The 144,179-nt window shown below is 36.3% G+C and overlaps 7 protein-coding genes across 30 annotated transcripts in view; 2 read left to right on the top strand and 5 right to left on the bottom strand.

The window, feature by feature from the left end:
• LOC127866621 (cytochrome c oxidase assembly protein COX18, mitochondrial-like) overlaps positions 1 to 31,485 on the bottom strand; it is a 284,996-nt gene extending 253,511 nt beyond the window's left edge. The window contains exon 1 of the mRNA XM_052407305.1: positions 31,475 to 31,485. The gene's annotated coding sequence lies outside the window, so the exon portion shown is untranslated. The remainder of the gene's footprint in view (positions 1 to 31,474) is intronic.
• LOC127866622 (heme-binding protein 2-like) lies at positions 2,178 to 30,069 on the bottom strand. Of its 11 annotated transcripts, none has more exons than XR_008043055.1 (6): positions 7,840 to 7,977; positions 7,473 to 7,639; positions 5,119 to 5,248; positions 3,722 to 3,912; positions 2,990 to 3,528; positions 2,178 to 2,288 (listed from the first exon to the last, which is right to left on the bottom strand). XR_008043055.1 is itself a non-coding variant. In XM_052407314.1 (6 exons), exons 3-6 carry the CDS (start codon positions 7,626 to 7,628, stop codon positions 3,043 to 3,045), a joined length of 963 nt encoding a protein of 320 aa, XP_052263274.1. In that variant the 5' UTR covers positions 7,629 to 7,639; positions 13,128 to 15,901; positions 16,090 to 16,137; the 3' UTR covers positions 2,330 to 3,042. The 11 variants fall into 11 exon arrangements, 10 of the variants coding, with proteins under 10 accessions (XP_052263274.1, XP_052263273.1, XP_052263277.1 ...); XM_052407314.1 differs by lacking the exons at positions 2,178 to 2,288; positions 7,840 to 7,977 and adding exons at positions 13,128 to 15,901; positions 16,090 to 16,137 and having other exon boundaries at positions 2,330 to 3,528; XM_052407313.1 differs by lacking the exons at positions 2,178 to 2,288; positions 3,722 to 3,912; positions 5,119 to 5,248; positions 7,473 to 7,639; positions 7,840 to 7,977 and adding exons at positions 15,801 to 15,901; positions 16,090 to 16,280; positions 26,767 to 26,896; positions 29,565 to 30,061 and having other exon boundaries at positions 2,330 to 3,427.
• Positions 31,486 to 38,494: 7,009 nt separating the features above from the next.
• Positions 38,495 to 66,451, bottom strand: LOC127866613 (uncharacterized). Of its 8 annotated transcripts, none has more exons than XR_008043052.1 (24): positions 66,086 to 66,451; positions 65,427 to 65,698; positions 65,006 to 65,160; positions 64,377 to 64,646; positions 63,227 to 63,384; positions 62,524 to 62,819; positions 61,802 to 62,030; positions 59,626 to 59,777; positions 56,697 to 56,931; positions 55,443 to 55,606; positions 51,634 to 51,808; positions 50,922 to 51,046; positions 50,563 to 50,664; positions 49,727 to 49,922; positions 49,105 to 49,203; positions 48,075 to 48,332; positions 46,717 to 46,837; positions 45,757 to 45,974; positions 44,065 to 44,333; positions 42,201 to 42,344; positions 40,292 to 40,421; positions 39,269 to 39,602; positions 39,116 to 39,166; positions 38,495 to 39,064 (listed from the first exon to the last, which is right to left on the bottom strand). XR_008043052.1 is itself a non-coding variant. In XM_052407291.1 (23 exons), the coding sequence occupies exons 1-22, from the start codon at positions 66,360 to 66,362 to the stop codon at positions 39,337 to 39,339; spliced, it is 4,311 nt and encodes a 1,436-aa protein (XP_052263251.1). In that variant the 5' UTR covers positions 66,363 to 66,451; the 3' UTR covers positions 38,495 to 39,166; positions 39,320 to 39,336. The 8 variants fall into 8 exon arrangements, 3 of the variants coding, with proteins under 3 accessions (XP_052263251.1, XP_052263250.1, XP_052263252.1); XR_008043054.1 differs by having other exon boundaries at positions 39,320 to 39,602; XR_008043051.1 differs by having other exon boundaries at positions 38,495 to 39,166; positions 39,218 to 39,602.
• A 3,279-nt stretch (positions 66,452 to 69,730) lies between these two features.
• On the top strand, positions 69,731 to 95,612 carry LOC127866619 (protein TBATA-like). 4 transcript variants are annotated; one of them, XM_052407302.1, is made up of 9 exons: positions 69,868 to 70,100; positions 82,817 to 83,025; positions 85,083 to 85,319; positions 85,927 to 86,201; positions 86,983 to 87,064; positions 87,417 to 87,576; positions 88,447 to 88,565; positions 89,175 to 89,217; positions 93,341 to 93,489. In XM_052407302.1, the coding sequence occupies exons 2-8, from the start codon at positions 82,818 to 82,820 to the stop codon at positions 89,210 to 89,212; spliced, it is 1,119 nt and encodes a 372-aa protein (XP_052263262.1). In that variant the 5' UTR covers positions 69,868 to 70,100; position 82,817; the 3' UTR covers positions 89,213 to 89,217; positions 93,341 to 93,489. The 4 variants fall into 4 exon arrangements, with proteins under 4 accessions (XP_052263260.1, XP_052263262.1, XP_052263259.1 ...); XM_052407300.1 differs by lacking the exons at positions 69,868 to 70,100; positions 89,175 to 89,217 and adding an exon at positions 69,731 to 69,852 and having other exon boundaries at positions 93,341 to 95,612; XM_052407299.1 differs by lacking the exon at positions 89,175 to 89,217 and having other exon boundaries at positions 69,870 to 70,100; positions 93,341 to 95,612.
• A 4,323-nt stretch (positions 95,613 to 99,935) lies between these two features.
• Positions 99,936 to 113,655, bottom strand: LOC127866623 (tRNA methyltransferase 10 homolog A-like). Of its 4 annotated transcripts, none has more exons than XM_052407320.1 (8): positions 113,509 to 113,655; positions 106,356 to 106,532; positions 104,919 to 105,084; positions 104,340 to 104,411; positions 104,132 to 104,203; positions 103,603 to 103,749; positions 101,877 to 101,982; positions 99,936 to 100,556 (listed from the first exon to the last, which is right to left on the bottom strand). In XM_052407320.1, the coding sequence occupies exons 2-8, from the start codon at positions 106,517 to 106,519 to the stop codon at positions 100,117 to 100,119; spliced, it is 1,167 nt and encodes a 388-aa protein (XP_052263280.1). In that variant the 5' UTR covers positions 106,520 to 106,532; positions 113,509 to 113,655; the 3' UTR covers positions 99,936 to 100,116. The 4 variants fall into 4 exon arrangements, with proteins under 4 accessions (XP_052263280.1, XP_052263279.1, XP_052263282.1 ...); XM_052407319.1 differs by lacking the exon at positions 113,509 to 113,655 and adding an exon at positions 113,270 to 113,425; XM_052407322.1 differs by lacking the exons at positions 106,356 to 106,532; positions 113,509 to 113,655 and adding an exon at positions 113,270 to 113,381.
• A 100-nt stretch (positions 113,656 to 113,755) lies between these two features.
• On the top strand, positions 113,756 to 139,997 carry LOC127866617 (microsomal triglyceride transfer protein large subunit-like). Its single transcript, XM_052407297.1, has 19 exons — positions 113,756 to 113,961; positions 115,298 to 115,482; positions 115,743 to 115,952; positions 116,833 to 116,949; positions 118,381 to 118,520; positions 118,940 to 119,034; positions 119,835 to 119,914; positions 121,128 to 121,288; positions 122,707 to 122,875; positions 126,079 to 126,189; positions 126,929 to 127,147; positions 127,570 to 127,787; positions 128,230 to 128,327; positions 129,354 to 129,475; positions 130,254 to 130,451; positions 130,666 to 130,820; positions 131,778 to 131,948; positions 132,168 to 132,321; positions 139,379 to 139,997. The coding sequence occupies exons 1-18, from the start codon at positions 113,898 to 113,900 to the stop codon at positions 132,313 to 132,315; spliced, it is 2,661 nt and encodes an 886-aa protein (XP_052263257.1). The 5' UTR covers positions 113,756 to 113,897; the 3' UTR covers positions 132,316 to 132,321; positions 139,379 to 139,997.
• A 4,077-nt stretch (positions 139,998 to 144,074) lies between these two features.
• LOC127870255 (zinc finger CCHC domain-containing protein 24-like) overlaps positions 144,075 to 144,179 on the bottom strand; it is a 4,632-nt gene continuing 4,527 nt past the window's right edge. Inside the window, exon 4 of the mRNA XM_052412892.1 lies at positions 144,075 to 144,179. This exon is cut by the window's right edge and continues 615 nt beyond it. The gene's annotated coding sequence lies outside the window, so the exon portion shown is untranslated.

Here is a 144,179-nt window from a genome sequence, read left to right as displayed (position 1 = left end):
ATTTTGTTATTATTTATTTCTAATTTCTATTAAAAAAATCGATAAATTTACCTGCAAGAAGACACAGCATTTTATGCCGGCTTAACTCAATTCAACACATGTTAACTTTATAGCAATGCCTAATATACAGACCCAAAATCAAATTGTTATGTCAGCGTAACAAAATTCCAAACATTAAAAGTCTAAAGTCAAATAATTTCTTATTAACAGACTCAAACTCAAATGTTACGCCGGCATAACGAAATTTAAAAAAAATCAACAGAAAGTGAATCGCTCACAAATTTTCCCTTTCATTCCTTATTTACACAGCCAATCGCAAAATGTAATGCCAAAAAAAAAACAAATTTCCTAACTAATATCTGATGAGAAACTCAAAACATAACGTTTAACCTGAGAATGAATCGCCCACACATTTCCTATTATTTGTTATTTTCAGAAGTAAAACAAAGAATGTTGTGCGGACAGTGCAAACAGCATTACATATGAACCTACATTGAATCACTGGCTTTTAACAGTTCTTTTTTTATTAATTACACAAGTAAGAACTCACACTGTAACGAATGTTTTGACCCGTTGAGCCCTACTATTGACACTTCCTCTGCTTGGCAACGAATGTAAAGATATAGGTTTCATTGTGATATAGTTACGAGTGTGACGTATCAAATTCAACATTGTTAACATTCGAACGCTTCGATACTGTTAAATGTGTAGAATTAATGCTCGTCTAGTTATGAATTATGAATTCTTTGTCAACGGAAACCGAGTCATTGTTGACTTGGTAGATGAATACTCGTGGACTTATCGTCGACTGATAAATTCGTTATGTTCGACTGAAACTGTCATATTGTTTGTTTTGTAGAATTAATACTCGTTAACTGGTATATCCTTTTTAGTCGACGTAAACCAATTCATTCAATACTTGTCGACGGATAACTTTTTGTTTCTCGACGAAAGCCAATATATGGCGATTTTGTAGACATGTTATCACGTACAATACAAGTATACGAATGTTAAAATATATTTTTAGCGATAACGTTATGAGTGTGACGTCATTTTCTTAACATGAAACCGATTCATTGCTTGTAAAATTAATAATGGTTGACCGTTAAATATCCTTTTTGCAGTCGACGATTTATCATTGACTGTAAGCAAATCAACAAGTCGTGAGTCGGCAGATGGTATGTGGGATTGTAAAATCGCAAAAATAGACCAAGCCTCCGCAATCTTCATCGCAATACGGAACTATGTCATTGCCGTCGTACATTTGTGCGTCTGCTATTTGTTATTCTCACCAAAACCTCCGAAATCCCCCCCCCCCCCCAGTTACCCTACTTTATACCGTATCGAACAACGCTTGCGCCAACTGTACGTCATGTTTGGACGAATAAGCGATGATGTCCTGCAGACACAATCCTTCGCTTCTGGCTATAAAATCTTTAAAATGGTTATATTTAAAAAATGATTTTCAATGAACCCCAAGTATATGAGTATTAAGAGGTTGTTGTTTTTTATTGAAACAAACCCAAATTTGTGTAATCATTTTTTTTTTATAAATTCTTGAAAACACGAAAATGACAAGCAAGTTAACATAATACAGACACAAAATATTACGTCAACTTTACAAAATTCCGAGCATTTCAACGAAAATGAATCAATCACATTAAAAATATCCTATCATTTCTTATTTACAGACCCAAACTCAGATTGTTATTTCAGCGTACGAACATTTTAAAAATTACGCTTACTCGGCCTTCGCCAGACGTTAGTATTGTTTTAAAACAACGGAAACGTCGCGTTAGACTGCAGTTCGCCCGACAACGTTTCGTCCTCGTAAAATCATCGTTCGACCACCCTAGCTTTTACCATCAGTATCTTGCAAGAGGACCTCCTCACAGACAGGAATATGAAAGTTGTTGTGGGAGGAGACGAATTAAACCCGGCTACAGTCGACTCCGGTGTACCCCAGTGCACAGTCCAAGGCCCCCTGCTATCCCTCTGCCAAACCAATGATCTACCAGACTCAGCAAAGTCCTCCGTCCGCATATTTGCAGACTTTTGCATCCTATCAAAAATGGTCGGGACCATGATATTGTGCAGCATGACCTAAACCAACTAGAATTTTGGGCCAACACATGCGGATTGCGCTTAAATGCCAAAAATGCAGCATCCTCACCATAAACCAGGAATCCTCTTTTTATTAAGTGATGCAATATGATGATTCTTAAATTCAACGAATATTCAAACCATTTCTATATGTTGGCTGTTAAAAGAACAAAACAAATATGAAACTAGCAAAACCATTGAATTATTGAAAATGATAAATAACAAATTTCAAAATTTCGGACAACTATATCCACAAAACAAAATAAACGTTTTATGCGTGTATATAATACGAGAAATCGTAGCTAAAAAAGTTAGATCTAGAATAGCAATTTAAACCACACAACAACAACAACAATAAAGTTATAAACAATTCATAATACTAACAGCACACACTGGCACATTGCAGGCATTCGTGTTATTGCTGTCAGGTAATCGATGTTGTGACCTGTACCTGTCAATATATGAGTCGTGTTATGAAAAAAACTGGGCATAATGCATGTGCGTAAAGTGTCGTCCCAGATTAGCCTGTGCAGTCCGCACAGGCTAATCAGGGACGACACTTTCCGCTTTTACGACATTTTTTGTTTAAATGAAGTCTCTTCTTAGCAAAAATCCAATTAAGGCGGAATGTGTCGTCCCCAATTAGCCTGTGCGGATTGCACAGGCTAATCTGGGATGACACTTTACGCACATACATTATGCCCAGTTTTCTCAGAACGCGACACATATTGTTACATGCCGTAATATTTCCTATTGCAATGCACAATTTAACAAATAGCTTTATACACACATTATTCTACGAGTCATAGTCTCATTTTCTGTCTTATCCATTCGATGATCCAGTTAAGGTTAAAATTGATTGGGAGGTAATAGATTTGCATGTTACATATACAATGTATTTAAACATTATATTATTATCATCGCAACTATTGAAAACTGTCATTTTGCTCTGTCGCCCGTCACCACGGCAGTTGTGAGTTTCCATAGCGACGAGATAATGGCCACGCCCGACCTCGATAAAGCGCCGACGGAGATGTTGTCGTGTAGCGTCTTAGCGACGACGACCACGCGTTCCTTTATATCATACCAGTTGTTTTTTACGAACACTGACACGTTGAACGACGTTTTCACAACAGATATAAGAATGGAAATGTAGGTCAGTAGAAGACCGAGCGCCCAAGAAAACATGGCGGGTACCTCGAGTTTCTGAGATCCGTATCTGAGTTCTGGGGTTTTGTTTTTTATGGCGAGTCTGTGTGTAGGGTCGAATTTGACAAACCAAATCTCATGTCTGTCCGATACGATCTGGAAGGGACTGTTGTAGGTCGCGGTGACGTAGAAGTCCATTCTTACGTTGTGTGCGTTACGTAACGTCTCCGCCAGACGTCGTGTCTCATACGTCCACTTCTCCTCGTTTGCGATGCCCTGTGAATGAAACGACGGCTTTTTTTTTTTGAGGCGCTCCGTGTAAAATTTTACACTAAATTTAACACGTATAACCTTAAATGTGATTTGAAAATACTCCACTAGGTAAATATCCGTTAACCATTAGACGGCCATATCAAATAAAAAAACACAGCCTGATCTGATTGTCTTTCAATGTATATTAACTGCGTACCTGAAATGTGCTCACATACACCGTCATTTCCGGCATGTGCTCGATGTACACGTGATCATTGGTGGGATCTGGATGCCCGTTTTCGTCTCCTAGCGGCAGATGCGTACACACAACGAAATTCCGCTGAAAATCTTCGCCGCCTTCGGCAGAAATGCGGGTCAGTATCGGTGGCTTCATAACCAACTGGGCCCCTTTTTTGAAACAAAGAAAAGGCTATCAAATAGTATTTTATAAACATATCAAACATGCGATACGTGTGTCTTAAACAGATTGATGTATGTATACGTCACTATTATATTAGACCATTTAAGCATATTTTTATTGTATAATCCTGGTATAATGTACATGCTTTCAAAAACAACTACAGTTACAGCATACACATTTCGATGTTTACAACAAATGTTATTCAATCCACAGATTAGTCTACGCAGCAAAGAAATGTCGCTTCCAGTGGTCATAAACAATGATAAACTTACATAAAAATATGAGATACGTTAGTGCCATAGAACACTAGGATTATTCGAAGTCATTGATAAAGCCCCCGAGACAATTATGGATACATATTTCGCTGTAAACCGTTTCATCGTTATTATTGGAATTTTCTTGTAATTACTATTATCACCGTAAACTGTTTCGATGTAACTATTTGAATCGTTTAATAATGTTATGTCAAACTCAATATCATGTTTTAGTCTTAAAGCGATCTTTTTACGGTTTGATAAATTGACAAAATTGAAAAAAGTTGTTTCAAATTCGCAAATTTTCGTTTAAGTTATGATATTTGTGAGGAAACAGTATTACTGAACATTTACCATAGTCCAATATAGCCATTACATGTATCTTTTGACGATTTGAAAACCTAAAAATTATAAAGCGTTGCAACGCGAAACGATTGAATAATTTGGAGAGTTCTGTTGTCGTTTAAATTTACGAAACTATGAAGATTGTTTATATAACGTATAAAATACTTCTTTTGTGTATACTCGGCGGAATAGCCGAGAGGGCTAATGCGTTTTTACTTCAGACTAACTCCAGGACTCCGGGGGTCACTGGTTCGAGCCCTGGTACCGGCTACTTTTTTTCCTTGTTTTATTTTTATTCTTGATTTTTTACTGGAGCTTTTAAGATCCAATGTTTACATTTATCAATATAAAGCATTTAATGACAAACTTCAAAATATGCCAAAATCTGTGAAAATGCCCCTTTAAAAACATTACATGTATTTGCTATGAAAACTGACTTTATTTTTTTTTAATCTTTATCCAACAAAACTTCTTCAAAGATACATAAAAGATACTTTCGATTTTGATTCAGGATTCGTTGCCATCCCGACTATATTGATATAACCGACAACAAACGAGACTATAATCAAGTATATTAAATGCTGCAGCACGTACCGACCGAGTTGTCTCCCTGTGTGTAAGCCTGCAGGTGCCGGAACCCCTCCACCCTGGCCGTATCCTGGTACAGGCTCTGAACAGTGGTACACAACCACGTGCTGCGCGGGTACAAGCGCTCCTCATACGTCTGAAAACAGTTACCAGTATGATAAAAGTGTGCTAGTTAACCACTGTATATTTATTGGCATGCATGTTGTTTCGTGCATAAACAGTGAACACTTTGTATTAAATTTTACAAACATTGAAACTACAGAAACTCTAGCAGGGGGTAAATTTTGTTTGCTTATCCACTACTTTTATAACAGAACATCAACTTAAAGGGGCCTTTTCACAGATTTTGGCATTTTTTAACTTATTCATTAAATGCTTTATATCGATAAATGTAAACATTGGATCGTAAAAGCTCCAGTAAAAAATCGAGAATAAAATTAAAAAAAGGAAAAGAACATTGCCCGGACCAGGTTTCGAACCAGTGACCCCTGGAGTCCTGCCAGAGTCCTGAAGTAAAAACGCTTTAGCCTACTGAGCTATTCCGCCGAGTACACATATTTGACGTATTTTATACCTTATATAAGCAATCTTCGTAGTTTCACAAAATTTAACGACAAAAACAGAACTCTCCAAATTATTCAATCGTTTCGCGTTGCAACGCTTTATAATTTTTAGGTTTTAAAATCGTCAAAAGATGCATATAATGGCTATATTAGACCACGGTAAATGTTCAGTATTACTGTTTCCTCACAAATATCATAACTAAAACGAAAATTTGCGAATCTGAAACAACTTTTGTCAATTTTGTCAATTTACCAAAGCGTGAAAAGATCCCTTTAAAACTTAAAATGATCAAAACTTGAATCACAGCCTTGGAGCGGTCAATACAAAACAATGGCGGTCTGACGATTAATATCCGGTAATCTAGCGCGTCCGGAAAACTTTTGCACTACGCTTTTTGGAAGATTTGGAAGACGATGTGTCTTACTTACTAATATGAACATACATAGAATTTTAAAATTCATAAACATGTATTTCATTCCTTTTATTTACCGATTCTAGTATTACTGGTCATTGTGGCTCATTGGGTCATTGTCGACCTGAAATGGCTTGAAGTCACCCAGGATTGACTAGAAGCCGATTCTTGTCACCCAAGGGTGACTTCAAGCCGATTCATGTAACCCTGGGGTGACTTCAAGCCGACCGGGTGACTAGAATCGGCTTGAAGTCATCCCAGGATTACATGAATCGGCTTCTAGTCACCCCCGGTTGACTTCAAACCATTTCAGGTCGACAATGACCCAATGAGCTTCATCATGTTGACCGTGTTACTCGTAATTATCCCCCGCCATAGGCGGAGGGATATTGTTTTGGCGTTGTCCGTCCATCCTCCCTTCCGTCCGTCCGTCTTTCCGTCCTTCCGTCCGTCCGTCCGGCACTTTTGTGTCCGGAGCCATTTCTTGGAAGTGCTTTAGTGGATTTCATTGAAACTTGGTATAAGTATATATATGGATAAGAGGATGATACACGCCAAATGGCATTGTACACCATCGGATAAAAACGGAGTTAAGGCCCTTTGTATCTTGAAAAAATGCTTGTTTATGTGTCCAGAGCCATATCTTGGAAGTGCTTTGACGGATTTCATTGAAACTTTGTATGAGTATATATATGAATAAGAGGATGATGCACATTGGTAATCCCTCCAGAATAGTTTTGTGTACAGAAGTATAATGGCGGGGGATATCAATTCAACGAATTTGCTTGTTTTTATAACAAATTGCTTACTAAAATTCATCTAAATGATCACTCTAAAGATTTAGTCAACAATCGTATGATTTGATAATATGTTTATAATAACCTGCTTAAAGTAAGGTATATACAACTTGTTATGAGCGCTAGATCGTATACTAACGAATGGGAATATGTTTACCGACATTCCAAATCTATTTTATGTGACGAAATGTATGCTGAATTAGACTTCGTTTAGATCAAGACCCTACTTTTAAGTAAAAATGTTTTAACATTCATTTTGATGTGTCTCAATCAAAAAAATTAAGTAAGAACATTAAAATCAAACCCCAAAAATATAGAGACTTGGTAAATAGTCATTGGTGAATAAAACAAAGAGAATATTTCGATCATTTTATAAATTTTAATAGAACAGATACCTTAGTTTATGTTATGTTAAGATTGGGACATCAAACATTTGCATTTAGAAGTAATGACTTCATATTTGAAAGTGTGCATGCTTACCGTACAGTTGTGTTGTTTGAAAAAGACGCGTCGTCATTGTAGTTTAACTATAGAAAACGCGTTTTCATGTGTGTCTTTTATATCGAGCAATCAAAAAAAGTGCGTACCTCTGTTTTGCTTACAACAGTGTAGTTGAGTGGTTGCTTAAGTGTCGTCTGGTCGGATGGCTTATTGGTCTGCACCCCCACACGCGGAGTCAGGGTCCGAAGCATTCCGGGCAGTAAGGTCTCCATAGCCAAGTTCAAGTCGTGAAGCTTCACCATTGCTAATAAAGCTCATAAAATAAAATGTTGACAGTATTATTCATACATCGTGTATTTTTAATCCGATACAAAAATAATAAAATAAAGTACATTCTCATATTAACATTATCATATTCACATGGGTAGTATACAGGTACATCGTGTTATACGATAAAGTCCATGTGTACACGCAATATATCTAAATAGTTTATCTAAATTACAATGTATTTACATAACGCCATAACGTCCACTAAAAGCCCGTGATGACATGAAAGTTCGCTAACCGGTGACAAGCTAACCTTCCTGAATCCTGTCCCTTATCAAATTACCACATTTAGAGAAGGCACGTACAATAACATGACTATCAACGGATCACATACGAAGTCAATGATTTCAATTTCACAACGTTCTGAATTTTAACTGAATGCTGACCGGATCAATGTTTTCCGACATAAACCATGTACAACGAATGCCACCAGCATGTTAACCCATTTATGCCTAGTGGACTCTCCCATCCTTCTAAATTGGATCGATTGATTTTCAAAATTAGGAATCTCTAGTATATTTATTTCTATATTTAGAATATTTCTTACAGAAATTCCATTAAGCAAACAGCGCAGACCCTGATGAGACGACGCATCATGCGGCATCTCATCTGGGTCTACGCTGTTTGCCAATGCCTTCTTTTCTAGACGCTAGGCAGAAATGGGTTAAGTTATTTAAAAACACCCTTTTCGGTCGCAAGTTATCATTCTTAATGTTAAGGTGAAAGATCACACCCATCACCAACCAACACGCTGCTTACGGAGCTTTTAGTCTAGACGGTACTAGTCGCATATCACGAAGCAACTACGTGGGTCAACTGAGGTTACCGCTATCCCGTGTGTGTGTTTGCATTTCATAGTTCATGGACAGGTCAATCTGCGTCTTCACGACTGCATATATAGATGGATATGCCCTTGTGACATTTCAGGCAAAGATTTTAATTTTAAGCCAAAATAGGACAAGTTTACCCTGGTTGCATAGGTATTTGCCAAAAAAAATATTTTATTCAAATAGACCGGTGTATGGTGGACAATTGGACCTTAACGAGGGCTGGTGAAGAATGCAATCTGTGCCTCATCAGATGAGGTATTTAGATGTAACAAATAAAGGAGCCATGAACTTTTATTTTATACCCAAAATAATCTTAACTTAGTGTATATAATAATTTGAACACCTTATATGTGATTACTATATAACCGTTTTAAGATGAATTAAGTTATTGTGTGATATATTATCTGGAGCGAAAGGTGGAGGTAGTCCAGCTGTTTGTGCGAGTCAGTCATCTAAGTATATTTCGTCTTATATAAGTCCCCAACGCACAGACCCCATGCGAACAAGGCCCGCCCGCACACTCGACCTCACCCCTGAGCACCCAACCGCGTAAATGATGAAACACGCGTTCCCACATCCGACAACAGGTTATCATTATTTTACTTGATGTTTACATCAAATGTATTGAAGTTGCATGATTGTATAGTAGACTTAATATATTATAGGCTTTTAGACGGATATTGACCAACGGTGGGAGAATTATTATTGAATATATCCAATTATTGTTTTCAATGCTATTTGTATGAGGAAAAACACTTTCTAGCTGTATTAATGTGCTAATATATTAAGTTGTATTATTTACTTGCTTTAAATAGTAATCAATATATCGCTACAATGTCTGGCTCTTAAGATGTTTGTAATTGACCAAGAAGTCAGGTGGACTCCTGCCCAGAGTCGACTATTCCTACCGTCTGCCAAACATCTAGGCCACGTACGCGGCAGGAAAGCGGAATACAAGCGCCGCCTCCATACTAATTTGCTGTAAATTTTCATAAGTTATGTAATGGTTTAGCATGTTATTCTGTAATTGTTGTAAGGATAAAATATGATTGACATACTACGAACTAAATTTTTATGAATTGTATAATTATATACTTCAGTAGTGATTGTTTTCTCTCCGACCCAGCAGAGAAGTTAGAGAGGGTGAGAATGGGATACGGGAAACGTCCCGATTACAGAGACGTCCCTGGTTCTTTTAAATGCTCGGTTTAAAGCACCGATACACTGCACCACCTATTAAACGTTCACTGCGGGGAACATTTTTGTTAGTTAGGTTATTATCAACAGTAAAATAACAGTACATATGTGCAGTGAGAGGAAAAGATGCATGGTCTGACTAAATAATAGGGATTTATCGGTTTCTATGAAAGAAGCCGAAAAAAATAAGGGGAAGAATATGAAGTTAAAGTATGACTTCGTTGTGCCTTTGCTTAGAATCACTTGGGCACTCTGCGCTGGAGTTTTTGCATGTTTTGTACGTTGTATGTTTGGGTGTGTGCTGTTGTACAGGCCAGACTAGTTTTAATATATCTCTTATTATATAATAGAAGAGGAGAGGCTGTTGTGTGCATTTGGACCGAGACAACTTGTTGTGTGTTGTTTCTTTGATGTTGTTGTGGGGTGTTTGTGTTGTTGTTGGTGTTTGTTTTTGTTTTGTTTTTTTTTGGCGGGGGTGGGGTTCTAGGGGGGTCCTGGGGAAGACAATTTCTAGATATATTTTTTGTTTTCTTTTGGCGACGTTTTTTTTATTAATCCCTTCCTTCTTTGCAACAGAAGTCGTGAGTTATATTGGTTTCCTGAGAGCGCGCGCATGTTATGTTTATGTTTGTATAGTTAATGATAGTGAAGGAAACAGACAGAAGGATTATTCGAGCAAAGATTATAATGTATTTTCATATTGCAGTCTGTTTTGAGTATTATTACTAGTAATATTCACACAAAAACAATCCACCTGTTAACAAGTTGGTGAAAGTTAATGTGTTTATCCTTTTCTTAATACTTATTCTCATTTATTTAATTTATTTAACCGAATCAAAAACTTAATTTTCCATACCCTGAGTCAAGAACTTTATAATAAACTTTCTTAAATGAATTTATAAGATTGAATTATGTTCATAGTTGTTCATAATTACTAACATTTGCATAGACTTACAACTTTACTGTGGACGCGCTCTTTCTCTTGATTCGATTCACTAAGCATCCCACAAAATACACTACAAATTATTAAATAAAAAATAAATAAATTTCATTTTACTTTTTCTTTCATGTTTATATTAAACTGAAAATTTAATTTTACCGAGATTTGAATATCATTAAAAAAACTCAGTATATACTTTCATACGGACTTAAATTTGAACTGAATACTTCACAAAATTAAAGTAATCAAATCCTTTTCAAGTGAATAATAATGAGTATCAGCACAAAGTGCAATTTCATACTTAGAGACTTTTTAGAAAAATAAATAATGTTATACTTTTTAACCACTTTAATATATTAATTTATGAACATACATTTTATGCATGTATTTTTTTTATCCAGGAAATAACTCTAAAGTACAAATGCAAATTTCTAATCTTAATGTGATTATTTATTTCAACATGAAAAGTAAATTCCAAGATAACCCGAGTCCACATCAAAGTAGACCTAAATCGAACGGGTATTCCTTTCGTCCTTTTTGCACTGGAGTCGAACACCAAATCAATATGTACCTGATAACCGCTATACCCACAAGTGTTGATTGGTTATCGATAGAAATATGTACATACTACACGGTGTTAAAGCGGGTGGGTACCCTATACGTTAAATATAACCACAACGCGCCTTCAGCTTTACGGTACCTGCCCCTCTTCGTCATAAATGAGTCGCGTTCTGAGAAAACTGGGCATAATGTATGTGCGTAAAGTGTCGTCCCAGATTAGCCAGTGCAGTCCGCACAGGCTAATCAGGGACGACACTTTCCGCTTGTATGATATTTTTAGTAAACTACGAACACAACCGGTACGTCGATTGTATGTGCATATAGATATTTCAATCTGTGAAATTCGAATTATATTTATTTCACCGACCATCTTTCACTTTGAACTTCTGATTGCCCATGTGTTTTGTCTAAACAGAACTGTTTACTTACAAAAATGTGAAAACAGTGGTGAACGTTTAAATTACTTTGGCTTATTTCTGATGTGTTACGTCGTTATTTAAATTCACTTACGTAATTAAAAACCGGTAATTTATGTACTTAATAAAGTATACGAAATCATAATGTTGTTACATGTTACAAAAAATATATGCATGTATCATAATATGATATAAGGAAAGGTAACGCAAGAGAACATCTAGGTACATTTGACCTCTCATGTGGAACAGGTATCATCCTCGTTTGTCGCAGCCTTTTATTAATAATTAATTTTTAATTAACTTTTGCATATAAATTATTTAAAAAAAAACTCATTGTTTATACTCGTATCTGTCTTATAAAATGACATGCAACATACATATTATTGATATTGCGATACATTTTTCCGGTGCAGCTCTAGAGATAATGAGAGATAATGAAACGGAAAAGGCACTATAATATATGTATTCTTATAAAACATGAATTTATTGCACTTAATACCTAAAAGTGACAGATATCACTTTCTAAATGTTTTCGAACTCGAACGAAAAACATAAATGTGCCCAAACGTCTTAATTGCATTTTCCAACTGGGTTTATTTGATGCAAGTATGGTTTATCGAGTAGAGTACAGGGGATGAATAAAGTTCTTTGCAGGCATTTAACTTGTCAAAAGTTTGACATTCATGACTTTAAGCTGCAGACTAATATATCAATAATTCGGTAATGTAGCTCTTATGGTCGATATAGAGAATACTAGGTTAGCGTTGAATACAGAGTTTATGTTGCGAGGCTTAGAACGCCGGAAGCGAGCATTGGCGAGCGCTTTCGGTGTTCGAGCCGAGCAACATAAACTATTCAACATAAGGGAAACGTAAACTATTCAACGCTAATCCTAGTATTCTATTTATCCCATTTGATTTTTTTCAACGTGACATTTAACACAAATAGATCAAATAACCTTAACAATTATTTTAATTCAGTCTTAAAAGCGCTTAAAATCTAACGAATGTGACCATACGTAGTGATATAAATGTATTTGTTCTGGTACGCAAAATAGTCTTAAAAAAATTCACACACAAACTGTAAAACAAGTAAAAATATCCCCATATACATCAATTCAATTTTACGCAGTATTCGAATTGTAACACATTACGACCGCGAAATGAAGAATTTACTTCACTATAATTCATTTTATTTTAGAAAGAAAATGATCAAAATCCAATATGGCGGCGATTGCTCCTGACAAAATGATGTCGATGTCAACATACATGTACACCACCGACGACCTTGACAATTTCGACAAGTAAACAGACAATTGCAGCGACTGACACTTTATTTGACTTAATATACAGGGCAATACGTTTTCCGACTTCGGACGACGAATTTAAGGACGCGCAGAACGTGTTTTTTATATAATGTTATGGGTATGCCGTGTGTGATCCGATGCAAGTTTAAAATCATTTCCCCGAGAACAGAGAACGACAAAAGTACAAACAAAAACCAAAACACGTTCGAACTACTAGTTCTTACCTTTAATTATCCTTTAAAATCCATCTAATAATCCATTTAACTCAATAGTTGACGATTTTGCATCTAGGGTCTTTAATAATATTTTAGCATAGTTAAATAAAGACCCTTATGTCATCCTATTACTTAAGAAATAATATTTTTCTATCATGGTTTGTTATCGAATAACCCACAGTAAGGAGTATAGATGCGTAGGAATTAAATCACGAGTGCGAAGACAGGTATATCCCACAGTGTTGGATACAGGCTAGTATATTCCATAAGGTGTTATACCGTCAATGTCGCGGTGAAAATGGGATAAAAGGTTATGTAATTATATTTAAGAGTCACATTATTTCCCCTCAGGGATAACCAGACGTGGCTACTAATGCGATTTCCGAATGTATTCATATTTACTCAGGCGTCTGCTGATTGTGTATTTATAGGTAATCTTATACATAAATACATAATCAGCAGACGTTTTATTACCACATAATTAGTATCATAAGCTGTATGAATTATTCAAAATGTGTTTGTTTGATGTAACGTGACTCCAAAATAGGGAAGGAGGGGAAGTTTATAGATTTTCTTTTTTAATTTTTAGGGTGAACTTGAACTTTTAAATTCAAAGAATATTCAAAACGTTTATTGAATACCCTTTTATATTGGATGTTAAAAAAACTACAGAAATGACACTTACAAAACCAGTGGGCTATAGAAAATGATAAATAAAAGAAATTATAACAAAAAGAAAAACGTTTTTTATAAAGACACGACAAATCATTGCGCAATTGACCAGTCGCTAAATTATCGATCGCTCCGCCCACATAGTCACGTGGTCTAGTGATTAGAAAACTCCGACAAGCAGATCGCAATTATAGCGGATTACGTGAGGGAAATTCTATATCTGTAATGATGTATTATGCTCTTTTCTATAAAATAAATTATTAAAGCCGCACACTAAACTAACCTGCTTTGTAAAACGTTTATACAATCAAAAAAACTTTAGAGAGAAATGGCGTAATCAAAATAAATGAGTTAACGGCAGACTGACTATCAGAAACGTTTCTTATACATATTATATAGGGAGGTGATGAAAAATCCGTCGTAAAAATGAGCATTTATTTCATATTGATTTTGAACTTGTATTCAACCGTCTGACAGTGAACCCGGTGGCTATTCATATATAATTTTGAAAATATTATTATTAAATTCAAATGACATATCCATATCATGATGGGTTTTTTGTTTATTAAAAATGTTTAGATCTTTGTTTTATTGTGTTATTTTTAAAAAGACACCGATTTTTTTTATTTAGATATAAATTAAATTTTTATTGTAACCATAATTTAATACAGGCCTGATATCGTGGTTTCATTAACAGATAGTCTAATATGCATTTTATTACATTTATGTTTAATGCGAACCTGTTACATTTCACTATCAAAAAATGAAATGTTGGTATTACGGTGCTGTTCACGAACATTCGAATTGAATACATTTAGCATATTATGCATTTGCTTATTTATAACAAGATGGCCCTTATATGTTAATTGCAGTTTTCACATTTCTCCAGTGACAATGTATGTTGTATTAGAAATGTTGTTGTTGTAATATAAGCCGTACATTTTACACTTGAAGTCGCTTTAAGCTGGCTAAGCCGCGTTGAAATCACCTTTTTGTTGTTTTTACTTTAGTTAAAACAATATTTAAGTTAACAATTTATAATGATTTCCCTTGTTTATGATCCACAGAAAATAAATATATAATTGGAAATCATTTAAGTAATTAAATAGTTTTCTTTTCTTGTGTGCAGTACCTAACAATGCCTTAATGTTCCTTCATTCTGAGATCCACGCAACATACTGTTATTTATTAATCATCGACAATTACGCTGAGATTAATAAGCACGTGTGGCAATTATTATGTTGCCCAAACTGCTTAAAAATATTGTGCATCAAACGGTATAACAAGTTTTATAGAACACACACCTGGTGTGGTTAAACTATTTATTGTGTTTGTTTTCTCATTACTCGTTCATATGTTCAAGAAAAAAAGATAAAATAATAACCTTTTATAAAGTATGTATAGCACCTACAATTTTGAATAATGATCGAACAGTAATGATCATGCATTTGATATAAAATCTGTGTAAACTCTAAAAAATTACGTTCATTCCATATGTACAACACGCTTTGTTTGTCGGACAAAATGGCGGCCGGATAAGCGTTGCTGAGGGGTGTGTGAAAAATCGATATCTGATTGGCTGATCGACAAAATGTGGGCGGAGTTGGCGACTGGTCAATGTCATTTGCACTGTCAGAAACGCCCGTCACCACAGCAGTTGTGAGTTTCCATAGTGACGCGATAACGGCTACGCCCGACCTCGATATAGCGCCAACGATGACGTTGTCTTGAAGCGTCTTCGCGACGACGACCACGCGTTCCTTGATATCGTTCCAGTTGTTTTTGACGAACACTGACACATTGAACGTGGTTTTCACAACAGAGATAAGAATGGAAATGTAGGTCAGTAGAAGACCGAGCGCCCAAGAAAACATGGCGGGTACCTCGAGTTTCTGAGATCCGTATCTGAGTTCTGGGGTTTTGTTTTTAATGGCGAGTCTGTGTTTAGGGTCGAATTTGACAAACCAAATCTCATGTCTGTCCGATACGATCTGGAAGGGACTGATGTAGGTCGCGGTGACATAAAAGTCCATTCTGACGTTGTGTTCGTTACGTAACGTCTCCGCCAGACGTCGCGTCTCATATGTCCACTTCTCCTCGCTTCCGATTCCCTGTGAATGAAACCACTTATTTTATGGAGCCTCCCAATGTGAAATATTTCAATGAATTTAACATGACCATCCTTAAATTTGATATGATAATGCTCAAATTGTAAATTATTATGTTAATGCCATCAGCCGGTCATATAAAATAAAAGCTCCACGATCTGATTGTCTTTCAATGTCTATAAGCTGCGTACCTGAAATGTGCTCACATACACCGTCATTTCCGGCATGTGCTCGATGTACACGTGATCACTGGTGGGTTCTGGATGTCCGTTTACGTCTCCTAGCGGCAGATGCGTACACACAACGAACTTCCGCTGAAAATCTTCACCGCCCTCGGCAGAAATGCGGGTAAGTATCGGTGGCTTCATTACTATCTGGGCCCCTTGTTGTTGGAAACAAAGAAAAGGTTATGAAATATTATTTTATAATCACAGCAAACAATGCGAGACGTGTGTCTTAAACAGATTGATGTACGTATCAGTCACTATTACTAGTCCATTTAAGCAAATCGTATCATATTGGTAATATCTTACATGATTTCAAAAACACCTGCAGGTGACAGTCCGATGTTAAACAAAATGATTCAATGAGTGACAGAAGAAATGCCGCTTTCAGTGGCCGTCTTTAGGTCATAAAAATGATAACCTGACATAAAAATATGAGATACGTTGAGGCCATAGAACAAAAGGATTATTCAACGTCATTGATAAAGCCCCCGATAACATTTTGGATACATATTTCGCCATAAACTGTTGTATCATCATTAATTGAAAATTCGTATAATGGCTGTTCTGAAACGTAAACTGTTTCGCTGTAACATTTGTATTTTTTTATATTCACATGGCATAACTCAATATCCCGTTGTGAAAAAATATAACATTTATGTACTATGCAAACTAAATTTAGTTTTAAATAAATAGTTTTTATCCTAGTTCTTCAAAGATTAAAGATACATACGATAATGATTTGTTAGACGAAAAATAACATTACGAGTAATGTTTCTGATGTTCAAAACTTCTGACATTTGGATATATGGGTTTATAAATCGAATCTTATAACATAATTCAATAATAAAATGTGGGTATTCGAATATGATACCAGGTATTGTTGCCTAGTATATTGATATAACCGATAACAAACGAGACTAATATAATAGGTGCTACCTAATTTACAGGCAAAAGCTTATTTGATGTTTGTTAAAGATAACACGGGCAATATATGTCTGCACATTATCATGCAACAAAACATTCAATTTCTTTACAAAACAATATGTAATTTAGCAAAGCAATAAAATATAATTTGTTTTCATCTTAAACAACTTTATGAAGCTATGCTTTATGTATAGTAACCCCTTGTACTGTTTTCAAACTATTAAACATGTATTTCATTTTTTGTTTACTTTTAAAAACAATGTTAGAATTAAAAAAAAAACAATCTCGCAAAACTGTGTTTTATTGATGTTTTCCATGTGCAGGGATGCCATTTATGTTTTAGGGCGCGATTATTTCTAAAACGATTTTATTTAACTTAAGCATAAAAAAGAAAGGTGCCGTACTTCATTATTTTGGTCCCATGTCTAAATCATCGACATCGTAAATGTATCCCTTGCATATGTAAATGAAAAACGTTTTGTACTTAATTAATGTTAATAAACATATAAATGCAACAATGTTTGCGGGAGTGTTTGCATCTATCTTGAAAGAAGTGCATAGACCTCATTCACTGCGCAAAATTACACAGACCAGAAATATCACCTTTGGCTTTGGACACAATACTCTTTGCATATCTTCCGCACTGTTAGAGCTTATGTCCTGAAATGTGGTAAACTTATTGCATTTTTCTGAATCCTCAGGAATTAACAGTTGGTAAAAACTATCGCTTATGGCATACACAGATTGAACATTACTAGGTTGGTGTTACGGAAAATATACTAGTAGAAAAAATTTAGATTTATGATGAAGACCCACATCATAAGCTTAACGCTAAATATATGAGTGTACCTGTCACTGTATGTGTGAGACAAAAAATAAACAACATACTTATTATTACGAATTTACTGTTATCAACAAGAATTGTTTTACCAGTAAATAATTTACCAAACCATATTTAATTAAAATATAATCAAATATTTTTCAACTGAATTTAATTACATTATTTCGTTTATTTTCATTTCATTTAATTCATTTTCATGTTTTGAAAGTAAAGATATTCAGTCATTATGGACTGTGGCATTAAACATATAGACAGCAGCTGCGTATTGCATGTGAATGAGGCAGTTTCCACATGAATATGATTATAAAATAACAACCCGATTATTAAACTGCATGTACATCCCAATTGATTAAAGTCAAGTTTTTGTATGTTCAAGCTCAAAATAACACATTCAGTATGTTCATTTATACCCTTATCTTCTCGCCCTTGTTTCTGTGCACTCAAAACATGTAGTATTAGACACACTGTTATGAGTTTGCATATATTCGGATAAGTTCCTACCACGCGTTTGTTAGTTTTAAAACACGCTCAGTCATGGCACTAAATGTCAATGAGTTGACTTCATCAAAGATGTAGAACAAAAAAAAAATACTCCACTCATCCAGTACGCCTTCTATGAAGAAATAATAACAAGCAGTCATCAAATAAAATGAATACCGTATCCTACACTTTCGCTTCTTATACGGTCTTCAAAAAATTAATCAGAGACAGTTGACAAGACTAAACTTCTGCTTTTCGCTTATTTGCTTTTTTTTAAAGTGTCAGCATAATGTGCAAAATAATAATGGTAATACACAACATGGTCTCAAGTGTGTCAAATGAATTTTTAGGCAAGGATTATTAAGTATAGGTATAAGTTCAAGTGTTGAACACACTCTTTTGTAATAAAAATATTGCAAAGTGTGCTACTGGCACTGCATTATGCACATTTATATTTAAGCAAAAATTAACATTCATTTTAATTTTATATAATAAACAATAAATCTGATACTTAAAAACCACTTAGTAGATATTGTTTAATGTACAATGTATTACTCAAAGTCATCATCACACAATGAGACAACACAATGGTCTCTAAACATAGTGTGCTTTTTAATTGTGGCATACATTTTATGAAATAATACTAGTAATAGAAATACAGAAAAAAACGTCTAGAGCTGCTTGGGAACTATCATTTTTAATATCAACAATTTATTCGACATGCCTGATTGCAAATTGTTAATTTCACTATTCTTTCACATTGTTTTCACACCTGATATTTGTTATGCTGTATATTCTTTTTGCTTACAGACATACAGAGTCTCTTCACAATAATTGCAGTTTCTTTACAGTCCACTAACGTTGAACACTACAGAGTCACAATTGCTAATGTTTCAGTCCCGGTCAAGCTTTATAGGTCAAGAATTGCTTTGTTGTTGAGTACAAAGCACGCAGTCAGTTTTGCTCAGCAGAATGCAGCATGGAATGTGTGAAGTCCAGCATTTGACAGAGCAGCTTCTAAAAGAAAATCAAAGAGAATCCATAAAATGTACATATGAATTAGTCTATTTCCAATGTGTATGTAAGCACAGTTTGATTTTTTACAGTTTGAAACAGTTTGGTACGAAAATGATCGAGTATGAGTCGGAGATGCAATATTGTTTACTATCACAACGTAACTTAATATATCACAAAAGAAAGGGTCTTTAGAATAATCACGTAAAATATACTCAAGAAATAACTCCAAAACTTAATAAAATGATAACTTTTATGTTCCATTAGTTTGACTGAATAATAATCATAATGACCTTAAATTTTAAATCGGCGAAATTTTGTATGTGCCGAAAACAGTTCCCATGCTATCAAAGGTAATCTTTGGCAATATAATTATAGATTGATGTTTTATGTAACCAAACATGTATAGTTTTCGACGAAAGAAACGCGGCCGTTCATGTTGTGAACAAATTAAACTTTTAAACAATTGTTTATTTATGAAAAGGGATAATATTAACTATAGAATATTGGGTTCATTGAAGACGTTAATTCGAAACTAATCTTATTCGCTATTGTAAACCGGAAGTACGCAAATAATTTAGACGGGTTATCTTTTTTAAATTTTGTTAACAACATCTAGAGCAATTTTCAATTTGCAATGCATTATGGGAAACAGGAAGTGTCACACAGGGAGGCAAACAGACGTATTTTGATCGTAGAAAATCATATAATGCAAGGAGATAGAGTACCATTACCTACAAAATAATAAATTTCTTGTCGTATTTTTTATTGAGGAATGCATCTACGTGTCATGTAGCGTTTGTCGAAGTGCCTATGTTGCTCCAGCGGTCTTTGATTTTCAATCGCGAAAATAGATGACGGCAGGAATTATTTGACTTGATAGCCTATAAGGTAATGTCTCACTGTATTTCAGAAAAAATGATACAAATAAACGGTCAACGCCCGCTTCGCGGGCTTTTGCCCGTATCAATATGCGTCTGAAGCGTTAGTTTAGAATCGTTAAAGGTCGCAATATACTAAATAGTTTCCCAATATAATTCAACGTAAAAGCGGCATCTTTAAGCGAAAATTAATGCAACATTTTGCACATAGAGACCCCCTTAACCATACCTTTTCTTAAGGCTATTCTAAGCGGAGTCGATTTGTGCAATAAAAAAGATATGTCATGTACAAACCGAGGAAAAAACTTGTCAAAAGTCAAAATCGACTGTTTTTGCAACTTTTTCCGGCCGTTTTCTAGTGGAATGTAACCTGTTTCAGTGCAATGTTTTACTACAGTCCCTTAGTTTATCATATTTTAGGGATTTAGAAGTGAGCACCTATTCATGCACTACAACTTTTCTCCAAAAGATAAAGCCAGAACAATTGTTTGAAACGCACAACATGCCTTTGAATCAACTATGATATTATTTTAGAGAGTACAGCCTACATGAAACTGTTATTTAGTATACTGTAACCTAAATGCTGCAGCACGTACACTCTGGATCAGCAGACGATTTATTTCATAAATCAATCTCTGGGTTAATGGTCGCCATCTTTCGAACTACTTTCAAAAGAACAACAACAACAATAACAGTAGAAGACAAGTTTAATTGCGAAAAGTTGAAAAATTTAGTACATGTGTCACGGTTGTTGAGTGAAATAGTGTTATTTTCAACTGTGTATGAAGCATGTGAACTGGTAGTGGAATAACCGAATTGTTGGTGGAAATGGAATTTAGAAATATATCTAATAACTCATCATCGTGTAGAATTATCATCAGCATCATTTCTGTGGAACATTGCACTATTCAAAATACAAGTGTTTCATAGATATGGTGCTTTTGACATAGTTCACTAACCATCAAGACTGAAATGATTCATGCATACAGGTAAAGTACATAATTGAATTTGTGCAGAATGTTTATTTTTTACAAATTATTATTTAATTTGACCAATTTATTTAAGATTGAGTGCACTGAAACTCAAAGTCTAAAGCTTAGTAAGACACTTAAGCCAGTTTTCTGAGAAGAAACAATACTTGTTCAGAGTATAGCAGGCTCATGCGGCCTCTGGTTTATTTATTTTGCCTCGGCCTTTAACCTGGGTCGCTTTGATTTCAGGTGTTTAGCCCCCATATCAACAAGGCTCTTGACCCTATATGTAGTTATTCATATTGTTTAAAGATTTTGAGAACCCTCACTCGGTGCCAGTGGGGATAAAACAGGGACCTTCTTATAGCTAGATGAATGCATCAAATATGCCAGCAACACTTTATAATCAATAACTTTATAATTGATGATTCTGCTCATTTAACTACATTACTAATTTACCAAAACAATGTGAAACACATTTTTATGCCCCCAAAGGAGGGCATATAGTGATCGCACTGTCCGTCTGTCTATCCGTCACACTTTGCATTTAGGTTTCGAAAAAATGCTCATAACTTCTATGTCGCTTCAGATGTAACATTCATATTTGGTATGCATGTGTATATGGACAAGGCCTTCCCATACACACACAAATTTTGACCCCTTTGACCTTGAACTTAGGGTCCGCGTTTAGGTTTTGAAAAATGCTCATAACTTCTATTAAAGCGTTTATCGGGGGCGTATGTCATCCTACGGAGACAGCTCTTGTTTTAGCTACTGTCCTCTGCACAAACCATGATATATCTGCATATATGCATCCAACCAAATCAGTAAAACTATTTGTCACTTAATTACAGTAAACTTATTGCATGTTAACTTTTCAACAATATATATATACATGTATATATTATTATATATAACAGATCTTGAAAAAAACACACATCAAACTTCAAATTGATTTAGTAAATTATAGGCTTTACTTGGTATTGTGACATTGACACCAATCATGCATGCAACTATACAATTATACAACTATGGAACACATTATTTATGAGAAATTCCAATACATCAACATATCGTCTCAGATTTAAGGCAGATAATCTAGTGCTTTTTTGCTGCCATTTTTACTATTACACATATTTTCATTTTATGTTATGATGCATTGATCTTGTTTCTAAATTAACCAAGCAATCATGTTAAACTTTTGAAGAAAGATGTTGTCTGATAAATATAGAAAATATAATCACTACAAAGTGAACAAAATTCAGTTGACTACTGTGACCAACAAAGATTTGCCAAAGAGCAATTCAGATCATGATTTAAATTAAATACAAGTAATATGAAAGTCTGCCTATTGGATCCCAGTTAAGACTTATTTGTCAAATCTGAACATTAATTTTCCCTTAGCCATGTAGAATTGGGGACTAAATACCATCAAGTCATGTAAAAAGGAGCAGGGTATAGCACGCTGCTATTGATCTCTTGAGCTTTCACATGAATTTTACGGGCAATTTTCATACAACAAATGATATTATATAGTGTAATGATAAAGCATTATGAGCACAAATTATATCTCTTACTAGTGGTGCAAAAATCTATTAAGTGTCATATTTCAAAAGAAAATTTATATAAAAAGGTATTATTAATTGTTAAAACGTTATAAAAGGTTATTTCAATTCACTAAAGCATTTAATTACAAGAACAAGTGCATTTTATGTCAATTACAATACATGTAACAGTATTGGCATTGTATTTATCTGCATTTGATGTATTTAATACACTTAAAAATGCAGACAAGACACACTTCTAACAGAAACAAATGTATTTTTTTCTGCATTTTCCAGCATTAATACTCTTCAAGTGTATTTTTTATCATCCCAAATACACTTTACCAGGAAAAAGGTATGTTAAAATGCATTTTTAGTTTGTTTTAAGTATATTTTCAAATGCATTAAGACACTCTTTTCTTTTGCAAAAAATGTTGAACAAAAACTTGAAAATATTTAATATACTAAAGTGTTGTAATAATTAAAGTTTTGTATGAGCATCAAAAACAGTGTAAAATTCATACCAGTGCCTATTTAGTAGCAGTAGGCCTTATATGGTCTACTTGTGGTAGAAATAATGCATTTTGTATAATACAACATACATAAATTAAAAAATATAGCTGCCCATACAGTTCAATACAATGTTCAATTAACTACACTATGCAAAGTTGAAATATGACATCAAGCTTGGAATAATCTTTTCAATAATGAATAATATGCTGTTTTAATTTATAAGTGAAATAGACACTTGCATATAAAAACTGATTTTACATCAAAACTAAATGTTTAATTTGATTTTTAGCTCCACTGGCCAAAGGTCATGTGTCCATCGTGCATCCATGCATAAACTTTTCCTTTAAACATCTTCTCCTAAACTACTGGTCCAATTCTGATGAAATTTCTTAGGAATGTTCCTGGGGTGAACCTCTTTCAAATTTGTTCAAATTATGCCCCTGGGGTCAAATTTGACTCTGCCCTGGGGTCACAAAATTGAAAATTTGCTTAAATAAGGCCTATTTTGTGAAAACTTTCAAAATCTCCCGTCCATAACCATTGGCCTAGGGCTATCAAATTTGGTTTGTAGAGACATCTAATAGTCCTCTACCAAATTTGTTCAAATTATACCCCTGGGGTCAAATTTGACCCTGCCCCGGGGGTAACAAAATTGAACATATGCTTATATAGGGTATATTTTGTGAAAATTTTACAAATCTTCTCGTCCATAACCATTGTGCCTAGGGCTACCAAATTTGGTATGTAGTGGCATCTTATAATCCTCTACCAAGTTTGTTCAAATTATGCCCCTGGGGTCAAGTTTGACCCTGCCCCGAGGGTCACAAAATTGAACATATGCTTATATAAGGCCTATTTTGTGAAAACTTCAAAAAAATTCTTGTCCATAACAATCCGGCCTAGGGCTATAAAATTTGGTATATAGTGACATCTAATAGTCCTCTACCAAATTTGTTCAAAATTAATCCCTAGGGTCAAATTTTACCCTGCCCCGGGGGTCACAAAATTGAACATATGCTTATATAATACCTATTTTGTGATAACTTAAAAAAAATCTTGTCCATAACCATTAGGCCTAGGGCTACACAATTTGGTATGTAGAGACATTGTATAGTCCTCTACTTAGTTTGTTCAAATTATGCCCCAGGGGTCAGATTTGACCCTGCCCCTGGGGCCACAAAATCAATTATATGCTTATATAGTGCCTATTTTGTGAACATTTTAAAACTCTTCTTGTCCTTAACCATAAGGCATAGGGCTACCAAATTTGGTATGTAGTGACATGTTATAGTTCTCTACCAAGTTTGTACAAATTATGCCCCTTGGGTCAAATTTGACCCTGCCCGGGGTCACAAAACTGAACATACACTTATATGGGGCCTATTTTGTGAAAACTTTAAAAATCTTGTTGTCCATAACCATTGGGCCTAGGGCTACCAAATTTGGTATGTAGTGACATCTAATAAGCCTCTACCAAATTTGTTCAAATAATGCCTCTGGGGTCAACTTTGACCCTGCCCCGGGGGGGGGGGGGGGGGGGGGGGTCACAAAATTGAATAAACGCTTTTAAAGTGCCTATTTTGTGAAATCTTTAAAATCTTCTTGTCGAAAACCATTTGGACTATGGCTACCAAATTTGGTATGCGGTAACATCTTATAGTCCTCTACCAAGTTTGTTCAAATTATGCCTTTTGGGTCAAATTTGATCCTGAACCGCATGTCACAAAATTGAACATTATATACGCTTATATCTTGCTTATTTTGTGAAAACTTAAAAAATATTCTTGTCCTTAACTCTAGGACCTAGGGCTACCACATTTTGTATGTAGTGAGATATAGTAGTCCTCTACAAAGTTTTCTCAAATTATGCCCCTGGGGTTAAATTTGACCCAGCCCAGAAGGTCACAAAAGTGTACATGTGCTTAAATAGGGCCTATATTTAAGTATTTGCACATGCAGAGAAATTTGTTTCAACCTTTTTCAGCAGTGGAGCGATACAGGGCCATCACGGCCCTCTTGTTTAAATACTCAAAAAATGAAACCAGTTTCATGCTTGCATGAACACAGTTTATAAATGCTGTCAGAATTATAAAATATGTAAGTACTATAAATACAAATGCCAGGGAAAAGTGCTTTTTGTACTAAAAAATTTGAATGAATATTACAATAATACATTCTGAATACTTTAGTATGTAATAAACAGTTTTGTCTGAGAAAATCACTAAATTTTATATATTTATTCAAATTCACATAAATCATATTTAAAAAAAAACATAATTACTTCAAATCCTTTCACACAATACTGAAAAAAATGCACAGTTTCTGATTGTTATTGATTCTTTATTAATTTATACATGTACCATTTTTAATCTTGATGCATCCTCAATTGTATAATGCTCTGGAGGTCACTGGTGTGATCCCCAGTGTGGGAGCATTCTTAAGAAATCTCCAAGAGACACCTAAGTACTGGTTCTAGGCCCAGGAAACGAACTCAAGAGCATTTTACATACATGTACGTAGTTAGTACTTTAAATTTAATCGAACTAAAAATGGGTTAAAACTAACAACTGAAACCCTTATTAATACATTTTATTTTAAATCAAGCAAATGTGCAAATTCATTAAAAATAATGAGTAAAATTTAAAAATTCTACTTTAAAGTAATCATGATAATTTAGATCTTCAGAATATTTAATGATGATAATGATACAATTTTATATTCCCTAAATGATAAAAATAAAACATGTAATGTTAATTTATGAAAAAAACGTTTTAATTTTATCAATATCATGGTAATTACAACTAGATACAGGCAATTAGATCAGAAACGTGCATTAATTATATTAATGAACAACCCAGACATTTGTAGTGATTTATGGTCACTATTTGATTAACGTTCTATACATGACCTGTCATAAAAGGTATTTTTTAGCCAGTATTACAATCGGCAATGATAGTCTGTATTGCATACATATTCCAACGTCTATTATCGATTCGCTTCCTCAAACTGAACAAATATTTAATGTTTACATCGCGAAACGTAATGCATCCAGTTTCACTTTCGGTTTGGTTGGTTTTGTAAACACCGTAATTTCATCTTAAAAATTGGATGATAGGGTGATTAAATAATAATGGAAAAGTAAATCGCTTGGATAATAGGTCAAAATGCAACACAAATGAACGTTAATAGTGCTATTAATATCAAAGTTTCGGTAAAAAGTTTGGCGCTAGTTCAACGCGCATCGTATACAGCCAATCTGAACGCATCGGACAGTGGGCTACACCACACCGACGATCGCCGATATGGCGGAATTGTCCGAGGAGTCCCGATTGCGTATACAGCCTCATAACAATAGACTGACAACCTTTTGGGTAGTAAAGTAGTAATACAAGGCAATATGGCGACCGTTAGACACGAGGCCTATCTTACGGAGGAATCCGAGATAGCCGAAGTATCACGATTGCAGCACGTACCGGCCGAGTTGTCTCCCTGTGTGTAACCCTGCATGTGTCGGAACCCCTCCACCCTGGCCGTGTCCTGGTACAGGCTCTGAACGGTGGTACACAACCACGTGCTGCGCGGGTACAAGCGCTCTTCATACGTCTGAAAACACATTATGATAAAAGCGTGAACATTGTAGATTTATTTGCATGTTGGTTCGTGCATGAAATTATTTTCACCTTTCCAAAAAACACGCTCATATAACAAGCGATTTTTCCCAATTGGGACAAGTACCGGTACAAGCCCAATTGGGAACAAGAAATATCTTTAAAAAAAAATATACGGCGTTGATTGTGGTCGGTGTTTATGAACGATTAAAAGTTATATCTATGAGATCAAAAATAGCGATTGCCTTTTTTCTGCGCAGATCTTAGCTGCATCACACGCAAATCAATTACGGGCTGTTGCGACAGATTTCGTGGCTTATTTCGCTTTATTAGATATTATTACTAAGATATCTATATTTACAGAATAGAAAGACACAAGAAGCATAAAAATAAATAAAAGTATATAGGTCAGCCGGCAACACTCGAATCTTATTTGATTCCATTATTAATAGAATCGTGAATCATCGTGCTAATGCTTAATAAATTGGTCTAAATGGATAAATATTTCTAATTAAATTAATCAAAATTGGTCCTTATCATGCAATTGTTGAAAACACATGAAAAATCTATGATTGACATACCATAATAATATCGCCGAATATCTTTATTTCGTATCTTTCTGATCAAAATAAACTTCAAGTGCACATAGTTTACGCGATAGCGTTTATTAATTTAGTATCTTTCTGACTAAAATAGACTTCAAGTGCACATAGTTTACGCGATAGCGTTTATCGTTTTCTGTAACTTACCATAAACTGACCTTGATATCATGCGGGTTGGAATTCAATGCATTAAAGTGAGGTAACAATTCCACTGCTGGAACAACGGCTTGTTTAAAGCTTTAAACATTTACGTGTTTAACGGTCAATTTCGAAAACAATTTTAAATAGTTTCGTCAAAGCGTATATCAGGTTACTGAACAACAATACTTACATGATCTAAAATTAATGAGTTCACAAAATGCAATATCGTAGGACTTACCAAATATGAGAACCCAGCCTTTATGTACAAACGCACTGGCGCTCTAAATATAAAGGGGCACACAATCTGTATTGATGACGAGAATTTTGAGTGTGAAACTGCTCTATCTCTCAAACCTTATAATTAGAGATACAATTGTGTCATGCTGAATACGCAGTTAACATCGTTGCTACACGAACTGTAGTATCCCTTTTCATATACTATACTTCCCAAAAATAGATAGTCGATGGAATAACATATTAATTTTAATGTGAAATCTGTTTGTAGATTGCACTTGTTTTTTCATAACGTTTTTACTGCGAAAAGTGTCAGGCCTACCGGCGGAAAATTTTATTTTCAAATTGATTGATCGCTTACAAAGGTCATGCTAAGGTGAAAAGCTGGTGTATACAGCTATGCCTAAAATGCAAAAAAAATACCTGAAATAAGGAACATTCGCGTCGTAAAGTCTACAGATTGGGAAATTGGTGTATTTAGTTGTTTGTCCCCGAATACCTTAAAATTGATAATTACATGTTGCCAATTTGTAAATATTATATTTACTTAGGTTCAAGCCATGGAGCTGCGCAGGGAAACTAAATAAAAGTTGCATTTTTTTCCTAAAAAAATATAAACAGATTTAAACCTTCAATTGGGAATTTTTGGGACAGCATATGGGAAATTTGTAGACTTACCCAATTGGGAAAATGCCGTTTTCCGGTACGTTATAAAGAAAGGAAAAAAAACGCTGAAAACATTTTACACGTGGTAATAAACAATAACCACTTTATATTGAATTCAACAAACAATGAAACTCCAGAAACTCTATCAGACAAGAAATGTGTGTTCTTATCAAGTACTTATATAACATAACACTTACTGTAAACTTAAAATGACAAGAACTTGGATTACCGCCTTGGAGAGGTCAATATCAAGCATTGGCAGTTTAAAGTCATATCCGTTAATCTAGCAGTGCGGTAATCTTCCGCACTTCGCTTTTTTGCAGATTTTGAAGACTTATTCAAGTCTTTTAAAGTATTATTTACTAATATTCACAGAAAATAATTTAAAAACGAAAATTATTTTTTAATTTCCTTTTTACCGATTTCATAATAACTTTTCAGTACGATGACCGTGTTACTCGTAGTTTTAATGACAAAATGCTAACTAAAATTCTTCTATATGTTCACTCCTCTAAAGATTTAGTTAACACTCATATATTGTTGATAATATTTTTAAAATACTCTGTCCAAATATATTTAAAATGACCGGTGTCGCGGGAAATATGTAAGACCGTGAAAAACGTCACACTAGCTGGAAAACACAAGACTGTGGATGCGCATTGGAATTTAAAATAGCATTGCCATGAAAAAAGTCAGACATATGCAAATTAGCATATTTTTTACCGACAGAACATTGTGGGATCAAACTGGCATGTTGGATGTGTTCTGTTTAGCTCAAAACACTACTTTTAGCATTAATTTTGAGGTGTCTCAAACAAATAATGTCTTACTAACTATTGTCAAAAAAACCCGGAAGAGTAGGTACTTGGTGATTATAAACGAATTCATTGATGAATAAAAACATTTTAATCATTGCATCATTCTCAAGGTTAACTTGAAAACATATATAAGTTTATTGTATGACAATACTGGACACCAAACATTTAGAAATCTAGAAAAGATTGCAGACAATACGCGTACCACTGATTTGTTAACAACAGTATAGTTCAGTGATTTTTTAATTATCGTCTGGTCGGAAGCCTGGCTCGTCTGCACCCCCATACACGGAGTCAGGGTCCGAAGTGTTCCGGGCAGTAAGATCTCCATAGCCATGTTCAAGTCGTGAAGCTTCACCATTGCTTATAACGCTTACAAAATGATATTGATATAATTAATTATAAGTATATCGTCTATTTTTTATTTTATACAAACATCATATAATAAAGTCCATCCTCATATTCACATGTCCAATTTACCTATGCATGTTATGTGATAACGTTCATTATACAACCAATGCCACATTTATATGTAGTTATGTAAAACACCTTTTATTCCTGTTTTAAGTCACATGTTCCCAATGTCAGGGTAAAAGCTCACGCCACACAACACAATCCGTGAGGAGTCCTAAGTCCACACGGTAGTGGTCGCTTATCTTGAAACAACCACGTGGGTCAACTGAGGACACCGCTATACCCAAAAGTATAGTTTAATTCTATACATAAATGTGTACTTGCTACACGGTGTTAAAGCGGTTGGACAAGCTCTCCGTGAAAATCGACATTTATAACAAACATACATTATTGTTTATGTTCGTAACTGTTTGATTAGACAACACGCAACATCAAAATTCATACAATAGCAATATTGTATTTGAGTGCATTAATAAAGATATAAAAGTTGAACTGAAATTGCCCTTTGATTTTATCAAGTACCTTCTCGTTTCGACTGCAGAAGAATCATCCTTTTTGGCAGATTCATCATCAAAACCTTTAACACGCATTCGCTTTTATCTATGTAAAGATCATACATCCTCATTTCTGGTCGTCTGATATTACTTTGAAAAATGGACTCCATACAATACCTAATGATGTTGATAACGTGATAATTATAATAATGACGGATATGGTATTTATGACGATAAGATCATGATGACGGTGATACTGTTAACGGCTATAATAGTGGGTGTGATGATGATGATGATGATGATCATGATCATGATGATGATCATGATGATGATGATGATGATGATGATGATGATGATGATGATGATGATCATGATGATGATGATGATGATGATGATGATGATGATGATTATGATGATGATGATGTACAGCAGCCCACTTAAATTTTATGATCGTTGGTTATTCATCACGGAGCGCTGCACTCTTGAACTTACGATAAATGGATCGTTTAATAACAGACTTCTAAAATTCGTGATCAAACGGCCAACAGTTCTTAGGTCGCATTAAAACGATAGTGTTCTTGTTATTACTTTACAATGTAATAGACAGAAACTCGCGTGTCTTTATTTGAACAATGACTGAGTTCTACGCGTATTCGGTGAAACGCATTGATGAAACTATCATGTTCTTACCACTAGCCGTATTGATACGAATTCGTGTTATACCACTAAAACGGAAAGGTTACATGTGCAATGCAAAGAGGACAAATACCACAGAAATCGAAGTAACAGAGAGGGTATGGATATATGTGTGAATTTCCATTATCTAAATATTATTGTTCAAATTAAAGGCAGCATTTACATCTTTTGTGACTTTAACTTACTCAAGATCAACCAGAGACCCATTTGAATAGAAAGTTTCAAAGACTTTTACACATATTTGAAATGTAAACATGAACAGTCCACTACATAAGCGCTACTCTTATAAATATAAGGACGATATAGTCTAATTCGTCGGACTACATTAGCGCGTGATTGCATAGCGTAATGATGCATTTGTTCCGCGCGCAGTACATTTTAAGATAACGTACCTCTAACTAACTCCGCCATGGCCGGTCCCAAGCCCGGATGAGAAAGGAAGAGGGTTGGGCGTAGGGCCAGCACCCCCACCCCCACCCTGTAAAACACACAAACCGCTACAGAAACGTCAACAACTAACAACCAACAACTCACAGTCCTGAGAGATGAAGGGACTTCAACAAGAAGACTTATGATGCCGGGTAGGAAAGCCAAAAGGAAACCACAGGGCTGACACCCCTTCTGTCAAACAGGATAATTAATGTCGGAACATGGAACGTAAGGACCATGTATGTGACAGGAAAGACAGCGCAAGCTGCAGCAGAGATGAGAAACTATCAACTCGCTCTGCTAGGAATCAGCGAAACGAGATGGACACAATCTGGACAGAAAAGACTGATGACAGGAGAGCTGCTACTCTACTCAGGCCATGAGGATGATAACGCACCGCACACACAAGGAGAAGGACTCATGTTGTCAGGGCATGCACAGAAAGCGCTGATAGGATGGGAAGCACATGAACCAAGGATTATCACAGCCACATTCAAAACAAAGCAAATAAAGATTAATGTGAATGTCATTCAATGCTACTCGAAAAGGAACAGTTTCACAACAAACTGCAAGGCATTCATGAGAAATATGCAGGATATGACAATCTTGATGGGGGACTTAAATGCGAAGATAGGAACGGATAATACAGGATATGAGGAAGTTATGGGAGCACATGGACTAGGACAACATAATGACAATGAAAAGAGGTTTCTGGAGACTTGTGCGATGAATAACCAAGTAATAGGAGGGAGCATATTCCCACATGAGAGGATCAACAAGGTCATCTGGGTTTCGCCAGATCATGTGACCGAAAACCAGATAGATCATTTTTGCATTTCAAAGAGATTTAGGAGATCTTTACAGGATGTTAAAGTAAAGAGAGGGGCGGATGTTGAATCGGACCACCATCTACTTACTGCCAAAGTAAAGCTAAAGCTTAAGAAGAATTGGATGGAATCTTCAACAAAGAGGAAGAGATTCAATGTCAGCCTCTTGAGGGACACCCGGACACAACACGACTATAGGGTAGCCCTTACCAATAGGTTCCATGTACTAGAAGAATTATTAGAGGAAGAAACAAAAATAGAACATCAGTGGAAAGGGAAACAATTGATAACAACATGTGAGGAATACTAGGTACCAAAAGAGCAAAACAAAAGGAGTGGATTTCCACTGAATCACTAAGGAAGATACAGATAAGAAAAGAGAAGAAAATAGCAGTCAATAACAGCGTCACAAGAGCAGCAAAAGCCGAGGCACAAGAGAACTTTTCACAGGCAAATAATGATGTCAAGAGCAGCATCAAAGCAGACAAATGTAGCTTCATAAATAGACTTGCTGAAGAAGCAGAAGAGGCCGCTGCTAGAAGGAACATGAAGAAGCTATATGAGACAACCAAGAAACTTTCTGGGAAGTACAGCAAACCAGAAAGACCGGTAAAAGATAAGGATAGAAATACAATCATTGAAATAGAACAACAACTTGAGCGATGTGCTGAACACTTCAATGAGCAATTGAACAAACCAACTCCACAGAATCCACCTGAAATACTTCCTGCTGAAGCCGACCTGCCTATCGACTCTGGACCACCAACAAAGCAGCTGAAAAATGGTAAGGCAACTGGGCCAGATGGAATCCCAGCAGAAGCTATGAAAGCAGACATAGAGACATCGATTCAGATGTTCTACCCTTTATTCAGAAAGATCTGGGAAGATAAGGAAATGCCAGAAGACTGGAGGGAAGGATATATTGACAAAATACCGAAAAGAGGAGATCTTAGTAATTGCGCCAACTATCGAGGAATAACTCTACTTTCCGTACCAGGTAAGGTATTCAACAGGATCCTTTTGGATAGGATGAAGGATGCAGTGGATCCTCAACTAAGAGATAACCAGGCAGGCTTTAGAAGAAACCGCTCATGCACAGACCAGATTGCCACACTACGCATAATACTTGAACAATCAATAGAGTGGAATTCACCTTTATACATAAATTTTGTTGATTAGGAAAAGGCATTTGACAGTGTAGATAGAGCAATACTTTGGAAACTTCTTCGACATTATGGAATACCTACCAAATTTATAAATCTAATAAAAGCCTCCTACGAAGGAATGTCATGCAGAGTAATTCATGGAAACCAATTTAGTTCCAGGTGAAGACCGGGGTCAAACAATGGTGTCTCCTATCACCGTTTCTATTTCTACTAGCAATCGATTGGATTCTGAAAACAACTACCGCCTTGGGAAGACATGGAATCCAATGGACAATCTGGACGCAGCTAGAGGACCTAGATTTCGCGGACGATCTGGCACTCCTATCACACCAACACCAACAGATGCAAAACAAAACTTCGCAGCTGGAAACCATTTCTGCTCAGATAGGACTGAGCATACACACAGGTAAGACCAAGCTTCTAAAAATCAACACTACCAACAACAGCCCGATTACACTTGGAGGAAAGCAACTAGAGGAGGTTGAAGCTTTCACATACCTGGGTAGCATTGTGAACAAGAATGGTGGCACAGATGCGGTTGTCAAAACAAGGATCGGCAAGGCAAGAGCAGTCCTCCGTCAACTCAGAAATATCTGGAACGCCAAAGCAGTAACAACACACACTTAACTTAGGATCTTTTATTCAAGTGTTAAATCAGTTTTATTATTTGGATCGGAAACACGGAGGAAAACAAAAACCACCACACGAAAGGTCCAAACCGTCATTAACAACTACCTCAGACGAATTCTTAGGATACACTGGCCAGAAACCATCAGTAATGAGGACCTGTGGCAACAAACCAAGCAGGGACCTATAGACATACAAATCAAGAAAAGACGATTGGGCTGGATAGGCCATACACTCCTGAAACCAGCAACCAGTATTACCAGGCAGGCCCTAAGTTGGAACCCACAGGGCAAGAGGAAGAGGGGAAGGCTCAAGAACTCTTGGAGGCGGGACCTTATTGAAGACATTAGGATACTAGGCCTCAGCTGGGGAGAAATTGAAAAGAGGGCACAGGACCGGAGACGTTGGAGAGCAGTTGTTGGCGGCTTATGCCCTGATAGGGTTTAAAGGCCTAAGTAAGCTAAGTAAGTAGTACCTCTTACAGTTGGTTTTCTTTCTTGTTTGTGCCTGTATTTATTTAAACACCCAGACACAAAAAGAGTGACAGGTACTGTAACACGTTTCTGCACATTTAAGGTATAAATAACGGAGAGCTTACTGAACCGCTTTAACACCATGTACTTATGATCAGTTCACTATCATGCATGAAGTCATGCGTATTTTTATCAAGCCTACATTCATGACATGTGGAATTACCAATGTAAGGACTTTAACCTTGCATGAACCACTAATGTGTCATTTTACTGTTTTTATTGTGTCGCTTAACGTACTGATAAATATTTTGAGATGGAAAGAGTGCAGTAACGCATGGAGAGGTCAAACATGCTGTAAACTGCTTTAAAAGATGCAAATCGAAGACGTTACCGCATAAATATAGACACATATTAAATCAATTTAAATTCCCTTTTTACCAATTGATATTTTAATGAATGTTATCATGATAAAATCTTTTTTTAAGTATTAAAAAGTGCCAACAAAAATATTTTTTGAATGTTCCCATCGTGCGTTTCGAACTCACGCGTACAGAAAAATCGCCTTCTTCAAAGAGACGTTTACTTAAAACGGCTCCCGTTATCGATAGAACGCATCAACAGCGTTCATGATCACGTGACTTTGTGGGGTTCACAGTTGAACGTTAATGGATGTAAACACACCGGTATGTGGTGTTTTTCTTCAAATAATTTTTTAAAACATTTTTGCTTAAGAATTTCAACTAGTGCATAAAAGGCCGTTTTTATGCTGCTTATGGCAATGTGAAATACATCAGAATTACTTTAATTAATAAGCCCGTGTTCTTGGCAAAAACATCGATGTGTAACGCATTCATGTTCACGGTTATGCTGCACGCAACGTAAAATTTTGGCACCGATTTAAGACGTATTCAATGATTTCCTCTTAAATCTCACTATATCGGCACAAAATGCAAGAAATACTGTATTATATTCACTAAATATGTTTGCAAATGTATTTCAATAACTTGAGATATTTGAAAAAAAATGAAGTTCTTAAATGTGTGTTTACATTCTGTCCAGCCCGTGTGTAAACCCCCGTAAACCCCGCTGAGCCTGCACCCTGATGCATATAGCTGTACTTCATGTTCGTTTCTTTCCTAACGATTTTAACCCTTTGCATGCTGGGAAATTTGTCGTCTGCTAAAATGTCGTCTGCTGAATTTGTAAAATAAGCATTTTCTTCATTTTTTTTCATAGAATACTATCAGAATAGCAAACAGTTTGGATCCAGATGAGACGCCACGTTCTGTGGCGTCTCATCTGGATCCAAACTGTTTGCAAAGGCCTTTAAAATTCGGTTCCCGCACTGAAAGGGTAAATAGTACTGTTGATTTTCCCGCGCCAAGTGTCCTTGGGAACAACTTGTCATAGAAATATTACATTATAGTGCGCGTTTATGGAAGACAGGCAGCAACGACTTAACACAAACTTATTAGACTATTTTTGTTGTTGGAAATCATGCGTTGTGATGGTCAATATTCCCTCTTTTAGGCCCTTCTAATGCGACGCTTTTATAATTCTAATTTCTAAAAACGACTGCAGATATTAGCTCGAAACTTCGCTCATTGTTGTTTGAGAACGTTTTCTACAAAGTGAATGCATTTAAATCATTCATCTATAACGCCCCTGAAACTTCTAGACCACGTGTCAATGAGGTGCACTCTGCATGTGCAAATGTAAGCAGTCTTACGATACATGTATATGATGTTCTCTTGCATATTTATCTTTCCTAATGACAATATTATCAAAAAATGTTTTACAATGCCTGATTTAAAGTCGGTGTGTGAAATAAGACCATTGCAGACCGGTTGATCTTAGATCAGTCGTAAAGTTGAATACAAGCTAGTCTCACACGTGCAAAACATGCTCAAGGATACATTACACATTAGATACGTTTGCTCTGCCATCAATAATTACACCAGCTGAACATCTTTAAAATTAATGGGACGTGAAAGGTATTGTTGTAAAGAAACGACCCTCAACCCGTTTTCGGGAACTTGAACTCGTGAATCGATTGACATTCTAGTGGCATTCAATGGTGTTATGGGCTCTCGATGAGATGCATGTGTCAATCATCAGTGAGTTTACCTTAATGACAGATTTTGTCATTTTGTTACTTGATTACATGATTTCTGACCCACATGAGCTCTTCTGCGTTAAACATAGTAACGTTTGATGTTGTTTATGGGTATAACTTGGGTAGAGTAGAAGCGGTCATTGATTTGCATTTATTCAATGAAAATTATGTAACAAGTCGAAATTTTCAACATTGCACGTTGGCGGTTCTTTACTAAACGGTGCATAAGAATATGTCTATGTTTAGTACTAAGCCATCGATGCATATTCTGCGGCTTCTGAGTCAATTTTGCGTATTGCTTTGTATTTGATTACACGTGTAATTTTATGGCTAAAGAATATTTCACGATTGATTTACATTATATGACAAATGAGGTGTATATCGCAAATAATGTATTTATATATTCAATTCAGAAATGTAGTTGACGAGAGTCAAATCTTGCTTAAATAGTGCTTTGATTAACATGTTCTGGTTGTTGATATTACACCGACTCTGATGCCCCAACAACAAATATTTGGACACATATATACATGTGTAAATTAACTAGTCGTACACTGCTACTAATAATCATTTTTCTTGCCACGCAAACTTTTCAGTGCAATATCTCCTTACAAATTCAAGCTATTGAGCAAAAAAACTTGGTATATTTTAGATGTATTTTAACCCGACTGGACCCTAATGCAATCCAAGCTAGGTCCACATTTACTGCGTACAAACAAAATTGCAGAGTTATATTCTGCTTTTGTTTTTTCGTGTATGTTTTTTTTAAACCTTATTTTCACAAAATCCATTTCCAATAGGGTTCATTATCAACGGTCAACTTTCAAGGAATTTATGTTGCTTTCCCGCTATTTCAGATTGTGAAAGCGTAGAATTTATTTGCAAATGAAATTGTCCTCTTTCAAAACTTGGAATGAAAAGATATGTTATCTGAATATACCATGTAATCTTACTTCTAAGAAAATCAAATTTGAATAAATGCAGGCATCGGAAACATGGTTTCGGCAGTGAAATTTCGACAAAAGCCGAGTACTTTAATAAATTCATCCCAAGCATTCATCTTTCAAGACAAACAGACAGACAGGCTGACGGACGGACGGACTAATCAATCACCATCGCATGGTTTGTTATGAGGAAAGGGATTTTGTGTCCAAAGTTGTCGCTTCTCAGCTAACATGTGTGCTTAAACGAGTTGTATGATGGGAAACAAGTTGCTCTATTTGAATTGAGCGCCAACATGTTCATGAGACGCCTCTACTAAACATTTGCAAAAAAAACAACTGAATGCGTATTGGATGGACGTACCCGGGTAATCGTGTTCATACACTCACTCATCATCATTTCAATCAATTTTAAAATGCGTATCCAACGGATCTGACACATAACAAACGTTTTCATCACAAATGTATATGCTTGTAAAGGTATCAGGAAAGGGAAGCTGCAGGACTGCATTTTATTGCTCATGCATTTATAAAAACACTCTTTCGAATGTTGGACGTTCATACAATGTTGACGTTATCACGTTAATATACGGCCGTTTGTTTACAAAATTCAAGATAGTAAACTTGTTTAGAAATAATGTCATTCTTCCGCGGACTATACCTTACTGTATGCACATTCAAGAAATGTGCTGACGCATTACAGCTGCAATAAAACTTGCACTCTTGCCCCAATTTACGTATGCACACATCGCACATAAAACGGGCGTGGTTAAACCATAACTTTAATGCCAAGCTTTTGTTTGTATTTTTTACCGAAATACCTTAATGTGTATAATTCGTGTGTTTGCTATGGGTAGGTAGAGTATCAGTACCCAATCTGGCCGGTATGATAACGCTTATTCCGCAAGCGCATTACATAACGTAATGTCAAAGCAACTTCGAAAGACTCAAAAAAACATAATGTATTTTATTGTATAAATTGACACTCAAAAAAACTATTTGAAGAAAGCATGACATTTCTGAGGAAGTTTACATCTTTAAATGCAGCATCAAATAATAACAATAACATGTAAACGAACAACATATCAATGCCTTATTGCTAAATTCATTCCTTTGCAATTTATACATACTTTTTATTTAACACAATCTCACCACCTCAAGACAGACATCGTGCCCACAGGCTGACACTATTGTTCAAGGTGGTGAAAGGCCATGTGCGGACCATTCCTTACTAACACTTCCTTAAGCCACTAAGGCCCAAGTGTACAATTAAATAGGGTTAAGAAAAAAAAACATTATTCATCAGTACATTGTTAGTAATAAATTGAACAATAATTCCCAGTTTTCCCAACAAATTCCAACAAAAACTGATATATTTAGAAACTTTTTCTTTGTAAGAACTGTACCCGAGTGGAATAAACTCAGTAACAATGTTATATAGTGCATCCTTCATCCGTACTGCTGGGCGGAGGCCAGCTCTATACTCAGTTATATCTGTGAGATCTCGCACTGCTGGGCGGAGGTCAGCTCTATAATCAGTTATATCTGTGAGATCTCGTACTGCTGGGCCAAGGTCAGCTCTATACTCAGTTATATCTGTGAGATCTCGTACTGCTGGGCCGAGGTCAGCTCTATACTCGGTTATATCTGTAAGATCTCGTACTTCTGGGCCGAGGTCAGCTCTATACTCAATCATATCTGTGAGATCTTGTACTGCTGGGCCGAGGTCAGCTCTATTCTCAGTTATATCTGTGAGATCTCGTACTGCTGGGGGGAGGTCAGCTCTATTCTCAGTTATATCTGTGAGATCTCGTACTGCTGGGCCGAGGCCTGAGCCAGGAGATTGATGGCAGACAGGGCCTCTTCATCGCCCACCTCCCCCACACACTCCACCTCATACTGCACAGCCGGCTGGCCATACATCAGCTCCTGGGTGCCTGACGTCTGCACGGTTATCTCCCCTGACGATGTCTGCACAGTGATCTCCCCTGACGATGTATGCATGGCAACATCACCGGAGCTTGTGGCATACATGTACTGTGTCATGGAGCCATCAGAATCTAAGAATAAGAAATTGTTGTTTTACTTGTTAATTTCATTGGAATACAGTTAGATCATACAATACAGACAGAGAAATAAAGTATATTGCCTAATTTTCAACAAATCAGGAACCATTAATCTGCAGTTTCTGTGGAAATTAATTAATTCATGAACTTCATTTTGATATAATAAGTGACCTTTCGATAAATTTTTTATTGAATATCTAAAGCACACTATCAGTAGAGACTACTGTTCAGTTGATGCTGAACAAAAAACCTTCAGACAAACTGATTGGCAGACATCATATCACCATTTTACTCAACATTCTTGATTGGATGTAGTTTGTAAAGGGAAGAGGAGGTGGCCCTAACACATAATGAAATCATTAGAGCCAGGTATTGGGAAAAATGGGCTAAATGCATGTGCCTTTAGTATTTTTCCAGATTAGCCTGTGCAGTCCGCACAGGCTTATCAGAGACAACAAGAGACAACACTTTCAAAGTTTATGGTTATTTTCATTTCCACAAAATCTCCTACTAAAGAAATTCAGTTTAGGTGGAAAGTGTCGTCCCTGTGCAGACTGCACAGGCTAATCTGGGATGACACTTCACGCCTATGCATTATGCCCAGTTTTTCAAGAGAGTGACTCATATTAATGCCTGAAAGTACATTACTGATACACCATACATACAATGAATGTCCCACATACCAGGGCCAGTGTGCGAGATGGTGCCGTCTAGATGGTGGTACTCCAGTGTGCCCTCCACCATGTCATCCTCCCCTGCACCCCCTGCATTCTCCACATGAACCACCTGAGGCTCACCACCTGGCTCCTCTATCTGAAACAGGCAACATGCATGCAAGTAGGTGTACTATCCTCTATCTGAAACAGGCAACATGCATGTAGGCGTACTATCCTCTATCTGAAACAGGGCACATGCATGTAGGTGTACTATCCTCTATCTGAAACAGGCAACATGCATGTAGGTGTACAATCCTCTATCTGAAACAGGCAACATGCATGTAGGTGTACTATCCTCTATCTGAAACAGGCAACATGCATGTAGGTGTACTATCCTCTATCTAAAACAGGCAACATGCATGTAGGTGTACTATCCTCTATCTGAAACAGGCAACATGCATGTAGGTGTACTATCCTATATCTGAAACAGGCAACATGCATGTAGGTGTACTATCCTCTATCTGAAACAGGCAACATGCATGTAGGTGTACTATCCTCTATCTGAAACAGGCAACATGCATGTAGGTGTACTATCCTCTATCTGAAACAGGCAACATGCATGTAGGTGTACTATCCTATATCTGAAACAGGCAACATGCATGTAGGTGTACTATCCTCTATCTGAAACAGGCAACATGCATGTAGGTGTACTATCCTCTATCTGAAACAGGCAACATGCATGTAGGTGTACTATCCTCTATCTGAAACAGGCAACATGCATGTAGGTGTACTATCCTCTATCTGAAACAGGCAACATGCATGTAGGTGTACTATCCTCTATCTGAAACAGGCAACATGCATGTAGGCGTACTATCCTCTATCTGAAACAGGGCACATGCAAGTAGGTGTTCTATCATCTATCTGAAACAGGCAACATGCAATGTATGTAGGCGTACTATCCTCTATCTGAAACAGGCAACATGCAATGTATGTAGGCGTACTATCCTCTATCTGAAACAGGCAACATGCATGCATGCAAGTAGGTGTTCTATCCTCTATCTGAAACAGGCAACATGCATGTATTTAAATGTACTATCCTCTTTCTGAAACAGGCAACATGTATGCAAGTAGGCGTACTATCCTATATCTGATTCATGCAACATGCATGCAAGTAGGCATACTATGGCAGTCACCAAATAAGCCAAATACAAATTTGCATATTAAGGCATTAGCCAAAAAAGCCAAATACTAAAAATTGAAATGTTTGGCTTTATAACTTTTTTTGGCAACAACTCTTAATAAAGCCCCATACAATGCCCAAAATAATTTTTTCAACATTATTACATCAATATGGCTGATGACAACTGTGAGCCAATGGTAGTCCTGATGTGCTTACAACACTCAACAGGACATTCGTTGGTCAAAATTTTAATTAACATGAGCATTAAAATTATTTATTTGAAAGTTGGCCGTGATTTCAATATATACCAGTATGGACAACAGACAAAAGGTGAAGGTGAAACTGTTGATTGCAGCTGCAAACATTTATAGAGAGGTCACATATTGTTACAAAATATATTCATCAATCAACAGCAATTATTTAACTATTTCCTTGAAGCAAACTATCTATTATCAAAATAAGAAACATCACATCTATAAACAAAAAGCTTTGGAAAAAGGGCCTTTATGCATGTGCTAAATTGCCCCAGATTAGCCGGTGCAGTCTGCACATGATAATCCAAGACAACACTTCCGTTTGCTGGAGTTTTTCATTATAAGTAAGTCTCTTCTAAACAAAGTCCAGTCTAAGGGAAAGTGTTGTCCATGTGGGCTGCAAAGGCTTATCGGTGAAAACACCAAACACATAAGCATTTAACCCCTCTTTCCCAGAGCAAGGCACTCATGGATGGAATAGACTTCTATAATTGTAACACACCTGTACCACCATGGTTTCTCCGGCTTTTCCAGACACAAAGCCCCGGGCCTCAAGCATCCTCTTGACCTGCTGCTCTGTTGCCATGTCAACCACACGGAGGTGGCCGTGCTCATCTTGGTGCAGGATGATACGCTGGATGTGTTGCTATAGAAACAGATTTGAACATCTTCAGGTACACGCTTGTGTATGTTAAACAGTGTTACTGATTAAAATTAATGTCCCCTTATTGTCTAGTGACCCGAAATGATGCTGCCCTAATTTGACGCCATTTTTGTTTTGGACGTCATACAACTGATTGTATGCTATTCACAATTTATTACAGTTGTTATTTCTGATGCTGACAATAGCTGTTTCAAAGGTTAGATATGGTTGATTGGTGTGCAAATGATGTATTTTTTGTATTTTACTAAATGCAAAACTTTTGAACACTTTACACCCAATTTTCTTTGCAAATAAGACCGTAAGGAAAATACATTGATTTCGTCTGCAAAACTTACTATTTTCATTCACCTGACTTTCATGGGACAAAATATTGTATACATAGATTTATTTTCACTACGAATAAAGGTATGTGCATTAGATTTTATTTGAAGTTCAGATAATTTTTTGTGGGGGATATGCTAAATAAAATTGTAACTAGCAAGAGTGTATGTTTACTACCGGTACTTATTTTTATTTAATTATCATTATTTGTAGGGTCTGCAAAGTACAGGTGCTATTCACCTACTCGGATGAACAAAGCTAATGACAAGGTGTTGCTAACAGGGACCCCTATTAAAACCACTGCCAGAGAGTATTGCATACCAGAGGATGTTAGGTTTAACGCAAACAGGAACATGAACAAAACATAAAGACAAAGTTCCAGAAATTTAGCAAAACTGAAAACCCTGGACCTTCTGAAACTATTAAAGCATTTACACCTGTCCCTGCTATTGATTAGACTTCAGAGGATGAGGTTGACACAGACAATTGCTGTGTGTGCAACCAATTCATGCTCAGTGCTGTTCATCTTAGTACTTAACTGGTGTTTTTGTAGTGGGTACAATGTTCTTGCTGTGGACATTGGGTACATCTAATACTAGTATATTGTACCCAAATAAGAGCTTTGAGGAGGGTGATGTTTTATGTGTCCTCACTGTGTTGGTGAGGAGTAAAACAAGATATAAAATGTATCTATGCAACTTATTGAAAACTTGATTAACGTGAATAAAATTCAAAACCTCAATTGATTTAATTAATTTAAGATCCACATTGCTTTGACAGTGATAAAAATGTAAGTACAACAATCATGAGTCATGTTCTATGCATTCAGTTTCCACAGGAGTGATGTTTACACTGAAAGCAGGTAACCAATCAGAGGCGTTGTTTTAGGTCACTCTCAACATATATGGCTCCCATTACTGTAGCCTCAGATCATTTTGTTTATCAACAAATTTTGGTTGATAACAAAATCAATTAAATTTGAAATACGTAAATCAAAGGTAAATGTGCAATAGAATAAAATATTTATGACCTAAATCTCTAAATAGAGCACCAAAACTTCAACAGACTGCTTAGAGGCGTCAATATAGGGAACTCTGGGATATATCTTCGTCCCCTGACACATGGACTAAAGAAATATAACTTCTACTATTATACTACTAGTATACTAGTATATTAACTTTCATTTCACAAATGACTATGGCTTATTAGTCTAAAATATACTAAACACTTTAAATATTCACTAACAATGTTAAATTCTTAGTCCTATTACATAATTTAAGACACTTAAATTGTCAGGATTGAATACAATTAACTTTCAAACTATAACTTAAATCTGAAAAAAATAACCATACTCAATCTGTGTCCTAAACTAATACCATACCGTGTCAGTATTAATGATCTCTGCATCAATATCATCAACCTCCTCCCCTGACTTGCCGTCCCCTAGCGACGACTCCTGGTTGAACACCGAGGGTCGTGGTTTGAAGGTCGTGCGCGAGCTGCGCCGCGCCAGGCCCTCAGCCGCCACCCCTCCGTGCTGGACCAGATGACCCGTTAAATACTCCTTGCGGTAGAAAGACTTCCCACACAGGCCACACACATGGTTCTTGACATTGAGGTGGGTAGACATAAAGTGGCGACGCAAACTTCCTGAGTATCAATATGAATGAAAACCACTAAATAATTGCCGTTCATATTCAATTGGCAGACAAATCAATTGTACTAACCAAATAGTTATTACATTGGAATATTTAAAGATCCATAAACACTGCCCAATAGTATTATGCTATATAAAAACTTCAAACAACAAAAAGTGCCATAAGAAGGTTAATTACAATAGGAAGACCCTACAACAAGTAACATTGGTGTAAAAACTTTAAAAAACACAAACATTCTGCAACTTTTTAGCATCCATAAATCGTTTCCCAATATCATATTGTTTTGTTTTATGGATGATCTTGAGTCAGGATCGGATTGCGTTAATTTGCATAATTTGGAGCGCACTTGTCTGTGCTTTCTATTAGGTCTGCACGCTATTATAATAGATAATAACGAGCAACTTAAAAATCATGGAAATACACCATTCTTTCCTTCACGCAGTTCCATTGAGTTATGTATTGCCCCACATGCACTTTTAATTGTGCACCTTCTCTTTTCTTTTTTTCTTGCTGAATGGCAAAGAGCAGGACGTCCTCGCTTGATCTCGGCTAATAAATAACATGATGATTATCAATGAGAACTATGCTTGTCATGCTTCCTACGCAGCCCCAAGACAATGTCATGTGCGCTCATAAATGTTCGGATATCATCGTGGGAAATTCTAATCAAAGATATCGTCCCACAAAATAAAAACAAGCATTTTGTATCCCTTGAAATAAATGTTACCAGACCACATCTTGTGATGAAATTTTGGCTAATGCTATAAGGAAAACTAATTTTTTAAGGGTTAACTTTATTTTACAAGTATTTGTTGATTTTGAGTGTTTATGGATCTTTAAATTACTACTAATTACAATAAATGGTCCTTAATTCTCGCAAAATAAAATAAAATTTCATGTTATCAGTTACAAAATATTATACAAGGATATCCAAAGGACTGCTGGATCATGGGCTGATCATGGAAACACACCAAAATATGGGATGCGTTCTGGGAAAACAGGGCTTAATGCATGCGCATAAAGTGTCATCCAGGATGAGCCTGTTCAGTTATCAAAACTTTTGCTAAGACTTGATTTTCATTGACAAAGAGTCTAACATTAAATGAACAAGATGTGTTTGTGAAACACTATGTCCCCCCCATATATTTGGCCTTTGACCTTGAAGGATGACCTTGACCTTTCACCACTCAAAATGTGCAGCTCCATGAGATACATGTGCATGCCAAATATCAAGTTGCTTTCTTCAATATTGCAAAAGTTATGGCCAATGTTAAATTTGACGCAAACAAACCAAAAAACCAACAAACAGAGAGGGCAAAAAATTCCATAAAAAAAAGCAAAGGCAGAATCGGGCCCACACTTCACACACATGAATGAGGCCCAATTTTCCCTGTAATATGAAGCAAGGTATTTACTTTGATGTCCAAATACTTTGGAGCATTCAGTACACTTGAACTCCGTCTGGTGATTGGTGTGCTTATGCATTTTATGCCTTTCCATGAGATGCTTGCGAGAGAACATCCTCTGACAGATGTCACACTGAGCTGGAAACCCGCCCCCCTGCCCGTCGTGACACTTCAGATGGGACTTGAGGGCAATCTTGCTTGCACAGCGACGTCCACACAGACTGCACCTGAAATTGGTAAATTCCACTCAACCCTTTTCCTCTCAGATACACGTTTATATCCTTTAAAAAATTAAACTAAATTAAAAACCTTTCTAAAAAGATTCAAGTTTTAAAGACTTCATTTCCAACCCTAAGATACTGATAAGAAGCAAACAGAATAAAACCTGAACAGACTGCGAGTTACTTGCAGGCTGTTCTGGTTTTATGCTGGTTGCGGACAGAGATTTTCACTTTGCCTCTGAGGGAAACGTTTGATCACATAAGAAACTTGAAAAATGTACCATAAAGATTACAGATTAAAATTCTAAGTGGGAAAACTTATATTGGATATATTTATAAATAGTATTTGCACATACACATCAACAACACATTAAACATGGTCAAATATTTACATTTTTGACATAACAGTTATACTAGACAGTTAAAACCTTATTTCCAAACATACTAATAACTCTTCTTTTGTTAAACACAAAATCAAGGTAACTCCAAACCTGCTGGGTGTATTAAACATTTAGACAGATATTCACTTTACATTACAGAACAAATGTAGATATACATGAACAGCCCTTTGGGAAAATGAGTTTTATTGCATGTGTGTAAAGTGTCATCCAGATAGGTCTGTGCAGTCTGCACAGGCTAATCTGGTATGACACTACGCTCATGCATTAAGCCCAGTTTTCCCAAAACAACACTCCTATGATGAATGTTTGGTCACTTAATACATACTACAATACCATAGAGAACCTACAGATAGGGCAGTTCGCCTGTATGTGTGCGCTGATGAATCACTAGAGATTTCTTGTTTGTATACTTCTTATGGCAGTGGTTGCAAGGAAAGGGCTTCTGACCAGTGTGCTTGTACATATGCACTGCAATAGAAACAACAGTTGAACCTCGCTCTAGTAAAACAGGGCATAATAAATGTGTGCAATCGTCCCAGATAAAGACACTTTTCGCTTTTATTTTTTGTTTTTGTTTCAAGGAAGTTTATTCCAAGCAAATCTGCAGTTAAGGTGAAAAGTGTTGTCCCTGATAATCCTGTGCACCCCCCCCCCCCCCCCCCAGGCTAATCTTGGATGACACTTAACCCACATGCAGTGTTGCGTTTTATTCAAATTCGGGACCAGTATTCGGCCTGTTCCCAATAAAAAAAGTATATATTTTCCCCAAATGTGACCTCAAAATCCCAATTGAAGGTCTTGTTAAAAAAAAAAATATATATTTTTTTTAGATCTCAACATTTAGTTTATCTCCCATCCGGTTCTATAAGTTAAACCTTAGTAAATATAATACATGTATTGAAACAAGCGCTGCGTTTGTGAAACACAATGCCCCCTACTGCGCTTTGAAGTCCCCCAGCAGCTTTTTTTAGAGAAAACAAGGCCCATAAGTTAGCCAAAAATCAATGGACCAAAACGAAACTCACACTTCATCTGTTAGTCATGTAGGTCGACTCAAATACCAAAAATTAGCTCAATGTCTGAACGTTTTGTGTAAAAAAAAATCAGGAAATTTTTAAAAATAATTTCTAAGTTTAAGATCTATAACTCCGCCAAAAATCAATGGGCCGGAACAAATTTCACGCTTCACATGTAGGTCATATAGGAAGACTCACATACCAAAAATCAGCTCATTATCTGAAAGGTTTGCGTAAAAAACATCCAGAAAATGGTTATCATACAGAAACTTTCTAAGTCCAAGGCCCATAACTTCACCAAAAATCTATGGTCCGAAACAATTTCACACTTCAAAATTATGTAGGTCATATAGGTAGACTAACATGCAACAAGAAATGTGTTTGTCAGAAACACTATGTCCCCTTCAGCGCCACTTTGATTTTGATTTGATTTTTTATTTATTTTTTACCTTTGACCTTGAAGGATGACCTTGACCTTGAACTTTCACCACTCAAAATGTGCAGCTCCATGAGATGCACATGCATGCCAAATATCAAGTTGCTATCTTAAATATTGCAAAAGTTATGGAAAATGTTAAAGTTGGAGCAAACAAACAAACACACAAACCAACCAACAGACAGGGCAAAAACAATATGTCCCCCACTTTAGTGGTGGGGGACATAAAAAAACAACTCAACTGTTATCTTACTTTTAAACTTGAGAGGCCCATAGAAGATCTTGTTACACTGGCTACACTTGAAGTGCTGCCTGGGGGTTGGTACGCGTCTCTGGGCACCGTCCTCTCCCTTGTAGACCTCCATCTTGGGCTCACCCTCTGTATCGCCATACTCATTTTCATCGTCTTCATCGGACTCGTTCATCCATGTATCACTGTCTTCCTCTTCTTCATCTTCATCCTCTAGTGTGCATGTTCCTGCCTCTATCACGTCAGGCACCCTCTCCTCGACTGAAAAAGATATACCCTTTACCACTCAGACAAACACTTTGACAAGTTAATAGTCCCTAAGAAAATCAAATTAATATAAGACTTTTCTTAATAGATTTAAAGTTTTAAAGGCTACATTTCTAACCTTAAGATACTGATTCGCAGCAAAGGGCATTAAACCTGAACAGACTGCGAGTTACTAGCAGGCTGTTCTTGTTTTATGCTGGTTGCATAAAGCTATTTTCACTCTCCTCTAATGAAAAGGTTTGCACATGGCATGCTGTATAAACTATGAAAATCGGGCATGACACAATCCTCTTTTACTGTACTTTTTATTTAAAGAAAGTCTCTGCTTAGCAAAAATCCACTTTAGGTGAAAAGTGGCGTTCCTGATAAGCTGACTTATGTGCCAACTGCACAGGCTTATCTGTGATGACACTTTATACACATGCATGAAACCCCATTTTCACAGAAGGCAGTTCAAATGTGGACACTAAGGCAAGCATTTTGGTAGAGATTTAGCTAGACTAAAAAAATGGCAGGCATGGGGAGGGGAATAAAATGGGGCAGGGTAACTTCTTTCTTGAAAAATAGTCATATGGTAAACTTTTACATTGCAAGCTAATTAATTAAGCAGTTTTCACTTAAGTACTTCTTCATGCATCCATTCAGCATTTATTATACAGTTTTGTATGTTGATAAAATAAATTCTAGTAAATGAAGTGCGTATACTATAAACACAAACATAGAGAACTATGTAGGGTATACAAGTAAAAACTTCAACGGTACATACCTTTGATCTGACTGCCTGGCTGCGGTGGCTGCTGTGGCTCACTCTGAGACTGAGATACAGTCGAGGTGTGAACTACAAACTCATTACTACCTAGTGCACCTGAAATACATCACCATAGCAAACACGCTATGTCAAGATATGGTTGCAATAATAACAATGAAATGACATGCATTTTACTACTTTTATCCAATAGAAGTCCATTATTGAAATAAATTAAGATAGCACTACTTTTACTGTTACAAATACACAATCTACCTTAAGAACCTGGGAAGTTAGTCCAGTCAAATGAAGTATTCAAGGTATGAAGAGAAAACTTTATTAATACTATTTGATGCTTAAATTCAGACACTTTACTAAGATACGCAACACAGTCTGCACAATCCTACAAAAATTACATGATGAAAACACGAGTGCTTTGAAATAATCTAAGCACAAAGAGGGCAAGTAAAATATACCACATCGATTTGAGCAAAAGATAGACAGGGCAACTAAAATTTGCCACAATGAGTTTAGTTGCACTGCCAGGCAGTGCAACTAAACTATGTCCCAACTGTACTGCTCTGATACAATCTAAGCAACCACAGACAGGGCAACTAAACTACATGCATGTCCCAACACTGACCGGCATCCTGCAGTATGGACTTGACTGCAGCCAGTGTGACATCATCACTGCTGCTCATGTTGGAGATCACCTGACCAGCGTGCCGCGCCAGCGTCTCAGACCCGTCCTCGTTCACAATCAGCGTGTTGCCTTCTGGGGTCACCCGCAACATGATACGTGTTGGCGGGATCAACTTCATGGCCTTCACTTCTGGTATCTGGAAATAAAATGCAGTAAGAACAGGCTTATCTGGGACAATACTTTCCGCCTACACTGTATTTTTTGTAGAGAAGAGGCTTCCTTTTAACGAAAAACTCCATAAAAGTGAAAAGTGTCTTTCCTGATTAGCCTGTTTGAAGCTAATCATGTGACACTTTAAGCACATGCATTAAGACCAGTTTTCCCAGGACAAGGCTTATTCAAATTAGTGCAAATAAAACTACTGAGAATACTGCCAAAACTAAATGAGCAAAAGAAAGCATTCGTCAAACTAGATTTGTCACAGGAATGTTGCACCTGATAGCGAAGTTCATGACACAAGTATGTTTGGAATGTTTCAAGTTATCATCTTATGTAAATTAAGTCATTAAAAAAAAAAAAAAAAACAAACTGGGGAATAGGAAAGCTATATTTGATAGTTGAGCTTATGGTCAAACATAAAGAATCGTCTAAGTTTACAATTTTATTTATGTAAATAATTTAATTAAAACATTTACCTAAGTCTTGGAAATGAAGCCTTTAACACTTGAATCTAGTAAAAAAGGTCTTAAATTTAATTTGATTTTCTAAGGGACTTCAAATGCGTCAAGTGCATGTCTGAGTTGTAAAGGGTTACAAAGTCTAGACAACAATGTTACCTCGGTGGTATTTATCTCAACAGTAGCTTCCCCTGTCTCGAGGTAGCCGCTCCCCTCCCCAAGGTCACATACAGTGAGAGAGGACTCCAGGGGGTTCCCTTCCTGCAAATAAATCAGGTCTCCTTGGATTAATGCATGTGCGAAAAATTGTCATCCCAGATTAGCCTGTGCAGTTTGCACAGGCTAATCAGGGACAACACTTTTCACCTAAACTGGCTTTTAGGTTAAGAGACTTGCCTAACTTGTTTTCCTCAGCTTATACATGTGCGAACAGTTTCATCCCAGATTAGCCTGTGCAGTCCTAATCAAGTTCAACACTTTTCGTCAAAACTGGCTGTTTGGTTAAGAGACTGACTTACATTGTTTCCCTGCAAGGCTGTTGCCATGACAATCATGTGTGACTGATCCAGGGGCTCAGGTGAGGATTCTGAGGTCTCATGTTCTATGCTTGGCTGAATGTCTGTGTTGCCAATTGCAGTGGGTGCTGAAATGTTTATAGACAGGTTCAGTCTTTGAAATTTGTATTTTAAAATTTCAAGCCTGTAAGACTGGACTGAAACCCCTGTTTACTAACAATAAATGTTAAGGAAAGTGGGATAATTGATTGAAATAACAATAAATATCCTGAATAATTTAATTGATTATTTCAAGTTAAGTAGACATAATAAAATATGACTTCAGTATTTTACTCTGCAATTTTTGCCAGTCATTTTTGTGAATGAAAGACGACTAGCGCATTTCCACATATTGCTCATGAATGTTTTCTTCAGACATATGGCATATATCATAACTCTACAGTAAGTTAAATTTCAACGAGAGATGCTTTTGAATGTTTTCAACTCAGTGTGTGATCACTTTTCTAATAAAATCTTGAAATCTTATTAAAAAAAAATACTGTTGCACATGATCACTTTTCTACATAGACTGATGATAGAGTATATACGAAAATTGAAGCATGAAGAACTCTTCATTTCTATACTTAAATGCACTCTTTCAAAAATAATATAGCCAAAAATCGTGTATACAATCAGCCAAAAAAGAAACCTGATGGAAGCCTTCTACACATGAGACCTGTTATCTGACCTGCTGTAGAGATGTAGTGAGCCGGGACAATGTTTGCTATTTCGGCCTCCGTGACCTCTTCCACAGTGGTCTCCCCCTGCTCCACTCCCTCAGTGATCTCCCCTTGTCCCTGGGCCCCTACCTCTCTCTCACCCTCACCCTCCAGCATGTCACTGGTCATGGGCTGAGCATAGAACCACACCAAAATATGTGCCACTTCCTGGGAAAACTGGGTTTAATGCATGCATGTATTGTCCCAAATTAGCCAGCGAAGTTCGCACAGGCTAATCAGGGAAGACACTTTTCCCCTAGATTGGATTTTTTTTTTAAGAGTCTTCTTTTTAATGGAAAATTCCAAAAAAAGTGGAAAGTGTCACTATCGTCCCTGATTAGCCTGTGCAGGCTGCACAGGCTAATCTGGGACAACAATTTACTCACATGCATTAAGCCCAGCTTTCACTGAAGGCGGCTTATATGATCAAATAGCTTTATAACATTCAATAGCATAGAGTTATATGGTTAGATGAAATAACATACCATACTAAATGTTATCAATTTTTAAAGAAAAATGTTAATAAATGTGCACATTTCCCAGATGATATGCCTCTTATAAATAAAGCACATGCCTTCCACATCATGTTAAAATGGCTGTATTTCTCAATGTCAACAAATATTTGGGCTCTTTTGAAGAAGCTTTGCTTTATTTAACACAGGAAACAAGAATATCAGTGAAACTGATGGATGCTCCCCGATGATGCGCTTTGTCAATCTATGTGTTAATAACCACCTAAAAAAATCTTTTATTAGCCTCAGTGACCTTGACCTTGACCCCAGTTACCTCAAACCTCATCAAAAGGTAGAGGTCCATGCAAGGTACCTACATGCCAAATATGAAAGAGATCGGTAAAGTATTGAAGGTGCTATGAGAAACTGTAATAAAAGCATGACGGAAAAATCTATTATGAGCCTAAGTGACCTTGACCCCAGTGACCTCAAACCTCATCAAAAGGTAGAGGTCCATGCAAGGTATATACATGCCAAATATGAAAGAGATCAGTAAAGTATTGAAGGTGGTATGAGAAACTGTAACAAAAGTGTTGGAAATATCTATTATTAGCCTCGGTGATCTTGACCCCAGTGACCTCAAACCTCATACAAGAGGGCCATGATGGCCCTAAATCGCTAATCTGACTCGTTAAGATCAGATGAAAACTATGACCTCCATTGTATAAACAAGGTTTTTCTATGATCTGACCTAGTGACCTAGTTTCTGACCCCAGATGACCCAAATACTATCCCAATCCAGATTTCATCAATATAAACATTCGGACAAAATTCATAAAGATCTGATGGAAACTGTGACCTCTATTGTCTACACAAGGTTTTTATATGTTTTGACCTAGTGACCTTGTTTTTGACCACAGATGACCTAAATACAATCCCAACCCAGATTTCACCAAAATTAACATTCTGGCCAAATTTTATTAAGATGGGATGAAAACTGTGACCTCGACTGTGTCCACAAGTTTTTATAAAACTTTGACTTAGTGACCAAGTTTTTGACCCTAGATGACCAAAATTCGATCCCAACCCAGATTTTAACAAGACAAACATTCTGACCAGATTTCATTAAGATCTGATGAAAACTTTGACCTCTATTGTCTACACAAGGGTTTTCTATGATTTGACCTAGTGACCTAGTTTCTGACCCCAGATGACCCAAATTCAATCCTAACCCAGATTTCTTCAATATAAACATCTTGACCAAATTTCATAAAGATTTGATGAAAACTGTGACCTCTATTGTCTACACAAGGTATTTCTATTATTTGACCTATTGACCTAGTTTTTGACCCCAGATGACCCAAATACAATCCCAACCCAATTTTCATCAAGATAAACATTCTGACCAAATTTCATAAAGATTTGATGAAAACTGTGACCTCTATTGTCTACACAAGGTTTTTCTATTGTCTACAAAAGGTTTTTCTATTATTTGACCTAGTGACCTAGTTTTTGACCCCAGATGACCCAAATACAATCCTAACTCAGATTTCATCAAGATAAACATTCTGACCAAATTTCATAAAGATTGGATGAAAACTGTGACCTCTATTGTATACACAAGGTTTTTCTATTATTTGACCCTGTGACCTAGTTTTAACCCCAGATGACCCAAATACATTCCCAACCCAGATTTCATCAAGATAAACATTCTGACCAAATTTCATCAAGATTGGATGAAAACTGTGACCTATATTGTCTACACAAGGTTTTTCTATTATTTGACCTAGTGACCTAGTTTTTGACCCCAGATGACCCAAATACAATCCCAACCCAGATTTCATCAAGATAAACATTCTGACTAAATTTCATAAAGATTGGATGAAAACTGTGACCTCTATTGTCTACACAAGGTTTTTCTATTGTCTACACAAGGTTTTTCTATTATTTGACCTAGTGACCTAGTTTTTGACCCCAGATGACCCAAATACAATCCCAACACAGATTTCATCAAAATAAACATTCTGACCAAATTTCATAAAGATTGGATGAAAACTGTGACCTCTATTGTCTACACAAGGTTTTTCTATTATTTGACCTAGTGACCTAGTTTTTGACCCCAGATGACCCAAATACAATCCCTACCCAGATTTCATCAAGATAAACATTCTGACCAAATTTCATAAAGATTGGATGAAAACTGTGACCTCTACTGTCTACACAAACAAATTGTTGACGGACACACGCACGCACGCACAACGGACGCCGGACAGCACACGGTCACAAAAGCTCACCATGTCACGTCGTGACAGGTGAGCTTAAAAAGGTAGAGGTCCATGCAATGTACCTACATGCCAAATATGAAAGAGATGGGTAAAGTATTGAAGGTGGTATGAGAAACTGTAACAAAAGTATGACAGAAAAATCTATTATTAGCCTTGGTGACCTTGACCCCAGTGACTACAAATCTCGTCAAAAGGTAGAGGTCCATGCAAGGTACCTACATGCCAAATATGAAAGAGATCGGTAAAGTATTGAAGGTGGTATGAGAAACTGTAACAGAAGTGTGACGGAAAAATCTATTATTAGCCTCGGTGACCTTGACCCCAGTGACCTCAAACCTCATCAAAAGGTAGAGGTCCATGCAAGGTACCTACATGCCAAATATGAAAAAGATCGGTAAAGTATTGAAGGTGGTATGTGAAACTGTAACAAAAGTGTGACAGAAAAATCTATTATTAGCCTCAGTGACCTTGACCCCAGTGACCTCAAACCTCATAAAAAGGTAGAGGTCCATGCAAGGTACCTACATGCCAAATATAAAAGAGATCGGTAAAGTATTGAACGTGCTATGAGAAACTGTAACAAAAGTGTGACGGAAGTAAGGAAGTAAGAAAGGAAGGACAAACTGGCAACAATATGCTCGCCAGAAATATTCGGGGAGCATAAAAAGCTAAGACATGCATCTAATAAGTGTAATTTTGTCGAGTTAAAAGTATTTCAATGCTCAAACTTTATGCTTAAACAGCATGTGAGCCAGTTAGCATAATGTAACAACAAATATTAAATTCAAATACATTATTCCTACTGCTTTCCTTTTAAGATAAGAACACAGAGTAAACCACATGATCCTTACAGTATACATATAAATCAGTGCAATTTACTGGTCTCTACACAGCCATTATTTGTAAACAATGATATAACTGTTTGTGGCTTTAACCATCATTCAGAATAAAGTCATGAACACACAGTTTCTTGAACAATAAAACTGCAAAAGTTTCAAGTCACGAGCACATTCAAGCCAGACATCTTACGTTTTTCATGTGGTGTTCCCTGAAGGCAAAGTATCTCTCCAGCAGGTGCTTGTTCTCGTTACTGCAGCAATAATGCGTGAAGATCTTCACGTCTAGCTTCATGCCGAACCAGAACGAGGTCTCAAATAGTTGGTTGAATGTGGCCGCACAGTCCGCATGGGCACCTAGTAGGACATTGTAATTGTGTGTTTTAGGGTGTGTTTCAATTATTCTAAGTTAGAAAGACTAGGTTGTTTCTGCTACAAATGTGTGAGATAAATGTTACCCCTGTGAACCCATTTATTTTGGTAAGCATGATATTTCGTATTATTTCAAAAATGACTATTTCGTTAACACTTAAATTCTCAAATTTCTGAGGTTGAAAAAAAAAGAATTTGCATCTGTCATTTTCCGCTTTGTTTGTTATACTTTCCCGCAATAAATCATGGTGGCGAGAGGGGGGTAACTTGGGAGTCACTTGCAGAAGGTTGACGCTGTTTTCCACATGCCAATTAAATTGACGATTGTTATTTTGTTATAGTAACTGGCCCTTCTTCGTGCATAACAATTAACTAGTTCAATGTTCAGATAAGCAGATTAGTGGGACTGAATTAAAGGTAAGAAGTGATTTAGGCAACAAAGGCAATGAACATTTAATCTTATTCAATAACAATAATTGGCCAGACTGACAACAATATTACCTTCAAAGGCACAAATTAGAGAACTGCAAACATGATAGGTTATAATAAGTGTGAGAAAATTATAATGTTTATTCTGCAACATCCCTGAAAAACACAGTATACACAATTGTTAATAAAGTTAGTTAGTTCGTCTATTAGTCTACTGACAAAATATACGACACTTAGTGCTTAGCCAATAATAATGGTTTCACAATATTTATATCACCATTTTTTACATTAAAATGCACACAACAAATATAGGAATGAAGTCTATATTGCAATCCCAAAATAAAGATTAAAAATATTTAAATTTCTTAAAATTATGAAATTGCATATGTTTTAATTAGTACTAAGTCTCTGATGTACACTTTGAATATGCAAGTGCCTAAAGTTTTATTCCTGATTAGCCTGTGCAGTTTGCACAGGCTAAACAGTGACAACATTTTCCACTTCTTTTTTGTTTATAGAAAGTCTCTTCTTAACAAATATACAGTTTAGACGACACTTTACAATAGTTTAAGACAAAAAAACTATAAGCAAAGTCCGTTTTCACAAAGTGCATAAGAGAAACCACTCTCCAGTCACAGCACCGAACCTTTCTTGAGATGAGCCTCACTGATGGCCAGTTTCCTCTCTGTGGCCGTCTGCAGGACCCTCTGTCGTCTGCTGCCAGTGGCATGCACCAGGTACCCTCCCTCGATGTGGAAGTTCCTCAGCTGTCGTTTGATTGGCTCGAGGCGCTGGGAGGAGAGATCATCAGAGAACACCTCGTAGATCAGGTAGTTGCTGATCTCAGTGTAGTTGTCCTCACGGTCCAGCTCCAGCTGCTTCTGAAAACATGAACATCACGCTTGTATTTCCAAGGCTATACACTTGAAATACATGTGAGACACACAGGCTAATAAGGGACAACACTGTTTAGCTGGACAAGATTTTTGTTTAGAAGAGAATTTCTTTAAACCAAAAATTCCATTAAAGCGAAAAATGTCGTCATTGATTAGCCTGTATGGACTACCCAGGCTACCGTAATCTGGGATGATACTTTACTCACATGCATTATGCCCAGTTTTCTCAGAACGCGACTCAATTATTGGGCAAGGTCTAGGATCACCAAAGGTAAACAGTGCAGCTCTTTAGTTGCAGGGTGGACTGCCAGACAATTCAAGTTACATTATGAGGTAATAAGGGAACATAGTGTATCTATAGATACAGTGCTTGCATACCGTAGGTTTCAGACAAAGGGTCTGCATATAGGGCCATCCTTAAAAAATTGTTTATTTGGCATAACCCGGTAGGGTGGGTAGGTAGGGATTTTATTTTTGTTTAGTAATTTTTTTCTGACATTGAACTCCGACAAATACCAAACTGAAAGGTAATTATCAAATAAAGCTCCAAGTCTTCTGCCTCATGAAAGGAAATTGGTAAAGATTTTTCTGCACTGTCCGTATCACCCCAAGCGTATTCGTAAGTCTATTTTTTCTATAAAGAACTTCGAAAATATAATATAATCGACGAAAAATACTTTATCCGAAAACGAAAGTCCGAAAAATTGTACGCATTTTGCACATGAAATAAAATGTGCATATCGTTTTACTACAGAAAATGAACACAAGTAACCTAGCAAATACGTAATTAATATACTATTTGGTTGACATATTACTTTACTATAGCATAGGTTGTGAGTAAAATACAACAAAGTAATTATAACATTTTAATTTCAATCAAGAACAGAAAGCTGCAATATCTTCGACATGTAACTAATTATTTAATTATCATCCTTTAATTTAGATCGATAGTCGATCGAAATTTGTAAAGTGATCAGCTTAAAAATAATTTATTGGGTGTTACGCTTCTTTTCATTTGCTAATTTTTTATACAACTTTTGCCATCGGCCTTTATATTGTAAGCAGACGAAAAATATCAATTGTGTATTCCATTATCTGCGCATGTATGACCCAATATTACCCGATAGCAAACTCAATGTTGATTGGTCAGCTACCATATGCGCTTCAAATTGTTCATGGAAACAAAGAGAAAAATAGTGTTTTTTTTTAAACACTCCGGATTCAAATGGCGGATGTTTTCAATGAAATTTAACGAGATTTTAGCATATTCGCAAATTAAATTTTTCTTGAGCCAAATTCGCTATACTTTCACAAATGGCAACGACAGCGCGAGCCCTGTAATAGTGAGCATTTATTCCAATTATAACACGTTCGCAATGCTCGCGCTATCGTTTGCCATTTGAGTCATTTGCGAAACTATTGAGAATTTGGCTCAAGAAAATTCTAAATTGCGAAATTGCGAAAATCTAGTAAAATTTCTTTGAAAACATCCGCCATTTTAATCCGGACTGGTTTTCTATATTTGTCTCTTTGTTTCAATGAAAGTGTTCGCACAGTTAACGAAACCCGGTCTGTACCCGATTAGACTTTGCTTGACCTTATTGTTATTGAAGTGCACGTGGTAGCTGGCTAATCAGCATTGAGCACGCTTACACATGACATGAAATTGTCGAATTAAACGCGAGAACGGGTGGAGCTATCGGATAATATTGGGTTATTCATATGCAGATGTTGTATAATTTGAATACACATTTAATATCGCCGTCTGCCTCCAATATAGCGACCGGAAAGTCGTATAAAGAGATAAGCAAATGAAACAAAAACGTGACAATACCCATCAATAAATATGTCTAAGCTGACCACTTTTTATCTTTCTACCGAATATTTACCGAACTGAATTAAAGAGTGATAATTAAATAATTAGTTATATGGCGATAATATTAAACATCTCTGCCGATTGCCGAATTGAATTGAACGGTGATGATTAATTAATTTGATTTTTTACTCCCAAACTATCCTGAACGACAGCAGCGTATTTTAATTAAAGGGATACGAGAAAAACAGGAGCGGTTTAATTGTATTTAAAGTCTAATTAATCGCATATGCACATGTCAAATGAATAGGCGACTCAAATAAATACCGGTACGCGTTTTGTTCATTGTTATTCTAGATATCCTTGAAAGAGCATTCAATTAAATGACGCAAAAAGGATAAAAAGCGGAAAGGACAAATTTAGCGGAAAGAAGTTTCGGCGAGCAAAAAAAATTGATTTTTGGAGAGTAACACAAAAAAAATTCAGTCGGGCCGATTTTAGTGGGTCGGTCGGGTTATGCCAAACAAAAGAATTTTTAAGGATGGCCTAGTTTCTAGAAAAGTTATGCTATAAAAATTCCAGTGAAACAGCTATCATAGAATTTATACAGAAAGGACTGGAATAGAACAAAGGGTATGGCATAGAGCTTTTAGAGAAAGGGCTTGCAAAAAGTTCCTCAAGTACTATTGAATAGAATACCTTTAGCAGAACCTCATAAGAATAATATCCATCATGGACAATGGCACTACATCAAGGACTTGTTGTTTGTTTTTTAGCAGGCTAAATGTACAGGTATTAAACAATGTTTTAACCCAGCAATATGGCATTTTATTCCACATTACCAAATTATCTGAAAAGTGTCATACCTGTGTATCAGGCCCAATGCGCAGACTTGTCTCCTTGAAGACTCTCAGGTGTGTCTTGTCACTCAGGGGAGAGGCGAGAACAAATGCCTCTGCGTCCAGCTGCTTGCCCTTCCAATGTACGTGATCCAGGTACGTCAACATGTTCTGTTTACCTGCAGTGGAAAGCAGATACATAAATCTGCATGGTGGCCATGCAATTCAGGGTTACCGCTGGCTCAAAAGTAGATGTGACCATTAAATCACTTTTAAAACGTTGCTGCCATTTATGTCAATCACATAATTCCAATTTCAACAAAATCGTCACCATTTAATAGCGTAAACTGCATTATTATCTTTACATATATACATTCAATAAAACTTATATTTAACATGTTGAATAATGTAAATTGTTGTCAAAATTGTTAATTGTTTTTTAAGGGTCGAAAAATGTGTAATAATATAAAGCTACTTTCATTTCCAGAACGCCTAATGCTCCCCAGGGCTCAACATTAACAGTTGTCCTATTGCCCCTACCAAGTAAATGTTGGGTCCGGGCAAGTTATTTTATAATCTAGTTGTCCGCCCAGGCAAGTGCAAAAAAGAACAAAGAGCATTAAATTTTGTCTTAAATTAGACTTTAATTGCTGTTATCATTTTGTTTAATGTGCAAAAGTAAAAAAGGTTTTGCGGTGTATCATTTTGATCTTTATTAAAAAATATGAGGTTTGCAGTTAATGTGATATTTCATGTTTGGGCAAATGGCTTTACGTTCAGGGCAAGTAGATTTTCTAAGTACTTGCCCAGCAGGTCAAGTTGGTTTTTAGGTTAATGTTGAGCCCTGCTCCCTCCAATTAATATCCTACCTTGTTGACATTTAAATTACCTGTCTTTTATTGACATAAATGCAAAGGCTTATCTGTGACGACACTTTACGCACATGCATTAAAACACCTTTTCACAGAGCATGGCTCATTTAGTAAATGTACCCATCTATAAAATGCAGTTGAACATGCACTTTTTTCCCGTCCAGTTGCTTATGACGTTATTTACCCACAGATAATAGCAAGAATGTTGTTTTCACTTGTTTATACACAATTGGAAGATTTTATCACCACCTTTCTTAATATTTTGCATGTGGCAAAAAGTAAATTGGCAGAGGGAGCCATGTGATGACATACTTTTGATTCAAATATTTAAGAGAAACTGTTAATACAGATACAATAATACTGCAAATGCAAGATATAAATACAAGCAATCCTATGTTCATACCCATTCAAATACAAGCAATCCTATGTTCATACCCATTCAAATACAAGCCATCCTATGTTCATACCCATTCAAATACAAGCCATCCTATGTTCATACCCATTCAAATACAAGCAATCCTATGTTCATACCCATTCAAATACAAGCCATCCTATGTTCATACCCATTCAAATACAAGCAATCCTATGTTCATACCCATTCAAATACAAGCCATCCTATGTTCATACCCATTCAAATACAAGCCATCCTATGTTCATACCCATTCAAATACAAGCCATCCTATGTTCATACCCATTCAAATACAAGCCATCCTATGTTCATACCCATTCAAATACAAGCCATCCTATGTTCATACCCATTCAAATACAAGCAATCCTATGTTCATACCCATTCAAATACAAGCAATCCTATGTTCATACCCATTCAAATACAAGCCATCCTGTGTTCATACCCATTCAAATACAAGCCATCCTATGTTCATACCCATTCAAATACAAGCCATCCTATGTTCATACCCATTCAAATACAAGCCATCCTATGTTCATACCCATTCAAATACAAGCCATCCTATGTTCATACCCATTCAAATACAAGCCATCCTATGTTCATACCCATTCAAATACAAGCAATCCTATGTTCATACCCATTCAAATACAAGCAATCCTATGTTCATACCCATTCAAATACAAGCCATCCTGTGTTCACACCCATTCAAATACAAGCAATCCTATGTTCATACCCATTCAAATACAAGCAATCCTATGTTCATACCCATTCAAATACAAGCCATCCTGTGTTCATACCCATTCAAATACAAGCCATCCTGTGTTCATACCCATTCAAATACAAGCAATCCTATGTTCATACCCATTCAAATACAAGCAATCCTATGTTCATACCCATTCAAATACAAGCAATCCTATGTTCATACCCATTTTAAGATGTGCCTCCATTAGCAGTCTCATCCTCTCTTCTTTCCTCATCACAATCTTCTTCACTTGACCTTTGACCCCCACCTCATGGTAAAGGTCTCCCTTCTTGATTGTGTAGTTCTTTGCCTGGTCCCGTATGAGACGCTTGAAGTTCTTGGAGGCGTTCACAGGGTATGTACCACTATCCACGTACAGCTTGATGGCCTCGTAGTATGTATCAAGGTCGACCTGGAAAAACTAGACTTTTGATTGGTACAGGCAACAGATCATTTTCTATATAAGCAGCGCTCTCAGACTCCATGCATGTGATTGAAGTGTCGTACCAGATAAGCTAGTGCATTGTGTGCAGTCCTGGCTAATAAAGGATGACACTTTCCGCTTTTATGGTATTTTTTTGTTAACAGAAAGTATGTTCTTAATAAATATCCTGTTTAGGCACAGGCTAATCAAAAACAACACTTTAAGCACATGCATTAAGCCCCATTTTTCAAGACTGAGGTTCATATTTACTGGCCTATTGTATAAACAAAGACAAACCACATCACAAACTGAACAAAACATCACTTAGAATACCAAACAATTAAACTGCCCGTAATATATTTTAATTGTTTTATAAAACCATATCAACTACTAGTGTGCTGTGTGTGTTTACAGCATTGCTTACTCTTTCAAAATGCACAGTGACACTCTATGTACTTCCAAAGATAAGATCAGCATGTACCACTTTTTTAGCAGTAGCCTCTGTCTGTGACATTTCTGCCTCGCTATCAGTGGGCTCGTTTTCACTGAGTTCGAGCACATCTGATGAATCCAGCGTTGAAGACACGTCCCTTGCTGTGACTGGGGTGACCACCTTGACAGACCCCAGAGCATTCACCAGCTCTACCCTCACTCTCTTCTTCCCTCCAGCATCCTCTCCCGCGCTGAGGCGACGTTTTCCTGCTGCAGGCGTCTCATAGCTTTCTTGGTCCAGCGTCTTGGGTTTGGTCACACCAGTCCTGCTTCTTGTAATTATTCCTAGAAAAATATAGTGAATTTAGAGCCTCCTTTTCCTTTAGAGCCTCCTTTTCATATTCATATGAATTACCTATGGCTCTATGCAACTTGCAAAAAATGTATCAGTCCTATGGTTTGAAATGAATATCAGTTTAAGTATACTAGGAGTATTAAAGTTATCAGAATATCAGAAAACCTGCAGATACATGTATTAGTGAGAGTAATTATCACATTCTTATTACCTTATTTATTTAACATGCCTTAAAATTATCTTACCGAAGCAGTTTTATATCAACAATGGGTTTAGCCATTTAGATTAAGTTTGGACTTAATCATATTGTTTTTATATTCCAGTTTGGACAGTGGTATGATAAATCCATAAGTAACCATAATGTCAATTCATTCAACATTTGTATGACTGGATGCACCTTTCCCAGTGGTAGGTGTGGAGATTAGAGGCGTAGCTACGGGTGTTGTAGGTTCCCCTGAGGATATGACGGCCCTTCGTACAGACATCAGGGCCTCAGCAGCCTTGCCCTCATCGGAGTCCATGGACAGACTCTTCTTGTCAAGAGATGCAGAAGAGCTGAAAACACAGCAGAGATTGTACAAATCTGTTCATGGTTGGAAGGTACAAAACAACATCAGCTATTATGTCCTCCTTTAAAAAGTACCAGTGTAAGGCATTTTCCCAATAGAGGAAAAATTACTAAATTCCTATTTGCTGTTTCATTAATTTTATTTCAAAAGCGCATTTTCTGCAAGGGAACAAATAAAATGAACTAAAAATGAAATAAACATTTCAGCAAAAAGTCATGTTAAAGAATATTTCGATTGGTTTGTGAAAATGAGTAATCAAGCAATTAAACAGATCCATAATACCCAATCTGACGATATCACAACCTGAATTTCAGGTTCTTTTCAAGATATTATTTTCCAGTTTGTGAAGTACCAGTACTTGTCCTAATTGGAAAAAAAATCCCTATATAATTCTTAGACATGATTGTAACTTTCTCATTTAAGAAATGTGCACGAATGTGTTTCTAATTTGCATGAATCGAGATATGTTGCAATCCTTGCATTAGATTCAATAACTAAAACGGACTTCTGTTTAACATTGAAATTAAGCCTGGGTACAAATCCTAGCCACCTTTATGTATATGGGACATCCTAAGCAAGCAATTAATTAAGTTGACAAACAATTCCTATAAGTAAATGAGCCTCACTCAGGGAAAATAGTGCTTAATGCAGCCATGTGCATAAATTTCATCCTAAATTAGCCTGTGCAGTCTGCACAAGCAAGTCAAGGAAAACACTTTCCGTCTAAAGTAGATTTTCGCTAAAAAGAGACTTCCCTTAAACGATAATACCATTAAATTGGAAAGTGTTGTCCCTGATAGCCAGTGCAGACTGGTCATCCCTGATAGACAGTGCAGACTGCACAAGCTAATCATGGACAACACTTTACGTACATGCATAAAACTAAAATTTCCCAGAGAAAAAAATGCTCAAATGCATAAAGGAAGAATGATCAATAGGATATCCATGTGTGCATGTGAAGACATATCATGCACACACCTGGTTTGCTGACGTGCCAGCCTTAGGGGCAAACAGGAGTGAGTGAGGCACAGGTCTATCTCCTCTGGCCAAGTGTCAGACTGAGCTTCTATGAAGGCTTCAATCACGTCCTTGGCTTCCTGCATTAGGGAACTGGTACGTTCTGGGGCATTTTGCTGCAGCTTGATGTTAATATTTGAATCCTCTTTCAAATGCTTGATGGCTAACATCAGAGATGGCGACAGTTTCTTGTTCTTCTCACTCATTGTCACAAATGACACTTGACCGTGCCTATAAAGAACAAGAAATGTGTCCATATGGCATGGATACCCCAACATTCCACTGATGTCTCAAAATTCTGCTAAAGTAAAACACAAGCTGTTAAAGGACAAAATGAATTTTTAACATGGAGTGTGACATTTATCTAAAGGTCATGAAACATGTGTTACAAGCGACACATTATCTTTTGGAATTGAACATTTGGGTCAAGCTTTTTCATAATTTTATACCTTTTTGGAACCTTAAAAATTACCAGAGCGAAAAGTTGAAAATAAAACACTGACAATGTGTAATTTAAAACAAAAAAATTGCTTTTAAAAAGTTATTTTACAAAAAGGTTAGAGTAATGAATGTATTTCCCTTTGTTTTACCTGCCTATCATTTGGAGCAGACTATTACTGATACTGGCAGCGGTGATTATGTCCAGTACATACGCCTCCACCCAGTCTGCATTCCCACCAACACCAATTAGAACATGGTGAACATAGTCATTGAATTCATAAGGGCCCAACAGTCGAAGATCAATCTGAAATATAGAAATGTATCCTTTTAGTTTATGTTTTAAATGTTAATTTCTGGTTGCAATAGCTGATAGAATAGTAAAAAAAAAAAAAATACATTCAAGTAGAAAAAAGCCTTAAAAAATAAGTAAGAGAGCCAGGGATAATTCTTCTGGGCTTGAGGAAAAGTACTGGATTCTACAATTTAAGTTTGTAATCAAACTAAAGCAAATCATTTGATTTTACAACAGTCATCACATTAATTTTAAAACTGATTCTCTTAAGTCAATACCAGTGACACATCTTGAACAGGGACCTTGGAAGAGGTTGCATCTTGGTCTTGGTATTCAATCACGTAGACATTTTCTTCCACAAGGCCGTCGCTGTTTACCTCCCCGGTTACAGTCTCCATGCTGGCCCGACCGGTCGGGGCCAACATGTTGGGGTGACGACTGACACAGTGGGAACATTGCCGAATGAAGTCTTTTATAAAACCATAGATGCCGTTCCAGTAGTATTTTGCAGTGATTCCATCAGCTGTTCGCTCAAGACCAAGATGTGTGCCTTAAAGACAAAGAGTCATGGGAAGTGAGACTATTTTAATATAAAATAATGTTAAACAGTATTATTTACACTTTAATAATACATATTTATCACTTAATCAATTGAATTGAGGTAATAATGTTAATGGCTTATAAATAAAGCTAAGGCTTTAGTTTACTAAATACTGGTTAAATATTTTTTTAGGGCATTGATTTGCTTTGCTTAGTATATTAACTGTCGCTCAGATAATCACTTTGATTCTGAATAAGGTATCTAATAGAATCGATATGGTGTACCCTTCATCAATAATTAACATGGGCAAATTTAACTAGGTCACCGTTCGCTCGGTGTAAGGTCAAGTTGTTGCCCAACAGGCATATTTTGAAAACAAATATGGAAATTGTTTACCTTCGCTATCGATGTGACATTGTTCAACAGCGCTCCATTTATCCGCCTCTGTCAGAAGAACAAATCTGGTCTTCTTTCCTAAAGACTGATCTGTAGGCGTTCCAACGTAATAAAGATCACCCTTCAAATAACAAAATCTTTCCGCCCTTTTTCGGACCATTCGTTTCTCAGTAAAATTCAGCCCTGGTGGGTAAACGCCATCTCTTAAGTAATGTAATACCCAATTTAAATCTACCTCGCCCTTTTTACAACCTTTATTCCCTTGTTTTGATGCCATTTCGTTCGGTAAATATAAGATGTTTTGATGTGGATAAAATTCAGATAATCACCGCCATCTTTAACTAGTTACCCGGATAATCAATCCTGGTTGCGTAAAAAATGCGAATGTTGAGCGAAAACGTGGTTATCTCCCGTTGACCATAAACCTTATAAAATGAACAATTAATTGCCTCCCTTAGGCCATGCAATTAAACATTTTTTCAATAAGTATCAACATGAACTTAACATATGGACTTTTAGGCCACATCGTTATTACTTTACTTATTCCTTTAGCATTTTAAAGTTTGACATATTTACTAACAAATATGTATACAACCAATCAAGATCATTCATAAAATCAACAGATAAAGGGGAATATAATCAATGGACTCAATGTTTCTTAGAACAATATTACTTCCGTACGCTATTAGTAAGTACACTCACAATAATAAATTTAATATCGAATAACATAATTAAAAGTTCTGACATAATTATGAAACGGACATAATGATGAAACGTCTAGGTATGCGTAATGCGCGCGAATTTCCTGCCCGACGTGAATCAACCATGTACTTGCTCTCGGAATCGAGCACCTGGCGATACCACGATTTGTGCACATTACCGAGAATGGGGTCGGTAATTTGGGGACGTTGCTTTATGAAATCTTTAAAGTTTGCATTATTTTAAGAATCAAAGCACTGAAGGCACTGAATTTGTTCGCTGTTGTATAATCTTAGACGTAACTCAGTTTTCAGAATTGCGTTATAGCTTTATATATCGCAAGTTTGAAATGAACACAATCCATTCACATTTATAAAGAGTGTGTCTTAAAACACAGGTCGAGATATGTTGTTTTTTTCAAGTCATTGATACAGCTAATCAGTGTGCACAGGCTAATCTTATTTGACATGCATTAAGCCCCGTTTTCCCTGAAAGCAGCCAATATGTACAGATTTCAATGATAAACTTTAGACTGGCCAACGTTGTCTTACGAGCTGTTAAATACACACTATGTACTGTACCAGTGAGAACAGACAGATGCGGTGGTAAAAGCAGACGCTTTAAGCATTCTGTCGTGTGCTAAATTTTACTGGAGTTATCCACACAGGCAGTCACGGGTTACGGTTCCTAGCGTATTTAAGCCATACTGATTTGCAAAATTCGGTCTGCATTATTTGTGAGCTAACGCTTAAAAATAAAAAATGGATTACTTTAAATAGATGTATAGTGTTCTTTAAGTCCTGGCAAAAAAGTGAACTTCCAACTTCACCAGCAGATAAGAAACCTTAGTATACAATGCGGTCATTTATTTACGAAAGAAATTAGTTGCCAAACAACGAGCCACAAAACCAATGTAGTAGACTAAACACCCACGTGCACAGCAAAGCCACAAACACGAGCCAACCTGAGGTCACCGCCATTGGAACCTTTCAAAGCATTCGCGGTTTAAACCGGTTTTAATGAGCTCCAAACCTCACCCTTTGCCCAGAATTAGTTATTAAAAGTTAAATAAACATTACCTTGTAGCGATTCAGGATTTAAATTCAATAGCAATAAAATAGAATGCATTTCAAATCAATTACCAAACTGTTATATACAGACCAGAGCACAAGAACAGTAACTTTCTGAGGATGAAAGTTTATGAGGATTCAGTCTGCACAGGCTAATCAGGGATGACGCTTTCCGCCTTTATGGTATGTTTCGTTTAAAAAAGTATATTCTTAGCAAAAATCCAGTTTAGACGGAAGGTGTCGTCCCTGATTAGCATGTGCGGACTGCACAGTTTAATCTGGGACGACACTACGCACATGCATTAAACCCCCTTTTCACAAAGCACGGCCAAATATTAGTTTAACACTCAGATCATCGTCGTGCAATTCAGTAAGAAGCTACTATAAGGTTGCAAGCTACTATAAGATTGCAAGCTACTATAAGGTTGCAAAAGGTCAAATTAAACATCTTGGTAGTGTAGGTCTGTATTAAGCCACCTGAAAGTACAAGTTAAAAACTACAAGGATGAAAGTTCTGTCCGTAATATACATTACAAGTTCTTATTTTCAATTGAATGAATTTGATCATCCTTTGTCGGGGACTGAATCGTTTTGCTCCGGTTATTTTAAGCCATATTCATACAATTAGTGAAGTAAGTATGCTGTAGTTCTGATTTATTTCAGTACAGAACTCGAGACAATATTCGGACAAAACGTTCGAGGAATATTTGCCATGGATGGGATACAGATACAGCTGGTAATTATCAAAATTAACCCATTTATGCCTAGCGTCTAGAAAAAGGCCTTGGCAATCAGCGTAGATCCAGATGAGACGCCGCATGATGCGGCGTCTCATCAGGGTCTGCGCTGTTTGCTAAAAGGAATTTCTGTAAGAAATATTCTAAATATAGAAATAAATATACTGGACACCCCTAATTTTGGAAATAAATTGATCCAATTTAGAAGGATAGGAGAGACCACTAGGCATAAATGGGTTAACTAGCTCTTTAGTTTACATGATCGTGTTGCAGTTCTTTGTTGACGTTGACGTTGGCTGTTCGGACTTAAAACATGCAGAATAAATTTGCGGGAACGGGGTTATCTATTTAAACATATCTCAGCAATTTTGCAATTTACCTAAACATATTGTTATTGGCTAATTGAATATTTAAAAGTGCATACGTTTCTTTCCAATCATATGATTGACATATTGCAAATATGCACGTATATTTTGCAAATGAGCATTTTTGTCATTGCTACTGCTGCTGATGAAGATGATGGCGCATATGTCGACATATTTGTTTTCTGCGACAGTATGATATGCGCGTTTAAATCCGCATATTTATTTTATATACAAATATAAAAGTTCCTTCTGGTCGGACAGGCGTCTTTAACTCATTTATGCCTAGCGTCTAGAAAAAAGGCATTGGGAAACAGCGTTCGTAGACCCAGATGAGACGCCGCATAATGCGGCGTCTCATCAGGTCCTGCGCAGTTTGCTTAAAGGAATTTCAGTAAGAAATATTCTAAATATAGAAATAAATATACTACAAATCGCTAATTTTGAAATAAAGTGATCCAATTTAGAAGGATGGGAGAGTCCATTGATAAATGGGTTAAACTACCATGTTATTTGTGTTGCATGACTGTTATCTTATCCGTTCTCATCTGATTGATACCTGATTGGGACACTGCGGCTTGAATGTCTGCGTCTGAGATGGCTCCGATTATCAACTGGACCGAATTTCGCACAGTATTACGTTTCTATCTTACGTTCGTGACGTGCATCCCCTAAATCGGAAGTTTAGTTTTAATATTAGAAAGTCTACGAATTTTCTGTAATTCTGACAATACTTTTTTCATCGTATCTGCGTGTAATCCGTTTAGGACCAAAATAGCAACTGTCGACGACGAGTGGGTTTCATAAATGATATCCGGTCTTGTTTAAAAACTAATTTATCTTTTAATATTTCAATACACATTTCAATTTTCTTTTATGAAGTAATCGTGGATTTGCACGTAAGATTAAAGCATTAATCTCCGCTTGCAATAGTATCGTTAAGGTTGGTTTATATTAATCGCCTCTATATACCTACAAGCAAAGATCGTCGAAGCGTCCCTAGTTACCGCAGTGTTAACGAGCTGATTTAACGGGTAGTTGGATATTTTTTAACCGATCGTCCTCGCTGGCTTATTGGAGCCATTAATATTTTAACTGGAAGAATTAAGCAGTGTTCATTAAGTTTTTGGATTCAAAATATAAAAAGGTACGATTTATTTCATTACTCCACTATTTGCTATTCGGATCTATTGAACTATTATCTGTATTGATAAAAGACTTACTCTGAATGCGTTTGTCATTTTAATAATCGGACTTCTTTATCTCATTTTTTAAACGGAACATCATTTTAATCTTTTATACGCGAATTGAGACTCATTTCCTTAAGTAAATACATACCAAACCACCATTCATCTGAGACAAATTCGATTTTTTTCGGTGTTCAGATTCATAAACTGTTCACGGAAGGACACGTTCTAAAAGAAGTGGTGCTTCCTATTTTAAAAATATAACAGCATAACTTTAGATTATTCAGCACACCCTTTTTCATGTGTTTGAGGTTCAAAATTGCGATCCTTCATATCTTGGTGTGTAAGTTTCGAATATTTTTTATTATTCTGACCGCCATGTCGTTGGTTAGGTGTTCGATGTTGTGCCCGTGTCCAAGTAGCGATTGTATTGTTTGGTCATTATGCTGCTAGTCTTGTTGTTATGGCAAATGTTCTCATTTAAAACGTTGGTCTTGTCATGTCATCAGAATAGAAAAAAATATGGCATTTTGTAAAGGTGAATGTCAAAGGTTAAAGTTGATAGACATTATGTTGTGCAAACGTTTTATTTCATACAGGTATGACATATGTCAAAAGGGTGTCTTCTAGTTACGGCCCATTGTGATATACTAGTAATTATGATCTCGTTTTAAAGCACATGTTTATGACTCCATTTCATAATAAAGTGATCCAGTTGTTATGAAATAAGCTCTTGCGGGTGTTGTTTTAATTCTTCCATTTTGTACAGAAATATACAAATAGCAATAGTCGTATTATTTGGGTCGATCGTGAACGATGTGGATAAATATATAATACACATGTTGCCTTTAGACTAGGCCATGATTAAGCTGACTTTAATTTACTTACCACAATAATGATAACCGTGCAAAATCAGCACTCAAACGAGTTTTCAACAAGCTCGTAAGAGATATAAGATATGTCTTTTATTTCGAACCCTTGAAAGTAGCGGCTTGTATTTCTCACCATGTTTAAATCCTTTAGCCGATAGTGTGTACATTGTTGATATTAAACAGATAATATAGCCTTTTGTAGTCCGTCAGTCGACAATTGACTATTATCGTTCAATTACAACATTGCGACCGAAATAAAGACTGTACGAAATTCTACACTGGCACAGTAATACATTTCTGCGTTGTCTATAGAGACAATGTTGAGAGTAATACGTTTGGTTCAATAAATTGTACAATTCCGTTTTATTAATTTAAATGTTAAATAAAGAGAATTAAATCGTTAATAAAACCACACGCGACGACTTTTCTGCTCGAAACTAGTATATGGAACGCCAAAACTGACTTATAAAAGAAACTGATATGTGCGGATACTTGACATTATGTTGGGTTAAGACGACATTATGTTGGTTTGGTTAAGTTGACATTATGCGAGGTTTAGTTGACATTATGTTAAGATAATATGCATGGAGAGTAAGTAGTTTTATATAATAGCATTCATTCGATTCAGTCGTACAACCTTGATGCTTGGACATGTCTGCATCATCATTAGAGTGTCTAAACCAATTTTCAATATGAGCCGCGTTCTGAGAAAACTGCATGTACGTAAAGTGTCGTCCCAGATTAGCCAGTGCAGTCCACACAGGCTAATCAGGGACGACACTTTCCGCTTTTATGGTATTTTTATTTTCAAGGAAGTCCCTCCTTACCGACAATCAATTTAAGGCGGAATGTGTCGTCCCTGATTAGCCTGTGCGGACTGCACATGCTTATCTTGGACGACACTTTACGCACATGCATTATGCACATTTTTGTAAGAACACGATTTATATGAAGCGAAGTTTTTCACGTCCTTATTCATTGAAGACGCTCACCCACCAATGATCGATCCACACCATGCATTAATACACCATTACACTATTTTCCGTGCACATGGGATTCAATCTTTCGCTGCACAACTTAGCATCGGAATGTAAAGTTTAAAGTATCAGCCTGACATGCTAATCCATTCATCATTCGCAGGTTTAACCGCAGCTAAATTACAACCTCAAACGTTCTCTGCGTCAAATCGATGCACGTTCGTCACATCAGACGCACCGGACTAATTACCGGTAGACTATTATTGTTTGACGGATGAGTTTTTCGCTTGCAACAACTTATTATTATTTTTAATTTTTGTAATTATCAAATTGCCTTCTGTTTGACATGCAAGGAATGTTTTTGTGTTGTCTTCCTTGATAAGCATATTAACAGGTATTTTGTCGTCAATATGTAGTAAAATCGTGATTATGAAATTGAGTCCAATAAAACTTAAATACAAAGTATCTTAAATTGTTTTGTATCCATTTGTCTAAACGTTTGTATGCAATTATTCTATTGTTGCACGGGCTCTATTCATATACAAATATCTTAAATTTGCCCGTCATGCTGCATAGATAAGTCATTAATAAATTATTTTAAGTTCCCTTTTATAGATGAGAAAAATCATTCGACCTTTGCGCATATGCGCTTAAAATATGTCAGACTTCATGTCAATAATGTCTATAATATTGAACAAGGTATTAAAACAAATTTTATTTCTAAAAAGATAACATTTTCGAGAGCAATTATTTACCAGGTTTCAATCGATAGACCTTACGGTGTATTCAAGAGCTCAATCAACAAAGACAAGCTCGTGTGAATTGAAATTAAATTAATATAGAAGTGTTTTCCTATTATACAGTGTTGATTTTGTAAACAAGCCTCTTTCGTCTAATAAAGCTACCAGTTTTAAACCAATATTCGATTCTTTTTTATTACCAGATTTATTTGTGCTTCGACATTTACATTACAATGCAGTCATACCACGCTAGATATCACTGCGTTGTGGACTGGCATTAACGAGCACCAACGTGACGCAACCATGCAGGTGTCAAAACGCAAATGCATTGATACGGTTATCTAAAACGTACCTATAGTGATTCACGCAGAATAGAATATGATACCACGGCGTATGGGAAATTGCTGACAAATGCATCTAACATGCATCTAACGTTACAGAAATTCTTTATACGTAATGGCACGTTACAAAACGTTGGCATAGAAAAAGCACAGAATCTACTTAGCACATTGTCTCGCATCGAAATCATGGTACATGTATTGGAAACCGGAAAATAGGCAACATACAACACTGCAGAGTGTGACCATATCATCTCTGATTTATGTAATGTGTACGTTTGAATTTATTGAAGATGTACCCTCACCCATCTAAAAGAATGAATGCTGTCCTGATCAAAGCCAGTGTCATTAACCGTCAAGCACCAATCACAGTCTAATAGGAAACTTGACATCTTAAGTGCAGAGTGTGCTTTGAAAACGTAGGAGTAGCGAAAAAAGGGTTCGATCAAAATCGTCTCCGGACAAAGAAACGCAATACGGCATTCCTTTGACGGGACTTCCATTCATTCGACATCTGGCGTAATCTCTATAAGTACAAAATCAAACGTCAGGCGAAAAAACATACACACTATTTCTTTTCCTATATGCTTGAATGTAAATATTTGCTCGGTTTTTGGCGTCATTCAACCAGCTGTATGGATTTGTTTGCCTTTCTTATAACGGGTACTGTGCGGCTGTGTTGCTTCCTCCGTACTTTGTGAGAGGAGTTTGATTAAGGGATTAGAGCATGTTTAAGTATTGCGTTACCATATGCTTTTTAAATATTGCTTCTGTATAGCAGATTAATAAATGGCATTTAAAATACTACAATGTATTCATCACTGATCAGAAACTCTAAATATACTAATAACACGTCGTTTATAATGGCACACTTGTTTAACAGGTCTGTTTTTCTGTCCCTGTTGGTTACGGGGGATAGTGCAAGATACAAGAGACACCCCGTTCCAGAGGTGACCCTGTGTCTTTTAGTGCCCGGTGTACAGCACCTAGTACACTGCACCTCGGTTTAACGTCTCATGCGAAAGACGAGTTAGTAGGTTAGGTGCAGCGGGGGATCGAACCAGCGATCTCTGGATTGTGAAGACAGTGTGTTACCACTAGACCACGGATCCGCTACATTGATATTGCAAATGAGAATTTCCCATTTATATCATCAGCAATTGCTTTACACCATGTTACTGAAACTCTTTTCACCTGTTCAACGCATGAATATTTAGCGTTACTGATTTGTTTGCAATTCAAAGTTAAATGTACAGCGTCTAGCCGGTCCATTCCGTGCATTCGCATAATCTGCTTTTCAAAGCACGCATTATCGTGCTCTAGACCGCATCGCTGCAACCATAGAAAATTCCTACAATATATTCTGACGCGATCATATATTCGATAATTAGCTTGACATTGTATTTCGATGAATTCCTTTATATATGCATGAAGTAATCGAAATTAAAGAACTGAATATGTTATGTTGCCCTTACGCATAATAAGTTTTTAAACATATATCCATTCCTTTCAAATTAATTATATACATTCTTTTCAACGCATGAAACTCCTTTTTAAAGACACGTTTGTCAATTTATTTGCAGTCAATTATATCGGGTTGGTGGGGCGTTTTATTTTGTCGGGCTAACGTCATGCTGATAAATTGCTTTTCAAACTTCGATTAATGTTCGTTATTCCCGATAAGTATTACAATTATAGTGTTTAATTTCGCCTGATCAATGCTTCAATTTGTATTTGGATTACTTTTATAAACTTTTGTGTGTGAATGTTTTCATATAGTAATGAATAGGACCAAACACGTTTTATATTAATGTTCTTCTAGCAATTAATTCTTTTAGTTTAAACGTGTGTATTCCAAAGTGAATGAGGTCCCCCCGCGTTTGAGACTGAATTTTGTGTGGACTCGGGGTGTGTCCTTCCTAATTAACTTACAATTCGAACGAAAGTAAGAACGAATTCTGAATCAAAGTTGCAATTTACAGCTTTTGTTGTTACTGAAATATTTACAATTTCGTTGTGTGTTGAAGAATTGTTAGGTGGAAGCTGGAACCCCGGAGTATACCCCGCATGTCCGGTATGCTGACCACAAACTAAACTCACACGATTCCCGGAAAGGGGATTGAACCCTGGTCGCGTAGATGAGAAGCGCATCATACGAGCCCGATTATATGTTCATTTATTATCAGTCAATCGATGCAAGCGATTTGATTGATATTGCAAATGAGAATTTCCTATTTCTATCAAAAGCCATTGCTTTACACCGTGTTACTGAAACTGCTAAGCTTTCACCTGTTCAACGCATAAATATATAGGGTACTGATTTGTTTGCTTTACAAAGTTAAATGTACAACGTCTAGCCGGTCCATTCCGTGCATTCTCATAATCTGCTTTTCAAAGCCCTCATTATCGTGTTCTAGACCGCATCGCTGCAACCATAGAAAATTCCCACAATATATTCAGACTCGATCATATATTCGATCGTTAGCTTGACATTGCATTTCGATGAATTCCTTTATATACGCAACAGTAATCGAAGTTAAAGCAGTGAATATGTTATGTTGCCCTTACGCATAATGAATTTTTAAACATATATCAATTCCTTTCAAAGCATTAAACTCCCTTTTAAAGACACGTTTGTCAATTTTATTGGCAGTCAATTATATATATTATAATTATTTAATTGGCCATCTGTCATGCTGATAAGTTCCTTTTTAATCTTCTGTATATATAGAAATGAATGTTTGCTTTTCCCGAATAGCTTTACAAATACTGTCGAGTGCTAAATTTCGCCTGATCAATTCTTCAATTTGTTTTTCATTTAATTGTATAAACTTTTGTGTGAATGTTCTCATATAGTAATGAATAGGACCAAACACATTTTATATGAATGTTCTACTAGCAATTAATAATTTTAGTTGACGCGTGTGTATTCTAAAGTGTATAAGGTCCCCTCGCGCCTGAGGCTTCATTCTGTGTGGACTCGGAGTGTGTCCCAGCACTCCTACCTAATTAACTTACAATGCTTGCGAAAGTTTGGATGAATTGTGAATCATTGTTGCAATTTACAGCTTTTTAGTAGTTATTGAAAGTTTATCAAGGTCGGTGTGTGTTGTAGTATTGTTGGGGGAAGCCAAAGTCCTGGAGGAAACCCACATGTCCGGTATGCTGACCACCAACTAAACGCACATGCTTCCCGGAAAGGGGATTGAGCCCGGGTCGCCTATATGAGAAGTGCATTATACGAGCACGAGTATACATTTTCTGGTTTTTTTTGTGTGTTGCTTCCGCTGGAGGAAACGCCAAATGTGAACTGAAATCTTAAACTTTACTTTAATGGTGGTATTAAAAGGCTTTGTTGCCATTTTTTTGTGTACTGAGTGCCGTGTTGTCGCAAGTAGTCTGCGTTGAGGCTTCAACAAATACTTTCTACCGGTATTCGGTCATGATCATTTTAAATTAAACAACGATACCGATACACTGGATGATTTCGGTTCAAACACGAGCTCATAAAACATTGAGTAACTTAAGTGCTAACAATATTTTATAAGCTACTTTGTCAAGGTCTATTGGCGCGTGTAATGATGAATTATTGTTGGCATCGCGTCGCTCTGGAGAGCGGCGACTAGTATGTAATGCATTTTTTTCGTTTATGGGAGAAGTTATTTTACGGATCAATGTATATATTTTTGTTTTAAGAATATATTGCAAAGTGGTGATTTTTTTGTGTAAATTAGTGTAAATAAGTACTGCATTTGTGCCTATTACATTTATTACAACATTTATTGCCAATAATGCAAAGCTAATTGTTTTAATTAATAACTGATCCACAACTGATCACAGGGGAAAGATCACAGGGACTGGGTAAATACGCGAAACTTTCTGGTTTTGTATAAAAACAAAACATAATAAAAATATATTTATTTTGTGTTTTTTTCTAATTTGCTTATTTAGTGGAGAATCAATGAAGTACGATATTTGACGACCTATCGCGCAAGCAAGTTTATTAGAGGCGTAGTGGTACGAAAACGTACAATGTATTAGTTTATTAATAGACATATAATAACGATCGCTATGCACAACTTCACCAAATAGCAGTACATAAATGATGTCAGCCGGACAAGCTCAGTTGGGAGAGCGTTAGACTGAAGTTGTTTACGCAACAATCATCAAAAGGCCCCCGGTTCAATCCCGGGTTCCGGCACGAACGGAACAGTTCGGCGGCTGCCTTTTTTTCAGTCAGGTTAATAAATATAATAAAGCTTTATTTTATGTAGACATTTTAAAATCCATTTTACTACAATTGGGCATTTTTATTAAAATTAATAGATGCCGCATGGTGACAACGTTAATTAAAATTTATTACATCACTCAAATATCTTATAAAAAAAATACACGTGTTTTTATATTAACAAATAAATGCAAACAACACATCTATTATCCATGTATTTTTATGGTTGTCTATCATAGGCCCTAAGTACTATCCCTACCAAATATATAGCGCGAAGCGCGACACGTATTATTGATTGTAACAATGAGTTGCGATAAAGGAAGCAGCCGCTTATCAAGGAGGAGCTGTGTCCCAGCAACCCGTTTCCATAGAGTCAAGCACTCCTCGGAGTTTTTTTTTAAGAAGCACATATAGAGCGCGAAGCGCGACACGTATTACTATCCAGGTGGTATGGGCCCTTTAGCATTATCCGACCATTTTTTCGTCCATAGTTATCTTCCTTAGAATTTGAGAAATTTTGAAATCGCTGTTCGAAGTCCAAAATTTTCATCCGATTGTTCCCAAACTTGCACAGGTTTTTTTATCAATGAGGACCCAACCCAAACTCTATATGAGCAATATCGGACCATAAGTCCAGAATTATGTCTCTTTTAATTTAAAAATAAAAGTGAAAAACTGCTTGATTAGGTGATTATGTCAACATTTTTCATCAGATTCTTTCCAAACGTACAGCGTCTTCATATCAATGAGCATGTTTAACTCATTTATAATGAGAAACATCGGGACAATAAGTCCAGAAGTTTTTTCTATTAAATTTGACAAAATAAACAATTTTCACTTGTTTAAAAGATTTCACAACTTTCGTCTGAATCTTTCCAAGCTTGTTAAGTGTTTTTATATCAGTATTACTCGAACCCTATTGAAAATGATGAATATCGGAGCAATAAATCTATTATGATCTTTTACTGAATTTCAAAGTATTGTGAAATGCAGCTTCTTTATGCAATTTACAGTTTTCATTCATTTTTTTTTCAAACTTTTACAGTGTTTTCATATCAATGAGTACTCAACCCCTATCGTAAATGAGCAACGTAAGATAAGTTCAGAATCATCTCCCCTTGAAGTTGAGAAAAATATGAAATTACGCTTACAACATGGAGCAGATTTTTTAAAACCTACACAGTTCTGTTCCATTAATGAAAACTGCACACGGATGCCAGTAAAAAAGGGAAACCAATGTAAATATAATGAACTATGAAATATTTGGGGGTTACAACACAAAATCATAGATAATGGTTATTGGGGGTTATAACACTACATCATAAATAATGGTTATTTGGGGGTTATAACACAAAATTATAGATAATGGTTATATCAGTATCTTTTTCTATTTTGTTTAAAATAATCGTCCAATATATTAATTTTAAAAAATCGTTCCATGTAACTTCATTGAGTTCCTTTTACACTGAAATTCCCGACGCCCTTTGATGCTTTGCATCAATACTTATCTTGTATACATACTGTCTCACAGTTTCTTTTGAAAGCTACTCACATTGGAGTTCCAGTCAACCTTATTATCGCCGATGTTTCAATGCAAACATATACGCGTGTGGAACACGTAGTTTGAATGGCTGACGTTTGTTTATTCAATTAGAAAAAATGCGTTGATATTGATTATTTAACAGTCCTTTTCATTAAGACCTATAAATGAAAGGTTCAACACAAATTAAAAGCTGTCTGTTAATGAAACGCTTTGTGTCGCTTCACAACAGATAAAATAAAACAGTTCCAATGACGACATTGATCTAATTGTTCGTTTGATGAAGAGCCATTGTGTTTTAACTCATATTTATTTAGTGATACTGCCCATTTTAATTGTCAATCGATCCTTGTATTGGTTATTTACAACGTTCATTTATGACCCGCACACTCGATAGAAGACATGGTATTGACCGTTCAACATCAGATGGGAAATAAAATATGCTTTAGTTTAATTTGCTAAAATGTTGAGCCCCGACAACTCACGTGTTGGTATGTTTCTGTATAAGATCATAGTTTTGTTCTTTAAAGGAACAAAGGGTTGACATAAAATCCGCTTAGGAAAGACCAATTAAATCAGAAATTAGATGTTTAATAGAAATTGGCTTGAATTTAAACCGCCACATAGGTTTCCCTATATCTTGCGGAGTACCAATGTATCGAGGACGTATAAAGCGATATATATGTTAACGTTCCAAACCAAAATACAAAAAAAAACTGTAGAAGTATTTTTTCTTCTTTTACAAGAACCTTGTTTTACCGTATTTTAACAATTACATGGCAAACAAATGTTTAAAAGTAGATCTGCATCTTCTGCAAATGCGAAAATTAAAACGCACGAGAAGCATGTGCTATTTTCCGTTGTTTATTTTAATGTTCAGTTATACTGTTTTGTACTTCTACAACAAAAATTATACACTCCGTCATAATGTTTGTCTGTGATGATGTCATGATTGCAAACCATACTTACTTCGATCGTTATGATTCCTGTTTGTTTATTTAAAAAAAATACAACTGGATCGCAACAGATACTGGTCTTTTCTGTTATTATTCGCACGAGTAATGTGCTTTTCCGAAACTTTAAGTTAAAAAAAATGCATGTATACTTGTTTCTGATTTTTTTTTTAATGCAATGAAACATTGTCAAACGTTTCTTTTTACATTCACTTATTGATCGATAGTGGGGCACGTATTCACCCATTAACGCACGATTGCTTCACAAAACATACAGAAAATACGTCAAGTCTGCGTCTCTGCTTTATTATGATCTTAGTTGATCATGTGAGTTGTTTTATATTAAAATAATTGTAAGAACAGGATGCATGTAAATAACATGTATAATAGCACAACCAATAATTCTGATTCCCTGTGTATGGCTTGTGTCGAATCGTAACAGAAGCGCTGTATAGTAACCTTCAGATGTCAATCTGTTTTTACCTATCCTGAATGTTTAATCTGTCTCCTAAAGATTATAGGAAGATAATCACATTAAATAAATGTCATTCAAACAGATTTTAATCGATAAATCATTAGTATTTAATTTACACGACGCGGATTGTTTTATTCCGCCAGATTAACGCGTTTTTGCAATCGGTCCAAATCACTGCTAAGTTAAGGTTATCATTTAATTTAAAAGCGGTGTTAATTATTGATCAGATTCCTTGAACAAAAAAGATTTGGATCTCTTCAATGCATATTCTATGAAGTCTGAAACGTGGTGCATGATTGATCGCAAGCTGTGTTACATGTTTTTGTATAAACTATTTTGTAATAACACGTATTTATACTAAATCATGTGCGATGTGCAGTGCGCAAGGCTAATATGGGACGATGCTTTCCACATGGACTGGATTTTCGTTTTGAGAGAATTATTTTACACGAAAGAACCCGTATACAGGAAAGTGCCACTGATCACCATGCGCAGACTGCACAGGCTTATCTGGGACGATACTTTACGCACATGCATTAAGCCCGGTTTTCTAGAGCGCGGCTTAAATGTTTCACGTTCTGAGAAAACTGGGCATAATGCTTGTGCGTAAAGTGTCGTCCAAAATCAGGGACGACACTTTCCGCTTTTATGACATTTTTTGTTTAAATGAAGTCTCTTCTTAGCAAAAATCCAATTTAGGCGGAAAGTGTCGTCCCTGATTAGCCTGTGCGGACTGCACATGCTAATCTGGGACGACACTTTACGCACTAGCATTATTCCCAGTTTTATCAGAACGTGAAACATTTAAGCCGCGCTCTAGAAAACCGGGATTTATGCATGTGCGTAAAGTACACAGGCTTATCTCGGACGACACTACGAACATGCAATAAGCCCGGTTTTCTAGAGCGTGGCTCAAATATATTGCAAATGTGTAACGAAACTTCTTAATATTAATTATATTATGATTTCAATATACTGTCCATCATAGCAATGCAGCGTTTCGGAATTGTATATGGCCAGTGTGTCTTGTTATGCTATTGTCTGGGCGTCGCATATTGTTAGCGGAAAGAGATCGAGTGACTTATAGCAAATGGACTTTACGAAAAACGTCTTTTGATCCAGTCGATTATAACAATCAATAAAGCAATATCGTATTATATTTGTAATTAAATTTTACTGAGGTATTTTGTCCAAATGAATTTCAATCGGGATTAAAGCGTTATTGATTTTGTGTCGCATCGATAAGTTTTAATCACAAATGTGGTAATAATAATGTTCTTCTTTATACTAGAAAATTGACTTGCAAACATACGAATTTTGTTATAACTATTAAAGCCATGAATCAAGGTTTAACTTCAGATTATCTATGTAAATACAATTATCAATTCGCCGTGGCTGTCTATACGGGGACGGGTAGCGAATGATCTATGCGGATATTTGCAAACTGTGTTTAGGGAGATATTGTATTGACATGAAGTATATACGGCTCTATGTCAGGGGATCTCCATTCATTCCGTATGTCGCAATTCAGTATCATTGGTTAAATCAAATCAAATACTGCTTATGGTATACAAAAGCAATTACACAATTTGTTTTGATAGGTTATACTAAACGATATTCGTTTCATTTGACTACAAATAGTCAAGTTTTGAAATAAACAGTGGCATAGCCGGTGACGTTCAAACGGCATATGATTCTTAAGCCATACATCCATAATTTTGTAAACATTCCAAAACAACGAGATTAACCTTTGAATGTGTTAGAACAAGTAATTCAGTCATTTTTTCTTCAAAGTTAATGATTACCTTGCGCCCACACCGCACACACCGAATGCAAATGTTCAACCTTATAACAACCACGTTTTACCGTCATAAGTTGATTCATTAGAAATAGAAGTTACTTTATAACATACGCTTGCAATCATTCAATTTTCCACATAAAATCGTTTTAGGCTTATAATAGTAATAACTGTTGATGTTTGTTGTATTTTTGAGCAAGCAATTGTTGATCCTGTACAAACTGTGATCGTGTGTTTGTCACACCAAACAAAGCCCCCTGAAAGCAACAACTTTTGCACTATTGTATTTTGTATTGGATAATTGAAGACCTTAATTTTTTGACAGTTTCGCTGTTGCATACATGTCAAAGGACAGCAGTTTGATAATCGAAGAACTTTGTTGTTTTTTTCAGTTTTGCTGTTTTATACATTTCAAAGCACACCAGTTTGCTAATAACTTGATGCTGTGCATGCAACGTGCGTGCGTCGTCATATTTATACTTAAGGCTATAAACTTTAAAGCTGTTAACATATATACATTTGAAAGTATAGGGTATTTACATAGTGGTGCGACGTGTAGTTTCAAATAAAGGAACTTTTAAAAACCGTTCCTTCGTTTATCTTGGTATAAATTGTTAAAAACGTGGTTGTAAACATGCGACGTTTGACGTAAGAGCTCGTGGTTTCAAGACTTATTCAATTGTGCTGATACGTATTTTGAATTTTGATGTCATATGTGTAATGTAATTGTAGTTTACATCATCTCTCCTCTTCAGGATGGCAGACGTTTTCGTACCGTCTCAAGGCAACCTTGTGACGCGCAGCGCTCTGAACGAGGGCGTTACAGTTCCGGTTGACTCTTACCGGAAGCCGACCACAGCCAACCGCCCGTCCACTCAAGGCGGATACAGATTCGGACAGCTGAGTCAAAACTCGTTTTTCACTCGCCACAATCCACATCCGATGCGGGTTCGTCACTTAAAAGGTACGATATTTCATACGAAAATCATTGTGAATACTAGTATCGCTTGATTGGTCGTTGTCGGCTGAAGTACTTTAAAGTACCCCGGGTACCGGGAGCACTGAAGATATACTAAAACGTTCTCGGAGTGTGGTCGAGTGCTTTTAAGTGTATTTTTCGTACGCGGGGTAGATTGTAGTATAGGTAAGAGACTAAAAGTACACTGAGTACTTAAAAGTAATATATGAGCCGTAAAGTAACTAGTAAAGTTGCTACCTTTTTTCCGTCCTACTGGGACCCGTATTTCCCCATTACCGATTATTATAATTAAGTCTAAAAATACGAAAATTATTTAAATTATAATGTGCTTAAGCTACTGGAAAGTTATACCTGGCATGTCAGGTAACACCTAAAATTACCGTACATCATTTTGCATTTCAACAATGTATTTATGGCATAAGTACCAGCTGTTGCCGGTATATATTCAACTCTTAAATATGTATTTGGTTATTTTTCTATTCTTTATTCTTCAGTCTTTAAAAGTTTGGTAAAAACGGACTTGGGTTTGGGTTACAGAGACGCTGATAAACTGTTTAAAACAAGCACTGAGATAAATACCGATATATGTACATATATTAAGTAATGCACTCTCGTGTTCTGTGTGACAAGCGACATAGTAAAGTTTGAAAGCATAACTTCGTGTGCAGCTGTTCAATCACAAACGATTTCATTTCTTGTTTAATCTTCGAACTTCGAGCATATTGTGTTAGTTTCTCACGTTCGTATTTGGAATATAGCCATTTTGAGCGTGATATCGCGTCTGAACGTAGACGCATAGCGTTTGAAGACACGCGTATCCATGTTTCGGTGGGGGTAACCCGCTCACCTTTTGATTGTAGAAGTACCCTCAATCCGTGCTGCACAACTATTTTCATGCTATCTTTTGAAATCAATCAATAGCCGTAAATCGAGTAGTTTTGATAAAGGAATCACAGAAATTTCCGCCAAACGTCATACAAGATCATCGAAACTGCGCGTTTGTCATAACAAATTACCAACAATGTTAGCCTTCATCAATTGGTTTTGATAATACCCCGTCAAAATGTTCGAACATAAACTGCTAATCGATTCCCGCTTTAACGAGTGTCCCTATCAGCTATCATCGGCTGTTGTTAAGAGAAGCCAAAGTATAAACTTAATGCGATATAAAATTACAAAACTCTTAAAGCGGCGAATCAATCGACACACTTGTGTAATGTCCAGCTCCAATAATCCAACAAAACCTTCTTTACGAGGTCACGGCCTTGCACAATGGACTATTATAACTGTACAAAGATCTTTTCGTATGCGTGTGGTTGACTACAATCCGACAGGTTCAAGTCCGCCCTGTTGACGGTCGGCAGGGAACGCAGACCCCTGCAGACCTAATTGGGCAAAGCACAGTTACGTTTCAAACCAGAAATGGAAAATATTATTGTTTGTTAATAATGTTTAAAAGATGAACATCAATATCACGAAGGCAAGCAAGTGGATCACAAAATAAACAAATCATCTTTAATTATCTTATTACGAGTCATTTCTATTATAGTATTTGTGACACATTAAAATCGACTTGCAAAGGCTTTTTTAAATATCGGTTACCATTACAATTAAGGGCTGTGTAAACTATTGCTTATCATACAGCTTCTACATAAAAAGTACTAGTACTGTTTGATGCGAGCTTTTCAGATATACACTTAATGTAAGCGAGTTTTGTAAGGACTGCCACACTTATGCTAAATACAATCACGCATGGCATGAGATTGTATGTAGTAGATATATACGAGCCAGGTTCTGAAAAAAATGGGCTTAATGCACGTGCGAAATGTGTCGTCCCAGATTAGCATGTGCAATCCACACAGGCAAATCATGGAAGACACTTTGCGCTCAAACTGCATTTTCCTTAGAAGAGACTGACATTAAATTATAAATTCGATAAAAGCGGAAAGTGTCGTCCCTAATTAGCCTGTGTGGACTGGACACTTCGCACATGCATTAAGCTCAGTTTTCACAGAGCGCGGCCCATATGTATACCTCTCCAGGTCTTCTGGACGTGCCCATCTGCGCCGTGAACGATGACGGCTACTTCGCCAACCCGCGCTACTCGCTACAGTTCCCGCCAAACTACTTCAACCAGAAGAAGCTCCAGCGGATACCCGTGAACGCCATCAACGTGAACTCCCAGATGCACCCGATCAACACCGTGACGGGCCTCCAGTATTTCACCGGCCTCACCAACTACCCCTTCCGGGAAAGGGCCGTACCCAAAGTCGGCATGGGTAAGGATGGAGGCGGGAATAATAACCTTCGCCAATAACGGCGTTTTGCACACTTACAGATTCGTTTCTCCTTTTCATAATTTCGTGATACTTAAATAAATATATACTGGTATCTATCGCTAGTTTACCTATACGTTGAGCTTAAGAAACACACTTGGTTTAAAACTTCACGACGACGTCAACAATTTTGATTTCATCTTAAATGTAAACCAATACTCATAACACTGTTAACACTGTCTTTTAGAGCCTATTAAGGTGCACATGGAATGAGGCGGGGAGAAAACAGATCTTAGTCTTACTGAAAACGTGGTGAAAGACGACATTTTTGAATGCACTGTAAAGTGTCGGTTGTATTCGTATACGATATTAAACTTAAAAAAAAACAATATTGCATTAGAAAGAGAAACACAGTGGACATCGACTAAAGATCGGTAAAGACAAGAAAAAACATAACTGCAATTGTCTCCCTTTCTTTGACTGGACAGAGTTGTCCTTCTTTCAACTGATTTGTACAATTCAGAAAATTTGAAACGGTAACAAACACCGACCTTCTGAATTGTTTAAATTATTATTTTTTTAATTGCAAAGTTTGATCTGACGTCTTCAGTTCCGGTGACGGAAACATGGCGAGACGAACTGAAGGCGCTCACAGACGCGATCCAGCAGAATGCATCGGAGCAGAAACCGGAAGAGAACAAGCTTCCGGAGCGGCCTAAGACCCAGTACTCGGAGACGACGGGCCGCCTAATCCCACCACCGTCACGTGCGATGTCGCGCGGCCCCTCCCGACAGGCATCCCGCCAGGGGTCGCGTCAGGGCGGCAGGGACGTGTTCCAGAGGAACTTCCAACATATCGCGGAGGACCCAGATATGGAAGCGCAGGTGGGTGGGTCATATTTTGCAGTGCGTGCATGCAAAAAGTATCTTAAAAGGTTCACGGATTAATGAGTACATGTAATTTTGTTTAGTGGATGTCTAAGAAGTGGATTTTAAAGGGGCCTTTTCACAGATTTTGGCATGTTTTGAAGTTTGTCATTAAATGTTTTATATTGATAAATGTAAACATTAAATTTTAAAAGCTCCAGTAAAAAATCAAATATAAAATTTAAAAAAGGAAAAAAAAGTAGCCCTCAGCAGGGCTCGAACCAGTGACCCCCGGAAACCTGAAGTAAAAACGCATTTGCCAACTGAGCTATCCTGTCAAGCATACATAAGACGCGTATTTTATACGTAATATAAGCAATCTTCGTTGTTTCACAAATTTAAACGACAACAACAGAACTCTCCAAATTATTCAATCGTTTCGCGTTGCAACGCTTTATAATTTTTAGGTTTTTAAATCGTCAAAAGATGCGTATAATGGCTATATTAGACCATGGCAAATGTTCAGTAATACTGTTTCCTCACAAATATCATAACTAAACCGAAAATTTACGAATCTGAAACAACTTTTTTCAATTTTGTCAATTTACCAAACCGTGAAAAGATCCCTTTAAGTCTATTAACCAGTACAAGCTCAAATGATTGAAAATAACAACTTATTAATGTTCATGGGATGTTGAAGTTTGTATGCAAAGTTAAAAAAAAGTACAAGCTAAGTGGATATATAAACAAAAATTCGGTAACGATTGTTCAACATCTAACAGTATTTTTCTGTTGCTAGGTGATGGTGATGCTATGTCAGATCCTGCAGACGGAAGACATTAACGCAGTTAAGGCCTGGCTGTGTTCCGCGGGTGAACAAGGTAGTAATACGCGGTCTTCTACTAAGAATTCAAATTAACAACATTTAATAACAAGAAAATTAGTTACCGGTAAATTGATATCCCCTGCCATAACTAAAAAGTTTGTGACACACGGACGGATAACACCAAAACTGTATCCCGCCACCTTTGGCGGGGGATGATAATCATCATCATCATCAGGCCTTTCAAGCTTGCAATCACAATACATCTTCTTTTCTTAATAATTACCTACGCGCACGTAGATGTATCATGACAAAAACAAAACTGATGGTAAACAAATTCACTTATTTTTTCATATTGGAAAAAAATTCATGCATTTACATACTTATGTTATATTCCCTTCCATGCACAGAGAAGACGATGGTGATGAACATGATCCGTACTGCTATCGGTTCAAAGGAAGACTACTACCGGCGGGACTTCCAGCCCGAGTATATCAACGAGGAAAACAACGTCGTCAAGTTGCCACCAATCAACGAGAAAGATGACGGCAAGCCCAAAACTATCAACAGGTTGTTATCTCATGCTCTTTATAAGGATGTACTGAGCGGTGCTTGTCCCATATTAGCCTGTGCAGTCCACACAGGCTAATCACTAATCAGGGACGACACTTCCTGCATAAACTGGATTTTTGCTGCTAAGAAGATAGTTCTTTAAAACGAAAAATACCATAAAAGCCGAGAGTGTTTTCTCTGATTAGCATGTGCAATGACACATTATGCATATGCATTAAGCCAAAAATTCCTCAGAACGAGGCTCAATTAATTTCCAACCAAAAGGGATGGGACTATTATACTAAGGAATGCTTTGTCTGTCCATATGTCAGTCCTCCATTCTGTTCTTTACGCTATTGTATACATTTCATTTCTTCTATACCTTTTGACGGATTTTCACGAAAACTTGCCTCAAACATTAAGGTCATTGAAACGCAGTGCAGAAGGCATGAGTCAGTCATGCCGGCTCAATGTCAAGGTCGTATTTCAAGATAAAGCGTGTGAGCCTCTATTATCGTGTCCGCTAAATATCTGTTATATCATAAGAAGAATTTTCATGACACTTGCATCAAATGTATAGAGCATTGAGGCAATTTGCAGTGATTCCTGCCCATGGCCAAGGCCATACTTAAAGGTCAAAACTAAAAGCCTCTATTGTTGAGTCTGCTCTATTTCTCTTACCCTTAAAAGATTCAAGAAAATTGGCTTAAATGTTTCGTTCACTTAGCTGATGTGCAAAATGCAAGAGTCAGTCACATTTGCCTAAGGTCAAGATAGAACTTCAAGGTTTAAGTATGGAGCCACCATTGTTGTGTAAGCTTCATATCTCCTGCATGCTTTGAAGGATTTTCTATTTCAAATGAGCACATGTTTGTATCTGGGTTGCAGACTGACGATGGAGGAGAACGGCAGTGAGAAGCTAGAGTCCTGGAAGCAGCCTGCGCAGCCTGTGGGTGCCACATGGTCCCCAGGCCAGTCACAAGCCCTTGAGAAACCCCTCGACTCAGGTATGCTACAGCCAGATACCATGGACATGCAACAATGGACCATGTGAAATTCACAGGGAAACTTTCTTTTGACCATTGTAACATGTTTAAGTGGATAATGCAGTGTTTTGGTCCATATTGTTCAGTGTTTAGCTGAGAATGCAGTGTTTTGGGTCCATAGTGCCAAATGTTAAGCCCATAATCCCATGTTTTGGTGAAGAATGCAAGGGGTTTGATTTTGCTCAATTTGAAGATGCCATGTTTTGAGTCCATAATCTTTGAATTCCATAATTATTAAGTGTAAAAGTCATAAAATACCAACAAATCATTAATTAAACAATTTATGTTCAGTTCATTATTTTCATTTTGGGACATAGTTTACTGTAAAAAGAAAATGTTTCAATTTAAAGGTTATCTAATGAATGTACACTTTGATAAAAATGTATTTAAAACATTAGTATAACACATGTAACTGTACTTATATACAACAAAAATTATTTTCTGCAAAATTGATTTATCATTTTTTTGGTACTTACCGGGGTATTTATTTGTATAAATTTGCGCAAATATATGTTAAGTATAACCAGCATTACGTTTTCAAAAATATAAGATGTATCTACTTGATTACAGAAGAACCATTGGACTTCACATTTTTTCCTGACCTGTAAAATTGGTATAATATTTTGGTTGCTTATTATTCCCTGCATGCAACAGTTCTGACTTACTTTGGATTTGATTTGGCGTGGGTTGTCACAGGCTATCAGACTCAGTGAAATATGTGTGGCTATGCACGTTATATAGTCTCCCCAACACAGGTGTACAAAAACTCCAACAACTCATTGAGTATTATATAGCACATGTATTTTATCCTGCATAGCAGTCTTACTTTTATCTCCAATTCATTTTCTGTTTGTTACACCCGTAAACAATTCTGTGATTCTTTAACTTTCTGGTACTTATACAGTGTGTGTTTGATGTAAATTTTCTAAATAGATTTATGAATTAATGTTTAAATAATTGTAGTTAATTTCCATCAGTTATGCAATTAACTTTATTTGTATTACATGTATTTAATTGTTCTTATTTTTTATACATAGTTGTGTTTTGTTTTTGTATGAGTTGAGAAATACTCCAAAACAACAATTAATCCAGTCTTTAAGCTAGTATTTGTTTGTTATTGAGCCTTGTTCTGGGAAAACTGGACTTAATGCATTTTTTGCTTAAAGAAAATCTCTACTTAGGGGAAATCCAGTCTAAGAAGAAATTGTCGTCTCTGATTAGCCTGTGAAGACTTCACACGCTAATCTGGGAAGACACTAAACACACATAAATTAGGCCCAGTTTTCCCAGAACAAGGCTAAATTGATCCTACACGGCAATGCATACAGTACAACATTATGCGCCCTACTCTTCCATTGTAGATTACATATGCATACAGTACAACATAATGTGCCCTACTCTTCCATTGTAGATACCATATGCATACAGTACAACATAATGTGCCCTACTCTTCCATTGTAGATTACATATGCATACAGTACAACATTATGCCCTACTCTTCCATTGTAGATTACATATGCATACAGTACAACATTATGCACCCTACTCTTCCATTGTAGATTACATATGCATACAGTACAACATTATGCGCCCTACTCTTCCATTGTAGATTACATATGCATACAATACAACATTATGTGCCCTACTCTTCCATTGTAGATTACATATGCATACAATACAACATAATGTGCCCTACTCTTCCATTGTAGATTACATATGCATAAAGTACAACATTATGTACCCTACTCTTCCATTGTAGATTACATATGCATACAGTACAACATAATGTGCCCTACTCTTCCATTGTAGATTACATATGCATACAGTACAACATAATGTGCCGTACTCTTCCATTGTAGATTACATATGCATACAGTACAACATTATGCCCTACTCTTCCATTGTAGATTACATATGCATACAGTACAACATAATGGGCCCTACTCTCCATTGCAGATTACATATGCATACAGTACAACATAATGTGCCCTACTCTTCCATTATAGATTACATATGCATACAGTACAACATAATGTGCCCTACTCTTCCATTATAGATTACATATGCAAACAGTACAACATAATGTGCCCTACTCTTCCATTGTAGATTACATATGCATACAGTACAACATTTTGCCCTACTCTTCCATTGTAGATTACATATGCATACAGTACAACATTATGCACCCTACTCTTCCATTGTAGATTACATATGCAAACAGTACAACATTATGTACCCTACTCTTCCATTGTAGATTACATATGCATACAGTACAACATTATGTACCCTACTCTTCCATTGTAGATTACATATGCATACAGTACAACATTATGCACCCTACTCTTCCATTGTAGATTACATATGCATACAGTACAACATTATGCACCCTACTCTTCCATTGTTGATTACATATGCATACAGTACAACATTATGCACCCTACTCTTCCATTGTAGATTACATATGCATACAGTACAACATTATGCACCCTACTCTTCCATTGTAGATTACATATGCATACAGTACAACATTATGTACCCTACTCTTCCATTGTAGATTACATATGCAAACAGTACAACATTATGCACCCTACTCTTCCATTGTAGATTACATATGCAAACAGTACAACATTATGTACCCTACTCTTCCATTATAGATTACATATGCATACAATACAACATTATGTGCCCTACTCTTCCATTGTAGATTACATATGCATACAATACAACATAATGTACCCTACTCTTCCATTGTAGATTACATATGCATACAGTACAACATTATGTACCCTACTCTTCCATTGTAGATTACATATGCATACAGTACAACATTATGCCATTCTCTTCCATTGTAGATTACATATGCATACAGTACAACATAATGGGCCCTACTCTCCATTGCAGATTACATATGCATACAGTACAACATAATGTGCCCTACTCTTCCATTATAGATTACATATGCATACAGTACAACATAATGTGCCCTACTCTTCCATTATAGATTACATATGCAAACAGTACAACATAATGTGCCCTACTCTTCCATTGTAGATTACATATGCATACAGTACAACATTTTGCCCTACTCTTCCATTGTAGATTACATATGCATACAGTACAACATAATGTGCCCTACTCTTCCATTATAGATTACATATGCATACAGTACAACATTATGCGCCCTACTCTTCCATTATAGATTACATATGCAAACAGTACAACATAATGTGCCCTACTCTTCCATTGTAGATTACATATGCATACAGTACAACATTTTGCCCTACTCTTCCATTGTAGATTACATATGCATACAGTACAACATTATGCGCCCTACTCTTCCATTGTAGATTACATATGAATACAGTACAACATTATGTACCCTACTTTTCCATTGTAGATTACATATGCATACAGTACAACATTATGCACCCTACTCTTCCATTGTAGATTACATATGCATACAGTACAACATTATGCGCCCTACTCTTCCATTGTAGATTACATATGCATACAATACAACATTATGTGCCCTACTCTTCCATTGTAGATTACATATGCATACAATACAACATAATGTGCCCTACTCTTCCATTGTAGATTACATATGCATAAAGAACAACATTATGTACCCTACTCTTCCATTGTAGATTACATATGCATACAGTACAATATAATGTGCCCTACTCTTCCATTGTAGATTACATATGCATACAGTACAACATAATGTGCCCTACTCTTCCATTGTAGATTACATATGCATACAGTACAACATTATGCCCTACTCTTCCATTGTAGATTACATATGCATACAGTACAATATAATGGGCCCTACTCTCCATTGCAGATTACATATGCATACAGTACAACATAATGTGCCCTACTCTTCCATTATAGATTACATATGCATACAGTACAACATAATGTGCCCTACTCTTCCATTATAGATTACATATGCAAACAGTACAACATAATGTGCCCTACTCTCCCATTGTAGATTACATATGCATACAGTACAACATTTTGCCCTACTCTTCCATTGTAGATTACATATGCATACAGTACAACATAATGAGCCCTACTCTTCCATTATAGATTACATATGCATACAGTACAACATTATGCACCCTACTCTTCCATTGTAGATTACATATGCATACAGTACAACATTATGTACCCTACTCTTCCATTGTAGATTACATATGCATACAGTACAACATTATGTACCCTACTCTTCCATTGTAGATTACATATGCATACAGTACAACATTATGCACCCTACTCTTCCATTGTAGATTACATATGCATACAGTACAACATTATGCACCCTACTCTTCCATTGTAGATTACATATGCATACAATACAACATTATGCCCTACTCTTCCATTGTAGATTACATATGCATACAGTACAACATAATGTGCCCTACTCTTCCATTGTAGATTACATATGCATACAGTACAACATTATGCGCCCTACTCTTCCATTGTAGATTACATATGCATACAATACAACATTATGCCCTACTCTTCCATTGTAGATTACATATGCATACAGTACAACATTATGCACCCTACTCTTCCATTGTAGATTACATATGCAAACAGTACAACATTATGTACCCTACTCTTCCATTGTAGATTACATATGCATACAGTACAACATTATGCGCCCTACTCTTCCATTGTAGATTACATATGCATACAGTACAACATTATGCCATACTCTTCCATTGTAGATTACATTCGACCACCCACATCCCAAGCATTTAGAAAGTCATCAGCCCAACCGTCCCTCCAACAGAATGGCAGGGCTCCCACACCCAAGATGAACCCAGCAACCACCGAGAAGCCCGTTCTACGAATGACAAACTCAGCGCATGGAAACAGACCCAACATTCCGGCCCCAGTCGTGCCTGTCGGCCCTGCAACAGTTGATGAACCACAAAGTCCGAATACATTTTAAAGTAGATTAACCCTTTATCACTAAGATTCATGCTTTGAAGCATTTGTAGTCCCTTAGATAATATATTTAAATTTAAGACTGGTCTTACTCGATTCAAGTTTTAAAGGCTTTATTTCCTAACCTAAGGCAAATGATGAGCAGCTAACAGCATAAAACCTGACCAGACTGCAGGCTACTTACAGGCTGTTCTGGTTTTATGCTGTTTGCATATAGCTACATGTATTTTCAATTTCCTTCTGAGCCAGAGAGGGTTAAGTAACATGGCATTAATTGTAAGACACTGGTAGATTTTTTTGGTAAAAAAATATTTCATCATGAAATGTTGAGTTAATGAATTGATGCTAAACAAGAAGTAAAGAACTTTAAAGACACAGTAACAAGTGAACATATTTTACCTTAAGTTCTATTTAATTATGTAAAAAATCACGTATTACCATATGTCTCAGCATACAAATGTATTTGTTTAATAATGATGCCAGTCAGTTGCTTTTGTTAGTTAACTTAAAATCATGAAATACTCACAGACTGAGAATATGGATATATTTTGCAGTTTTAAGAAGTTTTATAATAATAGAATCAGTTCATAAGGATATGGAGACATGTTGAACTTTATCCCTGATGCAAGGTATTTGGTATAGGATGGTTGTTTTTCCTTTACACAAGTATTCCTGATTCATATCATTATCTCTTAATTACATAGCAACCTGAAGTTTTGAATGAATAAATTGTGCCGACACATGTGAGTAAGTCCCACTAACCTGGTGGTATTCATTCAGTTCATTTTCCTTTGTTTAGGCTGTGATTGGGAAAAAAAGTTATTGGTATATGAATGGTATTTATTACATTCCAAGTAACAATGAAATTTTATTGAGTGTATCTGAGGATGTAAAAGTTTTCAAGTGTAGTGTATTGTGCAATGTATGAAAGTGGGGCATGGTTGTTAAAGCTCTTGCAGTATTAATAAAAAATTCTGTTTGCTTTGAATGTGTTACTGATGGCTAAGTATGCACTTTTCTAGACTCAAAAGTCTAGAATGTTTAAATTATTTTATTGTTTCACTGTTTTAGAATTAGGACAATATGTTACTTTGATTGATATATGTTTATACAATTTAGTGGTATATTTTGGTATTATAAAATAACTGTACTGCAGTTGAAATAATCTCAAGGCTGAGTTTTCTTAGATAGTCATTTAAATATTGGCCTTCGTCAGACATTTTACTTGCTGTTTAGTTATGATGCAGATGCAGGCAACACTGTCAAAACTTCTGATTTTAACACATTTATGCCTAGTGGACTCTCCCATCCTTCTAAGTTGGATCAATTTATTTCCAAAATTAGGGATGTCTAGTATATTTATTTCTATATTTAGAACAATTCTTACAGAAATTCTTTAAAGCAAACAGCGTAGACCCAGATGAGACGCTGCATCATGCGGCGTCTCATCTGGGTTTACGCTGTTTGCAATGTCCTTTTTTCAGGACGCTAGGCATAAATGGGTTAAACATTACACCTGAAGTAGTTTTGTAGATAGCAGCTTCAAATTCATAATTTCCTGTTATTTAACAGAAATTATATTGTTGTTGTTTTTTATCTATCACAACATCTTTGTGTCAGTGTAAAATTGTAATTTTAAATGATTTATGAAAATGCTCACTCATATCAAATCTTTTATAAATATTATCACTACAAACTAAGCTGGCTGATATGAATTTTCATGAGAAAGTTTTGATATTTTACCAGTTAGTTAAACAATGTTCAAGTAGTTTTGAAAGACTCCTGGATATTTAATAATGATTCATCTCTTGTGTGTGGTGAAAGTAATGTTTTATTTTTTTTGATATTCATGAGATGTTATCCCTTTACCATGGCCTCTGTGTACATGCATACATATGTGTATATATCAATGTTCATGATGATTTATTAGGCACTGTGTGTATATTTGTTAACAAACTACTAGTATATAACTGTCCTTGTCTGTGATACATTTATATCAACTTTTGTATATCTCAAGCTTGTTTCTGTTAAATGAAGTCCTAAAATGTTGTACAGGAGTTGATGTTTTATTCATCCTTTTGAAAACATTACCCAAGTGGCACATCTTGTAATGCTACTCTGCAAGTGCCAAAATTTCACAAACTGTGCACGTTTATAGGTTACACCAAATCTGTAAATGATGTATTTGTTTGTGATAAAAATGTTGGCACAGACTTGTATAGAGATCACATATGCTGCTTTCAATAAATGCTGATGCCCCATAGGAAGTCTTGTCTACAATGTTTCATTGGCCCATTTGAATTAGTCCAAAAGCATGTCTATGCCAAGGTAACAAGAGCACCGCATAACGGGTGCCACGCTCGGCTGCGAAAGCTTGTCAGAATTTTATTTTTTTAGGTCACAGTGACCTTGACCTTTGACCTAGTGACCCAAAAATGGGTGTGGTGTGTAGAACTCATCAAGGTGCATCTACATATGAAGTTTCAAAGTTGTAGGTGGAAGCACTTTGACTTTAGAGCCTATGTTAAAGTTTTATATTAGAGGTCACAGTGACCTAGACCTTTGACCTAGTGACCCAAAAATGGGTGTGGCGTGTAGAACTCATCAAGGTGCATCTACATATGAAGTTTCAAAGTTGTCGGTGGAAGCACTTTGATTTTAGAGCCAAAGTTTAGGTTTAAGCGCTACGCCTACGGACGGCGGACAAAGAGCTGGCTATGACAATACCTAGGGTTTTCTCCGAAAACAGCCGAGCTAAAAATGAGGACAGATGATTCAGGTGTATTAAGAGTGTTAATAGATAATATCCATGGAAATATCAACTCTTTGTAGCAAGCATTATAGATGTTATATACGTCATTTTAGTTAAACCAATAATTGGAACATCTTAAATATTATTTAAGTCTTATTCCAAACGTAGGTGGATGTCAAGGCAACATGAGTTAACCCATTTATGCCTAGCATCTAGAAAAAAGGCCTTGGCAAACAGCGTAGACCCAGATGAGACGCCGCATAATGAGGCATTTCATCAGGGTCCGCGCTGTTTGCTTAAAGGAATTTCTGTAAGAAATATTCTAAATATAGAAACAAGAGGGCCATGATGGCCCTGTATCGCTCCACTGCTGAAAAAAAGGCTTAAACAAATATTCTCGGCATGTGCAAATACTTAAATTTAGGCCCTATTTAAGCACATGTACACTTTTGTGACCCCCTGGGCTGGGTCAAATTTAACCCCAGGGGCTTAATTTGAGCAAACTTTGTAGAGCTACTATATCTCACTACATACAACATGTGGTAGCCCTAGGTCCTAGAGTTAAGGACAAAAATATTTTTAAAGTTTTCAGACAAGATATAAGCGTATATAATGTTCAATTTTGTGACCCGTGGGTCAGGGTCAAATTTGACCCAAAGGGCATAATGTGAACAAACTTGGTAGAGGACTATAAGATGTATCTGCATACCAAAATTGGTATCTAGAGTCCGAATGGTTTTCGACAAGAAGATTTTTAAAGATTTCACAAAATAGGCGCTTATAAGCGTTTATTCAATTTTGTGACCCCCGGGGCAGGGTCAAAGTTGACACCAGAGGCATTATTTGAACAAATTTGGTAGAGGTTTATTAGATGTCATTACATAACAAATTTGGTAGCCCTAGGCCCAATGGTTATGGACAGAAAGATTTTTAAAGTTTTCACAAAATAGGCCCCTTATAAGCGTGTGTTCAGTTTTGTGACCCCAGGGCAGGGTCAAATTTGACCAAAGGGGCATAATTTAAACAAACTTGGTAGAGAACTATTAGATGTCACTACATACCAAATTTGGTAGCCCTATGCCTTATGGATAAAGACAAGAGAATTTTAAAGTTTTCACAAAATAGGCACTATATAAGCATATAATCGATTTTGTGGCCCCCAGGGCAGGGTCAAATTTGACCCCTGGGGCATAATTTGAACAAACTAAGAAGAGGACTATACAATGTCACTACATACCAAATTGTGTAGCCCTAGGCTTAATGGTTATGGACAAGAATTTTTTTAAGTTTTCACAAAATAGGCTTTATTTAAGCATATGTTTAATTTTGTGACCCCCGGGGCAGGGTCAAATTTTACCCCAGGAATAAAGTTTGAACAAATTTGGTAGAGGACTATTAAATGTCACTACATACCAAATTTGATAGCCCTAGGATGGATGGTTATGGACAAGTAGATTTTTGAAGTTTTCACAAAATAGGCCTTATATAAGCATATGTTCAATTGTGTGACCCCCCGGGGCATGGTCAAATTTGACCCCAGGGATAAAATTTGAACAAATTTGGTAGAGGACTATTAGATGTCAATACATACCAAATTGGATAGCCCTAGGCCCCATGGTTATGGACAGAAAGATTTTGAATGTTTTCACAAAATAGGCCTTAAATACGCATATGTTCAATTTTGTGACCCCCCGGGGCAGGGTCAAATTTGACCCCAGGGGCATAATTTGAACAAACTAAGAAGAGAACTATTACATGTCACTACATACCAAATTTGGTAGCTCTATGCCATACGGTTATGGACAAGTAGATTTTAAAAGTTTTCCCACAATAGGCCTTATATAAGCATATGTACAATTTTGTGACCCCCGGGGCAGGGTCAAACTTGACCCCAGGGCATAATTTGAACAAACTTGGTAGAGGACTATAAGATGTCACTACATACCAAATTTGGTAGCCATAGGCCAAATGGTTATGGACAAGTAGATTCTTAAAGTTTTCACAAAATAAGCCCTTTATAAGCGTATATTCAATTTTGTGACCCCCGGGGCAGTTTCAAATTTGACCCCAGGGGCATAATTTGAACTAACTAAGAAGAGAACTATTACATGTCACTACATACCAAATTTGGTAGCCCTATGCCATACGGTTATGGACAGTAAGATTTTTAAAGTTTTCACAAAAAAGGCCTTATATAAGCATATGTTCAATTTTGTGACCCTTGGGGCAGGGTCAAACTTGACCCCAGGGGCATAATTTGAACAAACATGGTAGAGGACTATAAGATGCCACTACATACCAAATTTGGTAGCCCTAGGCCCAATGGTTATAGACGTAAAGATTTGTAAAGTTTTCACAAAATAGACCCTATATAAGCATATGTTCAATTTTGTGACCCCCGGGGCAGGGTCAAATTTGACCCCAGGGGCATAATTTGAACAACTTTGGTAGAGGACTATTAGATGTCTCTACATACCAAATTTGATAGCCCTAGGCCCAATGGTTATGGATGAAAGATTTTGAAAGTTTTCACAAAATAGGCCTTCAATTTTGTGACCCCCGGGTCAGGGTCAAATTTGACCCCAGGTGCATAATTTGAACAAATTTGAAAGAGGTTTACCCCAGGAACATTCCTGAGAAATTTCATCAGAATTGGACCAGTAGTTTAGGAGAAGATGTTTAAAGGAAAAGTTAACGCACGGACGGACGGACACAGGACCATGACATTAGCCTCGCTGGCCTCTGGCCAGTGGAGCTAATGAATATACTAGACATCCCTAATTTTGGAAATAAATTGATCCAATTTAGAAGGATGGGAGAGTCCACTAGGCATAAATGGGTTAAGTTGATGTTGTTGTTAATAAGTGATCATCATCCAGACAAGTACCGAAGCTGTGTAGGAACCTCATCATTTTGGGTTTACCAAAAATGTGGACCTTATGAATTAATATATGCCTGTTGGTTGCTTGAGTTGAAATCTCTGTTATTTAAGTCCAAAAGTGTGTCAATTTCAAGGTTAAAATGATGTACAAGTGTACAAAGAACGACCTACATGCAAGTATCAAAGCTTTGTTTGCAGCATTATTAATGGCTCTTGAAACATGTTATTTTGAGTAAACCTTGTATGGATGCTATATGCTTTCCGGAGTCAGGAGATGAGGGGAGCATAAAAATACTACATTATAATTCACATATAATTTATATTTGCAGAATTCATACATGCTTCTGGCTGGTTGGCCAATATGTTATGCCCACAAAATTGTTAACCAAATTTTGATGTAACATAATATATTCATTTTGAGTTAAAGGACAGACAAGTTTAATTTGGTCTTATTTAATTCAAAGGTCATTATTCATAAGTGCTGCAGGGTATATGGCTGTTTATTAAACACAGCCTGGATATAAGCCCACAAACTATATCAACAAATTTCATTATGATCTGATTAAATTGGCTGCAATCTGGGGTTCATACCTGTTTAACAAAATCTTATTAAAATGCTATGATCAATTATGGTACGTTGTCCATAAAACTAGATATCTGCGCATGGTTATAAAGTATTAATGTTTTAATATAATATTAGTGTACTTATGTTACATGGACTGCATACTTAAAACAACACTTATTATTTGTTATAGCAGAATCTTGTATTTATAAATACATGTACACCATTTTGTCAAAAATCTGTAATCATCACCTTAATCTGGTAAACATGTTTTGCTTGATTCCCTATAACACATATTCAAGCATAGTGCTAGGTCTACTTGATGTTCAGTCATTTCTCTTTTTCTTATTATTTACTTTTATTCTCCCTTTGCTTCTTCTGCAGTAGTGCTCTCAGTCAGCTCTGCCTTATTGTTGGCAGGTAACTCAACAGCTTTATTATTTACACTGTCCTGTCTGTCAAAATTATTTGTGTCAGCAACGCCATTGGTTTTGTCAGCACTTTTACTCATAGGGCTAATGTTTCCACTATTTTTACTAATGATGTCAACAAAATCATTTCCAGTTACTTCTTGGTCATTATTGACTGCGCCATCAAACACAAGTCCAGTCTGATCATCTTTCACTAGGTCATCATCAGCATCTGAATTCTCAGATTCACGTTTGTCACCAGCATTTTCACTCTCACTCCTGGTCTCAGCGAGCTGTTTCGGCACAGCACCTTTCCTAGGTGGCAGCACTGAGTAGAAGGCTTTCTGCCAGTCATGTGACTCTGTGTAACGTAGAAGGATCTCAAACACTGAAATCACACAGATAAGCATTGATCATGAGACAAGTGCAATACCCAGTTTTTAATGTTAGAAAGTATATTTTACTTTTATTGTTACTCTGATATGTACTTATACATCATGAAGCAATGGGAGATATATACACTATTAGTATTACTGTACAAAAAATGCTGACGCCAAAAAACGACTTTAACTTGACTTGAAGATCAATAAGACATATGCAACAAAACCAGATTTTTCAAAGTTTAATAAACAAATTATATACAAGTGCGATCTCAAGCTTGGTCTGCTTGTAAGCTACCTACTCACAAAACTTCAGCCCAATATGACCATCCAAACTCAAGTATTTTAGTGAAAACAATATTTCAAATCCAAAGCTTCTGCTTGGTCTGCATGTCAAGTACCAAATTTCAGAACACTGCAAACATATATACACAAGCTAACAATTTTTTAGAATCAGTTACCAATAAAAGTATTTATCATACCACCGCATTGATATCTGCATAATAAAACGTTGCCTGATATATTTTTTTATATCATGGTCAACAGAAAGTTCAGATATCAGTCATGTGTGGAGGATGGTCATATTACTCGGAATCAACTATAAAGTAATCATTTTTAGTAAAATCGAATCAGATTCAACAAAACAGACAATTTGATACCAAGATGTAATATATTTTGAACACAAAATTCAACACAAACAGCAAAAAAACATTTTTTACAAATATTAAGCGCCGTTGCTCATGACGTCATTAATTACATATCAATCGACAAAAGTCATATTCTTTCCTGCTAAAACTGCATTTTATTTGTGATTTTTTTCATTGACGTAGAGGTATGATAAACAGAAAAACAGGTTACTGACTGATCTTTTTGTAATATATCAGGCTCGGCACGAATAAAATAACGGCTTGGCAAGGCACGCCGTTATATTATTCTAAGCATTGCCTGATATATTACAAAAAGATAAGGCAGTAACCTGTTATTCTCTATATATTTAATCTAACTGCACACACAACTTTAGCAAAATATCTCCATATAAACTTCCGTCACTGCAAACTAAAGTTATTACAACCACATATTTAATGCCGCTTGTACCCCGCTCCACCCAACCCCAATCTAACACAAGGATTTAAATTTCTGTTGAAAATCTGGTAAAAAATTATGATTTTTGTAAATATCATCATGCAATTATGAAGCAATATATAATAAAATAATTAGATGAATTATTAGCCATTCTCAATACTGAATCTTTTCTTAATCTGAATAACATCTAACATTGTAGTCAAATGTCACACATTGAAAGCAGCGCAAACTTTTAGTTCCCATACCGTGATTAATTGCCAGCACTTTTCTAGTTTTCATATCAATGTAGTCACCAATAGGAAGCTGGGCGTGTGCATACCCCTTCTCCTCAGCCAGCTTGTGGCACAGGCCCTGAAAGAGAAGGCCAGCAGAGGCTTTTACTAACCCTTTACCACTAAAATACATATTTAACCCTTTACCACTTAGATACGCATTTAACCCTTTACCACTTAGATATGTAATTTCACTTTTTTGTTGTCCCTTAGAATCTTAAATTTAATTAAAGACCTTTCTAACTAGATTAAAGTTTTTAAGGCTTTATTTCCAACCCTTAGAAACTGATGAGCAGCAAACAGCATAAAACCTGAACATACTGCGAGTTACTCCCAGGCTGTTCTGGTTTTATGCTGTTTGCACATAGCCATTTTCTCTTTGCCTCTGAGTGGGAAAGGGTTACTTTTTTATTGATAATACAGATAATACTTAGGCAGGTTGTAGATTCACTAATAATTAACTTGAGCATTCATTGAAGATGATAAATAACCACACAATTACTCATTTCTAGCAGGTGCAACAATTGAGTCTAAGTAAAGTTAATCAAAAAAGTGTATTGTTCGTTACTTTACATGGGTCATACACAAAGACAAAAGCTTCATGATCAGCAGACCTTGTGATGGTCGTGGTCTACCAGCCCCCCAATGATGTACAGACCTTGTGATGGTTGGGGTCTACAAGCCCCCCAATGATGTACAGACCTTGTCATGGTTGGGGTCTACCAGCCCCCCAATGATGTACAGACCTTGTGATGGTTGTGGTCTACGAGCCCCCCTATGATGTACCTTGTGATGGTTGGGGTCTACAAGCCCCCCAATGATGTACAGACCTTGTGATGGTTGTGGTCTACCAGCCCCCTATGATGTACAGACCTTGTGATGGTTGTGGTCTACAAGCCCCCCAATGATGTACAGACCTTGTGATGGTTGTGGTCTACGAGCCCCCTATGATGTACATACCTTGTGATGGTTGTGGTCTACCAGCCCCCTATGATGTACAGACCTTGTGATGGTTGTGGTCTACGAGCCCCCCAATGATGTACATACCTTGTGATGGTTGTGGTCTACGAGCCCCCCAATGATGTACAGACCTTGTCATGGTTGGGGTCTACCAGCCCCCCAATGATGTACAGACCTTGTGATGGTTGTGGTCTACGAGCCCCCCTATGATGTACCTTGTGATGGTTGGGGTCTACAAGCCCCCCAATGATGTACAGACCTTGTGATGGTTGTGGTCTACCAGCCCCCTATGATGTACAGACCTTGTGATGGTTGTGGTCTACAAGCCCCCCAATGATGTACAGACCTTGTGATGGTTGTGGTCTACGAGCCCCCTATGATGTACATACCTTGTGATGGTTGTGGTCTACCAGCCCCCTATGATGTACAGACCTTGTGATGGTTGTGGTCTACGAGCCCCCTATGATGTACAGACCTTGTGATGGTTGTGGTCTACAAGCCCCCCTATGATGTACAGACCTTGTGATGGTTGTGGTCTACGAGCCCCCCTATGATGTACAGACCTTGTGATGGTTGTGGTCTGCCAGCCCCCCTATGATGTACAGACCTTGTGATGGTTGTGGTCTACGAGCCCCCCTATGATGTACAGACCTTGTGATGGTTGTGGTCTACGAGCCCCCCTATGATGTACAGACCTTGTGATGGTTGTGGTCTACAAGCCCCCCTATGATGTACAGACCTTGTGATGGTTGTGGTCTACGAGCCCTCCTATGATGTACACCTTGTCCTCCTCAAGCGTCTCCAGGATGTTTGGGGACTCACTTGAGAGATAGACCAGTGACGACTTCTCAAACAGAGAGCTGTAGCTGGCCTCGTGGAATTTTATCTGCATGTGGCATGTCCAGTTAAAACGTTAGAAAGTGTTTACTTTATTCAAAAAATAAATAATGCATGCATTTTCAATTTTGTGTAAAGATAAACTTAAGAAAATTTGTACAATGTTTATCTTTAAAAGTATATATTTTTATACTTGTAATGCCCCCACTGTCTAATGTTTCTATAATTCTATAATTCAAAACAGCTAAATTTCAAGAACACCTGTATTTTCATAGAAAATACAGTAGTAAGGTACTAAAGTTTTATTCTTACAATTCATTTCAGTCCAGACTAAATGTGCTGCTATCTCAAATAAAAACCCGCATTACACTTGTGAGAGCTTATTAAGATTCTGGCTATAATAATTATTTCTTAGCATTACTGGTACTTACGTCCCATCCCTTGTAGTCACCAACGCTTTCAAGACGCTCCCTACATTTCCCACCAACATTACAGCAGTAAAACTGTAACACATAGACAAAGTTCCAACTCAAATTCATCATGACAGACACATAATTCATTTTATAATCAAGAAAACAGAAATTGAAAAATGTCGTTTAAAATATTTAAATTGTGCATACTTGTCATGCCTTCATTTACCTGTAAAGGATTCTTAGCTCTTCTGTTTGCTGAGTAACTGAATTGTATCTGCTTCACCAATGCTTTGATGTCCTTAAAAATAATACCATCATACAAGTGGAACAAATGCAGATGTGTCTATTAACCACTGCAAAATAAATACATGCTATCTGTAATTACTATACTGAAAAATGGAGATTTAAAAAAAGTGCATTTTCATTAGAAGTTTTTAACAAAAGATGTGTTCGTCAGAAACACAATGCCCCCCTTTTGCGCCGCTTTGAAATTATTAAAAAATTTTTTTGACTTTTGACCTTGAAGGATGACCTTGACCTTGAACTTCCACCACTCAAAATGTGCAGCTTCATGAGATACACATGCATGCCAAATATCAAGTTTCTATCTTCAATAATGCAAAAGTTATGGCCAACATTAAAGTTTTTTTTCGGACGGACGGACAGACTGACATACACACTGACATCCTGACTGACGGACAGTTCAACTGCTATATGCCACCCTACTGGGGGCATACAAAGCCAATATATGAAGTGAGACAAAAATCCCCTAAACCATTGCATAGCCCTGAAGAAAACTTCTTACTTTATCTTCCATGTAATTATCGAAATCACAGTCAATCACAACATGAACTTTGCAGCTAGATTTCTCCATGGTATTTAATCGCAGACATTTCCTTGTAGGGCCAGTGTCCTCACCACGTTCTCTACAGGCCCGTTTCCTAGCCTTGTATCTCTCTTTCTCAGCTTTTCTGCCATGAAAAAACACATATGTGATAAAAATGCAACTTATTGTTGGATTAGACTTATTTATCGGTGAATTGGCAAAATAACAATTATTACTTTGACATATGAGCAGAAATTTCACTACCACAATTATTTAGGTACACACACAAAAAATTGAACAGTTTTTAGAAAGGCGGCATTTAGCAGTCGCCTTGTCCATCTGTCTGTCAGTCTGTATGACTGTGCAAAGTTCTTAATCTTAGTGGTCTAGACATCAAAGGTCAGAGTTGTCTAAAGTTGTCCATACATAAGCTTATAAATTCCTGTCTCAGCCAAACAGTGCCATATTTTGATGGATTTCACAATCAATAAAATATGTCAAAAGACAACATATTACCTCTAACACTTGTTTACCTATCTAAAAGGTTGCTGCCACACTTACGTCGTTGAAAGGTCAAATTTTGCCTTAAAACAGCTTGTCTAATATGTAACTATAATTAATCATTCTATTTATTTCAATAGTATTTAAAATAATGACCACCATGATAGAGGACATGTTGTTGGCAAACCTCTCTCTCCAGCTCAGAGGTCAAGGTAACAGTTTAAGGTTAACACGGCCATTTTTTTCCTTCTTTATAAAGTACTGGAAAATGGCACTTTCCCAATATAAAAAAAAACTACCGGTACACATTTCCCCAATCGCTGTCAAAAAAATTCACAATTGAAGGTTTCAAATATTTTTTTAATAGATAAAATTCATCATTAAGTTAGTTTCCCTATGCAGCTATATGGTTTGAACCTAAGTAAATACAATATCTGCAACTTGACACTATTATCAATTTTAAAGTATCTGGGAGCAAAAAATCAAATATATCAATTTCAAAATATGAAGACTTCATGAGGCAATTTTCCCAATGTCAGGGGTTTTCGCTACCATTTTTCCCAATTGGGCTGGTACCAGTTCTTTTCCCAATAGGGCACAAAAAACAATGCTGTAACATATGCCTTAAAATAGCTTGTCATGGCTGTAACATAGTTTTTCATTATTTTACTTGAAAAATTACTAACCGCAAATGACTACATGAGGGAAGTAAGAGTCGAATATATAATCATCAAATATCAAGGTCACACGTAGAGGTCAAAAGTCACATTTGGCCATAAACAGCTTGTTTGTGACATAGGCAAAGTTTTGAGACAAAAATACAATGTAGAGCATCCATGCCCTATGAACACATGTCTTGTTTATCACTAAAACTGGTAACTCTTATTTCACAAGACAATTTTGTCGAAAAGATACCTTTTTTCTGATTTAACACGTTTCCATTTTTCCTTTTTACGAAGTTTCTTCATTTGAGACTTGGATAATTTCTGTCCATCAATGGAGCTTGTAGCTGATTCTGCTTTTCCATTATCAGAATATTCTGCTTGTACTTGGAATTCAATACAATCTCCTGCTTCCATGATTATTATTTATCTAAAATTAGAAATAAATGAAATACCATGAAAGGAATATGATTTACATTAGTGAAAATATCTAAGAAAAAATTTCCCACGATCTGGATGATTCGGAGTTCTAGAGGTCCCCTATTACTAAACCCTTGGACCCAGTCAAATAATGCATGGAGTTTCGGGATGTAAGGGAAACAACCATTATTAAATGGTTGAAATTAAGTTTACTGATTTCAATCTTTGTTATGATAGCAAAGCAAAAGCGAGGAACGAAACAACTTCCTGTTTTCATTGACCTTGTGAACATATTATGCGAAAATAAGGATTTAAAACTGCTTTTAAGTATCATCAAGTACTATAGGGTTTAATATTGCTGTCGTACAATATTTGTACTTGATATAAACAAGAGATGTGTTTGTCAGAAACACAATGCCCCCTTCTGCGCCGCTTTGAAGCCATATATTTGACCTTTGACCTTAAAGGATGACCTTGACCTTTCACCACTCAAAATGTGCAGCTCAATGAGATACACATGCATGTCAAATATCAAGTTGCTATCTGAAGCGGCATAGAAGTTATGAGCATTTTTCGAAACCTAAACGCGAAACCTAAACACAAAGCAGTGCTTTCCACAGGCAATTTAACGGTCCCTCAGCGGGGCGCTTGAATTTCGAAATCAGAGGCCGCGGGGCACCTGAAATTTTCCGATCAGTGTATTCTGACAACTATTGCAGCTTAAGATCAAAGCGATATCGACTTTGCCGAAAATTTTAAGTCGCTCTACGATCCTTTGTCGCTTTACCCAACTAAAGCCCGCCTAAAGGCGGAGCGTCGCTGTATTAGAAAATCAATATTGGCCAATGAGAGCGCATGCTTTCTATGAGCGACAGCAGTAGGCAGGCAATACCTGCAGTTAAATCAAGCAGACGACTCGTGACGTACATGTAATTGCCACAGAAATCTTAGCCAGTTACTAAGAAGACTGATGATGGCAACCGACCGTAATCCTCGTGACAACGTGAATTTCATGCATTATTCCGTCAAAACATTTGTTTGACTCGTAAAGTGTTTAAAAAAATTATCGTTGAATTCATAATGCAACTGTTAATATTTTTTGATATCTCAAATGGGAATAATTAAATTTGTAATCCGAAACCCATTCCCGTAAGTCGATGTTAACGAGTTTTTAATCCGAAACACACTTCCGAATGTAAATGTTACCGCAACGTCAAATATTCTTGCTTCAAATTAGCAGTGCAAATTTATTTTGTGTCGAATCTTTTTCTCAATTAAAAAGAGAGTGAAAATTATGCAGCATGTACAACGTCGCATCATTTGCATAGAAAGCGTGCGTGTATTGAGCGTTTTAACAAGCACACAACACGTCAGGGGATTGATGCATGTTCAGAGGCAATATTTCATAAAATCTATAAATAGTCTTTTTATTTATTTTTTGATACTATAGAAAAATGGCAAGGTTTGTGTTAAAGAAATAACTGAGAGCTTTTATCATAAATATTTACCAGAAAGTGATTTATAACAAGAGGGCCATGATGGCCCTGAGTCGCTCACCTGACTAACCAAATACAATCCCAACCCAGATTTCATCAAGATAAACATTCTGACCAATTTTCATAAATATTGGATGAAAACTGTGACCTCTATTGTCTATACAAGGTTTTTCTATTATTTGACCTAGTGACCTAGTTTTTGACAAAGTGACCTAGTTTTTGACCCCAGATGTCCAAAATACAATCCCAACCTAGATTTCATCAAGATAAACATTCTGACCAAATTTCATAAAGATTTGATGAAAACTGTGACCTCTACTGTCTACACAAACAAATTATTGATGTTTTTTCTATTATTTGACCTAGTGACCTAGTTTCTGACCTCAGATGACCCAAATACAATCCCAACTCAGATTTCATCAAGATAAACATTCTGACCAAATTTCATAAATATTGGATGAAAACTGCAACCTCTATTGTCAAGACAAGGTTTTTCTATTATTTGACCTAGTTTGTGACCTAGTGACCTAGTTTTTGACCCCAAATGACCCAAATACAATCGCAACCCAGATTTTATCAAGATAAACATTCTGACCATATTTCATAAAGATTGGATGAAAACTGTGACCTCTACTGTCTACACAAGGTTTTTCTATTATTTGACCTAGTTTTTGACCTAGTGACCTAGTTTTTGACCCCAGATGACCCAAATACAATCCCAACCCAGATTTCATCAAGATAAACATTTTGACCGAATTTCATAAAGATTGGATGAAAACTGTGACCTCTACTGTCTACACAAACAAATTGTTGGCGGACGCGCGGACGCACACACGCACGCACGCACGTGAAAGGTGAGCTAAAAACGTAATAAAAGGGATTATCGGGCAATAAATAGAAACTTGAAAAGCAGTAAGTATACAGTAATAGAGTCGGGTTGAAACAGATGTATTGGGGAATCGTTCGAGTCGGGATTTTACTATCTATGCGGGAAAGTTTTAAAACAATTAAACAATATATATTTTTAAATGACTGGGGATTTTCTTGAAGAGTCATAGCGCACCAAATGACGTCTTTTGACACTGTTTTTTATTTTGAGTTATAATGCACCACAGAACATCAATTGACACGTTAAATTTAAACAAGAGCACCGCCTTGCGGGTGCAGACCGCTCATCTATTTTCTTTTTAAAGGTGAAGGGACTCTCAATTTCAATCACAAAGGAGGGAGGGGTGGAGTGAAGAGGGTGCATTGTGTGGGGGTGTGGACATTTATTACATTATCTTCCAAAAATGCGAAAAAAAGGAAAAAATGGGGGGTGGTGGGGGGTGGTGGGGGGGTGGGGATTCTTGGGTGCGATGGTTGGACGGTATTTCAAACATAAAATAATAAAAATAAATATTTGTGTTTTTTAACCGTTTCAAAAAAAAAATGGGGGGGGTGAGGTGGGGGTGTATAGTGTGAGGGTGTGATAGTAATTTGTGAGATGATCTTAAAAAAAAAAAAAAAAATTAGGGGGGGATTCGGGTGGGGGGAGGGGGGGTGATTCTTGGGTGCGATGGTTGGACGGTATTTCAAACATAAATAATCAAAATAAATAGTTTTGTTTTTTAACCGTTTAAAAAAAATAATTTGGGGAAGGGGTGGGGTCCGGTGGGTGGGGTATAGTGTGAGGGTGTGGTGGTCATTTGTGAGATGATCTTAAAAAAAGGGGGGGGATTCGGCGGGGGGGGGTGGAGGGGGTGTGACGGGCGATGGTTTGGGTGGAGTCTATTGTGGTATGTCAGGTAGGAGTAGTTTTGTCAAAGTATCAATAAATTCTTATCATAAATAAAGAAGTTATGGCAATTTTAGCAAAATTTAATCATTTGACCTTGAGAGTCAAGGTCATTCAAAGAGTCAAGGTAAAATTCAACTTGCCAGGTACAGTAACCTCATGATAGCATGAAAGTATTTGAAGTTTGAAAGCAATAGCCTTGATACTTAAGAAGTAAAGTGGATCGAAACACAAAATTTAACCATATATTCAAAGTTACTAAGTCAAAAAAGGGCCATTATTCCGTAAAAATGACATCCAGAGTTATGCAACTTGTCCTTTTACTGTACCCTTATGATAGTTTGCGAGTGTTCCAAGTATGAAAGCAATATCTATGATACTTTAGGGGTAAAGTGGACCAAAACACAAAACTTAACCAAACTTTCAATTTTCTAAGTATAAAGGGCCCATAATTCCGTCCAAATGCCAGTCAGAGTTACATAACTTTGCCTGCACAGTCCCCTTACGATAGTTAATAAGTGTTGCAAGTATGAAAGCAATAGCTTTGATACTGTAGGAATAAAGTGGACCTAAACACAAAACATAACCAAATTTTCAATTTTCTAAGTATAAAAAGGGCACATAATTTCGTCAAAATGCCAGTCAGAGTTACATTACCTTGCCTGCACAGTCCCCTTATGATAGTTAGTAAGTGTTGCAAGTATGAAAGCAATAGCTTTGATACTTAAGGAATAAAATGGACCTAAACACAAAACTTAACCAAAATTTTCAATTTTCTAAGTATTAAAAGGGCACATAATTCAGTCAAAATGTACGCCAGAGTTATCTAAGTTTGCCTGCCCAGTCCCCTCATGATAGTAAGTACATGTAAGTGTACCAAGTTTGAATGCAATAGCATTGATACTTTCTGAGAAAAGTGGACCTAAACGCAAAACTTAACCGGACACCAACGCAGACACCGACGCAGACGCCGACGCCAAGGTGATGACAATAGCTCATAATTTTTTTTCAAAAAATAGATGAGCTAAAAAATCAACGTTGGGAGGGGACACCACTCCCGAACCACCCCTATCAGCCCCGGGGCGCCTGTGGAAAGCACTGCAAAGTGTGACGGAAAGACATATCACTATATGCCCTCCTTTGGGGGCATAAAAATTAAAAAGCTTTCTTCACTTTTATTGGAGCGTTTTACCATATTTTATTAAAGAACAATCAACATGTCTAAATTGAATTATCATCTTACTGTGTTTTAAATTGTAAAAAATGTGTATGTCAATATTAAAGTAATAAACTGAACAAAAGGTATTTCCTCTAATTTGCGTAAAAGACGAACAAGTTCAGGTAAATCTGGTGAGGTCCTGTAAATTTCAAAAGTTATTGGACCTCATGTCCTGTAATATTTTTTTGTCTTTCCCATGGGTTGTTGATCAACTAGAAAGCAGTGCCATTTGTTTTTCAGAAAGATGGTTGCTCATCAAAGGGTCGTATTTTCGTCATAACGAATTATTTTCAAGTCCGTTACATATTTATTTTAAAATCTTGTCGTACCATTAAGAATTACAAAATCAAGTTACGAATATTATTTTTACATCGGTTCGTATCGATTTTTATTGAGTTCTTTTCGCGTATTAAAGATCTTTGCGGTGCTTATATAGAATGGTTATCGGGTTTGTTTAAAAAAGGGCATTTTTTTCCAATAAAAGCGGCGTATACAGTCTATCTGTCAAAAAACAATGGCGGCGCCCACGCTTTTAACATATTGTACGCAAAGTGAGCCGAAGTTAAATGTTTAGAAAGACATTATAGAAATGATCTAATACGATGTTGTATGTTCATTTTCCGACACAGTCGAAAAAAGCATAACAAAAACGCGACGGGTCAAAACTTAAACACAAAAAAACATGTAAGTGTACCAAGTTTGAATGCAATAGCATTGATACTTTCTGAGAAAAGTGGACCTAAACGCAAAACTTAACCGGACACCAACGCAGACACCGACGCAGACGCCGACGCCAAGGTGATGACAATAGCTCATAATTTTTTTTCAAAAAATAGATGAGCTAAAAAATCAACGTTGGGAGGGGACACCACTCCCGAACCACCCCTATCAGCCCCGGGGCGCCTGTGGAAAGCACTGCAAAGTGTGACGGAAAGACATATCACTATATGCCCTCCTTTGGGGGCATAAAAATTAAAAAGCTTTCTTCACTTTTATTGGAGCGTTTTACCATATTTTATTAAAGAACAATCAACATGTCTAAATTGAATTATCATCTTACTGTGTTTTAAATTGTAAAAAATGTGTATGTCAATATTAAAGTAATAAACTGAACAAAAGGTATTTCCTCTAATTTGCGTAAAAGAAGAACAAGTTCTGGTAAATCTGGTGAGGTCCTGTAAATTTCAAAAGTTATTGGACCTCATGTCCTGTAATATTTTTTTGTCTTTCCCATGGGTTGTTGATCAACTAGAAAGCAGTGCCATTTGTTTTTCAGAAAGATGGTTGCTCATCAAAGGGTCGTATTTTCGTCATAACGAATTATTTTCAAGTCCGTTACATATTTATTTTAAAATCTTGTCGTACCATTAAGAATTACAAAATCAAGTTACGAATATTATTTTTACATCGGTTCGTATCGATTTTTATTGAGTTCTTTTCGCGTATTAAAGATCTTTGCGGTGCTTATATAGAATGGTTATCGGGTTTGTTTAAAAAAGGGCATTTTTTTCCAATAAAAGCGGCGTATACAGTCTATCTGTCAAAAAACAATGGCGGCGCCCACGCTTTTAACATATTGTACGCAAAGTGAGCCGAAGTTAAATGTTTAGAAAGACATTATAGAAATGATCTAATACGATGTTGTATGTTCATTTTCCGACACAGTTGAAAAAAGCATAACAAAAACGCGACGGGTCAAAACTTAAACACAAAAAAACATTGAACGAGTGGAAGGGACAAGTCCAGTGGCTAATCGTTGAAAAGATTGAAGGGGAGACCCGTTTTAACTTTTAATTGTAAAATATGTAAAAATTCATATAAGGCATGCATTATTATTTATTTTTAGGTCATTTATATTAAATAAGAATTATTTTCCAAAATTTAGTAGTAACGTTAAGAATAAAACTTCAGAGTTAAGAATTCTTTTTGAAAATCTGGTAGTAATTTAAGAATTTCACAAAACCTTATCTGGAGCTCTGCTCATCTAATAATTATTGATTGTTCTGTTGAAAGCTTACACAAATAATTTAGGTTGTGACTTCCGAAAATCTCAAACAGTGTTCAGGTATACATGTATGCACAGCATATCTGGGGGAAAAAATCGACTCCAAATAGCCTATAACGGTATCCGAATTATCCGAAATATGTACACAATGATTATGACGATATATTAATTTATAACTACACACACGTACAAATTGTGTCGTTTAAACGTAACATTAAATAAAATAAATCAAAAGGAAATGATTTCATACCGTATATGATGCAGATTTTTTAGAAACTCAACAATTTACATGTACTTCATGATGTACTATCATGGGGGCAGACATGTTGCATCTCGGATCTCGCGAGACGTCGTCTGCAAAAATTGCTCTACGTTGCACGCGCATTTTCGCACAGGCTGTCAAAATCGCTCGTCCCGTGTTGCAAAGAATCAAAGGTCAATTATCTAGCTAATCTTGCATAATATCTGTACAAAATATCATAATCTTACGCCAGAAGGAAGTGTAAACAAAATTCATTATCTGATTATCCGCATCTCCAGAGTTGTGTGTTCTGTGGATGCTGCCAAAATACATGTATGTCTATGCGTGCATGTATAGTGGTACACACTTCCTTGCAAGTTGTCTGCGCGTCAAATGTGTTAAGTGCTGTGGCAACCGATCCCTTTTTAATTAAATGTTGAAGTTAGACAGGTTATCGCTCAGAGTATGTGTCCATTGATTTAACGACACATCATTCATTCAAGTTTATCACACACTTAAGAAGGGAGTCTGGACATTGGACTATACAACTGATACTTGCTCTTACTTGTGTACAAGTGTGCGTGCTGGATGAACTCTGGGGAAGATTTACACGTCAGTTTTAACTGTTTTAAAAGATATGGAAGGAAAATATCGATATATCATTTATATTTATTTTATATTGGCTATATTAGCCTTACAAGGTTTGTGTTTTGTACAAGTTTGTGTATTTAAAGTAAGTGTATTGTAATTTAAAATGATGTCATGAGTAGACATTTGTGTAAAACATGAGGTTCCACTTTAACATGAGAATCTTACTTTTAATTCTAGTGTATATATCAATGATACATTACAACAGACTTTCGCATCACAATGATTAAAGTGTATATGAAATATTATGAGAGCATGAATGCAATTATCATTATAGAAAACATGAGTGGGTTGTTGTTTGTAATATACAATTTTCATGATTATGTATTTGTTTTGCTCAATGTCAACATACAATATTCTTTACAGTGAAATGTATTCCAATACATACAGGTAAGAAGGTGCTTGTTTATCCGAAAAGGACATTAACACTTGTTTGGAAGTTGGTCATCATTCTGATGGTTTTACCTTTTGAATACAAGTTTAAATGAGAATTATATACTTAAAAATAGCAGTGCTTATTTATTCAATGGATGTCCTGAAACTTGTTTAAATGGCTCCATCATTCCAGTTATGAAAACTGTTTTGTTGTGTTAGAGCAGATTTCTGATTATCACCAGAGTACAAATACTTAATTTATCTGCAATTCATATCATTGTCTAATAAATATGTTATACAATTTTACAAGCTTAACATAAAGAAGGTCCCTGAGTATATAAAAAAATCTAATAATGATGACATGATTGTAAACTCAGAACAAGTCAAATATCTAACAATATAAAACAAAATATCCTGATGCATATATGTATTTATTCAAAACTTGAATATTGCTGTCGAAAGTATTACAATTGTAGACCAAATGGATCCAGTATTTTTAGTATATATAAATACAGGCACCTATTAGACAGCTGTCTAAGCAGCACATGTCTCTATATTTTCACAGCCTGCCCAGAATAGACAGCTAACATGGTTGCACACATTTGACAACAAACCTTTAACTTTCCACAATGATGCATGTTTATGGTCCTTTAAGCATCATCTTAACATTGGGCATGGTACAAACTCCAAAGTTTTGTGGGATTTAACTTTATAAATATTTATTAAACTTTTGGCTGTTCAATTGTAAATATGTTCTTGATGATGCATTAACATTTGAGTTTACATTACAGCATTAGCCATTACAGTAACCTTCACCATTATAAAAATATCAACTGAACAAAATAATTTTGCTACATTTATTACTCGTACAATATATATGTGACTAATTTTGCTTGCAATTTTTTGTGTAACAATCATGTACATACTAATAATCATAACTGATAAACTACTTGTATATACAACGTAACAATATTTGAACAGTACATACACTACCAGTATCTTTCAATATTTCAGCCAAGAGTGTACATTATGAATTTGGTAAGACCTACAAGTATACCTATGAAACTACAGTCCTGTTTAATGAAGACTCTGCTAAGAAAGAATCTCGGGCGCAACAAGATGTTGGACTTAGAATGCGTATGGAGTTTGAGTTCACTCCCTTGTTTGAAGGAGACGGATCCCAGCTTGTTAGACTCCAGGTATGTGCCCTTAAAGAGGTTAGAAATGTGTTCTTTAAGAAAAAATGTGTATCTTTTCTTGTCTGAAACGATTTTTACATTTTCTGATTATTTTTTAAATTAATTTGTTTAATAATATTATAGTTGTTATGATCTGTATAACCTTTTGACCCCTTGGAAGTTTTCTCCATTTATGTGCTGCTACAAATCTTATTCATTATTTCCAATCGCAATTACAGAATTATAGAGAAGATAATCCATTACTCTATGTGATCCCGTAGGTGAGTCAAGCAGCCTTGACAAGTCTTCACAGAGGCGGTATGGAAGGACAGCTGCTGGACATGGGCAAGTTTCCCCTGTACTTTGAGTACACAGACGGAGAGGTGGGCAGTGTGTGGTCTATTGAAGGTGACTCAGTATTCTGCACGAACATCAAGAAGGGAATCGTCTCCATGTTCCAGGTGCAGATGCAGGCTGGAGAAAGAACAGAGGTCAGTTTGGTTTGTGATTGGTATTTAGTGTTAGAACTCCTGCAAACTTACAGCAATCTTTTGCAGATAAATTGTAACATGCATGAAGCACTGTTGTAAAATTGGCAGGCATGCTTTCAATACCTGTGTTCATGATTTGTTTTCTAACACGTTTCAGAACAATTATCACACTATTCATAGTTAATGTCTCAAGTTTTCTAGAAGGAAACAAAAAAGATACATGTTGCTGCTATAAGTGAGGAAAGATGGAAGAACTGAATATAACCTTTCCATAAGTCCATTTATTTGTTAATTGAACTCGTCCAGTGGTTAAACTATATGGGAACCTTCTGTATGAGGGTCATTTTTTAACTTGGTCATCAAGTACGCATACAATGTTTGTTAAGTGAACAAGTTCCATATTCTTCAAGTGATTTATTTAAAAATTCAAATGTGTCATTACCTTGATGTGAAAATATGCAAGACGCTTTTTTTTACTTTTTACATAGCAATGCACACAGTCTTATTTTTTTGCCCTTCAATGTGGATTGTATAACATATCTGATCAGTTTTGACAGCTGCTTCCTGCATATAAGTAACATTCTGGGTGTAATGCATTTCCGTAAAGCATCGTCCAACATTAGCCTCTTTGGGATGACATTTTGCCCCAAAACTGGATTTCACTAAGATGAGACTTCCTATGATTAAAATTACCTTAAAAGCAGAAAGTGTCGTCCCTGATTAACCTGTGTGGACTGAACAGGCTAATCTGGGACAACACTTTACGCACATGCATGAAGCCAGGTTTACCCAGAACGAATTTCATATGGATTGTATTTCATACTTAAGTCTGATCTGTTTTGAAAGCTACTTACTGCATATGTGAATGCCTCTATTTCAGCTGGATGTATCGGGCGAATGCAAGATGGTTTATAAGATATCAGGACCAACTATCATTAAACAGAAGCTTGACTGTGAGAACCTTGAAATTGCTGGACAACATTCCAATGAAAATGAGGTGGGCGTTTTGTGTAATAAAAAATCATGTAAAACAATTGATGTAATGTTTGAAACTAACAGTATTTGACAAAATTACCACTGCAAACATTTTGAGTTGTACTGCTTTTTGTTGAAATTTATGACAAAGCAATGATCACTTCACAAATCTATTGCTTATGGGCTTAATGCACAGCGCTAATCATAGACAACACTTTCCACCTAGACAGAACTTTCCATTAGTAGAGACTTCCTGAAAACAAAAAAATTCTTAAAAGCTGAAAGTGTTGTCCCTGATAAGCCTATGTGGACTGCACAAGCTAATCTGGGATGACACCCTACCCACATATTTATGCCCTCCTTCGAAGAAGAGGGGGTATATTGTTTTGCACATGTTGGTCTGTCCATCGGTCTGTCAGTCCGTCAGTCCACCAGATGGTTTCCGGATGATAACTCAAGAACCCTTAGGCCAAGGATCATGAAACTTCATAGGTACATTGATCATGACTGTCAGATGACCCCTATAGATTTTCAGGTCACTAGGTCAAAGGTCAAGGTCACAGTGACTCGAAATAGTAAAATGGTTTCAGGATGATAACTCAAGAATGCTTATGCCTAGGATCATGAAACTTCATAGGAACATTGATCATGACTGGCAGATGACCCCTATTGATTTATAGGTCACTAGGTCGAAGGTCACGGTCACAGTGACTCGAAAAAGTAAAATGGTTTCTGGATGATAAGTCAAGAATGCTTATGCCTAGGATCATGAAACTTCATAGGAACATTGCTCATGACTGGCAGATGACCCCTATTGATTTTCAGGTTACTAGGTCAAAGGTCAAGGTCACAGTGACTCGAAACAGTAAAATGGTTTCCGGATGATAACTCAAGAATGCTTACGCCTAGGATCATGAAACTTCATAGAAACATTGATCATGACTGGCAGATGACCCCTATAGATTTTCAGGTCACTAGGTCAAAGGTTGAGGTCACAGTGACTCTAAATAGTAAAATGGTTTCCGGATGATAACTCAAGAATGCTTACACCTAGGATCATGAAACTTCATAGGCACATTGATCATGACTGGCAGATGACCCCTATCAAATTTCAGGTCACTAGGTCAAAGGTCAAGGTCACAGTGACTCGAAACAGTAAAATGGTTTCCTGATGATAACTCAAGAATAATTAGGCCTAGGATCATAAAACTTCATAGGTACATTGATCATAACTGGCAGATGAACCCCTATTGATTTTCAGGTCACTAGGTCAAAGGTCAAGGTCACAGTGACAAAAAACATATTTCACACAATGGCTGCCACTACAACTGACAGCCCATATGGGGGGCATGCATGTTTTACAAACAGCCCTTGTTTAAAACAGCTTTTTCACAGAGAGCTGCTCATATAAATTTTAAATATTGAACTGAGGAGTGACTTCATTGTTGCCCAGGTGTTTGGCATCAAGTCTGTGAGCAGTTCTACCCTCACATACCAGCTGGAAAACAATGTTGTTCACAGCGTCATGGGCTCCGACAGACATGTTGCCTCCCTCAATGTCAAGGCTACACTCAACTCTATGGTGCTTGCTACGTAAGCATTGTATTTTAGATATTTATATAGGATAGTTTTGGATTTTTTACGTGATATTTATATTTATTAAATGACTCTATGTATTGCGTAACCAAGGCTATGTGTAACTTTAATTTGTTTGTTCTGGTCTTAATATACAAAGAACACAATCATTATGAATTTATGATAATCATTGTAAGTTAACTAATAATCAACTCTCTTTTGGTATAATGGCTACATTCACATCTTGAATGCAAATCAGTGTTTGTTGGTCATGATACAAACAATACATTAAACTAGTGTTGCTTGAATGAACAATTTTCATAAATGAAACTTATTCAAAAGAAGTAGTACTGTGTACAATGTTAACTTACTCATATACATTTTAGCATATCTGTAGTTATTTATATATTAAAAGCATGCTTTCAATCAATGTGCAGACAGAAGCTGACGCTGTTGAGTACAGAGCCAATGTCTGCAGGGGACAAACTGCCTGTGTCTGACATGGAGGCCGCTGCAAACATCATAAAACAAGGTATATCACTTCAGTCTTTTGCAGAGTGGAAAATCATTCAAATCATAAAAAAACAAGGATTTGTTTAAAGGCTTACAATGTTGCAAAAGAACGTCAGACATGTTGTGGTCTAGGAATATGTGCAATGGTATATGGCATTTTAACAACAACAACAACACAGTTTTCCGTGTTTTGGATGCTGATATTCACCAGTCATGTACTAAAGGGAAAGCTCATCTGATAGAGCGTTGGACTACAAATCTGAGGATTGTTGCTTGTATTTTTGTCCAGGTCACCTGTGTAGGGTTTTGATATGAAATGTTTATATGATCATTCTCCCTCTACCCCTGATTCATGTAAGGCAGGTATCAGTTACTGGCTAAGGAAAGGGCACTTGTAAAACAGCTTACCCAGTACAAATGTTCATAGGTTAACCCTTTACCACTTAGATACGTATTTTCACACATTTGTAATCCCTGGCTTAGAATATAAAATTTTATAAAAAGATCTTTCTTACTAGATTCAAGTTTTAAAGGCTTCGTTTCCAACCCTTAGATACTGATGAGCAGCAAACAGCATAAAACTCGCAGGCTGTTCTGGTTTTATGCTGTTTGCACAAAGCCATTTTCACTCTGCTTCTGAGTGGGAAAGGGTTAACTGACCATTAAATATGACTCTAATACTATTGACAAAGGCAAGAGCAGAAAAAACAATAGATAAACAAACATGATTTCTCTAAGAAAATCTAATCATGGTTTAAATGGAAACATGGTTATCTTTAAAGTGCACGACTAAAAGTTTTTTTTCTACTTTTTTTGCAGGCTCCAACTACCCTGTCCTAGACATGCTTCTACCAAGCACACCTGAGACACAGCAATGCACCCCAAACACCTGCAGAAAGGTACCTATTCTTTGTGTTATTGTGGTGTACATTTTTACTGGTATTGATTCTCTTTATAGTTAATATTTCTTGAGATGGGCATTTGCCTTCAATTAAATGTAATTATGTATGTTTCCTTCATTTTGTTTTGTAATGTATACTACCTAACATTATTGTTCAATCATAAACACAGTATTGTATACAACAGTATAAATTTGTCATTTATGTTAAGAATATTGTGGTATTACTGATAATTAATTATAATTATATTTTTGTATAATTGCGCTATTAAGTGTGCATTTACATACATGTATAATACGTGATTTTAGGCTTACACAAAGAAGGTTCAGGGTGATGGTTTGACGGTGTTAAAGGTCTGTTATTGGTGCACAGTATTGTATCTGAGTATCTGGGGAACACTTATTTTGTTTTTAATAAACTTGGTATTTAGGTCGCAGAAAGTGGTATGTAATAGTTTTAAATATATTTGCTCAGTTGAATATTTGACATGATATTTTTTACATTGCCAATAGTTTCATTGTTATTATGTCTGTTTGTGGAACTTTTCATTTCCAATTGTTATTGTATTTAAATCCAAAATAAAAGATATTTTAACTATGCCTGTATCAGCAGTTGTGAAACTTGCAGGGAATTCTTCAGATCTGGATAGTTGCTATGTTTTTGAAAGTTTAGAATACTGGTGCATCTAGTGTGCAGTCTATACACGTCCATGGGGTTTTACTTTAGAATGGTCAGTTCAGATCATCAAGTGATAGAGATTATAGTGTGTTTGTGCCATTTATGAATGAAAAATAATAGTTTAAGAATATTTGAGAAGGACTTTAATTGTACATGATAAGATCTTGGAAAATGTCTGAAACAACATTGTATGAAAGTTAATATTTCTGTGCATTTCACTTTTCCACAACTCCTAACCAGTTAACATTAACAGTCTAAAAGAGGTCCTTGTGTAGTTGAAAATTATAATGTCTGACCTGTGATTGGAAAAATATTCCAAAGACGCCAAAACAGGTTCTTCCATAGGATAACTAACTATAGAGTGTTTTTACAAGTTAAAAGCTTTAATGATTTTGTTTCAACTAATATACAAGTTAAATGTTTTAACTACACCCTGGGCATAGCCATATATGATCAATGTGTTTGCTAGCCCCTGGACATATATTATAAATGTGTTTGTGAGCGCCTTAACATATATGCTCAATGTGTTCACTAGCCCAAGGACATCCTTAAAGAGGTCAAGGACAGTCTGGAGAGTTCAAAGGTCGGCAAAGTGGAGGCGGCCCATGCCTTCCTGAAGCTTCTCAAGGCCTTCAGGACATCTGGCAAGGACGCCATTGCTGAGACCCTCACCTGTCCGGACAGTGCCTATGTTGTGTATGTTGGCAGATTTGGTTATGAAAATGAGCCATGCTCTGGGAACACGGGGCTAAATGCATGTGCGTTAAGTGTCATCCATTATTATACTTTGCACTCTGCACAGGCTAATCAGGGCAACACTTTCCACTTGAATGGTACTTTTTGTATAAAGAAAGTTTTCTCTTGGCATAAATTCAGTTTAGATGGAAAGTGTCATCCCAGATCAGCCTGTGCGGACTGCCCAAGCTAATGTGGGACAACACTTCACGCACATGCATTGGGACAACACTTCACGCACATGCATTGGGACAACACTTCACGCACATGCATTGGGACAACACTTCACGCGCATGCATTGGGACAACACTTCACGCACATGCATTGGGACAACACTTCACGCACATGCATTGGGACAACACTTCACACACATGCACTGGGACAACACTTCACGCACATGCATTGGGACAATACTTCACACACATGCATTGGGACAACACTTCACGCACATGCATTGGGACAACACTTCACGCACATGCATTGGGACAACACTTCACACACATGCATTGGAACAACACTTCACACACATGCATTGGGACAACACTTCACACACATGCATTGGGACAACACTTTACACACATGCATTGGGACAACACTTCACACACATGCATTGGGACAACACTTCACACACATGCATTGGGACAACACTTCACGCACATGCATTGGGACAACACTTCACGCACAAGCATTAGGACAACACTTCACGCACATGCATTGGGACAACACTTCACGCACATGCATTGGGACAACACTTCACGCACATGCATTGGGACAACACTTCATGCACATGCATTGGGACAACACTTCACGCACATGCATTGGGACAACACTTCACGCACATGCATTGGGACAACACTTTACGCGCATGCATTGGGACAACACTTCACGCACATGCATTGGGACAACACTTCACGCACATGCATTGGGACAACACTTCACGCACATGCATTATGTCCCATTTCCCGAGTGAGGCTCAAATATTAAATAAAATTTTCCAAGAACAATTCCTATAATGAGAATGCATGTAAAATATGCACCTATCACTTAAGCATGAATAGGGTAATAGTCATATTTTAAATAAATAGATGGTTCAATATAATAATCTACTGTGTTGTTTTGCAATTATGTCTGAATCGAAAGTTATTGTGTTAATTATATTCAATGCTTATAAACATGTACATTTTTATTAGTTCTTTAACTGCCATAAAAAGCTTTTAAAAAAATTGATCACATCGCAGACTGTGACTGTCTGAAATTATCATGTTAACAATAAATAGTTGATAGCTAATCGTTTCATAAGTATTGAAAAATATCAATCATGAAAAAATAAGACCAGCTACAACCATCTGCAATATTAACACATTTCTGCTTCACCATAGCAATCAGCTACTGGATGTGGGCGTGGCAACACAGACCCCAGGGGCGCAACGAGCCATGATGGAGCTGCTGAACTTTGAGGAGCAGAAGAACCTTGTGTACCCCCTGCGTTACCTCCTAGGGGCCGCTTACACCACACATCCCGGAGACTACCTCATCAGAGACCTGATGGTGAGATATTGTCAGATTGATAGACTCTGGTTCACAATAATCTTCAAGGAAAAACTTTAGGACATTTTTTAATTCATTAGGGTCTTTAAGTCTCTGGAGGTTTCATCTGAAGTTCGTGTTCACATTAAAATCGTGGTATTTTAAGTAGAATAATAGGATTTCAGTCATGCAGATTTTTTTTCAACAACATTGGAAATGGTGTCCCAACATTTATAAGTAGTCTTTTTTTTGCATAAAAAGATGGTCTTTAGATAATAGTTCACAATTAATAAGCACTTGAAAATCAATTTTAATGTGGAATGTAAACAGCAACATTTTGGTTAAACCGTACATTTAGGATAAAACCCTGTCCTGCGTGGTCCTGGTTGTTAAGATTAAATGATAAATATTTTGTTTATAAAATGACTGGAGATCTTTTTTTAGCACACCTGATCATGAAGTACCCATGGTGAGCTATCGGCGTTGTCTGTTGTGCATAGTCTGAATCAACAGGTTCTTACCACTCTAGAGGCCTCATTTTTCTGATGGAATATCTATCTTGACAATATCTAGACCGAGTTTGAATCAGGGTCACATGCTTCCAAAAACAAGGTCACCAGATCAAATCTTAGAAAAATAATTGACAACCCATGAGGCTGCTTTGATGGCTCAATCTAGATGCAAATTGGTCAGAATATTTATCTTGACAATATCTGGGCCAATGCAAATCTGGGTCTTGTGCATCCACAAATTAGGTCATCAGGTCAAATATGTGAAAAACCATGTTATAATTGTAAAGACAGTATTTAAAACTTTTTCTTGACGAAACTTATATTAGACTTTTTATCTTGACAATATCCATACACAGTTTTATTCAGGGTAACGTGGGTCTAAAAACTAGGTCTTCAGGTCAAATCTTAAACAAATCTTGTTATCACTCCAGAAGCGATATCAATGACTCAATCTTGATAAAAAAATTGGTCAGAATGTTTGTATTGACAATATCTAGGCATAGTTTGAATCTGCTTCAAAGTCTTGGTCACAAGGGCAAATCATAGGCAAATGTTGTTACTGTTCAAGAACCATCTTTTATAACTCAATATGGATAAAATTGGTCAGAATGCAGGGCTCGACATTAACTTTTGAAGCCTTTTGTCCAGTCTGACAAGTAGGCCAAAATTTCACTTGTCCTGACCAAAAAGTAATTTGTCCTGATCATTATATCTTATTCTGCTCAGTACTTTGAAAAATAATGAAATAATACAAAATGCAAAAATCATAAACTTGAATCGTTCAAAATACATGTTAACATAAATGTAGGCAATTTCAATACAAAAAGAACTGACTAGAATAACAGGAAAACTAGAGATTATTGATTTAAAAAAATGATACAAAGCCATAATACCTAACAAAAATTTGTGTTTTGCCGCCAGAAAGCAGAAAATGTTCAAAGTGATGTATATGTACAGTACAGAACTGATATTTTAAACAACAGACATAGAGATGATGCCACTTTATTAATTGTCTGTAAGATCGGTGTGTACCGGTGTCGTAAAATGCATATTCTTTACAAGGAGAATATTCTTGTTATCTTGGCAAAGAAAAATGTTAAGGGTTGCTTCCCTTGAGTTGTGAACAGTACGATGTAGTATCACATGGAACTATCGGAATATCTCGCGCTTTTTCGTTCAAACATAAACAAAAATTAATGTAATCGTAAAAGTTTTGTGGTAACTCCACAGAAATAACGGATTTAAAGGCATTTTTTCTAAGTAGTTAAATTATAACAACCACTTATACCGTCGGACAAGCAAATTCTTTATTTACTTGTCCAGAAAAACAATTTGGTTGTCCCGGAAGGTCGGACTACCGTTAATGTCGAGCCCTGGAATGTTTATCTAGGCCATATTTAGGGCAATTTTGAATCCTTACCACATGGATCCAAAAACTAGGTCAGAAGGACAAGTTTTGAAAACCTTGTTATTACTCTTGAATCCACATTTATTTCTCATTTACGATGTAACTTTGTGGCAATGTTTATGTTGACAATATATAAGCCATATTTGAATTTGGGTCTAGTGGGTTCAAAAACTAGGTCATAAGTTTGTTACAGTAGTTATCCCCCGCCAGAGGCGGAGGGATATTGTTTTGGCGTTGTCCGTCCGTCCGTCCGTCCGGCTGTCCGTCCGGCCGGCACTTTTGTGTCCTGAGCCATATCTTGGAAGTTCTTTGGTGGATTTCATTTAAACTTGGTATGAGTATATATATGCACAAGAGGATGATGCACACCAAATGGCATTGTACACCATCTGTTAAAAACAGACTTATGGCCCTTTGTATCTTGAAAAAAATGCTTTTTAGTGTCTGGAGCCATATCTTGGAAGTTCTTTGGCGGATTTCATTGAAACTTGGTATGAGTATATATATGCATAAGAGGATGATGCACGCCAAATGGCATTGTACACCATCTGTTAAAAACAGACTTATGGCCCTTTATATCTTGAAAAAATGCTTACTATAGGCACTTTTGTGTCCGGAGCCATATCTTGGAAGTGCTTTGGCGGATTTCATTTAAACTTGGTATGAGTATATACATGCATAAGAGGATGATGCACGCCAAATGGCATTGTACACCATCTGTTAAAAACAGACTTATGGCCCTTTGTATCTTGAAAAAATGCTTTTTACTATAGGCATTTTTGTGTCCGGAGCCATATCTTGGAAGCGCTTTTGTTGTTACCTATTATATTTATGAAGTAAACCATCATCCTCTCAAACATCATCATGGAAATGAAGTATGATTTACAAAGTGAATACATGTGACTAATCATGTTTCTAAAATGACACCAATGATTCCCGTACCCAATGATAAATGATTAACCATCAAAACATTTCCAGGTATGTCATGGCAGATGTTGTGTTCACTCTGCAACACTCTGCAAATTGAGTGTATATAAACGTTGAATGTTTTTGTGGAAAACGCACGACTTATTAATTCACCTAAATAAATTGTGAAGGCTTAAGAACCTTCCTTTGTCTTAGTTTTGTGTTATTATCCTCCGTCCGTCCATCTATCATTATGTTCATCCGTCCAATTTGCACCCATCCTCAAACAAAGCATATGTTGCGGGGGATACCCTGGGCCTGAAAGGCCCTCTTGTTTTATATTTATTTGCAAAAAACTGTGTTTTTTTTTTATATATTAAAGCATGCTTGATTTCCAGACCATACTGAAAGACAAAGCCCCCAATCCATCAGTGAAAGGAGGTGTGGCCTTAGCACTGGGTGCAGTCATATACAGTTACTGTCGAAATCCACAGCAGTGCCAGGATAAGGTAAGACCATTCTACGTATATTGTGTGATACTTGTCTGCTTAATTTTTTAACAAATTAACTGTCCGGTACACATATTATGGTAATCATATTCCTGCAATGTTTAATTAAAGCGAGATTATACGATTTGGTCAAATATTTATGAATTTATATGAAATTTGTAAAAAACTTATATATATATTTAAATATAAATTAAAATAAAATGTAAAAAGAACGTGTGTCAAAAATGCGAAATAAGCCAGATATTTAATTCTGAATTAAAAAAATGGTTCATTTTAAATTCCTGCAACGATATATATTCATATGACACAGGAACACTAACTCTGATCCTAATAAAAAGACAAATGCTTCGGTTATTGTAGGAAAATATGTACGAAATATTCGTCACAATAGGCTAGAGGCGCTAATTTGTCTTTGCTGCATTTCATGAAATTTGTCTTCAATGTTTAATTTTTCTTGCATATTTTATGTTATTGAACATATTTTATCAACATATTACAATTTAACACATATAAAAAATCGTATAATCTCGCTTTAAAAGTAAAACTTGCATTAATTGATGGTTTTCCTTTTTCATCAAGTATTTAATAACAAATTCAGATTGTCTTAAAAAGATCATAAATATTATTTAATTTTTCAAAGATAATTTGACAGTTGTGTTATCGATAAACAAGACCTTAGTGGATGAAACTCATTAAATATTATTATTCATTAATAATCCTGAGAGGATGTTACATTCAGATTGTCTCAGACTACCAGGAACTGATTCTGTCCAAGTACAAGCAATGTCCGACGGAGGACTGTCGCCTGTTGTACCTTCGCTCTATGGGCAATTCTGGCCTGCCCCAGTTCATGGGCACCATCTTTGAGGCTGTCCAAGAGAAAAACTCGAGTCCCATGCAGGGTTTCACATCTGTTCAAGCCCTAAGAAGAATTCCGGAAAAATTCCTTGGTGATAAGGTATGTAAATCTTTTTGAATAGCATAGAGCTATTAATTGTGCTTTTATAACATCATGGGCAAAATTGTATATTGTAACCCTAATCAAAATAGGCATTTATTTATCAGTTAACTATCCTATGAATGCAATTAAGATACTAGTAATAGCAAAGCTGTGGTAGAACAGGGCTTAAGGAATGTACGTAAAGTGTTGTCACAGGCTAGCCTGTGCAGGCTAATCAGGGACGATGCTATCCGCCTAAACTGGATTTTTTTTGTTAAGATTAGACTTTCTTTAAAATAAAAAAAAAACCATTGAAGCAGAAAGTGTTTTCCCTGATTATCCTGTGCAAACTCCACAGGCTAATCTGGGTTCATACTTTACGCACATGTATTAAGCCCAGTTTTCTAAGAACACGACTCATATAATAATTTCTTCCACAGGAGAAGCAGGCTCTGCTGAAGATTTTCCACCAGACAGACCGTACCTACGACAGTTCTGTTCGTGCTTCTGCTGCTGAGTTGTTGCTAGGATACAATTCTTCTGTTGCCACGGTGATCAATATATTCTTGTCTGCGGTGAAGGACCAAAAACAGCATGAACTTTCCACATTCATCTTGGGAAAAGTAGTGGATATGGCAAAATATAATTCTAAACTCAGGTGTGTTAAGGGTATGAATTTCATGGATATTCTAATAATGTTGTTTAAATGAAAATAACGTTTAACTGCTTCCATGACAAAAAGCTCAATAAAAACAAACTGTATAAGGTAAATGTATACAATTATTTTCCTGTACAAAAGTAGTCAAAAATATTTGTTGTTTATTAATTTAAAACTTGTGAAAATACCGGTATGTTTGCTTTTATATTTTGCTTTGTTATTTGGAAATTATGAACACATTAAACCTTATTGTGTACAATTTGTTGACTTCAAACATGGGCTGAATGAGGATATGTTTGAGTGTTACTTATTTTTGACAGTTTAATTGTTTGTGTCATTGTAATTTTCTTTTTTGTCTTGAAGAGATTCACAACAAAAAGAAACCCTTGTGATAAAAATAACTTTGATGAGATATTGATATGCCTATTCTGTGTTCTCTCAGAACAACTTTACAAGATGTGTTGAAGGATTCGGTCCTAAACAACTACAATCTCTGGGCCCAGAGGGGAAAATCAAGTGCCTTCAGCAGTCTACTGGCCGGTATGTACTAAACCCTTTCCCACTCAGAAGCAAATTGAAAATGGCTATATGCAACCAGCTTAAAATCAGAACAGCCTGCGAGTAACTTGCAGTCTGTTGAGGTTTTATGCTTTTTGCAAAGCCTTTAACACTTGAATCTAGTAAGAAAGGTCTTAAATTCAATTTGATTTTTTATGAGACTGCAAACAAGTCAAAGTGTGTATCTAAGTGTTTAAGGGAAAGATTGCGAGAAAATCTTTAAACAAAGTGTAAACTTGTTTTGTATGTAAGTGTATTAAATAATTGTTTACATTTCATGTGATAGACCTTATGATGTCTCTTTAATATAAAGTTTAATGTGTCATTTACACGTAATATTAAATACTTGAAAACATTTTAATGGAAGAAGGCATGTACATAAAAAAAGAAGACTTAAGACATTTTCCTTTAAACTCTTTATGAATATAGACTCTGTTCTTTACCTCAGAGTGGTTTTTACTTCTGTAACTGTTTTAATTAGCTCGGCTGTTTTCGGAGAAAACCCAAGGTATTGTCATAGCCAGCTTGTTGTGTCGTGTCTTTCTGCCGTCCGGCGTCTGCCGTGCTGAAACCTTAACATTGGCTCTTAAATCAAAGCGTTTCCACATACAACCACCTTGATGAGTTCTACACGCCACACCCATTTTTGGGTCACTAGGTCAAAGGTCAAGGTCACTGTGACCTCTAAAAAAAATATTCTGACAAGCTTTCATTTATTCAAAATTGCACCCGCAGCCGAGCGTTGGTACCCGTTATGCGGTGCTCTTGTTTAAAAAGCTTCTATGTCTTTGTCATGAATCAATCATCTCCACATTTGTGTGACACTTATATTGGTTGCACCATGTCTTTTATGTCAGATGTACAAAGATTGTATCCTAATGCAATGCCACCAACCTGAAGTAAACATGCATTATAATCAAATGCCCTGTTCTATGTAGAAACGTCTGATGAAAACACCACATATGGGTATTTCACATACATCGTAACCAAATGCCCTGTTCTATGCAGAAACATCAGATGCCAATGCCACGTATGGTCTGTACATGGAGAGTGCCAGGTCGGGGGTCATGAAGAAGAGTGCCATGGACGTGTCACTGGTCACACAGGACGCTGTTCAGAAACTGCTCAGTGTATGTATGCGTAAAGTGTCCATCAAGTTGACATTTTCCGCCTTAACAAGGCTTTTGCTACAATGGACTTTCTTTAAACGAAAAATAATTTAAAAGCTGCATGTGTTTTACCTGATAAGCCTAGGTCATGTTCATAAATTAATTCTTAAATCATGATGCCAAACAATACCTTGTCATTAGATTCTGCTTTCCTATAAAGGCAGTGTTAGTGGCAGAAAATCTTAGTATTATGGGCATGTACTGATATATGATTTTTAGTTCATTGAAGTACTTTAATACATGTGCCTAAAGAGTTTTCCCAGTTTAGACTCTGCAGTCCACACAGGCTATAAGTTCACAACACGCTTCACTTTTATGGTTTTTTTTGTTAAAAGCAAGTGGCTTCTAAATAAAAATTCAGTCTAGGCGTAAATTGTCACCTCTTATCTGGGATGCAACTTTACGCAAATAGTATGCGTTAAGCCCACTTTTCCATAAGCGACGCTCATATATTGCTTTTGTACCAAACAGTGTTTTCCGTATGATTTTGCAAATACCCGGTAGTGTACCAGAATGAAATGTGAGTGCAAGTGATTGCCATGAAAAGTTCACATACATATATAAAATAAAAATCTTGAACCATTTCTTCAAAAAAGCAAAAAGTATTTAGTTAAAGTTGTTTTACACAATTTACTAAAAGCCTTTAAAGCATAGTATATGCCAGTAAACCAATGGTCATAATGAACAGTCTGGCCCAGTGTTGATTATACTAACGCTGTCTGTTTCCTGCTGGTTCCAGTTTGGTATCTATGCATCTGGCCTGGAGTCCCTGTTGGGTCAAGAGATGGACCCCATGGACGCGGACCAGGAGGCCACAGCGGGGCTGGGACTCAAGATCCTCGACGTTCTGCTACCCCCTGTTGAGTTCTTTAGAGGGTCCAGTGGTCTCATGTCTGCTGTGTGGAATGCGCCGTCAGATCCTGTGTCAGCCTTGCAGGTAGTGAAAGCAGATTTCCTAATACATGTCTCTGCATTTTGGTCATACAAATTTTTACTTGGTGGTTCATGTGATTTTTCGTCAAGTTATGAAATTATTGTGTGCTTTTAATCAATTTTTAATCCATAGCACATTATTTATTTTTTATTTGCTTGATGAAATACTGTTAGACAGTTATTTTAATTTACTATTCATAAATGTTAAACTACTTCAGGTGAGCTTCCTTCTACAAGATCACAATGAGCGATTCCACCTGGCCAATGGTCTGGTCGTAGAACTTGAGGTGCTAGGTGTGGTGTCTATTGACTTGACAGGCATGGTCAGCATCTCTCTGTGGAACCGCAACTCAGAATCTCTTATACGAAACAGGTACCGCAACTCTGTATCTCTTATACAAAACAGGTACCGCAACTCTGAATCTCTTATACAAAGCAGGTACCGCAACTCTGAATCTCTTATACAAAACAGGTACCACAACTCTGAATCTCTTATACAAAAGAGGAACCACAACTCTGAATCTCTTATACGAAACAGGTACAGCAACTCTGAATCTCGCATTCAAAACAGGTACCACAACTCCGAATTTATTATACAAAACAGATACCACAACTCTGAATCTTTCATATGAAACAGGTACCACAATACCACAACTCTGAATTTCTTTTACGAAACGGGTACCACAACTGTGAATCTCTTATACAAGACAGGTACCACAACTTGAAATCTCATATATAAAACAAGTACTTACAAAACAAGTGCTACAACTCTGCATACAAGTACCATAACTTTGAATATCTTATATGAAACAAGTCACAACTCTGTATACAAGTATTACACATCTGAATATCTTATATGAAGCAGGTACCACAACTATAAATGTCTTACATAAAACAGGCACCACAACTTTGCATCTGTTATATGAAATAGGTAACACAACTATGAATCACTTCAATGAGATAGGAACAACAACTCTGAATTTCTTGCATGAAACAGGAACAACTCTTCAAAAGAACAGATAATACATCAATTAATCAACTAACCTGCATCATGTGAAAATGGGCCTTTGGACTTATCTGAACCTAAGCTGCAGATATGTCTCTGCATCAGATCTGTATGCTCTGACGAGGAGTCATGATGTCAACGAGGAGTCATGATGTCATAATGAGACCTCGAAACATTGAGTGACTTTTTAGTAGAAAGGGTAGCTCCAGACCAGACTGAAGGCTGGCCTGGAGCTAAGCTGACTGCATATTATATGATACCCATTTTTGCACGAGGTGGCTTGTTTACCTGTTTTCATTCAAATAATTGTGTTTTTTATTCCAGTGGAGCTATGGTAATAGAAGGAACCATGAGCCTTACTTCAGAAATCGGGAAAGCTGGAGCTGTATTTACTGCTGAGGGGCAATCTTACATAGATTTTGAAACTGATGTTGACTTTTACAACACTCCATTTAAAATGTGTATGCAGATGAAAAGACCAAAGACAGCATTTAGGTGAGTTTTTGCTGTGAAACATTCAGAAAATGTGCAGACATTATTATGATGTATTGAATTTGTCATAATAAATTATAATTTATATTATAAAAGATTATTTAACGGGTATTGGGTATTTAAAAGATGCCATCAAAGTTATGATTGCAAAAGGAGATCATCAATTAATTAAAACATTGGAAAGTACATGTTTGCAGCTATGTCTATATTTTCCATTTCTAGACATACCCTGAATAAGTACGAAAAGGCAACAAAGTTTGACAAGTCTTACAAGTCAAAGGTGGTTCGTGTCTCCCATATAGATGGTTTATCATACTTCCTTAGTCAGAAAAATTCAGAAGAATGTAAAGCTCTACTAGCAAATAAATAAACAATGGTAAGTTTCTTTATAATGTGTTTTTCTCAAACCTCATTTACCAATTGAAAGGAATCACATTTATGTTTCATGATTGTGTTTCAGAGGAGGTAATCACGTGATAGTCAAGATGGCGACGTCCATGCGGAGACATTTATTTTTGCTGTTTTATACCCTTTATTGCTTGTGTGCATTTTTTAAATGACGCTCACTTTCCAGCCATTATAGTAAAAAGGTGATTAGCGTTTATTTCGTATTTAAATTTGCTTTATATCTCGACTTTACTCCCCGCAAATTTTCTTAGTGGAGCCCTACTTAGGTCATCTCGCTAAGAAATTTTGTACTGAGTAAAGTCTAGATGTAGAGCGAATATAATCATGAAATAAACGCCAGTAGCTTTCTTGCTTATATGGCTGGAAAGTGAGTGGAATTCAAAAACTTAATACAAGTAATAAAGGGTATAAAACGGCGAAAAATACCTGCCTCGGCATGGAGGTCACCATTTTGATAATCACGTGATTACCCCCTCTGGTGTTTGTGAACTCAAGTTTTTGAATGAAGCATTTTTTTGGCATATTTGTTTTAATTTAAATCTTGAAATTTTAAACAAAAAACAGGCCATAAAGTTCTGTCAAATTCATACTAATAGAACAAATCTGTACCGGGTATTATGCTACTCTCCTTTTTTTCGATTCCATATTTCCATACTACCTGGACTGATTTTGTTGAGGTCATTATAGAAATATGTAAAGGAAAACAATAACATGTAATCTATATCAATAGATAAAGCTTAACTTGGGTCACTTTTACCAACATTGTATGCAGCAGCTGCTGTGTGTTGACTTTCAACTTACCAGTTCAACATAAGCGTGATGAACTCCACCATGTATTTTTCATTGAAGTCCAAAATAAATTCCTTCGAATTAAAATTGCTTAACAGAAAATGTTAAATGCACGTCTAAAACACATCGACCTTAATTTGATGTAAGTTAAGAGGCCATACAAATGCACAGTTTGTGTTTTACATTGTTCCAGTATTGTGACTGATAATGTGGCATGATGATGTCATTATTATTCTTGTGCGTTATATTAAATCAGAACCCTGCCCTGGGAGTCCTTACTGTAATTTTGTTGATACAAAACTAAGGTCAATGACTGAATGAGTATTTGAAGTTCTTTGTGGTATATGACAAAATAAATATTTTGCTAGTCAATTGTTTGAACAGTATGTATAATACTCTCTCTTGTCCTATTTCATGATAAGATACAGCATAACACAAGCCACTCAATAGATACATACCGGTACTCTTTCATCAATTGATTATCGTATTATTCTGTATGAATAAAACAACTACTTTATACCTGTACACAGGATCTCTTACACATAAGAATCATATTTGCCTCTGGTTTAATGAACCTAAATGACAAATTAAGCTGTTACTTTTTCTCTCACATTTTTAACATGTCGATAAGTAAATTATTCAAAAGTCAATATATAATACATACATGCTTTTGATAAATTAACACATTAAACTTACTGTTAAAAAAGGTTTTAAATTCTTCGAGTCATAATTTTTTAATGCAAGATTGAACAAGCCTACTTGGGGATGCAGGAAGCATGCCAGTTTTGTAAAAACTTAAACAGATCCTTATAAATGTCTGTTGTCGATATTACAAGCATTGTTCACGTTATCGTTGTTAGTAAATATATTTAAATATGGTCTATATATGCCATAAAGGCTAAAATAATATAACAATCAACCAGTCTACATGAAGTCATGAAATAATTGTTGAAGATCAGTTGTGTTACCGTATTTGCAAGGATGTATATGTGCTTATAATGAAATGCTGTATTCATTTCCAAAAACCATTGTAGAAACATTATGACCTGATAATTCTACCACCCCTTATGCTCTCTTGATTTTTTTACGCACACAAATGTCACAATTGTTTTTAATTTGTATTTGAGTTGTAAATAAGATTTTGCAGAAGAAACTTGTGTTCAACACATACAGTTACAACTGAATTTTACTCAATAATGTATGTTGGGCATTAACAGATCTTGCAAAGCCATTAAAATAAAATGCTTTTTAAAGGTTACCGTACACCACAAAATCACGAAAATGTACTGAAAATAATCTCAACACATCATGATCTCAGGAAGTTTGCTCCAAATTTCTGTGAAGCTTGATTATAGCATTTTGAGAGTGGTTGATATGTATGACACAATGGCCTGCTTCAAATGGCTAAATAGTGATTGCTATATATACTATTAAATCTGCATGGAAATGAAGAAAGCAAGGCCAAAATTTAAAATATAACCAGATATGACTAAAAGTATGTGTGCCTCTGATTTAATGGGTATTAAATTTAAAAATAAGTTTTAAGGGGATAATTAAGAACATTTATGCAACAGCCTTCATTAAATTGCATTAAGGATTAGCTTGATTTGTATGTTGTTTTTATTAATATCTCAAATGGAAATCATTTCATCTACTTGACGGTTTTATTTTTGCCTCAAGGAAAATATATAGAGAGATCTATGTATAATGTCAGTGCTCCAGCTAGGATTTGAAAAGGGCAGGGGGGCTTTTTTTGTCAAAAGGGCACTTTCGACGCGCAGTATATTGTCAAAAGGGGACTTTCGACGCGCAGTATTTTGTGAAAAGGGCATGTGTTCGGGGGGGCAGGGTGGAGGTTCGGGAGGGCAGGACGTGGGGCCCTTCGATTTAGGCTTAGCTGGAGCACTGTAATGTAATGGCCTAACTAAAGAAGATTTTTGGCCTAATTGTAAGTGTTTTACTTTTTTATGGAACTATTTATGAAAAAATAAAAAGCTGCAAAGTTTGTTCTGATTATTAAAAGAAATATTCTTCCTCTCACACTACAGAAAGCAATGTTTATGGCATTAAATCTTGTGAAATCAACCAAATTAGGACGTATTTTAAATGCTGCTTATTTCAAATGAAAATATTTGTTGTTTTTTAAATGTATTTATTTACTTTTTAGTATGAGTACATTTTTAGGCTAAAACTACTTTTCACTAAAGCTAGCTCTGGTTAAAAAATGGTTTTATTAGTTGTAGAGATTTGAATACTCTGACCCTGATCCAAATGTTAGAATTAATCACAAATGAATTAAACCTTGTGGTTTTTATTGCCCATTCATCAGAACTACTAAGAATTGTTTATTGGCTAGTAAACAACTATGAATAAAGTTTGTTTCTCATAATCTTGCACATATTTTTAGCTCACCTGATTGCTCAGGTGAGCTTTTGTGACCGGTCTTTGTCCGTCGTCCGTCCACATTTGTTCGTAAACACTCTAGAGGCCACATTTATTGTCCGATCTTAATGAAACTTGGTCAGAAGCTTTGTCCCAATGAAATCTCAGTCGAGTTCGAAACTGGGTCGTGCCGGGTCAAAAACTAGGTCACTAGGTCAAAAAAAAGAAAAAACTTGTAAACACTGTAAAAGTCACATTTCATGCCCAATCTTCATGTTACTTTGTCAAAATGTTTGTCTTAATGATATGTTGGTTGAGTTCAAAAGTGGTTTCGGTCCGTTGAAAAACATGGCCACCAGTGGGCGGGGCAGTTTTCATTATTTGGCTATAGAGAAACGTTGTAAACACTCTAGAAGTCACATTTTTGCCCAATCATCATGAAAGTTGGTCAAAACATTGGTTTTATTGATATCTCGGACGAGTGAGAAAATGGTCCATATCGGTGAAAAACATGGCTGCCAGTGGGCTGGGCATTTTTCTCTATTTGTTTATTGTTAAAACATGTGAACACTCTAGAATTCACATTTTTGGCCCAATTTTCATGATATTTGGTTGGAACAATTGTGTCCTTGATATGAGAGTTGAGTTCGAAAATGGTTCCGGTCAGTTGAATAAAATTGCTGCCAGGGGGGGGGGCAGTTTTCCTTATTTGGCTATAGAGAAACCTTGTAAACACTCTAGAAGTCACAATTTTTGCCCAATCATCATGAAAGTTGGTCAAAACATGGTTTTATTGATATCTCGGACGAGTTCGAAAATGGTCCAGATCGGTGAAAAAACATGGCTGCCAGTGGGCGGGGCATTTTTCTCAATATGTATATAGTGAAAACATGTGAACACTCTAGAAGTCACATTTTTTGGCCAATTTTCATGAAATTTGCTCAGAACATTTGTTTCCTTGATATAAGGGTTGAGTTCGAAAATGGTTCCGGTCAGTTGAATAACATGGCTGCCGGGGGGGGGGGGGGGGCAGTTTTCCTAATTTGGCTATAGAGAAACCTTGTTAACACTCTTGAAGTCACAATTTTTGCCCAATCATCATGAAAGTTGGTCAACACATTGGTTTTATTGATATCTCTGACGAGTTCGAAAATGGGCCAGATTGGTGATAAACATGGCCGCCAGTGGGCGGGGCATTTTTCTCTATATGTATATAGTGAAAACATGTGAACACTCTAGAAGTCACATTTTTGGTCCAATTTTCATGAAATTTGGTCAGAACATTTGTTTCCGTGATATGAGAGTTGAGTTTGAAAATGGTTCCGGTCAGTTGAATAACATGGCTGCCGGGGGGGGGGGGGGGCAGTTTTCTAATATTTATATAGTAAAAAAAGCTTGTGAACATTCTAGAAGTCACATTTTTTGCCCAATCATCATGAAACTTGGTGAAAATATTGGTTTTATATATATCACATAATTAATGCCATAATTATTGCTTTTAGATTGTCCAAATTTTCATTATATTATACAAAATCCTTGTAAACACTCTACAGGTCACAATTTTGTTGCAGATTGTATGAATCTTGGTCATAATATTTATTTTTGTATGCAAAGTTTGATGTTTGGTAAAGGGGGTCAACTCAAAATATAGGTCACCAGGTCAAATCTTACAAAAACAAAATCACTCCATATGCCAGTTTTGGTTCAATAATGATGAAACTTTACCAGGATGTTTGTCTGGACAATATCTAGGTCAAGTTTGACGTTTGGTAAAGATTGAATGAACCGACTCCTCTCAGGTGAGGGAACTAGGGCCATCTTGGCCCTCTTGTTTAATATGTTAACTATTGTTTACTCTGCTGTAGCAAGGGATCAAACATTATATTGTTTACATTGTTTATTGGTACTTTAATGGGACCTTTTCATGTTTTGGTAAATTTACAAATTAAAAAAATTGTTTCAGATTCACACATTTTAATTGTAGTAATGATATTGGTGAGGAAACAGTAATCTAACTGAACATTTACCATGCTCTAAAATATCCATTATATGCATCTTTTGACGATTTAAAAACCTGAAAATTATAAAGCGTTGCAACGCGAAACAATTAAATAATTTGGAAAGTTCTGTTGTTCATGGTATATTTTGTGCCACTACAAGGATTGCTTATATAATTTATAATATAAAATACATCACTAGTATGAGCACAGATGGCCAAATGGTCTAAGCGTTAGACTTTTACTCCATTGGTCAGTGGTTTTAAACTAGTTCAGTGTTTCTTTTCTTTTTCTTTTTATTTACTTTTGTTTTTTTACTGGGGCTTTTAAGATCCAATGTTTACATTATCATAAAGCATTTCATGAAAAACTTCAATACATGCCATAATCTGGGAAAAGGTCCCTTTAAGAATGTTGATTTTTTAAGCTTCATGTTAGAACTAAAGTATGTTGATCCACCAGGCATCTGTATACAATACCCAGTTGTACTATAAACACATTTGTTATGAATTTCCTTGATTAATGTTGTCACTGGCCCCTTAAGGTGAACAACTCATCTGGTGTTACCAGAATACCTGATCTGTTTCTAAGGCAGCACATTTGTTTCACATTAACACCTATTGCTAGATTAGAACTGCTGATAAAATCATTGGCCCCTAGGGAGCTGTTACTGATTCTCAACCTGGGACAAACAATTGGGTTTGTAGTGAATTTGCAACCAAAATATATTATTCTGAAAGTGTGTAAAACATTAAATCTACATAAATTCAATTTTTGGGCATAATACATGTGTAATTGCTGTTTGATACATGCAAGTACTGTACTCATGTATCTGTTGTTGTACTCATGTATCTGTTGTTATTTTCACATGTTCACTGATGAGCAAGCAGCCAGGCTGGCAGTGGCTTTGTCCCCATTGCAGATAAGCATTTAAGCAGAGACAAAGGTTGTCATGGGGATTGACTGGGTTCCCATTTTTAGTTAAATCAGAAATAAAATAATCTGTAGGTTAAGCATGCAATTTGCGATTGGTTTGAAAACAATTGGTTTATTAACCCCTGACTAGGTTGGTGGAGATAAAATGATCAACATTATTCTGTGAATACCTTGCAAATGTTGCAGATTTCTGGCCCTGCAGGGTAAAATTTCTCAATAGTTTCTATTTTTATAAACAGTGTGTACAGTTTCCCCGGAGAAGATAGTGGACATAGTTGCAGTAGAGCACTATGTTAGAGAACTTGATACCCAGCTGGTTAATAGGGTGTCATGATAACTGTGTGATAAGCACATCAATCTGTATATGGGTCAATGCTGAGATCTAGTCCCATAACTATGATTGTTCACACCCTGATACATGGACAGTAACACTGTTCCCTTGATCCTTTTTATTTTAGCCTCAACTCTGTGAAAAGGGGATTTAATGCATGCGCGTGAAGTGTAGTCTGCACAGGCTAATCAGGGACAGCTCTTTTACTTTTATTACATTTATCTTTTAAATAAAGCCTCTTAGCAAAAATCCAGTTGAGGCGGCGAGTGTTGTCCCTGATAAGCCTGTGCGGGACTTGACATATATGGATTAAAACCCCTTTTCAGAGAGCGAGGGTAATTTACTTGTATAGTAAGGCTATAGATAGAACCTTTAAGAACCAGATGTGTTATAAGGTCATGTCTTAGTGATAAAATACAGATTATGATTCATCTGGCCTTTGTTTTATAGTTTGTCTCCTTTACAAAATATGTGAAGCATTCAATGGAGAGACATACACAATAAAGATAACTGTGTGTGTGATCATATGACTCTCTGAAATGTTCAGTTTGTTCATGTTATTTATTGTATTATGTGATGGTATGTTTCAGATTTACATCATTCCAGTGGAGAGTTTGCAGCCACTCATTTAAGTGGTTTTCCAGGTGTTATTTTGTATCCATGTTCAAAATGTTCATTCTCACATTTCTTGTATAACTTCATAATAATCATGATACCTTAAACTGTGATGGTGTCTAAAATTTGTCTAAAATAATTGCAATCAAAATTTTTTATATACAATTTATTTTGAAAATTGTGCACACTTATTTCCTGTAATCTTGTTGCCGTTCTCATAGACAGATAAAAAGGTGTTGCCATTCATACATTTAGACTGGATGTTTAGTTTTCTATAGCTAGCTTTATGACAGCTGCTGGAATGCATAGTAATTTTCTGTTTACAGTTTTTGTTGAGACCTAAATAATATATGTGTTTAGTATGTTTCTAAAACATCACAGATTCTAATGAAGTTAGGAGAGTTGTATGCAATTAACAATGTACCTATTTGTTTGAATTATTTGTGTGTGAAGCAATTTACTTTGTGCAATCCCTATATGTGACTGGGAGGGTTTCCAGTGCTGTGCCAAATACTAAATGTCAGTGATTATCCATACATTTGTGAAAATGTACTGCTGTTGAATGCTATGCAATAAATATGCTCAAGAAACAAAGTATCTTCTTTGTTGTGTATATCTTATACCTGACTTGTCATTGGAATTTAGGTTTACTGATCTTGTTTAAGGCAAACTTTAATAAAGACATGAAATTTGGATGTTCATCCCGAGACATCAATATTGCTGAAATACCTGAAGTACATAATTTGGTCTGCACAAGACAGACATATTTCTCTGAGACTGCCAACACTATCCAAGACAGCTTCCATAATCAGCAGTAAGAGTACATCACACCTACCATAATCAGCAGTAAGAGTACATCACACCTACCATAATCAGCAGTAAGAGTACATCACACCTACCATAATCAGCAGTAAGAGTACATCACACCTACCATAATCAGCAGTAAGAGTACATCACACCTACCATAATCAGCAGTAAGAGTACATCACACCTACCATAATCAGCAGTAAGAGTACATCACACCTACCATAATCAGCAGTAAGAGTACATCACACCTACCATAATCAGCAGTAAGAGTACATCACACCTACCATAATCAGCAGTAAGAGTACATCACACCTACCATAATCAGCAGTAAGAGTACATCACACCTACCATAATCAGCAGTAAGAGTACATCACACCTACCATAATCAGCAGTAAGAGTACATCACACCTACCATAATCAGCAGTAAGAGTACATCACACCTACCATAATCAGCAGTAAGAGTACATCACACCTACCATAATCAGCAGTAAGAGTACATCACACCTACCATAATCAGCAGTAAGAGTACATCACACCTACCATAATCAGCAGTAAGAGTACATCACACCTACCATAATCAGCAGTAAGAGTACATCACACCTACCATAATCAGCAGTAAGAGTACATCACACCTTCCATAATCAGCAGTAAGAGTACATCACACCTACCATAATCAGCAGTAAGAGTACATCACACCTACCATAATCAGCAGTAAGAGTACATCACACCTTCCATAATCAGCAGTAAGAGTACATCACACCTTCCATAATCAGCAGTAAGAGTACATCACACCTTCCATAATCAGCAGTAAGAGTACATCACACCTTCCATAATCAGCAGTAAGAGTACATCACACCTACCATAATCAGCAGTAAGAGTACATCACACCTACCATAATCAGCAGTAAGAGTACATCACACCTTCCATAATCAGCAGTAAGAGTACATCACACCTTCCATAATCAGCAGTAAGAGTACATCACACCTTCCATAATCAGCAGTAAGAGTACATCACACACTTATGTGCTGCAACTTTTCAATTGCCATTTACAATCTTTGAGGAACATAATAATTGTTACAATGTTACTCAAAGAATCATAACTGACATTTTATATATAAATAAAATACACTTATTTCCATAAAATGTTTTCATAGAAAAGAGAACAATTTTTAAGTGATGCAATAGGTCTTTATTAGTTAATAAAATAGAAGAATTTCAAAGTGGTGTGTTATAACTTTTGTTCAGTGTATTTTATTTATACACTGGTTAATGTTCATTGTGGGTCACACGGGGTTAAGATAACACTAATAAACTACATAAAACTTGAAAAGGTCTGCAAGGTTTATTTTTTCAGAGCATTGTCGTGGAAGCAATTTTAAATGATGTTAGTCAATATTTTGCTCAGGATTCAAAATAGCCCTGGACAAAAACAAGCCTATTGGCATTTTGATTTAAAAACAAAACTTCTTGAACTTAAATAATATAAGAACGACAATAAGCATTTTTGTATACATATTATGACTTAATGCACACACAAAATATGAAAGCTAACATTTTTATTCAAAGAAAAAATAAATAAATAATAAATATGAAACACACATAACAAAATAAATGAAAATAATGTGCACGTACATTTGGTGCGAAGAATTTTTACACCAAAACCCAAGCCTTCAGAATCACCATGTAGTGATGATTAATCCCTATATCTGACCATTTTGAATGGATGACTTGCAAAAAGAGAGCAAGAAAGCAAATAGCTTTACAATATGATTTAACCAGTCGTATTATTTATTACAGTATGCAATTTCATAAACTATTTCATTTCCATGGAAATGGTCATGTTGCTCCATAATATTTAAACTGGATCCATCATCTACATGGCATTTTTCCAGCAAAGGTTTTCACATTTGGCAACTTGGGCTGTTTCACCTAAACGCATTAATTATGCAAAAGAAATAAATAATAAACAAGATATAAAAATATGATTAAATAAAAGTAAACCAATATACTACAAACGCTAATACAATCTATATACAGAATGGTAAAGAGAACTTAACGAAAATGTACAAACCAGTATTGGTATACAATAGTCAAAAATAAGACATGTTAGGTACTGGTTTCAAACTGTAAAACTTATTTAATTTATCTATCTGTAAACAATGAAAATGTCAAATTTATTGTGAAAACATTTAACTGTCAATTGCCAAAACAGTGTGACAAAATTCACATTTACAAAGTTCACTGCTAAACCAGGAGAACTTAACCGACAGAAATAGAGAACTTGAACATAACACAAATATTTACTCATGCAACAGAATAACAAGATAATCATATTAAAAGAATATTTACTAAACATGCAAAATATATACATTTAATTCGCTTGTTTTATCTTGAAGGTAAAACTGTGGAATAGATTTGATAAATCGTGCACCAAAATTAAGACTTTCATATATATACATTTCAATTAAAAATATTTTCCATGAAAACTGGCCTTGTATCTCCAAAATACACATCATTTGATATGAAAATCAGTCTCCAACCATGGTCTTAACCATCAAAATCATGTGTTCAATATTTACAAATCAAAATAGGTATCATTAACAGTGAAGTCAATGTTCTGCAAAATATAAGGTACTTATATGATGAAAATGTACCTGCAAAATGATTTTAGTATTTTATACTAAAAATCCAGCTATGTGGTGGATAGTGTACATACGTATCCGTACAGCTTTAATACTTATTCTTACTGTTACAGATGTGGGAAAACAAAAACTGCATGTGGAATTGATGCTTCCACTTTGAACAGCCTTATTAAACTTAACATAAATATAATGAGAACTTAAGAGTTTTAATTGCTGAAGAACTTTATGGCATTGTGTCCGAATATGCCATTATTTCAGTTCCATTTTTGCATTATGTCTGCAATAAAGCCTCTTGAAGTTATACTTGTGTTTAAATGAGATGACAGGAATACATGACTGTATGCATTGTAAAGTTCAGTGTCATGTTGAATTAAATGGCATATACTAGATTCCATTAATTTTCAAATTTCATTCAAAGCTGCTTAATTCTCAATAATTGAATTCTCTTCAGGAAAATAATGATATCATCATGGAGTATCACACTAAAGTAATAAAGCACTTTGTGGTGATTTATAGATCCATCAGGATCAACACAATTTGCAATTCGGAAACACCTTTCTGTTTGACCCAGCAAAGTTCTCTCATGCTATTACCAGTACATGGCAATATGGCAATCCATTAAATATTTGCAGAAAGTCAAATAATGTTATTTTGAGTTCCGAGACATAACTTATTATTTAACCATGTTTATTTAAGAAGGTCAATAAAACCATTTAAGATGACTATCAAATTGCGGTAAATTATCTAAGAAGAATTACACCATGGCTTAATAATAGTTACTGGGACTTCAACACATACTGCAATACTAAATACCAAGGGCCAAATGTGCCTGCTTGTTACACATCAGACAAGTATGTAAATAAAGCATTGAGATTCCATCATACACTCTGCTTGAGGCAAAAGCTTTGTGTGGGATGCTGGAGTTACCTTCTGGCAAGAGCAACAGATGCTGGCTGATAAGCACAGCCAGATGCATATCAGTGAGCAGCAATAGTGCTATACTGAGGTTAACTGCTGCATTCATGCCATTGGTAGCTGTTTTAACCCTTTGCATGCTGGGAAATTTGTCGTCTGCTAAAATGTCGTCTGCAGAATTTCTAAAATTAGCATTTTCTTCTTTTTTTTCCAAAGAATACTTTCAGAATAGCAAACAGTTTGGATCCAGATGAGACGCCACGTTCTGTGGCGTCTCATCTGGATCCAAACTGTTTGCAAAGGCCTTCACAACTCGGTTCCCGCACTGTAAGGGTTAAAACGGATGCTAAGCTATCTTATCTAACCAATGTATTCTTAATATTATTTATTCTTCATACCCATTCCTGCTTCC

Source organism: Dreissena polymorpha, chromosome 2 (assembly GCF_020536995.1).
Source record: "Dreissena polymorpha isolate Duluth1 chromosome 2, UMN_Dpol_1.0, whole genome shotgun sequence".
Taxonomy (NCBI): domain Eukaryota; kingdom Metazoa; phylum Mollusca; class Bivalvia; order Myida; family Dreissenidae; genus Dreissena; species Dreissena polymorpha.
This window is presented reverse-complemented; position numbering and strand designations above follow the sequence as displayed.

Coding starts and splice junctions, on each gene's coding strand:
- LOC127866613 (XM_052407290.1), bottom strand. CDS start 66,362: ATGGCATCAAAACAAGGGAATAAAGGTTGTAAAAAGGGCGAGGTAGAT. Junction 64,647..65,005: donor CTGCTCCAAATGATAGGCAG/GTAAAACAAAGG, acceptor TGTTCTTTATAG/GCACGGTCAAGTGTCATTTG. Junction 48,333..49,104: donor GCCAGGCAGTCAGATCAAAG/GTATGTACCGTT, acceptor TATCTTTTTCAG/TCGAGGAGAGGGTGCCTGAC.
- LOC127866622 (XM_052407308.1), bottom strand. CDS start 29,720: ATGGTGAAGCTTCACGACTTGAACATGGCTATGGAGATCTTACTGCCC. Junction 26,897..29,564: donor CTGTTGTTAACAAATCAGTG/GTACGCGTATTG, acceptor ATGTGTTTTCAG/ACGTATGAAGAGCGCTTGTA. Junction 15,902..16,089: donor TGTATGTGAGCACATTTCAG/GTACGCAGCTTA, acceptor TTTCATTCACAG/GGAATCGGAAGCGAGGAGAA.
- LOC127866619 (XM_052407300.1), top strand. CDS start 82,818: ATGGCAGACGTTTTCGTACCGTCTCAAGGCAACCTTGTGACGCGCAGC. Junction 83,026..85,082: donor GCGGGTTCGTCACTTAAAAG/GTACGATATTTC, acceptor ATACCTCTCCAG/GTCTTCTGGACGTGCCCATC. Junction 87,065..87,416: donor GTGTTCCGCGGGTGAACAAG/GTAGTAATACGC, acceptor TTCCATGCACAG/AGAAGACGATGGTGATGAAC.
- LOC127866617 (XM_052407297.1), top strand. CDS start 113,898: ATGGAAGGAAAATATCGATATATCATTTATATTTATTTTATATTGGCT. Junction 113,962..115,297: donor GGCTATATTAGCCTTACAAG/GTTTGTGTTTTG, acceptor TCAATATTTCAG/CCAAGAGTGTACATTATGAA. Junction 131,949..132,167: donor AGACCAAAGACAGCATTTAG/GTGAGTTTTTGC, acceptor TTCCATTTCTAG/ACATACCCTGAATAAGTACG.
- LOC127866623 (XM_052407320.1), bottom strand. CDS start 106,519: ATGGAAGCAGGAGATTGTATTGAATTCCAAGTACAAGCAGAATATTCT. Junction 104,204..104,339: donor GAGCTAAGAATCCTTTACAG/GTAAATGAAGGC, acceptor TATGTGTTACAG/TTTTACTGCTGTAATGTTGG. Junction 103,750..104,131: donor GTGACTACAAGGGATGGGAC/GTAAGTACCAGT, acceptor TGCCACATGCAG/ATAAAATTCCACGAGGCCAG.